Genomic DNA, 144,179 nt, shown 5'->3' with positions numbered 1-144,179 from the left:
CCTTCTCTTGTCATTATTTGCTATAGGCAGAATGTCCATGTCCCTCTGAGATCCAAATGTTGAAGCCCTAACCCCCAAAGGAATGGTATCAGGAGGTGGGCCCTTTGGGAGGTGATGAGGTCATGAGGGTGGAGCCCCCATGAATGGGATTAGTGCCCTTATGAAAGAGACCCCAGAGAGCTCCCTCACCCCTTCCACCATGTGAGGACACTTTGAGAAGGTGACCATCTATGAACCAGGAAGACAGACGTCACCAGGAACCAAATCAGCCAGGACCTTGACCTCGGACTTCCAGCCTCCAAAATCACGAGAAAGAAATGTCTGTTATTTAAGTCCCCAGTCTATGATATTCTGTTACAGCAGCCTGAACAAACTAAGACATTATATAATCAAAGAATACAGGACATTTTTAGGACCAGTATTTTGGAAAGTTCCTACAGTAGTTCAGGTTTGGGGTCTTTAAATCTTCAAATCTACACCTTAGAACATGTGAACAAATGAAACCCAGGTGAACCAGGTTCATCGTATGGAAACCCCGTGATGTTTTTTAACTAGGCACTGTTTCCCACCCTCAACTGTCTTTGTGGACAATTACGAAAAGCAGGATCCCAGACATGATCACCTTTATTCATAGTCACACAAGCACATGCACAAAATTTCTCTGTGGTCCTGGAATTTCGTTAGATCAAAGCTCACTCAACTCTGTTGAGCTTTAAAGTGAGTTAAAGATAAGACTGTCTGGATTTGGGGGTTTGATTTATGCCTCAGGATCAAGAAGGTTGTGTTGCAGTGATTGTGTGTCTACGATTTCTGTTCTATCACAAGTCCTAGTTCCAAATCAGGAACCAACTCCAATACATCTTTGTGTCTGTGCTGCTTCACACAGGGTTGAAAAAAATCCTGACAACTTTTTTTTTTTTTTTTTTTGCGGTACGCGGGCCTCTCACTGTTGTGGCCTCTCCCGTTGCGGAGCACAGGCTCCGGATGCGCAGGCTCAGCGGCCATGGCTCACGGGCCCAGCCGCTCCGCGGCATATGGGATCCTCCCAGACCGGGGCACGAACCCGTATCCCCTGCATCGGCAGGCGGACTCTCAACCACTGCGCCACCAGGGAGGCCCCTGACAACTTTTAATTAAATTGGGGACACAGTTGGATCTCCCTAGTTTCATAGAAGTCTAAAGAATCTGTGATGTTTTCCACACTCAGCCAAAGACCCTAACCGTGTATATGTCATTTAAAAAAACAAAACTGCAGCACATAATCCATGTCTTCTGGTGAATCCTTGAAGGTTATGAGTTTGATGGTGGGTTTCTGCCCAACTCAGAAAATGTCATCGTTATTGATGATGATCTAAAAGAGTCATTTTTCATCCTGGACATGGAAGAAAGATAAGAATATAGGTGCTGTCCAATTTGCTAATGTCTTTTATATTTTTGTAGAAACAATTGATGAGTTTCCATGGGAAAATAGGAAAGTAAAGGTTAGCAAGCCAAAGGTTAACAGAATCAATGTAAAGAGCTGCGCATTTTCGACTGCGTTTCCTTCCAAATATTTTGAAGGCTCATCGAAATGATTTTCTGACATACACACTTCTGTAAAAAATATATAATAATAATAATAATAATAATAATAATGTGCACATCTGTATTCCTGGAATAAAGATGACAAGTGGCACATCTTTCTTGGAATATGTGAGCTGATGGTGTTTTGCCCTCAGGAAAAAAAAAAAGCATCTGAAGCATTTTATCTGGGCGCCATAGCAACCGCAGGCCAATGATCAAAAGAGGATTCAATTCAGAGGGTTGGGCTGCCATGCCATATCTTAAAACAGCTCAAGCTTAAACACAGCTCTTCCTGGATGTCCATATGAATGAGGACACTGCATTTAACACTCCGGAGCTACCAAGTTTGCTTTATCGTGCTGAACGGGGGACATGGCGGGGAAAAAAGGACATGAGAAGAGAAAAAGCATGCCTGTCTAAGAGCTTAGCTCATTGTACTCGACCCCCATGGCTGCTGTAGCAAAATGGCCACACGTTTTGTGGCTTAACTTAACACACATGCAATATCTTGCTCCCCTGGAGGCCGTGGTCTGAAATCCATTTCATTGCCTTTTCCCGCTTCTAGAGGCCACCCATGTTCCTTGACTCCTGGTCACATCATTTTGATCTCTGCTTCTCTCCTCACATCTTCTCTTCCTCTGACCCTCCTGCCTCTGTCTTACAAGGACGCTTGTGGGTGTAATCCAGGATAACCTCTACAGCGCAAGTTCCTTAACGCAATCACACCTGCAAAGTCCTGTTCACCGTACAAGGTAACACATTCACCAGTTCTGAGGATTAGGACGTGGACATCGCTGGGGTGCAGGGAGAAGTCATTTTTCTGCCTATCATATACTCATTCCAACGGGAATGTTCCAAGATTTCCTCAAATGGATTTTGAGCAGATGCTTCCTTACTTGGCTAATAGAATGAATTCTTACCGTGGCCTGATCTTCACAAGGTCTTTCCTTGGTGAATTTCCAGCCATGTGTAATCCACATGGAAATGCATTCTCTTTTTCTTTTACAAATCTTGGCTTCCTGACCTCCATTCTGGTCATACGAAAATATGCTCTCTTCCACTAGTCCTTTCTGGTCACCCACCTGCAAGCTATATTTTTCTCAAAGAACTCCCCTTTTATATGCCATTTCTATCTACTATTGCTGCCGTTTAGGTGCAAGGTAGATTCCCAATATCAGACTTGAGGACAACATCCCTATTGGGGTCAATTTTTTCCCCCCGAGCCCTGTGACTAACTCACTCATTCACACATTTATTCACTCAACAAATATTTATTGAGCACATACTGCCTACCAGGCACAATTCTAGGCACTCTAAAAAGTTGATGAGTCAACAAGTGAATAAATGCATTAATTGCTTTATACGCTAATATAAATTGATTTTTTTGTTTTTTGTTTTGCTTTGTTTTTTGCGGTACGCGGGCCTCTCACTGTTGTGGCCTCTCCCATTGTGGAGCACAGGCTCTGGAAGCGCAGGCTCAGCAGCCATGGATCACGGGCCCAGCCGCTCTGCGGCATGTGGGATCTTCCCAGACTGGGGCACGAACCTGTGTCCCCTGCATCGGCAGGCGGACTCTTAACCACTGCGCCACCAGGGAAGCCCATAAATTGATTTTTTTATACACTAATATAAATTGATTGCCAGCATAAAATGTTCTTGGCTTAATTTGGAATCCTCTCACTAGAAGCATTTATTATTTGAAAGAAATTAGTTCTATGGATAGCATAATGTGAAAAATAAGGAAAGCAGTATTTTCTACCATTAGGAAGAGATTACATAGTCTATTAAATTGCTTTGTACATAGCTCATAACAAATATTCCAGAGACATTAGATATCACTTATTATTACTTTCATAAGAGTTGTGTCAGAGGACGAGATTTGCAAGAGCAATGCCTGTTTGTCTCACCAGCAAGGTGTAAGCTACCTGGTAGCATGTGATGTGGAGAGAATCCATTTCTTTCTGTAATACTTTGGAAAAATGGCAAAGCAATGCTAACACACCTCTTTAACAAAAATCGTGGACGAAATGTGTGTGTCTATGTCTGTATCTATATATCTTCTCTGTTATAAGAAACATTTCTTTCTTTTATTAGCATTTGGATTTATTTCATTTGTCAAGCTTTTAGTCAATTGAAGTTCCATTGAGAACTGTACTGATCTGTGCATTGCCTGTCCAAAACCTTTGGGAAGATGTGAGCAAACAAATCCCCGGCTGGCTTGCAGCACACTTATTATATTTGTAAAGGGTGTTGATTTGTTCCAGGGTCTTACAAGAGGGCCTGGAAAAAAATTGCCTCTCTATTTTAAACTGAGAAAATGAATTTTGCATCGATTACAGCACAGACCTTTAATATGTATCTCTAATAGATTTCACTGACTTTGTGCATGCCCCAGATAATAGAAGCATTAAATGCAAATAAATCTTACATGAGAAATACATAAAGTATACAGTAATGAATTCCTTGATCTATTCTTCCAACTACCATTTCATTCCTTTCCTTTCCCTCTTCTTTCTTTTCTTACCTCCTGATTTCTTCTTAATGAAAGACAGAACCCCTATTCATAACAAGTAATTCCTCTCTTCCTAGACGTAGTCAACAGTCTCTCGCTGATGCTGAAGGAATTTTCTCAGTATAATGCTTCTTATTTCATTTCAGAAAGGCTGCTGGATGCCCAACACAAAGGGGCAAATGCTTGAAATTGACTAACACCCCCCAAAATGCACTTTTTCGTTCCACTCCTCTAACAATTCAGTCTCTTAGAAGAAGCTAGAAAATGTAGATTCCTATTTGCATGACTTAAAAAGGGAGTGAAAAGAAGTCAACATTTCTTCTTTTTAATGAATGTCTTTCTTTAAAAATCAATGGTCAGGTTTAGGATTACCCAAAATTGGACAGAATCTGAAGAAGAGCAGGAAAAGGGGGATGCAGGCCCCCGAAAGATGGAGTTCTTTGCTGCACCATAGAACTATCCTCCTCCATCTCTGAATTACTATCCACTGAGAGGAGAAGATGCTCAAAGACCCCAAGTAGCTTCCTATGTCACACTGAGGAGTCACATTCAAGAAAAGTCTAGCTCAGCATAAGACTGCTTTTTTCTTCGACCTTGTTTTATGTTTAAAATCAACGATGGCTCTTAGGCCAGTGTCCGAATCCCTGCCAGGTTACACCGAACAATAAAAATAATGCTCCACAATCTTCAGCTTGAGAACAGGGATTAAAACGGCTAACAAACTGCTAACAACAATGCAGAGAAAAACAAACAAACAAAAACAAACGAACAAAAAAAACAATGCAGAGCAGATAGCAAAACCCTGCAGTTAAGTTAAAGTGACCCTAAAATTGGCCAGATGCTTTTCATTTATTTCCTTCCTTCCTGGGAACCCAAGTCTAAGAGTTCAGTGGGCCAGGAGCTGTACCAGGAGTGTGCTGGAGTCTGATGGAACGGCCTTAGAGAAAGAAGACAGAGGGTCACTGGAAGCTATCGGAACTCACCCTTGCTCGGAAAGTAGAGTGAAAGCTGAACTTTGACAAGGACGTACACGTTGGATAAATCCCAAGTAACTGGGCTTGACTATGGCTTGACTGCCCAGGAATGACAAGTCAGAAAGATGTGATGGGAAGTGGTGCTACACTTCCACCTCCTTCTCATTCTCATAGCAGCCCTGACTCATAATGTCTGAGGAATCAAGGCTATTTTATTCTGAGTCTGATTTTAAACATACTCACTGTCATTCCACTCCTGGGTATATATCTGAAGAAAATAAAAGCACTTATTTGAAAAGATACATGCACCCCAATTTTCATAGCAGCACTATTTACAGCAGCCAAGACATAGAAATAACCCAAGTGCCCATCAACAGATGAACAGATCAAGAAGATGTGGTACATATATACCATGGAATATTATGCAGCCATGAAAAAGAATGAAATGTTGCCATTTGCAACAACGTGGATGGACTTAGAGGGCATTATGTTAAGTGAAATAAGTCAGACAGAGAAAGACAAATACTCTATGTCATCACATATGTGGAATGTAAAAAATACAACAAATGAATACATATAACAAAACAGAAACAGACTCACAAATATAGAGAACAAACTAGTGGTTACCAGTGGGGGGAGGGGCAAGACAGGGGTAAGAGATTAAGAGGTACAAATTACTATGTCTAAAATAAATAAGCCACAAGGATATATTATACAGCACAGGAAATACAGCCAACATTTTAGAGTAACTAAATGGAATATACCCTTCAAAAATTGTGATTTACTATGTTGCACACCTGAAACAATATAATATTGTAAATCAACTATACTTCAATAAAAAACCAAACACTCTGTGAGCCAGATACAGGCACCCAATTAGGTGAGAGGAGGTAAGATGAAAAGCTGAATGAGAACAAGGTCCTCCCTGACACAAAAAGTGAAAGAGAAAGTATCTCTAGTCAAAGAGACAGAGATACGGACAAATGACATTGATACCACATGCTTGGGTCGGTCTGTAACAGAGATTTTACAAGGACAGGTGTGATTAATTTTTCTTAAGTAGGGGTCAGAGAAGACACTGAAATGATCACCCAAGCTGGCGCTGTTTGAGAATAGAAAGAAACCAGGCACAAGTAAGAGGGGATGGCAGGAAAAAGACACAGGAGCACGCAATTAGTAGAGAACGTGAAAACCATGTTCTTTACCGAAGTACATTGAGAAACAATTCGTAATACATCTCCTGCTGGGATCTTCCCAACGCATTTTCAAAAATAAAAAGGTCTAGGAATTCCCACAGTAAAGAAACCTATTTATAGGAAGCAGAATGTCCCAGATGAACTGGACATCAGACACTTTGTTGGAAGGGTCTGATATTACCTGAATATTACCCCTTGGTATGAAACAGTAAGCAGGGTATCATGTTCCTTTAGAAGAAACTTAGTCTTGGGACAAGGGGCTGCAGGGATCAGAGGGGCTTCTGTAGTTAGAGCAAAGCAATGACAGCAGGCCAGCTTCTTGTGGGTACTCAGGCTAGAGTCACTGTCCCCCAGCACACTGGTGACCTCCCTCCAAGCCAGGGAGTAGCTCAGGGGGGGATCCTCGTGTAAAGGACCAGTGTGTACAACAGAACATCAACATGTATATCGGAAATGAGAACTGTAACTCCCACGCAGCCCGGCACGACTGGATGGCCGGTCAACCTAGTCTCTCTCTTCCCAAGCGTCCTCATGAGAGACTTGAATCTAAGAAAACAGTGGCTCGGTGAATGTGACTTAGTCTCTTCTGCTGCTGTAACAAATACCACATACCGAGCAGCTTCTTAACAGGAGAAATTGATTTGTCACTGTTCTGCAGGCTGGAAGTCCCAGACCAAGTCACCGGCGGGTCTGGTGTGTCTGGTGAGGGCCCTCTTCTTGGTTCACACACGGCCCTGTGTCTTCACATGTTGGAAGTATCCCGTAGGCGGAAGAATCACCCTGATTAGAACCACTCTTAGAGATTCCGAAGCTGATACATTCTATCAAGGCTACCAATGTGATTTCTTTGAAATGCAAATATGAACTTCCTACTACACATCTCACTCACAAGGAGCAACAACTCCTTGGAATGTCCCTGTCCTCGTGGTGGGTCTCCAACCTCATTTTGTCTACTGATGCCTGGAGACACCTCGTGCCTTTGTCCCTTGCTCAGGCCCCTGCCTGGACTACCCTCTCCACATCTTGATCTGGCTGACGCATATGCCTCCTTCAAGGCATACTCACGTTGCAAGAAAGACTCCCCTGATGACTTCTGTGCCCCTTGCCTGGCAGAAGCCACCCACTTTCTATCAAGCAACTCTGACACGCCCATCTCCATCTGCATGCATCTACGGTCCCTACCTTTCCTGCCATGCTACACTTCAGCACAGATGGTGCCTCAATAGCCACCTGTTGGCACATAGATATAAATGCCTGAAAAGTGTTTGTTGAATGAATGAAGGTATGATCACATCTAGGCCTCAGCAGAATTAACTCTGTAGGCTTGATTGAGGCTCAGTGTGCAAGTCTGGAAGTGAGTGGCGAATACCCCTCCCCTTAGGGGACAAGCATTAATACAAGTTTAATGTCACACTTGGTGCATTCAAGGCAATATATCAGAGGCCTGCGTGTCAGGAGAGGCAGCTTTCCTAGCTTACTGGCCAACGGCTCTGAGCCAGGTAGGCGAGTGGCCATGAGTGTCCTACGGAAATGTGAAGAAAGGTAGGGAGCTTGCAGAGGAGACCTCTGGAGGACACTCACCTCCCCTACGGGTGAAGAGACGTTCAGATAACTCTCCTGAGGGTGCACAAGAGGCCATGAAAACACAAAAGGTTTGACACAAGAGGCTCTTGACACAAGCCAAGAAGGCCGTGCGGAAATCTAGGAAGGAGCTGTGGGCTTCCCTTCAGCATAAAGCACGTGCGTATTAAGTTGAGGACAGGACAGGTCTGCAGAGGGTCCGGAGGGCTGACTCAGGGGCACCTGTTCCACGCCCTCGTGCAGGTGAATGAGCCAGGCTGCGGGCTACTCTGCTCGCCACAAGAAGGTTGTGTAACCCCCCATCCATTCAAAAGTAAGCAGGCGCTGTGCACGCATCTGGGGTGCAGGCTTGCTGTCCCGTGTGGGCTTTGGCTGGAAGTTGGAGGAGCCACGTGACCTTAACTGGGGTGACTTGGCACCTTAATTCTGCTCCATCCTCTTCCTGGGACCCCTCAGAGCGTGGGCTCAGCCGCGCCATGGTACTGGCAGGGAGAAAGAGGGAACGGAGGCACACAAAGGCTTCCTTAAGCCTCTGCCCGCGTCACGTCCCGTGGACACATAGACGGGTCCACTCTAAGGTGACACAGGAGAGGATGTGGGCACAGGGCGTGGGGAATACGGGGGCTTCGAACACTGTAAATCTGTTCTCTGCCACGCAGCAGGGCTCGGAAGGAGCTTTCTCCAACCGGAGCTGTCAACGCGTGTGTCCGATCTGGCTAGGAGAGGACAAGCTGCTTTCGTCGGTCCAACGCAGAGAATTTAATATTGCAAGTCAGTCTCCAAGGTGGTGGAGGACTTAAAAAGCAAAAAGGGATGACACAGGAGGACCAGAGGTGAAGGCTGCTGGAAAAGCCTTCTTCCTTAGGCTTGGCACAGAGACACGGTGTTAAGGACACCCAGAAGCACGGGAAGAGGGGACCTCAGGAACTGGCCTCGGACCTCCAAGGGAGGACTCTGCCTGGTCGGTGCCAGAACGTCTGAGGGCACAGGGATGCTGGTGTGGGAGGTCCAAAAAGATGGGACGGTAGCCAACAGCCAAGTTCAACCAAGAGCTGTGGCTGGAGTCGCAGGCAGACATCTCTGCCCTCTCTTCCTGCCTGGCCATCTCTCTCCGGCAGCCCCCCTACTGGAAGCCAGGAGGTCAAGGAGATCGTGTGCTATCTCGGACCCTGTGAACTTGCCCATATTCCACTGCTTCTGACCCATAGGATCATCAGTTTCACTTGGGCCCAAACAAATATATTTCCCAAGGCCCAGCCCTAGCCTCACAAAGCGGAAGGATGCACTGCGAGTTAAAGAACCAGCGAGGCTCATCCGAAGAAATGGTTTCAGAGTGTTAATCGTTGGTCTTTGAGTGGCTTCAGGCCCCTCTGCATTTTCACAGTGACCCGGCTCAGTCTGAAGAATGAAATACCATCTGAGGGAGGTCATACAGCCCGGTTCGGGGCATGCATGGGATTCAGTGTGGATTCCCAAGACTGCAGCCCAGTTTTCTGCTGAAGCCACATCCTGGCTCCAGTGGTGAGGACCTCAAAGGTTGGGGGTATGTGAAGCATCCAAAAGATCCCAGGCACGTTTGGACTGGCACGTGTCTAAGAGGAAGGGACGTGCAGCATCCTCAACTAGAGTGTCCGTGCTTCGGTAGAAATCTGCCTGGCTAAGACGAGTGACGATTCAAGTGAAGAAAAACGGAGGGTGTTAGCAAATGCCCTCACATTCCACGTCTGACCTGTACCACCGCGGCTGCTGTGGGAGGTGGATTGATGAAGTCTATCAAACGGAACACTTCTCATGCACCGTGTGCTACATTTCAACAGAGCATGCTGAGAAACGAGACGTCTCCCCACATCTGTGAGAGGCTGGGCGGGTCAGAAGGATCTGAATGTCCTGAAGGTAGCAAAGGAATGACTTTGCTGCAGAGTGTCTGGCTGTGACTGTAGCCTTTCTATGGCTCCTGGCTGAAATTAGCAAACTTCCAGGTGTGCAAAATAATGAAGAATTAAAATTAGAAAATGGTTTTCAAGGTAAACCAGTGGTTTTGTGCCAGCGTCTTGGGCTGAGGGGAAAGCTTAGGGCTGGGCATGCGTGACTGGACTCCGTTTGTTTCCTGCCGATGTTTTTCTCTCTCTCTTACTCCCCCCAGCCCCTCAGCATGCTCTCTGACTTGTTCTCTTTACCCACCCATGGGATTATACCCTTTGAACTCTGACTCCTGGGTTTGACTGGCACACACAGACACAGACACACAGACACACACACATAGACACAGACACAGACACAGACACATATACATGTAAATTTTTTTTCCTGAGCCGAGAAACCAGTTCTACTAACAGAAACTGCATCTTGTTCACAGTTATAAGCAGACCTGCCATAGCACTTAAAGACGGGTTGTGGATGGATTTTTCCACACAGGTAGAACTTTCCAACACATGCCTCTCATCACCATTCCTTTGGCCTGCTCGTACCAATTCCCCTTTGTGACTTCTCCCGCCCCTAAGCAGATACCGGCGATGAAGTGAAAAAACTCTCCTTCTAATCAACCACCCTCATATGAATCAACACGGTTTTCCACTGACCTTGGAAGCCACGACTCTGAAGGATAATCCTCACCGTGAAATGCTCCATGTTCCCATGTGGAAGAATGTTTCGTGCCAACTTCTGGCTCTAAGACCCTATATACTGCACAAAGATACTGAGATCTCAGGCGTGGTGTTCGTACGGAGGGTCAACTTGGAAATGAGGGACTAGACAGCTGAGGAGAGACTGTCATGGGTCTCTGGAGGGACAAGATAATGCGCGTTGACTGAGGATGCCCCATGCCCCAGGCGCTGTGTCACGCAGGTGGAAATCCTGATGTTGGCGGGTAGAAATGACTCCGGCTTGGCAGAGGAGTAAGGGAAGATGTGAAGAGATGCAGCAACGCGCCCAGCATCACACAGCTGGTATAAGACCAACCAGTGAATCAAAGGCTGAGAATGAAGCTCAGTCTCATTCATGCAACATTTGCGGGGCGGGAGTAAGGGACGCACTGCACACGTGTCTTAGGTCCCATGGCCGCGCTGGGGACGGGGGCGCTGGGAGTGAGAGAGGGAAGACCCCGTGGGGTGACACTGCCTACCTTCGCCCCTCCCTTCCTCACCCCCCCCCCGAAAACTCCACATCACCTGCTCCGTAGTTCCTATCCTCTCAGGAAGGCAGAGAGGCAACGTGGCGATATTCTAGCCAAGCAGAAAGGCAGGGATAAGGACGAAAAGTGGGGATCTCAGCAACACCAGGGCCAGAGCAGAAGGGAAGGCTAGGGTCCCCCGAGCCTGAGGGCCCAGGCTTCCCCTCCCTGCACGAGGAATCGGGGTGGAGGTGGGCCTCATACCCCTTCAAGGCTGACAAACCTGGATGGCCAGATAACCTGACCCCAAGAGCAAAGAACTGGAAGCGCGTGGAGCAAAGCTCTGAAGCTGGGGTGAGGACTGAGTCCACGACAAGCTATCAAGACACTCTGCCAGTATACTAAGTATTTTCGTACAGTCATTTTAGAGGACAAAACCTCCTAATTGACCATAATGTCTTGAAATACCCTCACTGTGTTATCTCATGAACACATTACTGCCCTGGTTATTTCCATAACTTCTTTGGATATGACTTTGCCATATCAGGAACTCTATAAGTTGTACGCTGCAAAAATAAATAAATAAATAAAGACACTGTGCCCACTGTCTCCAAGGAAGAGACTGACAACTTCAGGTCTTTATGTTTTCCTCACCCTCTCAAATCATTCTCGTTGCTGGAAGATTAGACTTGGAAGTTGCGACTTATCCTAACTATCAATATGTAAAACTGGCTTATTTTATTTTTTTATTTTTTTTTGCGGTACACGAGCCTCTCACTGTTGTGGCCTCTCCCGTTGCGGAGCACAGGCTCTGGATGCGCAGGCTCAGTGGCCATGGCTCACGGGCCCAGCCGCTCTGCGGCATGTGGGGTCTTCCCGGACTGGGGCACGAACCCGTGTCCCCTGCATCGGCAGGCAGACTCTCAACCACTGCGCCACCAGGGAAGCCCCAAACTGGCTTATTTTAATAACTAGCTGTAGATGGGGATTCAGTGATCGAATAGGAGATACACATATATTTGTATATAAAGCTAAGAGCCTATTGGAAATATTAAAGCAAACTATTTTTCTCTTCCCTATAGTTCATGAGGGCCTGCCCGCTGCATCCAGGAATCCAGTGGACCTGACTACTTCAGAAGACACACGGTCCCAGGACAAAGAATTCAGAGCTCGACGTGAGTTGCAAAGTGGATGTGTTTCAATCTTCAGAGATACTCTAGCTTTGCATACCAGGCATCAACAAGAAAGAAGAAGGTTTCCTAACTTCAAAACGTTTGCTTGAGAAACCAAGAGCAAAACTTGGAAGTCTCGGCCCATCATTTTGCTATAAACAATCTCAAAGAGGAGACCCAGAAGTTAAAAGGTAAGGAAAGTCCGAACCGGACCACCAGACACGAATGTGAAATATAGGCTTGTCGGTGTCAGGAGGAGGAACCAATGAGGAAAGCAGGGAGACAGAGAGCTGAGACGTGCGCGTGCTGAGCCCCTAAGACCTTGAGGAGAAGGGGAGAGGCTCCTGAAAGCTGGGATAGATGTCCAAGGCAGAGGAAATCACAGTGGAGGGCAAGGGTGGCCTGGTTTGTCCACACAAAGAAGCATCTCCTGAGAGATAGGTCCAGAGGAACCTCCCAAACCTCTCGGCGCTCACTCTTTGCTCTGGTGAGATTCAATCATTCCTACCTGGAAGACGTCTAGCTGAATGGTGGCTGATCAGCTTGTCCTTTGGATGGGGAGAGAAAATTACTCCACACTGGAGGCCCGCAGAAGGGAACGCCCAAAACAAGGGACAAATGGAAACAGGCAGAATCTAGGGAACAAGAGAGCTGGCCAAGATGGAGCTTCCATGAGCAGCTCCATGGCGGGTCTGGGGAGGACCACGAAGTATCGCTCTCATCCAGAGAACTCACCCCAGGCTACGCCAACTGCAAGTACATGGGCACGGCCGGAAGCGACACGAGAAGAGAGGAGAGATACCTCACTCCCCAGGTCTCTTTCCCACCCCCAAGAAGCTACAGAGGCTGCCCCCAAACCCCAACACCGTTTTGAGGATGGGAAACAGCCTTTCGGTCGGGGTGAAGGAGGATTCCAACGCGGCGGGGGTGTTTCAATCCTGAGTTGACGGGATATTTACCCAAAGTATAAAACCAGAAGCGTCTGTGATCTGAAAGGCAAGCTGAAGTCTGAGATTCTTCCCCGTCCCCCAGCACCACTGGACATGGGAGATTTGACAACTAGACGAGGCCACACAGAAAATAACGAAAGGTACTTTTTTCCCCCGCACACACCTGAAAGGTAGTGTGAAATATTTTGACATACGTTTTGTTTTTGGCCCAGGAGTCTGCAGCGATTTCAAGAAGCTTTCCTTTAACTTTTGGGGGTTGTCCTGTGATTCATCCAACAGGCTGAATCCCAAGCCAAACAGAGACAGACAACCCAGGTAACGGACAAGGCGGGCTAGATTCTCTCCTTTGCTTGGATTGTTTATCTGAATTTCCCACAAGCCAATTTTGATGCAGATTCACCTGCCAACCGTACACAAATGCATAGCCCTAAATTCCTCAAGTCTAGTCAGATATATGTTTGATGACTTCATAAGCTGCAAAAAGATGGATATGCCGCTGACATCCAGGCACAAAGAAACTTGAAGTATCCAGTTAGAGTCCGGCTTTCCCAAGAGATCGGGCTGTGTTTTCAGAGCTGGCAGTTAGCGACATCATGTGTCCACAGTCACTGGGAGGGTCTGCAAAAGCAATGCCCTTCCTGTGTATCAACCATGCATCCAACAATAGGACACAAGAAACATGTTAATAAGCACATAGATAACAAGAATACATGGTATTCAGATACGATTATCCACACGTAGATGACATGTCTGGACTCAGTCAACATGAGTGCCTGATGTGCAAGACTGTTGCTTTCAGGACGGTTTTCTCAGTCCATAGCTTTTCCCTCAATATTCTTGGCCATCAACAGCTGGAACCTCGGGCACAATAGAGTGGTTTGGCTTATGTGAGAATACAATAGTACAGAACAGGAATCTGCTCCTGTCACACGAAACGCACCCCAAATTCCGCAGGGACAATGTCTGGATGACCACAGAGGGTATCCCACACGATAAGAGTAACATGTAGTACTTTGAAGATGCAGGCCACTGCACTAAGCACCTTGTATACAGGAATCATGTGCACTCTTTTCAAGGTCATCGCCGGTTCTGGGTTTTGTTCTGATAACAGTAATACATGCCTATGCATAAGTCTTTTATGAGCCGTAAGTTCTCAGAACATCCAGAGCCTACCTGTCAGTTTTCTATGGCTGTGTTCACAGGAGTGCAGAATGCCAAGGTTAAAAAAGTCTCATCTACCACTTTTATTTATTTCAGACATATTTATTCAGCGTCTATGGAATAATTACAGCATGGAGCAGCTGCCCGTTCACGTGAAGGATTTGATTCCTCTTTGCCTCTGCTACTTTTGCAACATGACCAAATGGACATGCTCTTTTCCCATTGGCAGACAGATCCTGAACCTTACCCTACTTCTGAGGGATCTGAGAACCCGGGAATGTGAAAAAACACATTATCTTTAAAAGGCACGGCCAAAGGACCAACGTATAAGAAGGAAAAAACAGCCAGGCTTTTGCATATGAAATAGAGCTCCATCATTCCATTAAAATTAGGTTACTGAATCTAACTATCTGACATATTTATTCCAATTCATTTCAATTAGGAAAAGCAAGTGTAAGTGGATGTGTAAAAGCACGGTTACCAGGCAGCTTGTCTGAGACCATTAGACACGATATTCATGTGTAACTGTTAGTGTAACTAGTAGACAGTGAATTATTCCTTCCAATAGTCAGTGCTATTGGGTAGAAGTTAAGGTGCAACAACCCTTAAATTAAATATCCATTAAGGATTCTAATCCATCTTGATGTGCACATGGGTTTTTTTTTTTTCTTTTTTTGGTTAAGAAAATTAATAATGCATAAGAATTACAGAAACCAACTAAAGCAGTCTTCTTTACATCACTTTCATCTCCTTTTGGAATGCTGCACAAAGCAAGGGCAGGGAGGGGCCTAGACTTTTGCAGCAGACCTTAGTCCTGAATATTCACGGCAGGCTCCCAGCAGAATCGCCCGATTGTTTATCCATTTATCTTGGAACTTGAGATCTCCTGTGAGTGGTGCAAATGAAGGAATTACAACCCTTCTTCTGAGGGTTCCAGACCTGCATGCCGTGGAGAGTTATCCAAAAGGAAACCGGACCTGTAGGGTCTTCTGCCAGGAAGAGTTTATTAAGAAGAAATGGCCATCACGACCTTCCCAGGCGTGGATGGAAGCACAGGCCAGGATGAGCAGATGAGGTCAGGGTCAAGTTGAGGTCAAGATGAGGTCAGGGTCAAGTTGTGTAGTGGGAGAGATGAGAAGTCATTGAGGGCTGCTAGTGATTGATGCAGTTTCTTTGAGAATGTTATGTTGCAGGAAGGAGGTAAGTTATGGGGCAAATTGAATTTTTAAGAAAAAGTATTTATCAGAGAGCAGTGAAAGGAGAAAACCGTTATGTGAGAATATAGCATGGGCCTCATACACACAAACAGGTACACTTACTGAGAACTCAGTATGTGTAAAATGTCATACATAAATTTTTTCTAACATTTACAACACTCCTGAACAGTAATTTTTTTTTACATATATTCATTCTTTTTCAGATTCTTTTCCCATACAGGGAATACTGAGTAGAATTCCCTGTGCTATACAAGCAGGTCCTTGTTGGTTATCTATTTTATGTAGAGTGTATGTTAATCCCAAACTTCTAATTTATCCCTCCCCACCAAGTTTCCCCTTTGGTAACCATAAGTTTGTTTTTGAATTCTGTGAGTCTGTTTCTGTTTTGTAAATAAGTTCATTTACATCATTTAAAAAATCAGATTACACAACACCTCATGCAGCTATAGGTCCAAAAAAACAAACAACCCAATCAAAAAATGGGCAGAAGACCTAAGTAGACATTTCTCCAAAGAAGACATACAGATGGCCAAAAAGCACATGAAAAGATGCTCAACATCACTAATTATCAGATAAATGCAAATCAAAACTACAATGAGGTATTGCCTCACACGAGTCAGAATGGCCATCATCAAAAAATCTGCAAACGATAAATGCTGGAGAGGGTGTGGAGAAAAGGGAACCCTCCTATGCTGTTGGTGGGAATGTAAATTGGTGCAGCCACTATGGAGAACATAATGCAGGTTCCTTAAAAAACTAAAAATAGAACTACCATATCATCCAGTAGTAAATGTTTTTATTCCCATTTTGCAGAAGAGGGAACTGAGGCTCTGAGAGATGTCAGGGGTTATCACCCCCATTATCACCACCACACCCTGGTTACTAGAACTCCAGAGGTCTTCCATCTCTGCCAGGTGTCAGGTTGTTGCTTCATCACAGAAAAGCACCCCAGGGACCACACAGCAAATTAGATCTTGGGCAGACGTGGAGTGATAACACCCAGGATAGAAAACAGTCCATAATCAGGAATTTTTACAAATCTCCAAACCTCATTATGCAAAACAAGCTTTAAAATGAGAATGCAGGGCTTCCCTGGTGGCACAATGGTTAAGAATCCACTTGCCATTGCAGGGGACACAGGTTCAAGCCCTGGTCCAGGAAGATTCCACATGCTGTGGAGCAACTGAGCCTGTGCGCCACAACTGCTGAGCCTGTGTGCCACAACTACTGAAGCTGACACGCCTAGAGCCCATGCTCCGCAACAAGAGAAGCCACCACAATGAGAAGCCCACGCACCGCAACGAAGAGTAGCCCCCGCTCGCTGCAACTAGAGGAAGCCCGCACACAGCAACAAAAACCCAACACAGCCAAAAATAAATAAATAAATAAGTTTATTTTTAAAAAATAAAATAAAATAAAATGGGAATACAGCTGGGCCGTGAACATTTAGAAACACAACTATGTTTTAAGAGCGCTCCCTGATGCAAACTGGATTGATAAAAGGGCTGTTATAAAGCACTTGCTTTTAGACGTACGTTGTTATTCAGTCAATTTTCATTGTAAGATCTATTTCTCTCTCTCTAGTACTGCTTTTATTTGTAATTGCCAGTGTTGCCTGTGGTATATGTATCTTTATGAGCTTTTCAAGGTGTGTTTTAGGAGAACAGAATTAAAAGATTGTTTCCATTTGTTTCTCTGTCCAATTCACTCTTTTGTTATTACAAACACAAGGACAGCTGCATCCTCCATGGGGTTTATATGCTTCACTGTATCTTTACTTTCTTTACAGTTTCATTAGATGGTACACATTTCCTGATCTTTATTTAACAAATACCGTATGCTAACACATACATATGGAATCTAAATAAATAAATAAATAAATAAAATAAAAAAGGTTCTGAAGAACTTCTGGGCAGGACAGGAATAAAGACGCAGACATAGAGAATGGACTTGAGGACACGGGGAGGGGGAAGGGTAAGCTAGGACAAAGTGAGAGAGTGGCGTGGACATATATACACTACCAAATGTAAAATAGCTAGCTAGTGGGAAGCAGCCCCATAGCACAGGGAGATCAGCTCGGTGCTTTGTGTCCACCTAGAGGGGTGGGATAGGGAGGGTGGGAGGGAGACGCAAGAGGGAAGAGATATGAGGATATATGCATATGTACAGCTGATTCACTTTGTTATACAGAAGAAACTAACACACCATTGTAAAGCAATTATACTCCAATAAAGCTGTTAAAAAAAAAATAAAGATCTTCACAGTGTTTGGTATTTCAAAGTTTAGTGTAATATACTAGGAAAGGCACAGACTCCTCAAAGAGGTATTGAATCTAGTTGAACAGACAAATATTTGCACAACAAGTAAATGCATACACTGCTGACACATAAATATTATTATAAGTAAATGAATAAAAGCTATAAGCAAATGAATAAACTACAAGTAAATTAAAAACAATGGCAATAACAACAGCACCCAAAACTCAGAAGGCTCTGAAGACCTGGGTTTGGCTAAGATGGAAGCAGCCAGTAAGCTGAGAAGTTTTGCTTTGTTTTGGTGTCCACAGAAGTGATTGGTGAGAAAGGCAATGATGAGTTGAGTTTTAGCTTCAGTGTTGATGGGAGAGAGCACAGGAGTTCTGAGTCAAGTACGTGTTAACTTTTGTGATCTCGTCAAGCATCACTCAGGGATGCTGCTTGCTATATTCCAGTACAGTGGCTTTCAAAGTGTGGACCTTGGACCCCGGTAGTCTGGGAGATGTTTCACAGGGTCCCTGAGCACACGTCCACCTTCATAATCATATGGAAATGTCATTTACCATTTTCACCTTGTTCACAATTGTACTGATGGGGCAAAAGTAGGGAGAACTGTTGGCACCTTAGCACTGATCAAGGCACTGACCCCAAACTGTACTAATATTCATCACTACCAAGCTCTGGAATAAAAGAATGCCAGTTTCATTTCAGAATGTTGGTGATGAAGCTGTAAACACTGCTGACTTTCTTAAATATCTTGAGTACGTGTCTTTTTAACATTCTGCATGAAGAAATGGGAGGTGTACATAAAGCTCTTCTCCTGCACAATGAAGTTTGGTGCTTGTCTCCAGGAAAAAAACAAAAAGCGCGCTGTTGTTTGAGACGTGCGCTAAAATAGGAGCTCCCATTTTTACTTGATAGAATGACTGACAGACAATCTGTGGCCATTCAGACTTGGGTTTTTGGCAGACATTTTCTCAAAAATGAACAAAAGTGAGCATGTCACTTCATGGGAAACAACTGACAGTATTTGTTGCCAGTGACAAATTCAAGATTTCAGGAAAAAATTAGAATTTTAGAAATCTTGCATTTGCCACCATGAACTGGATGGGCTCCCAAAACTTAAATTTGTTCCCAATAAAATCAGTGGTGATGTTAATAAATGTGAGTTTTTTGATCTTATATAATGAAACGTGTGAGTACTTGAAAGTCCTGCATAACTTAGTGAACGGATATGTTTTAAATGACTAATGCATAATGTTACAAGTCATGTGTGGGTAAAAGATGCATGCAAAGTACTAGATGAAGAAAATGGATTTCATTGGTACAGTCACTATGGAGAACAGTATGGAGGTTCCTTCTAAAACTAAAAATAGAGCTATCACATGATCCTGCAATCCCACTCCTGGGCATGTACCCCGAGAAAACCATAATTTGAAAAGATACGTGCATCCCAGTGTTCACAGCCGCACTATTTACAACAGTCAAGACATGGAAACAACCTAAATGCCCATCGACAGATGGATGGATAAAGGAGATGCGGTATATATTTATAATGGAATATTACTCAGCCATAAAAAGAGTGAAATAATGCCATTTGCAGCAACATGGATGGACCTAGAGATGATCATACTAAGTGAAGTAACCAGAAAAAGAAAGACAAATATCATATGATATCTCTTACATGTGGAATCTAAAAGAAATGATACAAATGAACTTATACATAAAACAGAAAGAGACCCACAGACATAGAAAACAAACTTAGGGTTACCAAAGGGGAAGGGGGAGGGAGGGATAAATTAGGAGTTTGGGATTAACAGATACCTACTACTATCTATAAAATAGACAACCAATGAGGACCTACTGTATAGCACAGGGAAAAAAAAATATATATCACTTTGCTGTACACCTAGACCTAACACAGCATTGTAAAGCAGCTATACTTCAATTTTTAAAAATGAATTTTGATGTCACAAAGGAAAAAAAGTTTCTTGATATAGGTTCAGATCACATTTTTAATTAACCTGTAAGAATCCATCCATGATGAGTTTTGGCATAGTACTAAAGAAAATATATCCACAATTATTTAATTATTTAAATATATTTCATTGTTTAATTATCCTATCTCTTCCAACAGCATGCCTGTGGGAGACCAGATTTTCTTCATACCTACCAACCAAAACCATATATCGTTACAGATTGAATGCATCAGCAGCTATGAGTATCCAGCTATTATTAAAAACAGAGCTTAAAAAAATTTGCAAAAATGTTTAACGAAAAGTAATGCTGCATTTAACGATTTTATTTTGGAAACTATAGCTATTTTTTATAAACATGTTTTTACGTTCCTGTGAAATAGGTTTACTATTACGGTTACTTTTATACGAATGTATAAATACTTTTAGGTGTCTCCACTATGACTTCCAATGTGATAAATATAAATATATATAATTCACGTGTATAAAATCTCTATGGGGTCCTAGGCCTAGCAGTGGGCAGGGAAGGTAATTAACTGCTATGATATATCTTGATCGTTGATGTGAAGACTATTAACTTTATAAATAAAGGACTTATAAATACATTCATTTATAGTCATATAATTTACACTTTGTATAAGTTACAATTACATAATCTTATTAAAAGCCTTTACAAATAAAGGACCCCATCCATCTTCACTGACCAAATCACTTTCCTCAAAATATCAGCCCCTCGATCTAACTTATTCAAAACTGTCCCACTGAACTCTACAATCACCTGAATGACTTCACATGGTTAAGGACCCCTGTCTCTGTAAGGATGGATGGGGCAGGCAGACCCTCAGACACCCTCAATGACCCCGCCTCCTGGTAATCCATTCCCCTGCATCATTGCCGTCCCTTCCATGTAGGTTGCCTTGGTAATGTGCTTCTAACCAAAAGAACATAACAGGGGCTTCCCTGGTGGTGCAGTGGTTGAGAGTCTGCCTGCCGATGCAGGGGACGCGGGTTCGTGCCCCGGTCCGGGAGGATCCCACATGCCGCAGAGCGGCTGGGCCTGTGAGCCATGGCCGCTAAGCCTGCACGTCCAGAGCCTGTGCTCCGCAACGGGAGAGGCCACAACAGTGAGAGGCCCACGTACCGCAAAAAAAAAAAAAAAAAAGAACATAACAAAGGTGATAGGATCTATGGCACTTCCATCATGATGCATGAAAGATTATAACTTCATCTTGCTTTCATGTTTTTTTTAAAATTTTTATTGGAGCATAGTTGCTTTATAATGTTGTGTTAGTTTCTGCTGTACAGCAAAGTGAATCAGCTATACATATACATATATATATATACTCTGTTTTGGATTTCCTTCCCACTTAGGTCACTACAGAGGACTGAGTAGAGTTTCCTGTGCTGTACAGTAGGTTCTCATTAGCTACCTATTTTATACATAGTATTGTTTACATGTCAATCCCAATCTCCCAGTTTATCCCACCACCACCCCTTTCCCCCTTGGTAACCATATGTTTGTTCTCTACATCTGTGACTCTATTTCTGCTTTGCTAATAAGTTCATCTGTACCATTTTTCTAGATTTCACATATAAATGATATACGATATTTGTTTTTCTCCTTCTGACTTCTTGACTCTGACAATTTCTAGGTCCATCCATTTTCTGCAAAAGGCATTATTTCATTCTTTTCTATGTAAAACATACTCAATTTATTTCACAAATGCATGTAAGGCTCTGTGCTAGATTCTGCTTACGAATATCAAGGTGATCAGGGTGTTTTCTGAGCTGGTGTGATTTAGCATTAGTGGTAGGAACAGACTTGTAAATAAGCGTCTATAATTAAATATCGCACAAAGTGAGATACTGCAGGAAGGGGACATTAATAAGCACAATGTCACAATAATACCTTGAAGGAAGCAACAAAGCAAACATTGCTTTAGAGAGAGTTTGCATTCTGAAAAATCTTTGGGTTTTTATGGTAAGTCAAATGCCCCCCACGGATGTCCAGACCCTAATCCCTTGTACTCATGAACGTGTCAAGTTACAGGACAATTACATCTGCAGATGTAATTAAGGTTACGGACCTTAAGATATGGAAAGAATCCTGAATTACACAGGTTGACCCAATCCAATGACATGAACCCTAAAAAGCAGAGAACTTTTTCTAGCTTAAGTGGGAGAGACATGGCAGTAGCCAGAGAGGTGGGAAGCACGGCATGACCCAGTGTCCTGTTGTCAGTTTGAAGACAGAGGTGGCAACATGGCAAGGAATGCAGGGGTCCATAAGGAGCTCAGAATGGCATAGCCACTGGCTGACAGCCAGCAAGGAAACAGGGAACTCAGTCCTACAGCCAGAAGGAGCTGAATTCTGCCAACCATCGGAATGGATTTGAAAGCCGATCCTCCCTCTTGAGTCTCCAGATAAGATCTCGGGCCACCCATCACCTTGAGTTTAGCCTTAGGAAACCCACAGTACAGAAACAAAGTGACACCACCTTGTAAACTTCTGACCCATATACCTGGGAGGTAATAAATGTGTGATGGTTGAAGCTGCTAAGTTTGTGATAATTTTTTATGGCAGGATTAGAAAAACCGATAACGACTTCGGTGGTTGGGGGAAGGAGAAAAGACATTCCAAACAGGTGGGACCTGTTAGCATTAGCCAAGATATATGGCCGTGGCCAAGGAGAGGAAATGGCAAACTTATCTGCTGCGGTTAGAACACAAGAAATATGGAGAGAAGAGGAAACAGACACAGGAAGATAAGGCTCGGGGATGAGTACCGAGAAAGAAAGTCCCAGCATTTGTCTGAAGAATAGATGAGAGTGGGCAAGAATCTGTAGGAAGGACGATCCATCACAAATAATCTAGATAAGACACGACACGATAACCCTAAACTAAGAGAGCGGCCTTTGCAATCAATAAAAGTGTCCCAGTTCCAGAGACATTTCTAAAGTGGAATTGACACGACTCGATAAAAATTCAATGAACTGTTGCGAGAGAGAAAAGACGACTCCCAGATTTTGAGGCTCAAGGGATCAGAAGACGGTCACGCAATTAGCCACGAGGAAGAGGAGGGCTGCGTGTTTTTTTTGTTTGTTTGTTTTCTTTCCTTCAGGGAAAGGGGAGGTTAATTCATTCTGTTCGGAATGGGTCGGGTTTAAAGTGTGTAGGAAGCAATTTGTAACACTGACTGCAACTTGGGGTAAAAGTAAGAGCTAGTTGCGGGGTGGGGGGTAGTGGTGGGAGGGTTGGGAGTCATTTCTAAGAGGAAGTAGTTGGAGCCAGGAAGTGAATATAAGATAAGACATGAGAAACCTCAAGGGGAAAATCGCTACACCTAACAGAAAGGCAGCAGTGGGTAGGATAAGGGAGAAATGGTGGGAAAACAGAGAGCTCCTGAGGAAAATGAGGGATGGGATGAACTTAGAGGGGAACTCAGAAGGATGGTTTCCCAGACCCACAAGGAGAGCTTTAAAAAGGAAGAGCTGCTTGGCAGTGTCACGTGGCCTAGAGAACTCCCCGAGGAAGAACACGCGAGAAGGCTACTCCTGTTGGCAACCCAGAGTGTGTCAGGGCCCTTTGAAAGGGGCGCTCCAAGCGCAGAGCGCGGCAGGTGCTGTGTTTCGACGCCGGAGTCTGGTCCACGGAGGGTGAAACCGACGCAGGCGCGCTTCTGCACCATGACGTAGCGAGGTTTCACCAGGCAACCAGGAATGGGACGGAGCGTTCGTGGACCAGGGAAGGAGGACTGGAGGGAAGCTTGAGGACAGGGAAATGTGTGCGAAGGAGGGGGCCGGACTTCCGAAGGAAACATCCGGGGGGGTCGAGATCCTAGAGAGAGGGCAGCGAGTGCATTCCACCGCGGAAGAGCCCAGCAGAACAGCGGAGCGTCTCGAAGGCGTCTGCCGAGACGGAAGGAAGACGCAAGGGCGCAGAGAAGAGTCCAGGGGAAGCGTGCAAAAGCTGAAGGAGAGTCATCCAACAGAGCTCCGTGCTCTCAGTTCGGTAAGAGTTAGAGAGGGGAAAGGGACCAAGGCCTGGAGACGTGAAAACTGGGGCCGCGGTGTAAACAGCTGCCGTGGCGGATGGGATAGACCCTGCAGTAGGGATGCAGGGTCTCCCAGGGGGCGGGCCAAGGAGGCGGCGTATTTGTGGACGCCAAAGAGCGTGGGGCTTACGTTCCAGATGCTGCAGTCGCTTTGCTACACCCGTGTGTGTGTGTGTGTGTGTGTGTGTGTGTGTGTGTCTTTTTTTTTTTTTTTTTTTTTTTTTTTTTTGCGGTATGCGGGCCTCTCACTGTTGTGGCCACTCCCGTTGCAGAGCACAGGCTCCGGACGCGCAGGCTCAGCGGCCATGGCTCACGGGCCCAGCCGCTCCGCGGCATGTGGGATCTTCCCGGACCGGGGCACGAACCCGTGTCCCCTGCATCGGCAGGCGGACTCTCAACCACTGCGCCACCAGGGAAGCCCGTGTGTGTGTCTTAATCACATCACTGTGCAACCCCCCAAGGTGGCAGCCGCATGTACGTCCACCTTGCAGGAGGGCAACCGGGGACAGGGGCACACAACTAGTAGCCATGGACCTTTAAAAGCAGGTGTGGTACCCAGCAAGCCCTTGTCTCTGCCACAGTGTGAGGCAACGAGGGAGAAACGGGAAGAGAGAGAGAGAGAGATTGCCCAGGGAAGGATGACAGCCGCAGAAGTATGGGGTGAGAAAATGAGTGAGGATTTTGTCCAGAGGGGCCTGCTGCCTTCACCCAATGCAGTCCAAACCACGCCTTGGCCAAGGGACAGTCCAGAGAACAACTTTCCTTGGTTGGACACGTATTCCTGCTCCTGAGTTTGCTGTAGCTGTTCCCCCATAAGTACAGCGTCCTTTCCTTTTCCTGTAGAGCTGCCCTCTCTCCAGCAATATCCAAAGGTGGTCAGCAACTGAATCGACACAAACCCCTGGCTTGGTATCAATGCACGTCTTAATGTAAGTCCAACAACTGTTCTGGGGCTGTTGAGAACCTTACGTCATAAATGGACCAATTAACACAAAAAAGACACCATGTATCAAACTCTTATTTCCTTCACCTTGACATACACTCTAATGGGTCTCTCAGATTGGCAGCTAATACAGAGGCTAAGGGTGAGACATCTGAGTGACACTGCCATGTGCAGACTGCAGCTCTAACCCTTATGTACGTGGAGGCTTGGGGCAAGGGACTGTCCTTTCCAACCCTCAATTTCCACATCTGGGAAATGGGATGAAATGCCTGGTAATGCTTTTTGAGAAATAACGGAGTCAATATACGTAACGCTTTTAGAATGTTGCCTGGTACCCAGTAAACAGGCAATAAGCATTAGCTAATTCTGATTGAAAGTGGGGCTCGTGTTTTTTGGTAACTATCAGATATCTTCTTGAGACAACTCCGGTTGGGTAGTCAGGTCACATTATTGTGAGAGTTCATGGAAATTTCATGCAATGCAAAGAAAGGAAGCCAAGGAAAGCCAACCCCGGGGGTTCTAGAAATGGAGCCGTATATTTGCAGAAGAGATATCTTTCCCTCTCTCTCATTCTCTCCCCCTCCTGTTCAGCTTTTCTGCTTCTCCACTTCCCCTCCATCCTCTCTCCCCACTGCCTCCCTCTATCTACCCGGCTTCTCTCTCTCTGCTAACTTCAGCATCGGGTGGCTGCCAATGTCAGCCCGAGACAGGACTCTCCACGATGTCCCAGCTGGAACTCTTCCAGCCACATGCCTCAGAATCTCGGGTTCTGTGAGGTTCAAATTCCTGGCGAGAAACTGGACTGGCTCAGCTGCTGCCTTCATACCCAGCCCGACAGATGGTCCACTTCTCATCAGCCTGTACATACATCCTTCATCTATTCCTATTCCTAGCTGCTTGTACGTGTAGTTAGGGGGCGTCGAGCTGAAGTAAGAAGGTGGTTACCAATGCAGCCATGGGTGTGGCCTCTGAATAGGGGCTCTGGGCAGGGGTCGCTCTAGGAAATAGTTCTAGGTAGAGCGGTTCCCTTGAAATCCAGCTAGTACACGCTGTCACACATGGGATTTATAATCACTTCCACGCCCCATCGTGCCATCCTTTATTTGAGCGTGGAGCGTTATATATGGTGCCTCAGCATGAATAAGGAGAAGGAAGGAACAGCCGTCTTTTCTCCAAGATATATGGCTGGCACAGATGTCATATCTCAAGACAGAAACCCATTTGTTGCAACTGCTATGGCTTGAATTCATTTACAATCCTAATGTGATTGAAATTTGCCTTGTGACATGATACTCCAGCCTCTTGCAAAGATGCTGAGTGCAGAGGGCAGTGAGAGAGGGACAGGGAAGACACGGGAGCCGGCCACCTTTGGAGAAGGGTCATTTCCTCCTGCTTCCCAGGAGAAAAATGAGCCTTTTGTACAAACGATGCTTTCAATCCTGGAAGGGAGATCCCGAGTACATGCTTTACTTTTCTTCTCTGAAGCACAAAAAAGTATAACTCTCTGAAACATGAGAAGCATTTCTGCATCTTACAGAACAGTGTATAGAAGGGGGTATTTTTATCCCTTCCAAGAAAATAGGTTTGAGCATCATCTGTGTATACAGTGACAGACTGACTGACTTACTTTAAGGACAAAACCTTGTACTTTTCTGCCCGTCATCGTTTCACTCAACTGAACCACGTAGGCTCTGAAGGCACCAAGGGGGTGCAACACAGAGTTTGTTGTTGCTATAGTTTAATTTCTGAGAAGCATTTTAGCCCCTTTCTTAAAACCTTTCAAGGTTTGCCTCCTTACACTCCAATTCTCAGCCTTCATAAGCAACACACACAAAAGCATCCTTAAACACATACAGACACACACACACACACATGCATGAATTCAGACACACACACAGGGGTACGCACATACATCAGCATGTAGGCATGAGAACATTAAAGGGCTTGCAGTTGCTACACTTCTCTCCAACCTCCTGCCCACAATTCCATCACTGCTTTATCCACCTGCTGAAAACTACCTCCCTCAAGTGAAGTACTTTTTTCTCACCTGTAAATACAGACAATCATTACTCCCTCATGTATGAAACTAAAATGACAATGGAAACGAGGCTGATGACAGGCTGGAATGTAGGTCATTAGGGAGGGTAGCAGAGGCTGCCAGGGGCGCCAATATCTATTCCGCACCCCTTTCATAATTATAGAAATATTATCTGAGCACAGAGCTACCCTGATAAAGACTACATTTCCCAGACTACTTTGTGGCTTAGTTTGGTCATGTGACTGCATTCTAGCCAGTGAGAAATGAAAGTGAAGGGACCTCCCTGGCGGTGCAGTGGTTAAGACTTTGCCTCGCCATGTAGGGGGTGCAGGTTTGAACTAAGATTCTATATACCTCACGACCAAAAAACCAAAACGTAAAACAGAAGCAATATTGTAACAAATTCAATAAAGACTTTAAAAATGGTCCACATCAAAAAAATCTTTAAAAAAAAAAGAAATGAAAATGAAACACGGTCCAAATTCCAAAACATGCTCGTGAATCGTCTCGGAAAACGGCATCTGAAGGATGACAAAAAACAGGATGGGAGGAGTCTGAACCCCTGAGAAAGTCTTAACGGAAAGCCAGTCCTAAACCAGCCGCATTCAATATTATGTAAGTCACATTTCATTTGGGTCGGAGGCCTTGAGCCCTTCAAAAGATCAGCCAACCTAAGAGAGAGCTTGTCCTTTTCCCTGGGGTGTTTCTTGACCTCTCTTCCTCATCTCCCTCTCCGCCCAGGAAGTCCTCAACCGTCACCTTCCCTGGAGTTCTATCTGCACCCCTGCAATCACTCTCTGCCACCTCCTCTGGGCTAATCTCTGAGAAAAGAAGAGAGGCCCCATCAGGGACGGTTCTGATCCCTGGGTGGGATGGAGAAGCAGAGTTGGTGTCCGTGTCTGTGACCTCAGTTCTAGTCTGAGGCAATCCCCCCACACCCCTCTCTCTCACGGAATCTGTCCTTTAGACCCTGGAGAGGGTCGTGGTGGTCCCAGCCACACACCCTGCACATTCCTACTCCAGGTCTCATTCTTCTGTTTTATTAATTCATGGATTGATTTTATGTTAACTAGGAATGTATTTCTTCCACAGCCTCATTGACTGCTTTCTAGGTGCCAGTCTCTGCACTTGGCACTGGAGACACAGCTGTGATGTCTTGACTTGCACGGAACTTACATTCCAGCTGGGTGCACGAGGGACCATGAAGCACCACCATCAACTGGGTGGTGCTAAGTGCTATGAAGAATAACTCAGGGTGAGGAGGAAAATCAGTGGAGTCAGGGCAGGTGACACTGGAATAGAAACCTGAAGAGACTGCGCCATGACCTGCTTCCACCAACCACACACACTCGGAGGGGGCTATGGAAGCACTTATGCACCTCAGCTTACAAGGAGTGTGTGTATGCTGGGAAGAGCAGATGGATGTGGTTCCAGGGCTCAGTCCCTAGTCTCGTAGACATCAAGAAGTGGAGATCAATCAGTGGGGAACAACATTTTCTCTAGAAGAATTCGGTGTATCTGCTACACGGATCCTTCCCGGCTGCACTGACCCTTGCTATGTAGCCTCTAAGCCATATTGTGTGGCCTTCTGAGACGCTTCGGGAAATAATGTCTTTTAATATAGACTCTGTACGTATTATTGCAACCTAAGAATCCTTGCTCCTGACACCGATTTCTGAGATACAGATTTTCTGAATTTGCGATCACTGCGGAGCTGGTGGTGACTCCTTTCTCTCAAAACGTTTTCTATTGAATTATGTACTATCAAACCTTTCTTCCAACGGCTCTCTGGGACGTAACATGGTCTCCAGAGGACACTAATGTAATTGTTCATGCAAATTCAAATGGAGTCTCTGAAATAAGATGAAAGAATTCAGTCATGGGGTCATTGGCCAGATCACCCAGAATGTTCAGGTCATTTCTAAAAAAAATATTTCCCCTGTACTATCAATAAAATGAGAATGTGGGAATTCCTTGCCGGTCCAGTAGTTAGGACTCCATGCTTTCACTGCCGACGGTGCAGGTTCGATCCCTGGTCAGGGAACTAACATCCTGCAAGCTGTGTGGCACAGCCAAAGAAAAATTTTTTAAATAAATAAATAAAAGCATAGAGCTGTTAGCAACCTTATTTAAAAAAATGAGAATGCAAAATATAAAAAATTCTATAGAGAACTCACAGACACCCTGACAGCCTGTAGATTACAACTGAGAAGCAGTGCCCCAGGGTATATGCAAAATCTTTACAACTGTCCTGGGTCCCACAGTATGAAGCATCCTTGCTTTTCCCTCATCTTCTACATCTGGTCAACCACCAAGTCCTATCCACTTCATCTCCTAAAGAAGTTTTGAATCTGTCTACTTTTCACATTCTCCGTGCTACACCGAAGACTCTGTTCTCCTCTGCACTGCACTAAGAATGGTCTTTCAAATGGGATCAGACTTCTGCCATTATAATCCTCTGATGGTTTCCCAATGACTTTAGACTACAGGACAAGCCCTTCAGTGAGACTCCCCACACTGTGGTCCTTGCCTATCCTCCATCTCCAGCCCCACTTCCCCCTACTTGTTTCAACTATGCTCATGACCCTGACATGCTCTGTGATGGTTAATTTTATGTATCAACTTGGCTGGGCTAATTAGCTACACATTATTTTCAGGGTGTGTCTGTGAGGTGTTTCTGGATGAGATTCACGTTTGAATCAGTACTCTGAGTGAAGCAGATCGCTCTCCCACTGTGGGTGGGCTTCATCCAATCAGTTGAGGGACTGAATACAACAAAAAGCAGAGAAGGACTTGACCTGCAATTGCTGGTTTAAAAATGGAGGAACTGGGACTTCCCTGGTGGCGCAGTGGTTAAGAATCCGCCTGCCAATGCAGTGGACATGGGTTCAATCCCTTGTCTGGAAAGATCCCACATGCCACAGAGCAACTAAGCCCGCGAGCCACAACTACTGAAGCCTGCACGCCTAGAGCCCATGCTTCGCAACGAGAAGCCACCACAATGAGAAGCCCGCACACCACAATGAAGAGCAGCCTCCGCTCGCCAAAACTAGAGAAAAGCCCGTGCGCAGCAACAAAGACCCAACACAGCCAAAAATAAATTAATTAATAATTTATTTTTTAAAAATGGAGGAACCCACGTGGGACGTATGAGAAGGAAATTAATTCTGCAAATAACCACTGAGCTTGGAAGACGATCTCAAGCCGCAGGTGAGAACTATAGTCAGTCCCAGACGATACACTGATGCCACGCTGTGAGATGTACGGCAGAAAACCCAGCTGAACTGTGCTGGACTTTAGGTTACAGAACTGTGAATCGGTGCATGGGTATTGGTTTTGGCTGCTAAGCTGGTGGTGATTCACTGCATAGCCACGGAAAATTACCTACGGGAGAAGCAGACTTTCTTGCCACCTGCTTCAGCCAACGAAATGTGAACAGAAGTGACTGCTACAGGGACAGATCTGAAGAGCAGCATGTGTTTCTTCTTGCCCCTCTGGGTGCTTCTGTTCTCTGCCCCTTGAGCCTGGATCCTGAGTGTGCAACACATGGAGCAGAACTACACTGGATGACCCACAAACCAATGAGCAGGAGAACAAATGTGTATTTTTATGCCACTGAGTAGAGCTGGTTGTTATGCAGCAATATTATGGAAATAACTGACTAACATATCGCCATTGCCAAGCCAAAGTCTGCAGGTCTTGGGCCAGCGTTGATGTATTTATCTGAAGGTCTGATCCTGTGGTTTTCTGACACGTGGAATTAAACAGAACAAGGCCCTTGCATCGAAGAGCAGAAGACCAAAGGCTGCCAACAAATGGCCTCAAAACCAAGAAACGGACAAGAGTATGAAAATAAAGCCATTCAAGTAAAGTCTGTCCTGAGCCAGAACCACCGAATGCCACATGCTCAAGGTATGTCGGTATTATAAATGCCTAAGAAATGTTACTTTTCTAAGTCACCAAATTTCTGAAGCTCATGAATTAGCAATCTATATAAAATTGAGTCCTTCTGTGATATTTCTAGCAGTTCAGTAAGTGATGAAAAGCCAGGCGTTCAATTCTGGATGCCGGAGTAAGGACATTAGCTCAGACCAGTTCTACTTAGAAAACCTACACCTGCTTCAGAAAAACAAGCCTTAGAAACACTGTTTCATGTCTTTTATCCCTTAAATGCAAAAACAGCGTCTTTTATCCCTTAAATGTAAAAACAGCTCACACAATACAGGAAGAAGTAAACAATCAATTTGATTGAAGGCATAGAACAAACGCATAAAATTTTTTTTTGCCAGTTTTTAAGGCTTTAATTCTATGGCTAATGTTTAATTATCATTCACAAACCCCCAATTCTGTGATCTCTGAGATAACTGAAAGTTGAATATATGTTATGTAGCTTTTGGAATGATTTTAATTAGGCCAAGGCCTTGTTCCTATTATTATCTTCCAACCCAACATGAGTTTAGCTATTTTAAGCCTGTGTTGTCTGCAAAAAAAGCACTTTTTGCTTTGTTGCTCCACTATTTTTATTCCCAGAGCTAGCTAAGTTTGCACTTTGTTTTTTTATTGCTAAAAATCTAGCTTTCCAAAGACACCAATATATCATTTGGGATCTAGAACCCAGGGAAAGTTCAGAATCTGCTATTATTGGATATTCCATGAGATATTTATTTCAAAGTAGCACAAAGAAAAATTAGATAATTGTCCACTAAAGGAAGAAGTGGAGACAAATGTACACGACACAGTTATTTCATTGAGATTTTTAGGTGAATGAGAAATTAAGTACATACTGTGCATACATAACTTTAGATCAGCATGATTCTTATGGAACAATTCTTTCTCAGAGAGCCATTTTTACATGGGTAGTTTGTACCACTCTGAATGGTAGCTAAGCTGCTAGAGGTCTCTCAAGAGGAGAGTGTCCAAAAATGTGTCCTTCTTTGAAAGATCATATTTTCACCTTGACTTATTAAGAATTTTTTCAGATTGCAGAAATCATTGGGTCGTATAAAGGAGGTTCTGATAAAGACTCATGTAGGGATGGGGGGGTGGCAAAGAGAGAATCAGAGCAGCTAGTGAGCATGACTTGGGGAGGGGCCACACATTTTCATTCAAAGGGAACAAACATCACTATGTGCAGTGGGGAAAATCCCACAGCAGAGGTGAGTCCACTGAGCCAAACTGGAGGACTGAAGGAAAGCTGAGGGTGAAAGTTGAGAGCCGGGTTAAATATTCAGAGCCAGATCAAGAAGAGTGGCCAGAAGCTGTGCACCTGAAGCTGTCAGGTGGAGCCCCTGAGAAGCTGGACAGTAGGACAAAGATGCCCAGAGATCTGGAGGAGTGGGTTGGAGCTGAGTATGGCCATAGTGCACACCTCCTGGGGGCATTGCACACACTGGACTCTCTGCTGGGCTCCAAAGGGGAGTCTTTTTCACAGAGGCAAAGTGAGATACACTCCCTGGAGTAGGAATGGCTCTTCCTCGGGGTTGAATATCCTATTACAGCAGATTCTGAACTTTCCCTGGGTTCTTGATTCAAGACAGGAACAGAAAACACACTCTGGACAGGAGACTTCACTTCGTCCCTTGGGATCCAGGAGAAGCTGAAAGGGTCACGTTGCAGCCTGATGATCACCACTCTGTGTGCATGTGTACGTTGAATACTTTATTTTTATTTTTATTTATTTTTTTTTTGTGTGTGTGGTATGTGGGCCTCTCACTGTTGTGGCCTCTCCCGCTGTGGAGCACAGCCTCCGGACGTGTAGGCCCAGCGGCCATGGCTCACGGGCCCAGCCGCTCCACGGCATGTGGGATCCTCCCGGACCGGGGCATGAACCTGCGTCCCCTGCATCAGCAGGCAGACTCTCAACCACTGCGCCACCAGGGAAGCCAGAAGACTTTATTTTTTAGAGAAGTTTTAGGTTCAAAGCAAAATGGAACAGAAGGTATAGAGATTTCCTACACACCCCCTGCCTTCACGCCTGCACAGCCTCCTCTATTATCTACACGCCCCGCCCCCCCACCAGATGGTACATTTGTTACAACTGATAAACCTATGTGGACACATCACCATCACCCCAAGTCCATAGTTTACATTAGGGTTCACTCCTGGTCTTGTACCTTCTATGGGTTTGGACAAATGTATCTATTCTGTATGATTACAGTTTCCATTACAGTATCTATTCTGTATGAGTAGTTTCCATTATAGTGTCTATTCCGTATGAGTACAGTTTCCATTATAGTGTCTATTCTGTATGAGTACAGTTTCCATTATAGTATCTATTCCGTATGGGTACAGTTTCCATTATAGTATCTATTCTGTAAGGGTACGGTTTCCATTATAGTATCTATTCTGTATGAGTACAGTTTCCATTATAGTATCTAATCCGTATGGGTACAGTTTCCATTATAGTATCTATTCTGTAAGGGTACAGTTTCCATTATAGTATCTAATCCGTATGGGTACAGTTTCCATTATAGTATCTATTCTGTAAGGGTGCAGTTTCCATTATAGTATCTATTCCGTATGGGTACAGTTTCCATTATAGTATCTATTCCGTATGGGTACAGTTTCCATTATAGTATCTATTCCGTATGGGTACAGTTTCCATTATAGCATCTATTCTGTATGAGTACAGTTTCCATTATAGTATCTATTCTGTAAGGGTACAGTTTCCATTATAGCATCTATTCTGTATGAGCACAGTTTCCACTATAGTATCTATTCTGTATGAGTACAGTTTCACCACCCTAAAAAATCCTCTGTGCTCTACTTATTAACCCCTCCCTTCCATCCCCTGGCACCCACTGATCTTTTTAGTCTCTCCATGGTTTTATGTTTTCCAGAATGTCACAGCGTTGTAATCATACCGTATGTAGTGTTCTCAGATTGGCTCCTTTCAGTTAATAATAAGCATTTAAGGTCCCTCCATGTCTTTCCATGCCTTGATAGCTCATTTCTTTTCAGCACTGAATGATATCCCATTGTTTGGATGGACCACAGTTTATTTCTCCATTCACCTACTGAAGGACACCTTGCTTGCGTCCATGTTTTGGCAATTATGAATACAGCTGCTGTAAGCATCCCTGTTCAGGCTTTTGTGTGGATGGAAGTTTCCCACTCCTTTGGAACCACTCTGTTTTTAAGCTGGTTGGGCAACGTGTGCAGAGAGGTGGGAGAATGGACAGGGTGGACTGGCCTCGGGTTCGATGCTCCAGAGATGGTGGCAGGTATAACCTTCCCCGTGTCCAGAGAAGATGAAAAATTCCCTTGAAGGTTTCAGGCATCGTTCTGTTCACATGAGATGTAAAGATGAATAAAAATCGGTTCCTCCCTCAAGGGGCTAGAAGTCTAAAACCCATCTCGCTGAATCCACATCTTACGGAAGACACAATAGCAGTGGTTATGCGCTAACATGGGGAAACAGTCTGTTTCCTAGAGAGGAGATAACTGAACCGAGAATTCTAAGATAAATCGTGGCTCCTAAATTTGGGGAGATGAGTCAGTGGGTGGAGAAGGGGGCATTCAAGGCATGAACAGTAGCTGGAACATAGCTGGGGTTTGTTCATCAAGGCAAACAAAAAACAAACACACAAACAGAAAGTGCCATCAAAAGCCCAGGACTCCATCCTAAAGACGGTGTAAAAGTTCAACAATTTTGCCATAAAGTACATGTAGAGAGTCAACTTTGAATCACGGAAGGCTAAACGAGAGCTACTTTACTTTCTTGTTTCATAAGTTATTGAAATAATGGACTTCATTTTTTTTTATTACAATACAATTCACATCTCATAATAGTTAGCATTTTCTTTTATTTTTTTAACTTATTTTTTGCCACACCATGCGGCCTGTGGGATCTTAGTTCCCCAACCAGGGATCAAACCTGTGCCCCCTGTACTGGAGGCATGGAGTCCTAACCAATGGACTGCCAGGGAAGTCCCAGTTAGCATTTTAACATTGACAATTTGGTGGCTTTTAGGATAGTCACAAAGTTGTGTGACCATCACTGCTATCTAATTTCAGAACATTTTCATCAGGACACAGAGAAATCCTGCATCCATTAGAGGCCACTTCCCAGCCACTCTCAGCCTCTGTCTTAATCCTTTTGAGCTGTTATAAGAAAAATACCGTAGACTGAGTAGCTTCAATAAAAATTTATTTTTCACCATTTTGGAGACTGGGAAGTCCAAGATCAAGGTGCCGGCAGAATCCGGTGTCTGGTGAGGGCCCTCTTCCTGGTCTCCAGACAGTGTCTTCTTGCTGTGTCCTCACACAGTAGCAGGAGGGAGACAGAAGCCTTCAGGGTCTCTTGTAGAAGGGCACTACTTCCGTTCATAAGGGCTCCACCCTTATAGGACCTAATCACCTCCCAAAAGCCCCATCTCCCAATGCCATCCTACTGGGGGTTAGAATTTCAACAAAAGAAGTTTGGGGAGTCATAAATATTCAGTCTGTTGAACCTGGCAACCTCTAATCTACTTTCTGTCACTATGGATTTGCATATTCTTGAAATGTCTTAACAGAATCATAGAATATGTGGTTTCTTATCTGTGATTTTTTTCTCTTACCACCATGTTTTCAATGTTCATCCTCAATGTTGCATGTTTCAGCACTTTATTCTCTCCAGGTAAAGGCTCTTTGCACTAGGCAAGCTCCAAGTCAGGGCAAAAACAGACAAAAAACCCATCCCTTAGGAATGAGGATTTGCTAGAGTCCAGGCTGTTCCTTCCCTCTGCTGCCTGCTAGGGAAGCCGGGGGATGTTGTTTTTCAAGGCTGGAGAATGATGCATCGTACTCGGCAAGTTAAGATACCACCAAGCTTACTGTTTTTTACTGAGATTCAACCATTTTCCTCGAATAATTGCTGCCCGGATTGCTGCAAGCCTTTGGTTAATTTCCAGATTCCTGTAAAAGTTAACTGTGACAACTTTTTCTAGCTGTCTCACTGATTTTATGGAGCAGGGAAATTTTGGAGGTCCTTACTCTGCTGTTTTCACTGCTGTCCATGTCATTTCCTTTTGCTTTCATTGATAAAACTTTATGAAGTAGATTGTAACGCTAGCCACAGATTTCCCCTCCCTTGTGTGCACGTCCTGTTGCAATGTGAATTTGCAATTATGCCCTGTAAGTGCGGAGGTCTACTTATCAACGTTTTGCATCTGGGTTTGGCCACGGAACCTGTTTGCAGTGGAAAGTGGCAAACACACAACAGCAGATGCTTGCAAACTCTCTGCACCTGGGCTTGCCCTTGTCTTCTGATGTTGAAACCACCGGAATGGCAGCCTTGAGGACAAGCCTGGGCCAGCCTTCTGGAGAATGAGAGAACCACATGGAGAGGGGCCCTGGATGTTGCCCACCTTCACGGACGAAGCCGTACTAAACCAGTCACCCCAGCTGTTCATCCACCAGTTACAGATGCTGGAGCCAAGATCCACGGAGATAATCCTAGACAGGAAAGAGCCACCCCACTGAGCCCCACCTAAATGTCAACCTACAAAATCAGGAGCTAAGGAAGTGGGTATTGTATGAAGCCACTAAGTTTTGAGATGGTGTGACACACAGAGGACCCTGATACCATCTGTCTGTTCATCATCTTTATTCTTTACTCCTATGAAAATACAGACACTCTGGAGAAGAATGTAGCCATTTACGTAGTCTATCTTGCAACATTAAAATGGTTACGTTCTGATCAGGAATGACTAGGCAAACTTTTACATTTATTTATTTATTTATGTTTAAAATATTTATCTATTTGGCTGCGCGCAGGTCTTAGTTGCGGCACGTGGGATCTTTAGTTGCGGCATGCGAAGTCCTAGTTGCGACAGGTGGGACCTAGTTCCCTGACCAGGGATCGAACCCGGGCCCCCTGCATTGGGAGTGTGGAGTCTCAGCCACTGGACCACCAGGGAATATTGTGACTGCAATGGTGTTTGAAGATGAGCACGATGGTGATGGTGTTGGAAGTTTGGGGATGAGGTCACGGAGGGTTCAATACTGCAGTCTTTCTACTTTTGTGTGTGTTTTGCCGTTTTCCACAATATAGTGCTTTAAACAAATTATGGTTAGCAATGGTCATGCAGTCTTTCTATCCTGTCTTTCCATTTGGAATAACACTGACGAGAATGAATTTTAAAATGTAAATTTTCATCTGTGCCTCTCTCAGGAAACATATTACATTATTGCATTCCAAGCTTTCATTTCCAAGGGCTGAGGCTTCCGAGGGCAGAGTGGAAGCATCTTCCTGTCAGCACAACCACAATGCAACCCCATGCGAATTATAAATAAATGGTCTTTACTAATGTCACATTTAATGTAAAAAATCAAAAGGCATAGTCTGCTCTGTGTCCATGTCCATGATGAAAATGTCTTGCTTTTCTAACACCTAAGTAATTGGCAACTACAATGGACTACACAGTAATCAGAGAGCTGAGTTCCATGCTGGAAAGGACTCTGTACTTATCTGCCAAGACGGAAGAAACTCTAGGGCAATGTGATGAACTCCCTACATTGACAAATCCATATTTTATGGTTCAGGAGTATTTATCAACCAACTAGGAAATGGTTTAGGGTACTAGTGCAGTTTGCATTTGTCCTTACACACTACAATGAAAACAGTAGGAAAGATACATCAGAATGGGTCTTAATATGGTACTGACGAAAACAGTTTCTAATTGGGTAACCCTCTCTTGCTAGGAGAATTAAATGTGTTCTATTAAATAATCGTGTTTAATCATAATGGTGTCTTACAATTCAGTTGCCTTTGTCACCATCCTCCCTTCTCAGGCACTGGCGTGACTTACATTACAGAAATTGAATTATGTTGACATTCAATCCTCAAAATTAGTGATTTAGAGTCCCATTCATTCACTTGGTCAAATTCTTTTCCATCCAGAGCATGCAAATTTCTGTGGTTATGTACCAAAGAGGAGAAAGGAGAAGCCCAGCCAAAGTGGTTAGTCTAGATGAACACCAGAAGGAGAGAGAAGGACAGGGCTTGCTCCAAGCCATTGCTGAATGTTTCAAATTGGATGGGCGATGCTCAGTATGTAGGCCAGTCACTGAGTACGCGTTAACATATCGCCGGGGCTGCTGCAGAATCCGTTTTGTCACGGCCATTAATTTCTAGAAAGGGCAGTATGCCATCTAGCTGTTAGGGCCCCTGCTCGTGGCCAGATCTCCTCGAAAGATAATTCAAGAGCACTGTCATTTCCTAGAATAAATCTCCACATCTTCATAAGGGATTTCTTGTACTTCTAGAAAACTTCCTTGGAGCAGAGAAGCACAGAGGCCATCTTGTGCAGAGAAATATGTATTTTTAAAGCATGGTAACTGATGAGCTGACATTGGATTCCTGCACGTTTTAGGCATACAAGACAGTGAGAGGTGAAAGTCTGAAATTCTGGCTCTTCTGGCTGCCCCGGAGCTAAACAGTTGTTTGGACGGAAGCATTCATCAAGTGCTTTCTCAGGTGTTATCTAGAATCACTGAAGATGGACTATTATGGGATAATTGCCACACTGTGACCCACGGCAACGTCAGTCCTCCGACCTCTACTTTTTCATCTTTTAAGAGAAATGCACCATAAACAGAAGTGGGGATGATAGAGGCTTGCTTCTGTATTGAACACTAATCTTCCTCTAGCCTCCAGCCCCTGCTCCCAGTATAAGGCATAAGTCACTGTCTCATTTCTGCTTGGTCGTTCTCTTCTAATTGTCATCACTGTTGAATTTAAACAACCATACATGAGCAGAACCATTTATAGCCCTGGAAAATCTTTAACACTGCCTTGCTGTGATGGAAATTACGCAATATGGCTTTAAATATTTCCCTAACACAAGTCGCCCTTTAAAACACTGTCATGGGAAAACAACAGCACTATATAATTTTTTTTTTTTTTTGGCACCAGAATTCACTAAACATTATTGGGGTGAAAATAAAAAGGGCAAACAATTGAAAGGATGAAAGGTTGGAAGATGGTTTACTGGCATTTAAAATATATCACTGTTCCTACTATATATGCTTTTTACTTTAAATATAGTGTCAAAAATTTTAAACAAACAATTAAACAAGATGAAACATTTTCAACATATTTCACACGGCATTCAATGTAGGCTTTGTTGTTACTGTTAAAGCAGAGACATTTAACTTGTACAGTCGTTGATAAATTTCCATGCCCTGTAAGATGTCACCCAGTGAAGGGATTATTTACCTCCCTAAAGCCCACTCAGGAAAGGTTAGGAGATGTGTACATTTCTGAAGCTTCAGTCAACCTAAATGTTAATTTTTGTGTTTTGTTTGTTTGTTTTTCATCCTGGCCCAAAGCCATCCTCATTTTTCCTCTCCTTCAACTACCTAAAATATCTTTCTAAGCCTGCTTAAGCCTCAACCATTCCAGTGTTCAAAATGCCCCAGGATTTCCTTAGCAGATGATCTGTAAGGGAAAAAAATGAGTGATGAAGAATCTGGCAAAATATAATCATGATTCCTTTGCAGAAACAGAGTGGTGACAGGAGTTTGTCAAGAAGAAGGTACTTAAAGGTGCAGTGACAACATCTAAGCCCTTGGTCACTTAAGATCAAAGGATTATTCCTTGCTCATCCTATATGGTCATCCTGGGTCATCTGGGGCTCTGTTTGGTGTCATCCTCACCCTGAGCCCAGTCTGGGGGACCAGCCTCTATCTGAGATGTGGAAGGAGAGTGCTGGGAAATTTTTATACTGGCAACTGATGCGGCAGCTCTGAAGTGACAGGTGACATTTCCTCCAAAACACAATTTTAAATGTGCCTGGACCATGGAACCAGCCACAAACCTTTAGCAAACACCACAGTGAGGGCTGTAAACAGAAAATGAACAGACACAAAACCACATGCCTGTTTCTTTAAATGCAGTAGACCAACTCCACTAATCTGAACTCCATTTTAATGGTCAGTATCCTCAGACTGCTTCTTTCCTCTGGAAAGGTCTCAAGTCTATAGGCCAGCTCATAGATTCAATGTGTGGGTTGAATTCACGCAGCACCCTCCTGTGTTCCTTGGCAGGCCAATCAAAATAATAAGTTCTATCAATGACTTACATAACCAGCTCTTTGTACAATGTCACCATCTAACCAAGCCTGCTATGTATGGTGGCCCAGGTTGCACACTGGACAAATTTAGAAAGCACTTCCTATGGTGGTGTGTTTTGTCACCCCTGGAGTTGTGCAGTAGACAGCATGCACAGTCATACATGGAGACCATGAAAATCTATCCATTTACTTTTTTTTAACCAAAACATCACGGCATAAATCTGAGCATAAAGCAGTCTGTTTACATCCTGTTTTCTATATCTGTTTCCTCATCTGTAACGAGACAATCATAACATCTATCTGACAGAGGTGGAATGAAGATTAAGTCAATGAATGCACAGCCGCACTTGGAATCAAGCCTGGGATGCATGAGTCTAACCAAACATCATCGCATACGCCAGCCTATCACAGCAACGCATGGGCCCTGGGACCATTTCCCATCTCACCTTCAGGATGATGAAACATGTTGCAGAAACTCACTTTATCTCTGCTTCTGATGCTACAGCTGGGAACACGTCTCCCTGATACAAGCTCTAATGGATGGTCTGTCTCATACCTCTCCCTCGTAGCAGTTACTGACCCGATACATCTGCCTCGCCTGATAAAATGTCACGAGTGCCCTTTTCTGAATTATCTGAAACTCTTAACTTCTCCCAACCTTTTCATATGGCACTTGTCACCTTCGCTGAGAGGCACTAGACAACGCTGCTTTCAAACCTTGCTGCAGAAATGCCCCTCAGATTTTAACACGAAACTGATACTCTGCATTAGCTGAACGTTTTCAATGCTGACTTTTAAAGAAAAGCACAGGAAATAAGCATCTCATGGATTAATTGGAAATATTAAACATTAGTTACACGGCATTATTTCAAAGGTTGCTGAAAGAAGTTGGCATAAAAACATTACATCATCTTTTGATCTTTTTCTAAGACTAAAATCTGATCAACACAACTAAAATATAGCATTCACAGGAGTCTTTTACATATTCACAGGAAATATTTTTGAAAGTATTTCAAAAGTGATAAAGTTTGCAGGGAATTATTATTATTATTATTATTATTTTTTATTTGCAGGGAATTAAAAAAACATTCCTTGCAGGATATTTGGTCCAAAACTTTTGTAAGACATTTGGTGCATCAGACATTTGGTCCATGCCCAAAGGTCCTTGAAATTTGGTCCTATCTAAAAGGTCCATGAGATATTTGGTCCATGCCACACAAGTTTGAACAGGACCAAATATCAAGGACCTTTTGGTGTGGACCAAGATGTCTCCTTGGGCGTTTTGGACAGGACCAAATACCTGCTAGCCAGAATATTTTATAAAAAGGTATTCATTAGAAGATTTTACTATTAGAAATACCATCATTCCTAGGCATATGTATCTTGAAATCTGCTCTTTTCCTATAATCCATGATGCAAAATGTAATATCCCACTTTGAGAAAGAATCTCAACATTTAAGTAATGATCAAATTGCTGGATGTATAAAGCAAGCAACTCTGTTTCTCACTCACTCACACTGTAGTTGCAGAATCACTTCTCCACAACTCTGGGCTGTGGGCAGGTGGTGGTAGTGTCCAGTATACTTCTATCTTTAAGTTTCTCTGTTTCCCACCTTCATACGGTTGACAGTCTTTAAAGAATTAAGACGTATGCCACATTTCCTTGTCCATTCATCAGTTAGTGACATTTAGGATTCTGTCCACATACCGGCTATTATGAATAATGCTGCAATGATCATGGTTGTGTAGATATCTCTTTGAGATCCGGATTTCAATTTTTGGATAAATACCCAGAAGTGAGATGGTTGGATCCTATGATAGCTCTATCTTTAATTTCTTGAGGAATCTCCATACTGTTTTTCACAGCTGCTACACCATTTTTGCATTCCCGCCAACGATGCAGAGGGTTCCAATTTCTCCACATCCTCACCAAGACTTGTTGCCTTTTGTTTTGTTTTGTTTTTTAATAATAGACACCCTTGAACTTTAAAAATGAGGGCAATCTTTCAGTAAACAACATGGATGAATCTTAGGTACAAGATGCTAAGTGAAATAAGCCAGTCACAGAAGGACAAATACTGCATGATTCCACTTATATGAGGAAACTCATAGAGGCAGAGAGCAGAACGGTGGTTGCCAGGGGCTGGGCGAGGAAAATGGGGAGTTCCTACCAACGAGTATAAAGTTTCAGTTATGCAAGATGAATACATTCTAGAGATCTGTTGTACAATTCTGTGCCTGTAGTTAAAAATATTCTACTGTACACTGAAGAATCTGTTAAGAGGACAGATCTCATGTTAAGGGTTCTTCCCATCATAAAATCAAAATCAAAAATTAGTGCATAGGCTTCTATTCAAAGCAACACCAGTAGATCGGAAAAATCTTTTTGCAATCCAAAAAATGATCACAGAATGTCAAGCTTACATAATGTGGCCAAGCTTAGTGTTATTAGTCAAGGTAAGTAACCCTAGCTGCTGTTGCATTAACAGCCTCCAAATCTTGGTGGCTTAAAAAAAAGATTAGATCCTGTTCAGGTCACGGCCACTTGTTGATGAGGGGAGGGGAGTTTCTCTGGAGCTGCCCCAGGTGGTGACTCAGGGATCCAGGCTATTTCATTACCATCATGGCATCACCATTCCTTAGGACCATCTCAGAGTCCTTACCTGGATATTCTGCATTCTGCAGCTACAGAGGATGGTGCGGGGAACTTCCGGCCAGGCCTGAGTGTCTCTATGGTCCCAAAGATAAAAGAAGTGGGATATGTCTTCTTGCCCGATACCCATTGCAATGAAACTGTATGTAAGAGCTATGAGACAGTTTCTGCTTCACATGCAGTTACTGAGGGGCCCTGCCCACTAGGTAATATGTCATATCTTTGTGTGTGACTTAGTTTTGCACCCTGTGTTAAATTTAGACAACATAAATTTTGACAGGCAATTCACAGTTCATATTTATAAATATATATTCATCGGAAATTGGGCCTTCAGAAAAATACCACCATCCCTCAGCACAGGTAATACAGTTTGAAACCTGAGATCCTCATATAACCAGGGAGGCCAATTTTATATCCCAGAACACCATATGGAAGTCATTATGTTTGCTCACTGGGTAAACCGTACAATCTGCCTTTTTTTAAAAATTGCAGTGTAGCTGATTTATAATATTGTGTATTTCAGGTGTACAACAAAGTAACTCATATATATATATTCAGATTATTTTCCATTATAGGTTATTATAATATATTGAATATCGTTTCCTGTGGTATATAGTAAATGCTTGTTTTTTATCTATTTTGTATAAAGTGGTGTGTATCTGTTAATCCCAAACTCCTAATTGAATCCTCCCCTCTCTTGCCCCTTTGGTAACCATAAATTTGTTTTCTATGTCTGTGAGTCTTTTTTTTTTTTTTTTGCAGTACATGGGCCTATCACTGTTGTGGCCTCTCCCGTTGCGGAGCACAGGCTCCGGACGCGCAGGCTCAGTGGCCATGGCTCACGGGCCCAGCCGCTCCGCAGCATGTGGGATCTTCCCAGGCCAGGGCACGAACCCGTGTGCCCTGCATCGGCAGGCGGCCTCTCAACCACTGCGCCACCAGGGAAGCCCTATTTCTGTTTTGAATATATTATACATTCATTTGACAATCAGCTTCTTTGAAGATGGGTAAGATAAATAGCAGTACCCTGAGAGGTCATTTCAAGGATCTGAACTTCATGAGGAGAACCGCCCTTAGGGCAGACATTTGAGGCTGTCCTAGATGTAAGGTCCACTGAGTTCTCAGAAAACTGAGAAACTGCTTCATGACAGTATTTCCTTTGCATGAGCACACGGGTCGTTCTCAAGTTGCTTGTGTTCTAATTAGGTAAGTGGACATTTCCTTAATTGAAACGGCTCCTCTAACATAATATTTGACCCTCTTAAATACTGGTAAATTACGATCACTTAACTCAGAGCACATCACACAAAGAGATGGTAGGAAGTGATGTCAGCTAGAGGCAGGTGTAGCAACACAGACCCGGTTCGTGGCATCGGAACACCAAGGATGGCCAGGGCAGCCACACTGTCCTGTCTGGGGCCAGGGCAGCCCAGATAGATGAGAGGTGAGGGAAGTCAGGCAGCTATAGCTTACGAGGCACTTGGTCATTGACATCACACCTGACATCCTCTCAGGACCAAAGAGGAGGTGACGAAGCTTGGCGTGTATTGCACAGTAGCCTGTGCAAAGCAACATCTTTCATCCACGCACACCTCTCCCTACTATGACCCATGGCTCAGCCCGCCTCCCAACGGGCATGGTGTAGCTTTTATCCAGAATGGCTGGGTCAGTGAGAGCCCATCTGAGCCCCAGCATCACTGCATTCCTTCCTTATTCTCATGGCTTCAGCGGTTTAGTCTGACTCCTCTTCTGCCTTCCTAGGGAACCCGGTCGAAAGGTAGAGAAGAGACGGCAAGGTTTGTCGTATCACAATTTAGACTCTTCTCTGCCCCAGACGTCTGTTGAGCAAAGACGCTGCTTCATCTGGGTCCAGGACCGGTTTAAGACTTCCAAGGCCCAGGAAGGAAACATATGCATAAGATTCAAGATAAAGACAGGTTACATAAAAACATAAACCATATTAAAACACGCAAGAATTCTATTTTACGACTGCGTTGGTACCTGTGCGTCTATGATCTTCAACTCCAAACGTTCAGTTTTTGTTTCTGATGGTAAAAAGACATTAGACATTTGTTTGTGAGCCCCTGAAAAGAGGCCGTGTGCGTGATGGATAACTTGGCCTTTGCCCTGCCCTCTAATCATGAAAGTCATGGGCCATGTATTTCTTACTCACCTCTATACTTCTTACCCCTCCCCGGAGCCTCAGACATTCCATAAATATCTGCTGAACTAAAACCCATATGCCCCATCCATCAACATCGTGCCCCAAACATAGGAAACACTCCACACGCTTGCTGAATTGAGTCCTGTGGGAAAGCAGGGCACGAGAGCACAGAAGGTTTAATTGCCAAGGAAACTTTTATTTTAATTTTGCATTAACATCGGGACAAGGTTCTGGGAAACCTGCACAGAGGCAATCACTTCACAGGTCGCATTGTTCAGACAGATGCCAAATACTTTTCCCGTTTCTTTACCCTTCACTGGATGTCCTCCAGGGCTACCTGAAATCTGTTTCCTTTCTTTAATCCTTAATTACCTCTATACGTAGGTTGTGATTTTGCTTTTCATGCAGTGGTACTGACATCGTCAAATAGTGCCCTGTCTATAGCTTAGTGTTTGCTTAGCCTTTAACATCTACGAAATGCTAGAAATACAAAGATTTTTTTAAAAGAATGTGTTTAAAGCTTCAAAACTCACTAAGGTTTGCACATACAACTCAAGAGGTCACACCGATGGGGATTCCAATTTCCTGCTGTACATTCCAAGCCAAACTTTCAGATGGTAAGTGGTCTGAAGTCTATGGTAATTATGATTACGACAAAGAAACCTGATTTTCAAATACCATGAAACATAAGGGTGATCCAAGTTATTCTGAGGCAAATACTTTAAAGCTCATTGTAGCTCCAGAGGTATATGGATTCTTCACTGGCTGTTACCATTGTACAGATTAAACAATTAATTCTATACAAAGCTATGTATTCACATCATCTGTAAAGCTCCTTCAAGTTATTTCACCCTCAAACACATGTTCTTACATCATGAAATGTTTTGTAAAAGTCCATCTGCGTTGAGTACATTCAATTCTGAGTAACCATGATCATCTTCAAACGTAAGTTCGTAACAGTAGCTTTATATAGTTTCTGTATGATAACAGCAATAATCCTAACACGTTAGTAACATGCTGGTGCATTCTTTCATGAGACTATTTCCTAAAACAATGTGACAGATTTTGGGCAATTTCTGGAATGAGAAATCCTCATTAAAAGAAAGAATCCTGTTTGTTTTCCAACTTTAAACCATTCCCAGAGAGTGGGCTGGGGGAGGGGACGGGAATCATTTCTCTTTTTTAAGAAAGAGAAGGATTAAAATCTAAAATAGTAGACCTTAAAGAGGAGCTGGGGACATGCTGCTGGATCTTAGACATTCTTCAGTGGAGACAGAAGAGGAAATCAGAGTCCACTGTCAGAAAGCCTGAGCCACACTGTACACATTCTCTCCAAGGTGCCCGGAGGGGTCAGGGTACCAGGGGGGTGGGGTATTCCATTGACCTGCACTCTTGTGGGATCGAGAAAACCCTGAACCAAGAGCAGATGTTCAGACATGTTCCCGAAAGAGATAAATGGGAGGCAGATGGACCACAGCTCCTGAGGACGGATCAGTCAAGGAATCCGCGTGATATTGTTGGAGGATGTTCAGTGCCTGAAGGTGACCTAAGTGCCCTTTGCACGGGTGAATCCTTTCCTCAGGAGGGGCTGGTGGCTCAGACATTGGAACTCTCTCCAGCTGTGCCCCTAACCCCCAGTCTCCGACGTGACCTGGTCACGCCTTGTTCTGCGTTACTGAGGTTGCAGGAAATGGAATTCAAACAAAATTGCACATCTCATGGTGGAGGCATAGATATTTCTTAGCCACAGGATCAGACCACAGAAAACACAAGTACGGACATGAACCACCTTCTGTCTTCATTAAATTCTGCAAGAACTCAAGATGTCACGGTCATGGATGGGTATGGGTCGTGGATGGATTGCTTGTGTCTTTCTCCCCCCAACGAAATATCGCACATTTTACGTGCCAAAAATTCTGATTCCTGTTAGAAGGGATTCCAGGGACTGCAGCAGCATCACTGAAGTGGCCTTTGAGTTCAGAACCTCTGTGCACCAAAGAAACAGCAGAACCCAAGGAGAATGCTGCAAATTATGGGATGCAAATCCGTACAGGAGAGATTTGTCTTGGCATTACTGTTCCTCAGGGATTTCACCAAAAGGCTGCAGCACAGACAGAGCTGTGAGCCTCTATTGTTTTTCCTTAAATAGTGATAAGCTTCTAAATACTGTAAACTTCTCAAAGAAACTGTATATATATAAACATGTATATCATGAATAGTATTTCATATTATTGCAAATAATACTGACAGTAATTGCCTTCCAATACCCAAATTGGAACTTACCATCATCCACGATGGGTCAAGATGGTCTTTTACTCATTATAATGTTGCACATGTTAGATTTAGCAAACACTCTTTCAATTTTATTCTCTTTTTCGTGATGCGCTATAAGGGGAATCACAGTGGCCACAGCATCACGTCAGCTTGTGGAGTAAGTGATGCCTTAGGTCGTGGATCACACGCATTGGCTGAGAGATGAACAGGTTACCTGTGCAACTTCCCGCTCTCCGTCTGCACTGGCGTTGGCCAGACTCACTGAAATCCCGCCTGCCGCGTTCATATAACGCTGGCCTTGGAAGACGTGACTAATGTCTATGCCTCTGTTTACCGCAAACCCTGATTTTTCTCCCCAGGGCGTAAATGTGGGGTTTTGATGGGGTCTCCAGGTGAGGAGACAGAGAAAAGGGATCTGAGTCCCTGGGTGGAAGCTGCCAGGGCTGGCTTCCCCCAGTGCCGCTCCCCGAGCTCGTCTGTGATGCAGCAGGTGGGGTGGCCCCGGGCGCCCCCAGACACCCGTGGCTAACGGCCTCCTCTCCCAACCTGCTTCTCCCAGTCGCACTGGCAAGACAGGCCTGATGACGAGCAACACATCTGAAGCCACGGCTTCCAGATAAGGTTCCCCAGCGACAGCTGATTGGGGACGTCCCGCAGGGTCTCAGCGTGGCGGGCTGCCGCTTCCTGCATGGTCCCCAGGATCTCCCGGAACCGGGGCTCTGACGTCGGAGTTAATGGGTTTCTCTCCCTGGGGTCTCGGGAGATGTCAAAGAGTAGAGGCGGGTCGTGGTAGGTGACGTACTGCCCGTGACAGAAACACACGTGGGTGGCAAAGCATCCGTTGGCGCCCTCGGGGAAGAACTTGGGTGTGAAGAAAAAGGCTTTCCAGACGGACGTGCCTGTGGTTGACAAGGACAGGAGTGGGTTTCGTGCGGACAGGGTCATCAGAGTCCCCCCCAAAGAGAACAGGCACAGAAATCACCCTGCCGCGCACTGCAAGAAGGCAGAGACCTACCACTCGCTTATGCGTGGAATGGATTTCTCATGCTTGAGGCTCAAAAGGGTAAGAGACATAGCTTTAAAAAATAAAAAACCCACGCATTGCTGTTTAACTGCGACAGCACAAGAGACGAAGCTGATAATGCAATAGCTGTTAGGGTGCAAATCTAACCATATTAGAACTGTGGCATTTCCTCCTTAATCCATCTCTCTCTCCCTCTCCCTCTTTCTCTCTCTCCCTCTCCCTCTTTCTCTCTCTCCCTCCTCCATCTTTCTCCCAACCCCTAATTGCTTGGGAGAAGCTGGTGAGAAAGGAAAAGACCTTACTAATTATTTGAGCAGAGAACTCGAAGAGGACTGTCACGGTTCAGTCTCATAAACTTGACAGCTTGCAGCTGCACTGGGGCAGGCACTCAGCAAATACACACTGACTAACAGACTGTAGGCTCTGAGCTCTGACCCTTTTTGTTCTCCAACTTCAAGATGCTAAGCTTCGCAACCTGTGTTTCTGTTTAAAACAAAGTGGAGGGAAGGGGGAGGCTCCACGCTAACATGTACGTGAGATGGTAAAACGCGACACACACACACACACATACACACGTGGACACGTACATACAGCCATCAGGAACCATCTGAACCACGCTAGGACCTCAGCTAACATTTGATTTCCTCCCTTTTAAGAAAGCCCAGACGCATCCCATCCAGAATTTAGTGAGGCTGGGGAGAAAGTGCAGCTGGGTTTCAGAAATGATCTTTTGGGGGTGAAGAAAATGTTCTGATATTAGATTTGACTCTAGTCGTAGAATTCTATCCATTTACTAAAAATGGCTGAATTGGAATTCTATGCTCTATATGTGATATCTTAATAAAGGTGCTAAAAATTCCAAATTGACCCCAGAGTAGGATGGTTACATAGTTTTTAAAATGTCACTTCTGGGGCTTCCCTGGTGGCGCAGTGGTTGAGAGTCCGCCTGCTGATGCAGGGGACACGGGTTCGTGCCCCAGTCCGGGAAGATCCCACATGCTGTGGAGCGGCTGGGCCCGTGAGCCATGGCCCCTGAGCCTGCGCGTCCGGAGCCTGTGCTCTGCAACGGGAGAGGCCACAACAGTGAGAGGCCTGCGTACCGCAAAAAAAAAAAAAAAAAAAAAAAAAGTTTTTTCTCTATTGTTAAAATTCCAGTCCACTCTGAACAAAGGTTCCTTCCGTCTCACCTCTGTCACAGATAAATATTTGACCACCACGGGATCTGGATCTTTCTTACAATTGAGGCCCACTGACCAGAGGAAGCAATTATTACATTTTCTAGGGAGAATGCAGGAAAATTAAATGGAACATTTTTTTCAAAAAAATAGTCTAAGTAGTGATGGGAACAATAATTTGACTTAGGTTTAAAATAAGCTCCAAAATTTAAGAGAAATAATTGTGACTATTACAGGACAAAGATGTCAGTGACATACAGTTAGAGGGCTGCTTTGTCAAGGCCACAGAAAATGCTGTGGAGATCACTACCTACCTATGAAACCCATTTTTATGCAAAATCACTGCTGGAAAAAAACTGAGTGGATTCATGAGAAAAGAAAGTTTACAGTCATTTGACAAAAGGACAAATAGTGTTTACGTGAGAAAAACATGACTCCTAAGCTAGACCCTGAACTTAGCGCCTTCCAAGTGTAATCCTAAAACAGCTATTTCGTCCAAATTAAAATAAGCAGTGGGTTCCTGGGATTTCTTGGGGATCTGAGGGGCGTGAGAGCCCAGGACAGGAACAGCTGTTGTGATTTTGATCACTTCCAGGGACTCAGCCACCAGAAAAGGTTTAGAGGTCCGTTGACAGAGAAACCCCAGGCCTGAGCACACAGGGTCCCCGAGAACAGAAACAGAGAGAATGCAAAGCCCGTTTCTTTCTGTCCATGTGGCACTGGAACCACCTTCTGCAGATATTAGATGCTCAGTTCTGCCCAACAGATACCAGTCCGCTTTGCAAAGTGCTTTTCCCTTCATGCGAGGATTCTTGTCGGTCTGGAGCCATGACCAGCATCCAGGGAAGACATCCTCTTCATCCGCTCAGAAGTGTTTCCTGTCTTGGTGGCTAGTTGACTACGATCTGCTTGAACTCTCCTCCCCTTTCTGATGGCTCTGACAGCGTGGGTTCCAAACGCAGCTTTACGATTTCCTAGCTGTGGGATGCTGGGCATGACTGTTAACCTCTCAGGGCCCGCAGCTCCTTTTCTGATAAGTGAGGATAATAATAGTACCGGCCTCGGGGCTTTGCTTTGGGGGTTAACAATCCATCCCCACATGTAAAGCTCTCAGAACAATGCCAGGTGCATAGTAAAAACCACCCTTGCATTAGCTTTGAATATAAAGCTGCCGTCAATCTAAGACAAAAACACTAGTTTCTTTATGCTCTTAAACCTGTTGCCACTGCAATACAAGTCTTAAGACACCTTTCCCACCCCTCGTCCTAAGGATTCTTAAAGAATATGGACAACAAAATGTAAATGGCTTCAACACATTGGCTCTTAATTTATCACTCAGATTTAGACATCCTTGGATGAATGTTGTTGAACAAGCTAGTCTTGGCAAGATTTATCTTGGATGCTTGGAGGATTCCGCGTACATACAGAAGACACCCAGAGTCATTTGGGGGTTTTTGGTCTTAGCAGTGTTTCCCACTACATAGTGCCATCTTGGAGTCCTTCTAGAAGTATTTCAAAGACTGTTGTGTTTTCCCACTGTAAGCGGCCCATACCACCCCCCGGGGACCCTCAGCTTGCTCCCTTGGTAATGTTGATCTCATGTCCTGGACGGACGTCTGAAAATCCACCCCAAGGTCCCCACGCTCATGGCGACCTCCATGCTTCCACGATGCCCCCCAGCCGTGTTCCCCTGTCCTGAGCCAGCCACCCGACATCAATGCCACATTCTTGTCTCAGACCCAAAGGTCCTAGGATGTGGGCCCACACGGAGCCACCTAGGGCACCAGTGTCTTCACACAGGCTCCCAGAGAAGTGTGGACCCAAGGGCTCTTGCTCTCGACGCCTGAGACTTGTGTCCGCCCATTCTCTGTAGCCCAGACCCTCAACGACCCAGCACTGGGCTCATGGATTATAGACCCAGTTCTGCTAGCTTCCTGCGCTGGTTGCACTGAGACTCAAGATACGAAAACACTGAGAAGGAAGAGGAAGCAGGTAATAAGGGCTGTGACCCAGAGCACCTGCTTTGAAATTCAGATTTAGAGGAGCCGTAGCTCCACGAGTGATGCCTGAGTGCCCGAAAGCAAAACACTCCCTTTGACTGAGCGTTTGTTTTTGCATTTGGGGGGACGGAAGTATGAATCCTGTACTGAGTGGGTACACAAGGCGTGCTAAAGCCTCCCACTCCCCTCCACTGTCTCTGTGTGTTGAAATCCTATCCATTGTTCAAGGTCTGACAACACCTCCTCCGTGAGCCTGTCCAGGTCTCCAGCCAGAAGTTACCCCTGTTTCCTGGCGCCTCTCCGCAGTTTCTACTGTGCGTTCAGCCCTGAAGGGCTACCACGTCTGTGGACTCCATTTCTTTCTAGGTTACTCGCTCCCTGAACACAAGAGCTGTTATCTCCCACGTGTGTTAAATGCCCGGTACCTAGAGCCTTACATAGAAGAGTGAATGTACCTGTGAATCGCCAGCGTCCAGGGCCTTACATAGAACAGATGCTCAAAAAAAATGTGCTGGGTAAATTAATGATGAATGGGCCGAAGGGATGAGCAGGAAGACACCAAAAAAGAGGGAAGAAGCCAGCTGCCACCACGAAAGCCGGCACGGGGCCCGACAGGAAGCCCAGTACGTTCTGTGCATCTCTCCTCCAGAGCCACTGGGGGTGTCCTGCCTAAAATCACTCCGTGCCAACACAGCCTCCAGCCAGCCAGGGATCCAGGCTGCTTGGTGACATCTGGTCACGGCTGATAAATGAGCCAGGAAGTCAGAGATTTCTCGGGGCGTCTCCACGTCACCTTTGCCTTCAAGAAAGCGTGTGCACAGAGGCATGTGCAGGGTGGACATGGCAGCAGTGGGAGGGAGGGTGTGGATCAGGGTCAGAGTTCATCCAGGGGAGGCCAGAGCTGAGGTCCCCAAGGATGGGTGGACTTAGGGAATGAGAGGACATGAATGAATTCCAGAAACAGTCCATGGGGCTGTGGAGATGGCCAGAGAGACAGCAGTGAGGAATAAGAACCATCTTTGTGAGTGTGAATAAAAGAACTTATTGTCTTGAGGGAAGAAGTTTCAGTTGACCACGGGGCAGACTCTCAAAGTAGCCAGTGTTGGTTTAGCATCCAACTTTGCAGTCAACTCTTATTACTGCATGCCTGTTCTGTGACCTCTGACACCTCATCGTCCTCATCTGTAAATAACTTTGGTAGAGACTGATAACTATCCTCACGCTCGCACAGTTGTGGGGTGTCACCAGGGCACACAGACACCCATAATGAAGGCTACACTGTCCAGCCTCCTCCGATACCAGGTGTGCACAGGTGGCCAACTTCTGGACTGGGGAACATCATCCTGTCCATCCATTGCTCCCTCCTGCTGCCCGTAGGTGGACACTGTCACCCTTCTCCACGCAGAAGAAGCTGCTGCATCCTCCAGGTGGTGGGACGGAGCTTAGAGTCTGCATCCCTGAAACTCTGTGGACCACCTACCACTAGACTTCACTCACGAGATGAAGACAGAAACCTCCCTCTGATAGAAGCTACTGTGACTTTTTGTTTCTGGTACGGCCAAATCTAATACGAATATAATCAATATCACTTTTAATAAGGAGGATTAAAAGAGGCATCATATGCAAAGAGCATCTGCTAGACAGGAGATACAGAATAAACGTAAGGGTGCAGTGTATTGTTATCAAGTGTGTCTTCAAAAGACATGCAGTGGGCATATAAAAAAGATGATGCGTTTCAAGAATAAGAGATTAACAGAGGGAAAAGCCTAAAACCACCTACAAAACATTTGTGGATAGAAGATCCGAAGGTGAGGAAGACACAAATATTTAATATAAATATGAATACCTAATATAAATACTTAATACAAATATTCACTACAACATACCTTGGTTAGAACTAAAATGTACCCACAGAAAATGCCCAGGTCTGCTAGCAGATGGAAGCAAATCAGGACGGAGTTAGAAACAAGCAGGAATACTGTGAGAACTGACATATGCCCCATGCTGACATCGAAGAAGAGAGATGTGCAAAATATTGCAGAAAATCAGCAGGAGCGAGTACGTCAGGGGGAAAAGGGCAGAAGAAGTGGCCTATGGTAGCTGCGAATAAGCTGGGTGCTGAGCTAACACTGGAGGACTCATTCAGAAACACTGTGCTTTTGGCATTCGAGAGAGAAACTCCCATTTTGATGTATTTTGTCTCTGTAAGGAAGCAAGTTTGCATGGCGACAAATGAACAGAAGTCACGGCTGACACGTTTTTCGTCCAAGAATTAATGTAATCTGAGGTCAGACATGCGAAAACTTTAGTCGAAAAGTATTAGATGTCTGTAGAGAATAGACTTGTGATTGCCAAGGGGGAGGGATTTGGGGGAGGGATAGATTGGGGGTTTGGGATTAGCAGATACAAACTAGTATATATAGAACGGATAAACAACAAGGTCCTGCTGTAGAGCACAGGGCACTATATTCAATATCCTATGATAAACCATCATGGAAAAGAATATGAAAAAGAATGTATATATGTATAACTGAGTCACTTTGCGGTACAGCCGAAATTAACACAACATTGTAAATCAACTATACTCCAATAAAAAAAAGTAGATGTATGTTTCAAAAATGGTCTAATATTATTTATAAGGTAATAGGAAGTGCCATATAAAAATACATGTTTGATAGACCAAGTGGGAGAAAACAAAAAAAAATCCACTTAGGACGGTGTTTTTCCATGAAAGGAAATGAATGGTTGGGATGATTAAGCTGGTTACTAAAGAGTCTGGGTGATAATGAGATAAAACAAATCGAATAAACATCGAACACAATTTCCGGGAAACCTTCTCCATCCACCTATATCACCATCACACCTTCTCTTAGGTTGTGGGCAAAGCAGATTCCGTCCATCCTGGGACACATCACCCTGCGTTCCTACAATTACACGCACACCTGTCCCGCGATACCGGGCTGAGAAGGCAGGTGAAAAAGGAGTTAGTGGGTGAATATCGCAAAGGTCAAGAGCTGTTGGGAAGGCAGCCTTTGGTCGAGACTTTCAACCAAAAGGGAAAGGAAATCCCAAGACTTGAAATATATCCTTGAAGTGATTTACGTATATGCGCTTTTTCTTAATTGCAACAAAAGTTCTGGTTGGACGAGGGCTTCTCCTTCTTAAGGTAAGCTGGAGTACAGGAAAGTGCCCTGCAGCTTGCATTTGAAAAGGCCACAGCCCCCGTGAGTTCAGCTTCAGCCCTCGATTTGTTGTTTCTGACCCTTCAGGTTTAACTTCCGATAATCAGACAAAGGAGAATCAGACCACCAACACAAACCGAAGTCATTAATAAAGACAAAAACTAAGCATAGCCTTTCTTACACCGATCAACTCCTGAGACATAGGCAGCTGTAATTAGAATCTTCTCTCTTTTCTTAGGTGCATTTTAGAGGCAAAATTAATTTTTTAACTGGGTGAAAATCTTAGTGAACAAAGCCAGCATTTTTCCTCAATTATTATTGTAATGCTGTTGCAATTTTAAACCTCACTTATCTCCTATTTTCAAAAAAAGGCACCTTTAAAAGAGCTAGATATAAACAAATTTCTTTGGAATGAATTCTAATTTCCTACTGCTTTTTGTTGTGATTTAAGATTTAAAAAAATTATTTTGAAGTCTTAAAAGTCAAAATTGTTTATCGTTTTTCTATAAACAATGTACGCTTCAGGTATACTATTGAGGTTTTTCAAGTGATGCTTTAAAAAAAAGTCATAGGAGAGAATTTTCCAACAAACTTGAATCGAAAAGCTAGCAGGATTTATGGGGCTCCTTGGATTCCACATCAGCATAACCACATCCCACGGATTTTTGTACGACCAGCTGGTCTGGAAACTCTCACACTAATGCGAGCATTTAGTTTATAGACATATTCATCCGCTCAAAAATCTGCAGCAGAATCTCAGAGCTAACTACCAGTCATTTAAGATAAATTTTACCATAAAATCAAGTTGTCATTACACTGAATTTTTACTAACACTGCTTCAGAGGTCAAAACTTAAAGCCAAACTTTTTGAATACACGCGGAACAGTACATTTAAAGTCACAATTCCCATTGTAATGCAAGAAAAGTTACCGGTGTCCTAATGATGCTTTCGTGAGTTCTAAAATGCAATGGGCGTAAGGATATGAGATGATTAAGTTAGGCCATTCAATTTGCTGAGACAACGAAATTACAGAAACATTATCCTTAGAGAATTATTCAATTATAGAGAAGACACTGTATATAAAAGCTGAAAGGGGTTCATGTTTTAAAAGGGTGGAAACAGCATTCCAGCTCTAAGTTTTTGGAAAAATGAGTAACAAGCTGGGAATTGTAACATGTAGGCGCCCAACTACTCAAGACAAACGGCAACTGGATCTTAACTACACCATTACTCAATTCTAGTTTACCAGTGTACTTGAAGTACTTGAATTCTAGGGTACCAGTGTACTTACTGCTGGTAAGCTGGTGCTTTCTGAGTGAGGAACAGCGCGTGCGTTTGCTGTGTCTGCCAGTTGCCGGGGTGTCGGTGCTTGCCGCCTGGCTGACTTCCAGGTAGCAATGCTTTCCCAACAAGCTGGCAGGATTCCTGAGCCATCCGGAGGTGGCTCCAGCTCACTGCTGCCCTGACACTACATTTCTAAACCCTGATCCTAAATGTCTCTCTTCTTTTCTAGCAAAGCATTTGGAGGTCAGGAGGCAGCCCTCTTACCACTGACAACTATGGGAAGTGTCTCCCGTGTAGTGATGACCATAAACTCCTACCAGCACAGATCTGAGATGACGTCAGTCATCTCCTCTAACTAGTACTGTATTCTCTAGTTGACAGGTAACTCCACACACACGGCTGACACTTCCTTACACACCTGTGCATTCCCAGTTGTTTGCACAGCCTGCAGCCCGTCCTGAGCTAAGAGGTAAGCAACTCCCTGGCAGAGGATTTGGTCTATTTTGCTCACTGACAGGTGCGCAGCCTAGCCCAGAAGGTGCCCCTTAGTAGGTGCTCGATAAATACGTGTAGAACAAATGAACAGATGAAATACTGAGCAAACAGCCATGGAGCCATGTGTGACGGCCAAGGCAGCAACCATTGTTACTGAGTTTCAGGCACAATCTGAAAAGGAGATGAGACGGTTCATAAAACCCATGGTTTCCTGAGACCCTTTAGCTAGACGGATGATTCCAGTGTGGAGACACCGTCATGTTTCCTCGTGTGCTGCTGCTTCAAGACAGAAGATAGTAAGGAACCGCGTAAGAGAAAATGTCACTTGTGTGTGTCTTAGAAGCAAGTTTTATCCCCAGGCCAGCTGCCTATCAGAATCTGGGTCTTGTTTTTCTCACTTACTCCTATTTTCCGCCTCTCCCTGTCCCTTTTCTGTTTTCTCCTCCACATAATGGGTCCTCCAGCCCCAGATCCAATATGTTTCTTCCGGCTCCTCTAACTCGAGGGGGTTGGCTTTACTTAAATGCAGTTCTGCAAAAGGCTCAGGACGAGATATCACCCTTCTCTAAACAGCCAAGAGTCCCCGAGACTTTGTTCTTTAAGCTTCTCGCAGGCTCTGTATAAAAGGAAGTGGGGAGGACCGCATCTCTCATTTATGATGAGATGGCCCAGATCTAAATGCCGCCAAGAATCCTAAAAAGAGGCAGCATTCCTATGGGTGTTAGGAAGGATGGACACATTGATGAGATACGTAAATAGGATCCCTCCGGGCCTAGAATCGTGCGCCCATGGTTTTGCCATGTTGGTCTTCCAGACACTATCTCAAGGAAGCCGTCCAGATTGAAAGTATAAACGCTGAAGGGTAAACCTGGTGTGATCTCTTTGGGCAACGGAAGGGTTATAATTTTCCACTCTAAGAATAATGGAGCAGCTGCTCTTTAAATGATGTCTTTGGTAAATTGTCTGGGTGAGCAGGATGCGGTGAGGGGTTCACTGAAATCCACTATCAGAGTCACCTGAGGTTTTACAAAGCCATCAGCTGCAGGGGATAAACAAGCTGCTCTGAGAATCTCGCCTCTGGGAGCAGAATCCCAAAACACACTAGAGAAGTGGGGAGTTTCATTTTCCCACTGAAGAGGAACCTAAAAGTCCAATATCAGCATCTAGCTCTGGGATAGACAGCAGGGGTATAACAGTTGCTGGATTCCCATAGACTCGTAGGCATCTCAGCGATGTGAGCCTTAATGTAATTCTAAGTTTAAATACATGAAAACCAGATGTGAACCTATCACTACACCGACGATTCTCACTTGGTTCCACTTGGTCCTTTATGCTTTTTAGGAATGCACCCCTGTATCCGCTGTTGGGAAACCCAAAGAAGGTCCCGTCACTGATACAGTGCACGATTTACAACACACCTGGGTTTGGGAACCATGATAACAACAAAGCGTTTGAACTCTGTCTTAAATATCTACATCTAGCAAATACACACGATCCGTGACCAAACACACATCGATGAGTCACGACCCCTACCTTCGAGGCTCGGGAGAGAAGGTCAGGTAAACATCTCAAAGGCACTCGGAGCCAGTGCAAAAGCTACAGGACAGGAGGCAGAGAAGACGGCTTTCAGGGGGGTTGGGGCGGATGGATAAGCATTAACCAGGAAGGGAAAAGAAAGGAAGTCCTCCCAGGTTGAGGGAGCTGCAAGTACATGTCACGGCAATGTGTGACGGCCTACCTGGACAACCAGGACACCGGGAGGCGTAAGAGACGAAGGGATGAGGAAGACGATGGAGAAAGCAACACTGAGCATCTTTCGGGCATCTCGTGAGAGCCGTGCCCTCTTGCAATTTCTTCTATTCCCATGGCCGTGACTGCACGTAGCCGTACAAGCGTGGAAAGAAAGATGCGTCTACTCACTGTTCTGTGGGTGCCAGCGCACGGCGTTCAGGTAGAAGTTGCAGTAGTGGAAGAGAAACTCGTGATCCGAGCGATGGCTTCTCCCTTGCAGCAGGGGCATCAGGTCACGGCCATCGATGATCCTGGGGGACAAAGCAGGTGGGCATCAGGGGGCCGCATCAGCCTTGGGCTAGCACATCCCGAGGTCTGCGCTGTCCTTCCAGCAAATGGGGGCACGATAGAGCTGCAACGTGGTAATGAAGTAACCAAGCCAGGACGCTAACTGAGCCACACTGGGCGCCGTATGCGAGGTAGCACCAGCTCTGCTCGTGCATGAACTCACTTCATCCTCCAAGCAGCACCACGAGTTGTGACCGGTGTCATTCCAGGATGATGGGATGAAGAAATGGAGCGATTCACCCAACTCCACGTGTGTTGTAAGAGCCAACGGGATTGAAACCCAGCTGACTGGGCGTCCGTGCTTTCCCCTGCTTTCCCCTGATACTGCTCCTATACCGAGTTCTCTGCCTGTTGCCTTGGCCAACAGTGTATGCACAAACTACGGATCTATCGAAAATAAGAATTTCTGACAATCTGAGTTTTAAAAAAAGATAATATACAGCACGGGGCAATTTAGACTGGATGGACTTCAATGCAAATGAAGTTCTAAGTCCCAGGGACGTGATTTGTAAATAATAATGATGCTATTAAATACCCCGAAGATGTAAATGTACTCACATGCATTTACATATCACATATACGCATTACACACATGTTTATGTTCTCAAAGGTAAATATATCGCTTCTATAACTAGGCTGAGAAGGGGAACTTTCCAGATGGTAGGCAATAACTGTATACAACTGCTAAGGAGCAAAATGAAGACTATGTGGAGGTTACATAAAGGAAAAAAGCCTATAATTTTGCTTTGAGTGAAACATACATTAACAGCCACTAGAGAAATTGAAGTCGTTGATTACCATGAGGCCACTGCCACCGAAACCTGGGGCAGAAAGCTACTTGGAAAGAGGTAGATTGTTGAACTTGAGGGTTTTCTTTCTCTGATAAAAAACATTCCAAGACAAATATCATATGATATCGCTTATATGTGGAATCTAAAAAATGGTACAAGTGAACTTATTTACAAAACAGAAATAGAGTCACAGATGTAGAAAACAAATTTACGGTTACTGGGGGTAAAGGCGGGGAGGGATAAATTGGGAGATTGGGATTGACACACACACACTACTATATATAAAATGAATAACTAATAAGGACCTACTGTATAGCACAGGGAACTCTACTCAATACTCTGTAATGGCCTATGTGGGGAAAGCATCTTAAAAAGAGTGGATATGTGTATATGTATAACTGAATCACTTTGCTGTACACCTGGGACTAACACAACATTGTAAATCAACTGTACTCCAACAAAAAATTTAAAAAAAAAACCCAAAACACGCCATCCCTGGCTCCTCCTACTATGAGGAATAGAGAAACCGGAACTTTAACTTGGTTATATAATGTGGGTAAGCACTCTTGAGAGGTCCTACATCCCTTGAGTTTTTTTTTTTCTTTTTTCTTTGTGGTTTATTTTGGTGTTGCTAAAAATCCCATCATGTAATTATTGCTGACTGCTTCTCTGGTCCCCACCTTAGTGATTAATCATGCACTCCGCACAAGTCCACGGAACTGAAAATATTCTATTCTTGTAAGTTAAAAATAAGAACAAAAGACAGAATTGGCTCACTTTCCAAGCCTGATTCTCATTTGCCATGAGAGGAACAAGGTAGAGAGATGATTCTATCCAGAAGCAGGGTGTTCTCTGAATAGTAGCTCTGTCCTGAAATGGCAGATATTGTGAATTCCAAGAAAAACTCAGTCCTTAAGATTAGGAGAGCCTAAGTAGGTGGAAAGGAAGCAAAGGATGAGGGGAGAGGAACAGAGAGGAGGACCTGAGCATAAAAAGCCCCCAGTGGTGAAAACCCTGAAGGTGAGAGATGGGACATATGGGCCCAACCCCTCTCCACCACCTTTAGCTCCACGTGGAGAGAAGGCCTTTCCACTATGGCTCGAGGGTGAGAATGAATCTCCGTTTCTCTGACTCAATGTCTACCTCATTTCTCAAAGCTGTTTTTCATCCTAAACCCACAACACTCAGCACTTAAGAACCCAGGAGACAGAACTGTTTCCTTAAGATTGGCATTTCATAACTGAACTGGGCCTGATCCTACAAAAGGGGGATGTAATGACAAAAAGAACACTGTAAATCTCATAGACGTTTTTTCTGACTTCCAAGCAGAAGATTTGTCTCTTTTTTTAAGGAGGGAAGCAAAGTCTGTTCTGCACACTTCTTTCTTCTTGCAATGCAGAGACAGGTCTCATTTCTTTTTTACATCCTATACCTAACGCACTCTTTCCTGGAAGCCGGCAATAAATCACGCTGCGATGGAAACGCTGTTGAACAGTGCTGGAGAAATATGGCTTGTCAAAAAGAGGCTCATTTCTGCCATGAAAAATGGAAAGTGACTCTATTGAGCTCCACTTTTAAACGGTGTCTGAGCTATCGAAATACTTGGGATGGCTGGGATGGCAATGTTTGTACAACATCACGATCCATGGCAGAAGGGCCCGTACACTTTCAAAGTGATGCAAAGCATCGCCGCTTCCCTATGGGAATTGTCTGATGGGCCTTTTCTGTAAACAAATGCAACTTTTCATAGCAAGTGTGCAGGACAGCCACGGCTACAAAATTGGATGCTTTTTTCCCCTGGTGTCTGCTTGATTCTGTGAAAAATGTGCTCATTTGAGATTGTCTTTAACTTGGAAAGTGAGATGATTCTCTTTGGGTTCCTGACTCATGACCACTGTGGGGATAGTAACAATTCAGGGTCAAGGAGAGTCATGTCTGAATTTCAGATCAAATTCAATAGCATGGGGATGACTTTCACGTAACTGCAAAGAACATGTTTGGGGAACGTTTTGGGGGGACAGTGACCTCATCCCCCCACGAATGTGCTGTCTCTCTCTCAGCTGAGTCAGTGACCCATGCACTTGGGGATGTCCCTCCGACCCACCTGTGCCTGGTCCACTCTGGGGAGGATTTGGGGATCACAGCAGAAGGGAAAGGCTTGGGGGACTGAAAAAGACGTTAACTTGGGGCACAAGGTGAATTACTTGTTGCCATATTCAAAATAAGCTGATTCATGGAAGCAACCTAAGTGTCCGTCGACAGAAGAATGGATAAAGAAGATGTGGCACATATATACAATGGAATATTACTCAGCCATGAAAAGAAACGAAATTTAGTTATTTGTAGTGAGGTGGGTGGACCACTCTGTCGTGCAGAGTGAACTGGGTCGGAAAGAGAAAAACAAATATCGCGTGCTAACACATATATATGGAATCTAAAAAAAAAATGGTTCTGAAGAACCTAGGGGCAGGACAGGAATAAAGACGCAGACGTAGATAGTGGACTTGAGGACATGGGGTCAGGGTAAAGGGTAAGCTGGGACGAAGTGAGAGAGTGGCGTGGACATATATACACTACCAAATGTAAAACAGATAGCTAGTGGGAAGCAGCTGAACAGCACAGGGAGATCAGCTCAGTGCTTTGTGACCACCTAGAGGGGTGGGATAGGGAGGGTGGGAGGGAGACGCAAGAGGGAGGGGATATGGGGATATATGTGTACATATGGCTGATTCACTTTGTTATACAGCAGAAACTAACACAACATTGTAAAGCAATTATACTCCAAAAAAGATGTAAAACAAACAAACAAAAAATAAGGTGATTTTTTTCACTGTAGAGTAGGAAAGGAAACATTTTTAGAAGAAAGCACATAGATCTTTGATAAATTAAAGGGAATCCCAAGTACCCAGAGAGTCTCTTTCATAATTAAAAGTGTTTCCACCCGTAAACATCAAACATTCTGCCATATGTGAAGAGAAAGCAAGATCAATTATACGTAGTCACACGTACGTGAAGAGTTTCAACTTATTGTGCAAAATGGAGCTGAACTGGGTACAGCTTGCTGTTTTATCTGTAGTGCTCTATGGAAGAAGTTTTTTGTGGTCACCCAGCTAGATGTCAGCAAAATTTAGTGGGAGAACCAAGTCAGTCCCCTTGCCTTCATCAGACATTAAGTGATACCAAGCATTTGGATTTCTTTTCCAAACTTGGAAAAAAGAAATGAAATCAAATTTTCATTATGGAATAGGAGAATTGGGCATGCCAATCTCTATTAAGAGGGGGCATGGTCATAGACTCACTATGGTAATACTCTATCTGCTTGCAAAGATGAGGCTGACAGGTTTTCACTTTAATGAATTAATGTATTTAGGTATTATATTTTTGTTGCCTATGTTTTATATCACAAAGAAAGAGTGGCCTCCATTTATGTCCAGAATCAGCTTATTTGGAGACGCAGGGGGGAATGATTTTTCTGCATATCCTGGGGTGGTGGTCACGGTAGGTATGAAGCAAAGATTCACTGCCAAGAGGAATCTCATATAGGCACACCACGGGGTTGAATTAGAGAATTCTCACGGCAGCAATGAGACTGTGCAAAGTGAAAATCTCTATGTGTAACGCTGGGACTGCTGCTCTTTTTACCTGAGCAGAAACCCTGCATCAGCGGGCTTTTCATTTCTCACCAAGCTAAGATGGGTCAGGAACAACACTTGCTTCTTGAGAATTACAAGGCTGTACTTGAAGGAGGGCGGTCTTCTCAACAAAACTCCTCTCGTTCAATGAAAAATGTGGAAAAATGTGAGGCAACCTCATTAAGTGATTGTCACATAGCCTGGGTCCAACTCTCTGAATGTGTTTATTCACCTGAGAAATGTAAATTTAATATTGCTTAAGCAAGAAATCAGGGAAGCTGATTTCCACCAATCTTAGTGGGAGAGAGTTAGGCTGTTTTCTAAAGAGTAGATACCTATGTATCAGATTTATAGATGGCTATTGATAAATATAAGGATATTATCCAGATGCTCTTATTGAAAAGTTTTGATGAGGTTTTCATTATACAGATAATGACATTTTCCTTAAAAGAGCAAGAATAAGCTTTTGAGCAGAATTCTCAACCTCAGCACTCCCAGCATATTGGGCTGGATCACTCCTTGCTGGAGGGTGGCATCCTGTGCATTGTAGGATGTTTAGCAGCAACCCTGGCCTCTATCCACTAGATGCCAGCAACATCCCGAGTCAAGACAATCAAACATCTAGACATTGATAAACGGGCCCTGGGAGGGACAGTCACCCCAGCTGAGAACCATCCCTTTAGATGGTCAACATCTCTAGGGCAGACACACAAGGACATCTTGTAGACCTGGTTGGTAACATGATCTAAATACTATACTGTGAGATCTTTTTATTCCCATGAGCAACCTGGAAGCAGATTGCTGTTTTCTTATCTGTGCTGTGTCTTGGAGGACAATGACATCTTATAGAGCCTTGGACCAAAACCCAGACATAGTGTCATTGGGTTGAGTTGGACCATCAACAGGTGAGATCCATTGAAAGAACCTTCAATACTCAGAATGGGTTCCACTGATGATACTGGCTCAGGCGCAAAATGTCTGGGTCAGCTAAGGAGAGAGGCTGCTTCCTTCCTCCATGGGCACGTGGGAGAAAAACAGGATGACACCCGTTAGCCTCAGATTGGGGTGGGTACGAGGTGCCGGCAGCAAGATCTCCCTTTAGGGATCTTCCTCTTTGCCTCTGAACTTTTCCCTTCCCTTGGCTCTTCCCAGTGAGGTGGAAAACCAGTTAAAGATAGCGGGAAAGCAGGTGGTTAACACCTGCTTTCCAGTGGTTAACACTCTGGGCTCCCAATGCAGGGGGCCCAGGTGCGATCCCTGGTCAGGGAACTAGATCCCACATGCATGCCGCCATTAAGAGTTCGCGTGTCACAACTAAGAAGTCTGCAGACCGTGACTAAAGACCTGGCACAGCCAAATAAATAAATAAATAAATATTTTAAAAATAATAAAAATATAAAGATATTGTGAAAGCAGAGAGCACTGACAAATTTAATATCATGAACCATGAGAGAAAAATGGACTGAATGCAACTATCTGAACACTCAGTGTGCACTGGTCACGGAACGATTCAGATTTATTCCAAGGGAAAGAACCAGGGCCAAAGAGTAAATAAAATAAGGAGCAAGAGTTTTCGTTTTCTGTAAGAAAAGACTTTTGATGAGTTACTCCTGCCAAGTTTTCTGTCATTAGAGGGGAAGAAGAATAGTCTGATTGGAATAGAAGCTCTTAGAAGCCCCTTCAGCCCTCATAGTGATGATTTTCTGAGCCCAGATGGACATGAAACGTGTAAGTGGAAACAACTCTACTTTCCTACCTGTTACCTCTCAATATGGCGGGTGAAACAAAAAGGGCAAGTGTTCATGCATCTCTCCTCTGCACTTGACATGCTCTAGTGCTTTCCATCCTGTGCCAGTGTGAACCCATTTGCAGGAGAAGAAATCAAGGCCCAGGAAGTTCAATGCTTCGGCAGCAGTGAAGCCACAGCAGTACAGCTCCGGGAATCTCTGCTCTTCTCTGGAGCACCAGCTACCCTGACGGTGTGGCCCAGAGACCTACGGGGATGCCTGAGACCTATGAGGAGGTCTATGAGCTCAAACGGTCTTTGCAGCAATTCAAAATGTTATTTGCCTTTTGTACCACCACTCTTTCATGAGCTTACGGTGGGTTTCCCCAGTGGCTCCATTATCACTCTGTCAGCCGATGCAATGTGTGCTTGGGCCCTCTTGCGTTTAAAAACTTTTATTTCCAGGTTTAATGGCTCATATGACAAACACTGATAGATATCGCCCACAGAAACACAACATCTTTGGGCTCCTGGATCTGGGAAGAGTGTACACGGATCTCGAGACCACAAAGTTCGAGAAGGGCTGAACTCTACAACTCTGCCTTTCCCATCTGTCTGTCTCTGTGTGTGTGTGTGTGTGTGTGTGTGCGCGTGCGCGTGCGCGCGCGCACTCTGAGAGGAAGGTATACCTAATGCAGAAATTTGAAAAAAAAAAAAAAAATGAAGAGTGAACCAAGGTTGGTTGTGCACAATGGGAGGTGAGCAAACCTCTCCATGGACTCAGCTCTGGCTGAGCTGTTGTTTTCGTCTCTGGTTTCCAGTTTCCTCTTGGTTCTGTTGGCAGCTGAATTTGAACAAGATTTGCAGCCCGTGTGCCTGCCGTCACCCTGGACTGCCACCCAACTAATGAAAACAATGAATCAGGGTGCCTCACTTAGAACTCTTCAGATTGGTAATAACACTTAAGGAGAAACCACTGGCAATGCCATCAGAAGTTGTATTTAAATTGAAGAGAAAGACATTTCATTTAGAACTTGCTAAATGAAGACGTGCTGGGAAAACAGGGGCCTGACTGGGCACCCCACTGCCTTTCTCGCTGCTGCAGCAAAGAGCTGGTGAACAGGGCCGGGAGGAGAGGTGTGGGACGAAACAAGGGAGGTTAGAGGGCATCTGCCCAGGTGCCCTTCTGCAAGCCGATGATGGGCACAGACGAGAGAGAGAGAGAGAGAGAGAGAGAGAGAGAGAGAGAGAGAGAGAGAGAGAGGAGGGAGAGGAGAGAGAGAGAGAGGAGAGAGAGGGAGGGGGACAGGTCCCACAGAATGCCAAAAGAGGGAGGCTCAGTTAAAGACCGTCCATCCCATAGGATTTCCCTAGTGGCACAGTGGATAAGACTCCACGCTCTCAATGCAGGGGACCCGGGTTCAATCCCTGGTCAGGGACCTAGATCCCACATGCATGCTGCAACTAAGAGTTCACATGCCACAACTAAGGAGCCCGTCTGCCACAACTAAGGAGCCCACGTGCTATAACTTAGGAGCCAGCGAGCCCCAACTAAGGAGCCCGCCTGCCGCAACTAAGACCTGGTGCAACCAAATAAATGAATAAATAAACAAATATCAAAAAAAATAAAAAGACTGTCCATCCCCTTCAGGCTTTGGACTTTATTTCCTACTGGGATAACAGGATGGACAGAGCAGTGTTTACATTGCTGGACCCACCAGTAAGTCCCATAACTGGGAGTGGATAACGGGTCCAGCCAGAAGTAGCATATGCCACCGTGCAGGCGAATCAGAACACCCTTGCCCACAAAATCTGAAGGAGACTGCCCCGAGCACCTGGGAGTCACAGTACCTGTCTTCCGGCAGAGGGGACCCCGCAAGTTTGACCACCGTGGGGAAGATGTCCATGTTGCTTGTTGGCTCATCAATCTCCAGCCCAGCCTGGATCACCCCTGGCCATCGGAGGATGCCTGGAACCCGGATGCCTCCTTCCCAGTTGTTGGCTTTTCCCCCTAAAATGCCGAAGGAGAGGCACCAAGGAGATTTATACGTCTTTCCAACACGTACCTCAATGCACTCGTCAACGCTCAACGTGGGGTGGCCAATTTGGAAGAACCTAGTGATTTAATGACATGGATTCAATGAGAATTTCACAAGCAATACTGTATCTCTTGTGGTGAAAAAAATATATTGGGTTGGCCAAGAAGTTCGTTTGGGTTTTTCCATAAAATGTTACGGAAGAACCCAAACAATCTTCTTGGCCAACCCAATATATATATATGTCATGGTCATTACATGCATGACACACGGCCAGCGATGCCTGGTGGACACAAGTGCTGACTCCGTAATCAGGGAGACTCAAATCTTGCAGCAACAAAGACTTATAACAATGTTTCTAGAGTCATGGGGTTCAAATTCCATTTCTACTTTTTACCACTGGTGGGAGGCAAAATAATGGCACCCCCAAATGTCCACTTGAAACCCCTGGAATCTGGGGATATGGTACCTTACCCGACAAAAGGAGAGATTATTCTGGATTATGTGAGTGGGTTGAATATAATCACGAGGCTCTTTATAAGGGAAAGAGGGAAGCAGGAAAATTGACATCAGAGCAGCTGAGGCTGTAGTCAGAGAGACTGGAAGATGCTACGTCACTGGCTCTGAACAGAGAGAAAGGTGCCCCAAGCCAAAGCATGCAGGTGGCCTCCCGCCACTGGTAAAGGCAAGGAAACAGCTGTTGCCCGAGAGCCTTCATAAAGGAACACAGCTCTGCCGAAACCTTGATTTTAGCCCACACGGACTCATTTTGGACATCGGACCTGCAGAACTGTAAGATCATCCATTTGTGTTGTGTTGAGCCACCAAATGGGTGGTGATTTCTTGCAGCAGTCCTAAGGCAATGAAAACACCAGTTCTGTGCCCTTGGGACATGGATCAACCGGCTGTGCCACACATTCCAGACATGTAAGATGTGAGTATGCCACAGGATTGTGATCCCCAGCCTGAGAGACAGGAGACCACTGACCATAGCCATTTTCATCATTGCTATTCTTTTATTACGGGCATAGCTCTTACTGTTTAGTTGGGAAAACGAGCTTTGCACGTAGGAGGCAATTCGAAAATAACTAAATAGAGCATGAAAGGGGTATCAGGAGGGGCTGGAGGGGTGAGCTGGGAGTGGGTCACAGTGTCAACAGAAGATGGTCCCCGGGGTCTCTCACTAATGGTCCTTGGGGAAGGGAGACAGCAGCACGGCGGCCTTGGGCTCAAAGAGGCCAGAGATGCTGGATGCCTCCAGCAGGGACCCCGCGGATGGATGGAAAACAGACACGCTGCTTCCCCAGGAGTAGTTCCCCGTGACTTTATAACAAGCTGCGTGTAACTCTGATTGCAGCCCAACAAAAAGCACAGAGGATGCCTCTTGCCTGGGAACACGGGCCCTGAAGCAACAGACTTCGAGTTGGTTTGTGAAGGAGAAAGAGGGGTAGCAGAGAAGGACAGGGGATTGCAGGAAAAACAGGTGAAGGAGTGTGGATTCTTTCTGAAAATGTCTGAACAGAGAAAAGAGCGTGGTCTAAATTTAAAATCTGGTCGCGTAATTGTCAAATTCACGCATTTAACATCCCGGTGGCACTCGGCCGTGATAGGAAGTCACAGACAGATGATGGCTGAGTTAATCTCTCCAGGACGGTGCAGAGAAAATTCTTCTACCATTCACTCCGAGACTCTTGTTAGGAACAGCTGTCTCTAAACCACACTTCCATTTTTTTTTCTATTGCCAGGCTTCTATTTTTGTCTTTGCACACGCTGCCACCCAGCAGGTCAAATGCCTCTGAATGGCAAGAGGGTATGCTTGTATTTCTTTTGCTTGATGTGGGCACAGAGTTCTTTGAAATACTCTATTTGTCATTTTTTGTCCTCTTGGGCATCTCCCCACCTGATGACACTGGTTCCCTGGATTGATGGGAACCACAAGGAAGCACGTGACCAATCTAAGTCACACTGAAGTCTTTCTCACCCGAGATGCTACAGTTTACACTCTGCTCGATGTATCCAGTCCTGGGACTAAAACCCCACCAATTACAGATGGGAGATGTGACAAAACTGCCGAGGTTCCATCGAACTATCATCCACCTGTTATCGGGGCAAAAATAAACAGCAGCCATCTGCTCGTGTCACTGCTTGAAGGTAAAGAACTGAAGAACATCCTTAAGATAACTGACCCGGTTTCAAAAGCTAAAGGTGACTGTTTAAGCAAGACATCAAACGGCTAAATCATCTGAGCCAGGGGGTGGCACGTGTTTCCTTTGCAAAGCCAGGGAGTAACTATTTTAGGTGGTTTGGGTGGCTTGACCAACTCCTCAGAAGCTCAGAAGCAGAAGGGCCAGACACCAACAAATCAACATGGCTGTGTTTCAGGAAAACCTGATCTACAAAATCAGGCATCAGGCTGGATCTGGCCCAAATGCCATCGTTTACTGAGCCATGCTCTTTTTCTTTTCTTTTTTTTTTTTTATTGGAGTATAGTTGATTTACAATGCTGTGTTAGTTTCTGCTGTACAGCACAGTGAATCAGTTGTACATATACATATATCCACTCTTTTTTTCAGATTCTATTCCCATATAGGTCATTACAAAGTACTGCGTAGAGTTCCCCGTGCTGTACAGTAGGTCCTTATCAGTTATCTATTTTATATATAGTAGTGTGTATGTGTCAATCCCAATCTCCCAATTTATCCCCCGCCCTTACCCTCTGGTAACCATAAGTTTCTTTCCTACATTTGTGACTCTATTTCTGTTACGTAGATAAGTTAGTTCATTTGTAGCCGCCCCCCCTTGTTTTTGATTGATAGATTGATAGATTCCACGTATAGAGCCCTGGTCTTAAAGTTACTGAATTTAGATTTGGGAAGTAGGGTGCGTGCATCAGCCCTCACCATACTCCGTAATATTAACTCCTTCACTGTTAGGGGGGAAATGTCACCGCAACTTCCACTGATGATTTATTTTTTCGCTTAATTGGACTCCTTCATATCTTCTGCAAGAAGGAAAAACTAAAGAATCTCTCCTTCAGCCTGAAATGTAAAGTAACCACATTGTGGCTCTGGCCCACCCCTCCAATACCATTCCTTAGTCGAGCTGAGTCTCACCTAAGTGCCCCAGCAAACAACTCATCCTATCCCGCCTTCTGCAAAGTTCTGCTGCTGTCTTCTCTGCCAGGATTTTCCCCCAACCCCCAATCATTTCTATAAACCCTCGAAACCCTGCATAACACGCTCTTCCTATTTAATCAAGGCCTCTACACCCACTACCACACGTAATGTCTTCCTAGTCTCCATTTCCTGGGCATTTTTCAAGGTCCTCGTTTATGGGATGTGTGACAATCAATGCGATCCCGTCTCATCATCCCAGCGGGACCAAGAGTACTTGAGAAGAAACTCTAATCGACTGTTGAATCAACTGCAGTCCACAGCATAATACCTTCCAAATAGAGAAGGTCCAATGTATGCAGTGAATGAACGAAATAATGGATGCATTGATGCAGAGTATTCCTGGGGGGAAAAAAAGAGAATCTTGGGCTTCCCTGGTGGCGCAGTGGCTGAGAGTCCGCCTGCCGATGCAGGGGACACGGGTTCGTGCCCCGGTCTGGGAAGATCCCACATGCCGCGGAGCGGCTGGGCCTGTGAGCCATGGCTGCTGAGCCTGCACATCCAGAGCCTGTGCTCCACAACGGGAGAGGCCACAGCAGTGAGAGGCCCACGTACCGCAAACAAAACAAAACAAACAAACAAAAAAAACAACTCTCCGCACACAGCGCATAACCTCAAGGAAATACGACGAAAGCACCTCATCTTACTATACAGGAATACATACTTTCACTTCTCGCTCCTCGAAAATAAGACTGAATAGAGGAGGGCTGGCTGAAAGAGTGGGTTAATCCTGCTCTGAGTAGAGACACCTGTTCAGTCATTTCACCCGTGCTGAGTATCAATCGTGTGTCCTGCACTGGGGAGGGAACGATGACAAGCAAAGGAAGTGGTATGAACATCCAGCGAGGTTGTCCAGACCCGCACCGAACAGGAATCCTTCCCTCCTGGGTTCCAGGTAATGGAAGGTGTAAACAAAGGTCCCGGCCCCCCCGGTGCTCAGAATTTGAAAGGACTCAGATGTGCATGTCGAGGATGTAAATAGAAGTATAAGGTTTCACAGGCTACCTGCTGCCTTTGGGATGGGTGACAGACTGCCTTTTTGCTGTCTGTTTGGCTCAGGACTGGTGTGATCCGGCGTTACCCCATTCCTGCCAGTTTGCAGAGTAAGCCATGTGCTTCTCTCCTCACCCCAGCTCTACTGAGGAGGGTATGTGGTTGGGAGAGTGGAGAGAGCTCGAGGTAGAAGGACAAGAGCTCAAGCACACCCTGGCTACCCCCTTCCCAGCCTGGTCTCCTTTGGGAACATTTCTTGGGCCCTGTTGGCCAAGTGAGGCTCTCCTTGCTGTATGCACCACTGGCATCTTGTGCCAAGAATGTCGACACCCTTGTTAAATCGCATGGGCCCCCTTAGGCTTCCTCCCACCGCCCCCAACCCAACCACCCACCCAAACAACCAACCACCCAACCAACCAGCCACTGACCCAACCACCCACCCAACCATCCACCCACCCAAACAACCGTCTACCCACCTACCCACCCAACCGACCACCCACCCAACCAACCACCCAACCATCCACTCACTCAACCAACCACCCAACCAACCAACCAGCCATTTACCCAACCAACCATCCAACCATCTACCCACCCAACCCCCCACCCAACCATCCACCCACCCAAACAACCATCTACCCACCTACCCTCCCAACCGACCACCCACCCAACCGACCACCTACCCAAACAACCAGCCATTTACCCAACCAACCACCCAACCATCCACCCAACCGACCACCCACCCAACCAACCAGCCATTTACCCAACCAACCAACCATCCAACCATCCACCCAACAAACCAGCCACCCACCTACCCAACCCGTTGACCATGGGCTCCTTTAGGGCAGGGACCATATTGTTGCCTCTAACCCAGTGCCAGATACACAGCTCAATCAGGGTTTTGTAAACTAATGGATGAAAGCACTCCAAAGATTAGCATTTCATATCTTTGTAGGTAAACTCTGATATCCTGAGTCCCTGGGAATCTGTGAAACATCCATGTGAGAGAATAATGAAAGGGCAATAAAGCACCTCATGGCTTTAGGGAGCAAAATTCAATGCGCTTTCCTATGTGTCACGCATCTTGCTTTATTCAGCAGCCCCTATTCTCTGGGACACCTTGCTTTGCCTCTTTGCATGGTCACTTCTAATCATCCTTCCCCATGTTACATCCAACCCACATCCACTGCAGATTCGGGTGGTGTCCTAACCCTTAGCACGGATATGCCCTTTGAGGTATCTCACCTAAGTCTTTGTGAAATGGGCCACATGTTATTATAACCAGGTATCTATGTCTCATATTCACAGAGTGTATGTTGTATAAGCAACTTGGGGTCAGCAGATGGGTCTTATCTAATATCCCCAATGACAGGTAGCCTGATCCATCTTGGTGGTGGCTTAGCTAATGGTGTGTCAGGAAGGAAGCATCAGCCCACAATGCTGTAGCATATGGAGATAGGCAGAATAATGACCTCCCAAAGATGTCAACATCCTCATCCCCGGACACTGTGACTAGGTTACCTCCCGTGACAAAAGGGACTCTGCAGATGTGATTAAGGGTCTTGAAATAAGAAAAATTACTCTGGATTATGTGGGTGAGCCTGACATAATCACAAGGATCCTTAAAATTGCAGGCAAGAAAGTCAGAGTAAGTGAAAGAGATGGAATTATGGAAGCAGAGGTCAGAGAAAGAGAGAGAGAGAGAGAGAGAGAGAGAGAGAGAGAGAGAGAGAGAGAGAGAGGGGGGAAGGTTTGAAGACACTGCATTGGTGGCTTTAAAGGTGGAAGAAAGGGTCCATGAGCCAAGGAGAGTGAGCACCTCCAGATGCTGGAGAAGGCAAGGAAATGGATTCTCCCCTGGAGCCTCCAGAAAAATGTAGTCCTGCTACCATCTTATTTTTTTTTTTTTTTTTTTTTTTTTTTTTTGCGGTACGCGGGCCTCTCACTGCTGTGGCCTCTCCTGTTGCGGAGCACAGGCTCCGGATGCGCAGGCTCAGCAGCCATGGCTCACGGGCCCAGCCGCTCCGCGGCATGTGGGATCTTCCCGGACCGGGGCATGAACCCATGTCCCCTGCATCGGCAGGCGTACTCTCAACCACTGCGCCACCAGGGAAGCCCCCTGCTACCATCTTGATTTTAGACCAGTGAGACCCATTTCAAACTTCTGACGTCCAAATACAAGTTAATCGTTTTTTATTGTTGCTGTAACAAATTGACACAAACTTCCAGGCTTAAAGCAACTGTAGTTGTAGAGGTCATGGGGGGACGGTGTAAGGGGTCTTGATTGAACCAACTATACATATGGGGCTGAATTTACGTTTAGGGGGAAAACACCCTCATTTTAATGTCTGGACACGGAATGCGTGCCTTTAAGTTCTGGGGGGGACCATACCGGAAATGGTCACTTTGGCCATCTGAGTTTTCAATGCCTGTGACCCAATAAAGCCCTGTATGTTTCCAGTGGCAGAAGAACAGCACCACAGCTCCAAGGTCCAGGAGAACGTGATGAGGGGGTGAGCTGCAGGGGGCAGGCAGAGCACAGAGCTGACACCGTGGCATTTCCCACCTGGATAGATTTCTCACCTTTATAGATTCCGTTACTGCCTCCGTGACCTTCCCCTTTGACGGTCACCTCCTCTACGTGTGCTCCTTGGTCCGAGGAGAAGTAGACCAGGGTGTTATTAGCCAGTTTCAACTCATCTAGAACATCTAAGATCTGCCCTGAAGGGGAGAAAACACTCAGTGTTAAAACAGTGCAACCTTTACAAAAGAAAGGGAGGTGATTCGCCCTCATCGACCTGTCTGTTAATTTCTGATGGTGAGAAGGAGATGGTCTTATACGCTGAGCTCTCCTGGGCTGAGATGCAGTCACTGAATTAAGTATCATCTACAAGCATCCTTTGAACATCTAGGCATCATGGGGTGACCCTGTAGGGAGACCTGATAAAGGATTATAGAAGAAGCAGGCTCACAGATCATGAGCCCCTTGGAGGAAGATTCCAGAAGAGAGAAGCCAAATGGCTGCAATCACCAGCTGGCCTGAGGCTATAAAGAAGTCTACTGGTCTTCTTTATTGACTGGAAAAAACTAAATCATCACTGTTCCTCTGATACAAACAAACATCTCTAAAACTATTTTATGATGAATGACCTTTTTCATAGTTACCATAGACACCCAGGTCTAAAACTGTCCATCATGAAAATGAATATTCCTCACACGTTCCTTTTTCTTCTCCTCACCTTCTTTCCCCATACTTCACATTGTATACTAACCCCCATAGAGCAACCCTTCAAAGTAATAATGATACCATGGTCCACAATGAGAGTAACGGGTACCATTTGTTGAACACTCTGCCTGCGAAGGACTTAATTCCATGTTCTCTTGATTACATCATACTGAACCCTATGAGTAAAGAGCATTGGCTCCATTGCACAGGTGAGGGCAACAGTGCTCCAAAAAGACACAGGACCTGTTCAAAGTCATGTAAAACCCAAACTCTCAAACCCTGCAGAGTTCAGTGGATGAACTCAATGAAAATCACAGAAGAGTAAAGAAAAAAAAAAAAAAAGACATGAAGGAAAAAAAGTTCGAGCTACATCCTGAAACACCCATGGATGACATGATAATGATGGCTGCTGTCTTCTTCAAATGAATCCAGCAAGAAGGGAAGTGAGCACGGAGCATGGATGAATAAAATCAGGCGTGACTTCATTCACTGTCAAATGTGGATCCAGGGCATACGGCAGTTCACTGCACTTTTCTCTCTGCTTCTATGGATGCCTCCAATTTTCCATAAGAATAAACAGAACAAAACAAAACAGAAGCCAGCTGAAGGTTGAAGAATGGTCTGAAACATGGACTCTCTGATTAGGAAGCTACCACCTGCTCTCAGATCAGAAGAAAATGATGGTCAGACGAGAGGTATATAATTTACAATTTGCACGGAGATTGCTACGTTCACATGCTGCCAATTTAATTTGGTCCATGCATGCAGTTACTGTTCGAGGTATTACAGGGTCTGACTCGGTGTTTTGATGTTTGACAGCTAAGAGCTTTTAAGTCTCACCTCTGTCTCTTCCACGTGTGCTCAACAAGCTAATAAGAAAGCCTGGGGGCTCCCTCCCCCAGTGCCCGTGGAAGGTTCAAACTATGCCAGCTCCTACCTCCATGTGGGAACCCACATCCAAGCCCCAGCTCCTACCCACCATGAAAGCTGAATCTGTCTCCTTTCCCATCTCCCTCAAGCCATCTTCAGACCAGCCTAGGCGCTGTCCTGCTTTCCCCAGAAAGCCTCATGATATGTGAGTTACAACCTTTTCCACATCCTCTTGGTGTGGCCATAGCATCACTCGTCTCAACAGGGGACCAGCTCTTCACTGTAGGATAACCACACAACTGGAATTCTAAAAGGACACCAGGCATCCTTTGCAGCAGAAATAATAACTGAATTTGGGTAATCCTATCCATCAGGTAGGTCACGCCCCCCGTGGAGACAGGCCCTGCACTCCAGGGTTGCACCTTCACCAACTTGGGCCAGACAAGGGGTAGGAGGCCACAGAGACAACCCTCCACGGAGGTGGCAGAGATGATTTCTGATGTGAAAGCAAGACCCCAGCCACCTGTTACCAGACATATTCTTGCTACTTGATTGCAGTGCCACAGGCTAGAGTACATTCAATCTTTCTCAGTGTTTTAACTCATATACTAAACATACCTAGAAGCCACACCATATACATAAATGTCATCCTCAGGACCAAAAATAATATGCACGGGGCCATTTTAGTGATTTGTCACCCATGATAAATCATCGTCAGCCAGACATTTATCGTGCTGTGATTTGGTTCAGCTAAGCAGACCACGTGTGCACTCGGGCTTGGGGGAGTTCGACTCTGACACTAATTTAAGGCTTATCACTTTGAAAATGATAATTAGTTTAATGAGTTCACAGAGGAAGAAGCAACAAGGCGATGTAACCCCCACTTAACACTTTTTTTTTTTTTTTTTTTTTGCGTTACGCGGGCCTCTCCCTGTCATGGCCTCCCCCATTGTGGAGCACAGGCTCCGGACGCGCAGGCTCAGCGGCCATGGCTCACGGGCCCAGCCGCTCCGCGGCATGTGGGATCCTCCCAGACCAGGGCACAAACTCATGTCCCCAGCATCAGCAGGCCGACTTTCAACCACTGTGCCACCAGGGAAGCCCCCCGCACTTAACACTTTGAAGGAAAAATGCCCCTTTTGGTGCATATAGTAATTTCTAAATAAAATAACACAGATTAGGCAGAGAGCACAGGATTCAGGGTTTTACTTCCTTGTGTTTTAATTGGTATTTTGCAAAAGGGCATACAACCACGCACCTCCATTTCAAATGAAATTCACCTTTCATATATTACACAGAAGTATCTTAGCATGAAGAAAATGCTGTGAAGAAATGCCTTTTTTAAAAAATGTGGCTTCCGTGATAACTTCTATGGACACAATGTAAATATTTAGAGCACGTTTATTTACAACTGCCAAAACCTTGGAAGCAAGCAAGGTGTCCTTCAGCAGGTGAATGAATAAACTAACTGTGGTCCATCCAGACAGTGCGAGATTATTCAGTGATACAAAGAAATGAGCTATCAAGTCATGAAGAGACATGGAAGAACCTTAAATGCATATGGCTAAGTGAAAGAAGCCCATCTGAAGAGGCTACATGCTGCGTGATTCAATTCTATGACATGCTGGTAAAGGCAAAACTAGGCAGACAATAAAAAGATCAGTGCTTGTCAGAGGTTGGAGGGAGGGAGGTAAGAACAGGCGGGAGCACAGAGGATTTTTAGGGCAGGGAAAGTATTATGTATGATGCTGTAATCATTACGCATTTGACCCAACCCACAGTAAGCGCAATTCCAATGGTGAACTCTAATGTAAACCATGTATTTTAATGGATAATAATGTATCAATATTGGCTCAGCAAAAGCAACACATGTACCCCGCTAATACAAGAGATAACATGGCAAACTGTGTGCAGAAGAAATGAATATAGGAAAACTCTCTGTACTTTCTACTCTGTTTTTCTATAAACCTAAAACTGCTAAAAAAAAAAAGAAAAGTCTACTGGGAATTCCCTGGCGGTCCAGTGGTTAGGAGACTGCACTTTCACTGCTGAGGGCCCGGGTTCAGTCCCTGGTCGGGGAACTAAGATACTGCAAGCCACATGGCACAGCCAAAAAATTAAAAAAACATTTTTTTTTAGTTTTAAAAAAATTAAAAAAGAAGCATTATTAAAATAAATACATATTAAAAAATAGTCCAGTAATTTTAAAAAGATGCCTTTCAAATGCACTGTTGGCTCTGAGACTTCCTCGTCCATGCATTCAACACGTGTTCGTAAAAGCCTAGTAAACACAGGTTGAAGACCAGGGCACGCAGAGGGTCATGGATGGCGTTTGTTCCCAAAGCCTCCTGGTGACCCTTGCCTTTGCTCAAGCTAGCTACATCTCCTACGTACAGATTCCCCTCTAGGCTATTTTCATATCCAGACGAACCTGCAGCTGCATTTACGATCCAGACTCCTTCTACTAAAATATATCTTGTATCCTTCCCCATTTTCACACCCCTCCCTAGATATTTCCTCCAAATTCCAAGATTTCAAATGACCATGATACTTGCTACATGATACATGATATTTTCTTTGTCCCCATCAATTTTTCTGATTCATTGCCTAGAGTGATAACTTTATCCCTTTCATCAAAATCGCTGCACACCACTGGGCTGGGATTAATACGAGAGAATCTAGCTGAGGCCACCATGCATTTACACACAGAAGACCATCAGATTTCTGATTTCCTTTTAGTTCTTTTTCTCCTGCAAGAGGCACCCTTGTCCCTCATAACTATTTGGGTCTTATGCCAGAATCTCATTCAGAAAGCCCGGAGCCCATTAACCATTAAATTTTTCATGAGATTGATCCTATAAAGGTCTAACATATTTCTCTTCTAAAAATTGTGCCCAGAAATCTCCTGTGGGAACAAATACTGCTGGATTAGTCTTGCTTTCAGACCCATACATTGGAAGTCAGAGGTCCACAAATATTATCTTTCAGAAGGTTCTCCAGGTATAATGATACCAATTTATGTAGGATGATAGTTTTGAATTACCGATGGTGGGCTGCAGGATAGCTTATAAATGAAATGCTTTATTTCCAAAGCTTTCTCACATTCTTCCTGGAATGAAACAAATACAGGAAACAAGCCATTTCGAGAGCACTTTTTTATTTAATCAGAGACAACAAGAGCTCGCACACTGGAAAAGATGAGAACTTGTCATTCTAAAGGAGAAAACCTGGTGCTGTGAAAACCAGGGTCCTTCCTCTTTCAGGTGTGAAGCCTGGGTCCTGGAGAGTTTGTTCATTCCATTAATTCATGCCACGAGCAGGTACCAAGCCACTCTTTGGAGTCAGGGCTGTGGCGTGCCACATAGGAGACAAGGGTTTCTGGTGCTTGGGCAGAGTCCTAGCTCTGACGTGAAAGGGAAGTGTTATAATGTAGAATTAACTGCTCAGGCTCTGGCTTCTGGGTCCTGACAGAAGCCAACCCGGTTTGAGTCCTGGGTCCCTGGTTTGCTCACTGGGGTTCTTTGCCTCTAAGTCAGAGGTGATAACATGTAATAGTAGAAGGTTGCCATAAGGGATGAAAGAGAATTGCATCTCAAACTCTTAGCCCAGGACTAGGAGTGTTCAGTGCAGCTCAGCTCTTACAATGGAGTTAAAAATCTGAGTTAAGCAATCAGTTTGCCTAAAATCCAAGCTACAATGAGGTATCATCTCATACTCATCAGAACAGCCATCATCAAAAAGTCTACAGGGCCTCCCTGGTGGCGCAGTGGTTGAGAGTCCGCCTGCCGATGCAGGGGATACGGGTTCGTGCCCCGGTACGGGAGGATCCCATATGCCGCGGAGCGGCTGGGCCCGTGAGCCATGGCCGCTGAGCCTGCGCGTCCGGAGCCTGTGCTCCGCAACGGGAGAGGCCACAACAGTGAGAGGCCCGCGTACTGAAAAAAAAATAATAATAAAATTAAAAAAAAATAAAAGCGGCTTAGACAAATCAAGTAACCCGCCACGCCCACGCCCCACGGGGGGGGAGGGTGGATCATGTGTGGTTAATGCGCATGCGCGCGCATCGAGTGGGGTTTTAAAAAAAAAAAAAAAAGTCTACAAATAACAAATGCTGGAGAGGGTGTGGAGAAAAGGGAACCCTCCTACACTGTTGGTGGGAATGCAAATTGGTGCAGAATCTATGGAGAACAGTACGGAGGTTCCTTCAAAAACTAAAAATACAGCTACCATATGTTCCAGCAATCCCATACTGGGCATATAGCTGGAGAAAACTCTAATTCGAAAAGATACATGCACCCCAGGATTCAGAGCAGCACTATTTACAACAGGCAAGACATGGAAACAACCAAATGTCCATCAACAGGTGGATGGATAAAGAAGATGTGATATCTGTATCTATATATCTATATCTATACACACACACAATGGAATATTACTCAGCCATGAAAAAGAATGAAATAATGTCATTTGCAGCAACATGGATGGACCTAGAGATGATCATGCTATGTGAAGTCAGAAAGAGAAAGACAAATATCATACGCTATTGCTTACATGTGGAATCTAAAAAAATAATACAAATGAACTTATTTACAAAACAGAAACAGACTCACAGACAGAAAACTAACTAATGGTTACAAAACGGGAAGGGGGGAAGGGATAAATTAGGAATTTGACATTAAAAGATACACACTACTATATATAAAATAGATAAAGAACAAGGACCTACTGTATAGCACAGGGAACTATATCCAATATCTCGGAATAACCTGTAATGGAAAAGAATCTGAAAACGTGTATATATATATGCGTATATATATATACACATGCACATTGTAAATCAACTATACTTCAATAAAAAATTTTTAAAAATCGGCTTGCCTAATGGAAGTCTTGCTATTTCAGCAGATCTGTCTTTTTTCTTCTACAAGGTAGGTCGACTCAGGCAAAACACATGGAAGGAAAATGCTTTGATGTCCCTAGTCACCCTTTTGGAAACATCGAGCTCATTAAGGAAAGAAAATATCTCCTGAAGCAGCCACCCACCATGAATAATTAAGGAAGAATGTCCACCTACTCAATGTAATTCCAGGGAAGGCAGGAAACCCTGAAAAGTTCCCTTAAAACAACTTTCGCTAAATCCTTCCTGTGATCAACAGGTGAAGGGTGGAAGTCAAATATTCCCATGGAGGCTAGGATTTAAAGATAAGTGAGAGTTTCTAATGGCAGCAGTTGGTGGTGGCTGTGACTCTCCCTGGGCATGGGAAATGCTAGACGTTGCTCCAGAAAGTGAGCTTTACCCTATGTTCTGAGGCTCTCCTGAATCAGTTACTGAGTGGGATAGAGAAATTCTGCCATCATTGATTGGCCCTGGAAAGGCAATTCTTTGTTTAGCTTATGTGGGATTAGAAGCGTAACCAACATGCCAAACATCGGGACATATCTGTCAACAAGCACAGAGATTTATTGTCTCCGGCTGGAAGCACTGTCCATGGAATGTAGGTACACTCGATCTTGTACGTCTTCCCAAAATAAATGGTCAAGATTTCCAACACACCAGTCCTGATGCTCTCCATCACACGGAGCTCAAGGGATCCCACAGATGGGACATTTGAAAGCATATGGGTTACCTATAGTATGAAATCAAGTTCAAAAGCTTACACATCAAAGGGAAAAATAATATAGGACCAAAAAAGATTGGATTATTTATTTGCAATGCATAAGATACAAAAATGATGTGCTGGCTTTTGGGGGATACGTGGGGGAGAGCTGGTGGTGTTTGTTCAGAAGCTTTGCATTTGTTATTTGATTCGAGGGTATTTTCAGACAGTAGCAAGTGAAATATTGTAATAAATAAACAGAAGACGAGGTGTTTTGCCCTACTATACTTGGATCTAATGCAAAGGTTGCACAAAATATAGTCTGAGACTCACTCAGATGCCACCCAGATAGGAGGTCCGAGGAAGCATTGAAAATGAAACTCTTGCAGGATGGTTTTAGGACCTAGGAATTGGGAGCAAGAGGCTGCTACACGCACTGTATTTCCACATCCTGAGTGATGAGACCAGGGTGGCCTCCACCTCCACTAAAAACCAAGCAAGAGGGACGTCCCTGGTGGCGCAGTGGTTAAGACTCTGCGCTCCCAATGCAGGGGGGGCCCGGGTTCAATCTCTGGTCAGGGAACTAGATCCCACATGCATGCTGCAACATGCATGCTGCAAGAGTTCACATGCCATAACTAAGGAGCCCGCGCACCGCAACTAAGGAACCCACCTGCCACAACTAAGGAGTCGGCGAGGCAGAACTAAGGAGCCTGCCTGCTGCAACTAAGACCCAGTGCAACCAACCAACCAAACAAATAAATAAATAAATATTAAAAAAAAAAAAAACCAACATGCAGGAAAGAAGAAGCTCCGACCGTGTCAGGAGCCCTTTCTGCTGCACGCAGGCACACCTGCCACAAGCCTGTGATGCAGGAGTCCTGAAACCTTCCTGTCCGAAGGCCCTCGATAAAAGGCTAAATCCTTCCTTGTCAGCCACGGTGAAATAGACATCAACACACCCATCACCACATCCTGTGTGTTTCCTATTCAATCAGATTCACCCACGTCCATTGATTTTGGGATCATCCTCTTACCATGTCACTCACTTTCCCATCTCCTAAGTGCATACAGAAGAACTTCATTAGAAACACGTTTAGAAGCTATCCTTAATCATTTTCCAAGTAGTGATAGAAAAGTAAGCAAAGGTGATAGTAAGGAACTGATTAGGCTACTTTATGCATTTTTTCATTCTTCTGGGTGACCAAAATAATAAACAAGGCCTTGTATGTAGAATATTGGTTCCGTAGCATGTTCTTATTATATATCAGTGTCCTTCAAATTTTGACAAGCTTATTTGTCACCTTGGGAACCATGCTAAAATAAAGATTCTTTTTTTTTTTAATGATTTGATCAACATTTGTTTAGTGCTTTATTTTTTTAAAGTATACTTAATTTACAACATTGTGTTAGTTTCAAGTGTACAGCAAGTGACTGAGTTATATATACATATATATATATTAAGATTATTTTCCATTCTAGGTTATTACAAGATATTGAGTAGAGTTCCCTTGTCTCTACAGTAGGTCCTTGTTTATCTATTTTATATATAGTAGTATGTATATGTTAATCCCAAACTCCTGATTTATCTCCCTGCCCCACCTAAAATGAAGATTCTGATTCAGTAAATTTGGGGTGAGGTCTGAGAACCTGAGTTTCTTAAAAGCTCCTAAATGATGCCTAGCCGAGGCGCATACTTTTAGAAGAGAGTTTCCCTGTGACGACATGTTTAATACCTGCTGACATATAATGAAAGGAGATGGTTGGCCTTTTACAGATTTCAAGAATTACCCCAGGAATGAGATTTGAGTTGCAGACCACTGAACACATAACTTTTAGACATGGTAACTAAACACAGTAAATAGAGAATTAGGATTATTAGGGTAACTAAGAAACAGGAAACTGTAAGACAGAAATGTTGCCTATGTATGGATGACCCTTCCTTGATTTGGCTTCACTTCCTTCTTGGGTTAGTTCCTGTGTGAGTTCATACTGTTTCCAGGAAATGCATCCTTCTTTGGTGTTGTACCTGGTTGTTACGATAATGTTGTGATTTCCTGCATAAAGCCCATCTCTGACCTCATCACATCATAGCTGTAATGTGTGATGGATCCTCCTGCTCTGGCACCTGCTCTCAATCATCTGGGATGCTTTCATGGCTCTGCTCAGCTTATCTTCTCCAATTAACACTAAGTTGTATGTGTTTTTTTTCCCAGGGTGTTGCATTTGCTGGAGAGAATTTGAATAACTCTAACTAGTCCTCATTCTCACCAAGCACACCGGTGCTTTCCTGCACATACACAAGTGTCACTGTGTCCGTGCAGTGGCATTGCACACTTGCGTCTGGGGGAAAACCAAAGTCGGTGTGCCTGTGAGTCAGAGGAAGGCTCCGTGGTCAGTGCTTCCCCGGGGTCATAAGCATCACAACGGGCCGGCTGACCTGGGTAGTGGATAATCAGACCAGCAGGAAATCGTGTGACAGGACAGTGCTAGGAGTGAACACAGGTCTCCCCACTCTTGATGCAGCTGTGCCACTCTATTTGCTGGACTTCACTCTCTTGCAGAAAAGAAAGCTTGCAGCTCGTTTGCTCTCTGGAATGGCCACCGGTTGAACTTGCCGTGCGTGGGAGGTTATCCGGGCTTTGTGATGGAGAACGACGCTGCCTGCATGCCCATGGGGCCATTTCTGTGATGGAAGCCAGCGAAAAGCTCTAGAAAGAGATCGGCCACTAGCTATCTACCTTACATTTGGTAGTGTATATATGTCCATGCCTCATATATACACTACCAAACATGATAGCTAGTGGGAAGCAGCCGCATAGCACAGGGAGATCAGCTCGGTGCTTTATGACCACCTAGAGGGGTGGGATAGGGAGGGTGGGAGGGAGGGAGACGCAAGAGGGAAGAGATATGGGGACATATGTATACGTATAGCTGATTCACTTTGTTATACAGCAGAAATTAACACACCATTGTGAAGCAATTATACTCCAGTAAAGTTGTAAAAAAAAACAAAACTATATAAACAATTAGGGACTTAGGAAAAAAAAAAAAAAGAGATCGGCCAGAACTTCTCCAGCAATAAGGGATCACCTCACACTTCCCGCCTGAGCTGGGCTGTGAGCACAGAATGTCCAGAGATGACGGATGGTGAATGATCCAGGAAGCCAAGCCCTTCAGAGCGCCCTTATTTTATGGCGCTCTCTTACACCATCCACACCCATTTGCAGTTTTAGGACTAGATTTTTTTTTTTTTTTTTTGCATTGGATTTGATCATCTATAAAGCTGAAGATACAAAATGGAAAATAATGCTTTCCTCGGCAGAAACCTTGTGCATTAATCACAGATTCAAACTCGACACACCGACTAACGCCCCACCAAGCTCCTCTATTAGGTTTGGTTCCGAATCCAAGGGACCTCCAGTCCTCCAGTCTGCAGCTCCCCTGAAACGCCCGTCTAGCTCTGGGGTGATGCGTTGACTTTATGGGGAGAGCTCAAGCTCTTAGAAGCAGCTTAGGCCTGGCTGCAAGATCCTAAATACCAAAGCTACGGACAGAGGGCTCCTTCGGAAGTGTGAAGTCCAAAGGGAACATTTCAAATAGAAGGTGAAATACTACTAATGATCTAAAAACCCACAAGATGGTCCAAATAGATGTCTCCTTCTCCATCGTAGACTTTTTTCTCATCTATGATTTTTCTATTCAGTGTAAGGGCCTCATACACACATCTTAAGCAAAGACGCTTTAGCCATCTGTGGAAGGGAGAGTGAGAGTAACAGGAACAGTAATAATAAGAATAGCAGCTAGCATTTATTGAGCACTTCGTGCATGCCAGACACCATGCTGACTACTGTAAATACATGACGTCATTTCATCTGATTGGTTAATTCAACTAATTCCATCAGGTGCAATCCATCTATTCAGGGGGATTGTTGCATTTGACATTCTGACGAGCCCTCCCTGGGTCATGACTCAAAAGCAACAGGTATTCAAACTACTTCTGACCCCACATTTTGACCTCACCTTTCAAATATATATATACTGGTCCTCAGTGGACTATTATTTGAACGTTGCTTTAACCCCATATCCCCAATCCTAATTTACCTTTTCTTGCTCTGCCTAGAAATATCTAACCAACAAATTAAATGTGCTAATTGCAAGAGGTTGAAGGTGGAGGAAGTATTATCCAAAACACCCCTGTGATACCCACACCTACATCCTCCTGTTCCCTGCACCCGCTGTTTAATTTCGAAGGCAGACATGTCTAGAGTGTACAAGGCAAACTCAAGAACACAGGAACGGAGGGACTCCTAGGATACAGAAGCTGCATGAAAACCATTGGAGGCCATTGGTCCAAACAGGCTTGTCTTTTTTTTCTTTTTTTTAAAAATTATTATTTATTTACTTATTTATTTTGGGCTGCGTTGGGACTTTGTTGCTGCGCGCGGGCCTTCTCTAGTGGCGGCGAGCGGGGGCTACTCTTCGTTGCCGTGTGCAGGCTTCTCATTGTGGTGGCTTCTCTACTTGTGGAGCACGGGTTCTGGGCACGTGGGCTTCAGTAGTTGTGGCACGTGGGCTTCAGTAGTTGTGGCACGCAGTCTTCAGTAGTTGTGGCTCGCAGGCTCTAGAGCGCAGGCTCAGTAGTTGTGGCACACGGGCTTAGTTGCTCCGTGGCATGTGGGATCTTCCCGGACCAGGGCTCAAACCCGTGTCCCCTGCATTGGCAGGCGGATTCTTAACCACTGCGCCACCAGGGAAGTCCCTGTAGATTTTTTTGATGATGGCCATTCTGACTGGTGCGAGGTGATACCTCATTGTAGTTTTGATTTGCATTTCTCTAATAATTGGTGATGTTGAGCATTTTTCATGTGCCTCTTGGCCATCTATATGTCTTCTTTGGTGAAATGTCTATTAAGGTCTTCTGCCCATTTTTTAGTTGGGTCGTTTGTTTTTTGATATTGAGCTGCAGCTGGAGAAGAGACAAATCTACTGTCTCAATTAATCCAACAAACCAGAAATCCTTCCAGGCTCCTGAGAAGCAGTGTAGCCTAGTGGTGGCTGCGCAAATCTTATACAAGTCACTTACCTTTCTCAGACCTCACTTTCTCACCTGCAACGGTGACGAAAATCTCGCATAGCACACAGCTGTGGGGAGTCAACTAAACAACCCGTGGCAGATGTTAAGTAAGTGACTAGGATATACCAAAGGCTTTTAGAGTTTAGCTATTGTGAGTCAATAAATGTTTACTGTTGTTGTTTTGTAACCAGAAATTTTATTAATCCTGTTTGAATGGATTGCGCAACGTCATTCCTCAATAATTTAGGGTACTATCTTCTTTAGGGAAATGATTTATGAAAGAGGGTTAAAAACTACCCGCTTTAATTTGAGAGGTAAATTCAAGGTAAAATAATATACATCCCAGGCCCGAGAACATGAAATTAAGCTTCGGGGTCTGCAAAAATGGTAACGTGGTTATAGAGTTTATGAAACCCAGAGGTTACTGATTTATAAGATAAATTAATTTAGAGAATGAAAATCAATATTCTACACAATGAAGTTCCAACTACATCTTACAGCCAAAAGTCTGGATCACCAGACCTGCATTGGTCCTGTTCCAGCACCCTCTCCCCATCCTAACTGCCCTCCTCTTCATGCTTGCATCTCTAAGCTGAGGCTGAAAAAACTTCTTCCTGCAGAACATTTACTATTTTGTCACGAATACAGATTTACTGGAAACTCACACAGGAAGGGAAGAGAACTTCCCTTATATAGAAACTTCCCTTTCCATATATAGAAAACATATATTATATATATCTCCTTTATTCTTGCTGCCCTATCATTGGATTTTCTGATACCCTGATTTACGTTAAGCTCTCCAGATATGTGTACCTGATGCACACATATAAAATCAAGAATAATAATGGAGAAAAAAATTGCACTTTGGAAGATAAAAGATTCATCTGTAAGAGCAAAGCATTGAAAATTAATGCAGTTGATACAGACGGTGAACAGGCAGATGAAGAGGTGCTCAACATTGCTAATTACTAGAGAAATGCAATCAAAACTACAATGAGGTGTCACCTCACAGTGGCCAGGATGCCCATCATTAAAAAGTCTACAAATAACAAATGCTGGAGAGGGTGCGGAGAGAAAGGAACCCTCTTGCACGGTTGGCGGGAATGTAAATTGATCCAGCCACTATGGAGAACAGTATGGAGGTTCCTTAAAAACAGAGTTGCCATATGATCCTGAAATCCCACTCCTGGGCATATATCCAGACAAAACTATAATTCAAAAAGATACATGCACCCCAGTGTTCACTGCAGCACTATTTACAATAGCCAAGACGTGGAAGCAACCTAAGTGTCCACTGACAGAGGAATGGATAAAGGAGATGTGGCACGTATATTCAATGGAATATTAGCCATAAAAACGAATGAAGTGATGCCATTCGCAGCAACATGCATGGACCTAGAGATTGTCATACCAAGTGAAGTAAGTCAGAAAGAGAAAGACAAATGTACATCACTTATATGTGGAATCTACAAAAATGACACAAATGAACATATCCACAAAGCAGAAACAGACTCATATAGAGAACAGACTTGTGGTTGCCAAAGGGGGTAGGGGGTGGGGGAGGGGTATATTGGGAGTTCGGGGTTAGCAGATGCAAACTAGTATATATAGAATGGATAAACAACAAGGTCCTACTGTAGAGCACAGGGAACTCTATTCAGTATCCTGTGATAAACTATAATGGAAAAGAATACGAAAAAGAATATATATATATATATATATGAATCACTTTGCAGTACAGCAGAAATTAACACAACATTGTAAATCAACTATACTTGAATAAAAGATAAATAAATAATACATAAAATGGATGCAGTTGAGAGCAGAACCCAGGACTCACTACAGCACGTGAGGATGTGTCACCTTGGTGGACAAATGGATGGGGCAGGGGTCACGGAGGAACACAGCAGAAAAGAACGTCAACACCGCCACCTATACAAGCGCGGTGAAGGGGGCTGATTCAATGGCTCTACTTTCTATGTCCCCTGTGGCCATAATGTGCCTTTGTCTTAACCACACTTTCTTACATTGCCTCTAGGTTAGGATTCCATGTCTCGCCTCTTTAAAAAGATCCACGTAAAGAAGCCCAATAAACATGTTGGAGGGGTTCATGGTCAGTGGGCACGGGGTTCAAGTATCAGACTTCAGGAGGCAGCCCAAGTGTGCAGACGTCTGATTCTGCCGTGTAGACAGCATCGGAGACTTAATAGGGTTTGCACAGTTGATCTCCAGTGGTTAAGCAGCCGTCGACCTGGAGATCATTCTTCTCCCTCCTAAAACAAGGGCAAGCCCTCCAGCCTCTCCCTATGCTGCTTTAAGAGCAGAATGAGAAACTGATGCCAAACAGCAGATGGGTGACCCTTTAGACAGTGTGCACGGGAAGATCAGACCCTGACCAGTGACCTCACCTCCAGCACCACGTAGACCTGCCAAGCAGCAAATGAAGAAGAGTCGCCCTTTGGATTAGGAAATGCTCCACATGGGACTCTAGGAAGACTGTGAACAGAGGCATTAAAACCTTTCTCCCGTGAGAATAAAGACCCTACCTCAGGAGATGGCCATTCTGAGGATGGGCATCCCGGCACGTGGCATGACATGCAAAACAAGGCCATGCACAAAGGAGCTACAGATGACAGCAAGTGGAGGCCCCCTGCGTAGCCACAATGAGCTAAGGGACTTCCTGGCTTGTGTGGGGTGACGAGGGGAAGGACACGTGTAGCACACGATTTCTAGTTCTGTGCGTCATGCTCACACACACACACATGCAGGTGGGTGTGTATTCTACCCTGGGTGCCGTCAGCACTCACAAAACCTGTGCTTGTCCTAAGTCTGTTTATACTGCCCTGGTCACAGGTTCCCTTTCTTTTTAAAACAATTTTTAAAATTTATCTAATTTTTAAGTGAACTTTTTCTTTTGAGATAATTATAAATTCACAGGCGATTGTAAGAAATGATACAAAGAGATCCACGGTAAAGTATTTCGTTTCCCCCAATGGTAACATCTTACAAAACTCGAGTAGAATATCACAATTAGGATACTGACATTGATACAGTCAATGTCAATGGACAAGGTTTCCATCAGCATAAGGATCTATGGCTGCACTTTCATAGCTACATTCACTTCCCTCCGGCCCCTACCCTTTCCTTCATCCTTGGCATCCTGTCCATGTTTATAGTTTTGTCATTTCAAGAATGTTACATAAATGTAATCACACAGTAGATAACCTTTTTAGACTTTTTTTTTTTTCTCGTTCAGCATAATCCCCTTGAGATTCATCCAGGTTGTGGGTATCACAAGTTCATTCCTTTTCTCATGCTGGTATGGATGTACCATTGTTGGTTTATAGGTTGTTTCCAGTTCAGGGCTGTTATAGGCAAAAATGCTATTAGCGTTTATGTAAAGATTTTTGTCTAAAGATATATTTTCATTTCTCTGGGATAATGGCTCAGGAGTGCAACTGCTGGGTTAATGGTTGATATATGTTTAGAATTTTTAAAAAAAGATACCACGCTGTTTTTCAGAGTGGACAGGTTCCCTTTCTTTCACCCCAGTTGAACGGACTGCTTCCTCCTCAGCCAATGATGTCTGAGCCAGCTTCGCTCCCGTGTGGAACAGCTGTTTTGTACAGAAGCATCCCTGAATGGGGATGAGGTGTCAAAGAATGGAAGCATCTACGCTACTGGCATCTATGGTCATTCGTTCTATTTCAAGATAAACAGCAATGCCCTTTCCTTTCTCTTCTTCCCCTTGGCTTAACTGCAAAGCAGCACCAAGCAAAACCCAAATGCCAAGTTGTAGAGACAACGCAAAATGACTTTTCTCAAAGTCAGTGCTCAAAGCTTCCAAGATTGTCAGAGACGCTTATTTCTTGTAGGTTTCCGTCTTCCTAATGCACGGCTTGTTTACTTGCTAAGAATCAGATGCATAAATGCATTTATAAGATGGCTGTTACCGATGAAATCTGGCAGGCAGGCAACGGGGGTGTTGACAGAGTTATCTGATGGGCAATTCTACCTTCAAATGATCAACGTTAAAAGTTAAAATGCTGTAATCTTGTCATTTTTGCTCTCTTCTGGCTACTGTCTTACTTCAGAATGAAAAAATACTGTGACAACACTGCTCCTTCTCTAACAATTTTCTATGAACTGGGAATGTGAACGCGTTGCCGAAGTCACATTGTGCCAGGAGATCATGGAGCTGAACGTCACTGAGTGTTGGTTTTAAAAGTTAAGTACCTGATAAACATGCACATTTTTTCTGTAAATTAGAGTCGATGGGTGCATCTGCTGTCAGTGACCTTAATAAATGAGGAAAACATTCAACTTAAAAAAAAATACAGATGACACTGACAACAATTTAAAAACTCTTTTTCTCTTACAAAAGGGTATATGAGATGCAGGTAGACAGCACCCTCAGAACTCTGCTCTTGAATTCTGTGGAGCCCAGAACAAAAGGGTGACCTCATCCTGATACACGACAGTCCCTGCAGGAATAGAAAACTGCCCCAAAGTAGCGGCACAGAAGAAAGCATGATTCCGGGCTGGTCAGCGATCTTTCACACCCACTGTGTCCGCCAACCCATGCCCTGTCATTCACAAAGAACTCCTGAAACATACACTTCAGAAATTGTCAACAATGGGAAATCTTGGCATAGGCGATTTGATTTTCATGTATCATAAATTCATTTCCTTCAAGGCCACAAGGAGTATGAACCTCCATAAACATATATTCCATATTACTCAGCCATCAAAAAGAATGAAATCATGCCATTTGCAGCAACATGGCTAGACCTAGAGATTATCATACTAAGTGAAATAAGTCAGACAGAGAAAGACAAATACCATATGATATCACTTATATGTGGAATCTAAAATATGACACAAATGAACTTATCTACAAAACAAAAACAGACTCACAGACATACAGACTTGTGGTTGCCAAGGGGGAGTGGGGTGGGGGAGGGATGGCTTGGGAGGTTGGGATTAGCAGGTGCAAACTATTATATATATATAGGATAGATAACAAGGTCCTACTGTAGAGCACAGAACAGGGAACTATATTCAATAGCCTATGATAAACCATCATGGAAAAGAATATGAAAAAGAATATATATACATGCATAACTGAGTCACTTTGCTGTACAGCAGAAATTAACACAGCATTGTAAATCAACTATACTTCAATAAAATTTAAAAAATAAATGTATATTCCAGTAACAATACCCCATATACTATTTGCAGAAGCCCTGCATTTTGAAAGTTCACAGTAAGTAAGCTCTCCCAAACAGCCTAACAGCACATTTTATTAATTTTTTGGTACATGTCCTGAAACTTAGTGTCTATCTTTGTTAATTGAGCATAGTAGTTTTTTTTTTATCCTGTCTTTTTATTAAATAGATTTGACAATCGTGGAAAGACAATGATATGTAGGTGGGTCTGTATTAGTCACTCCTTTACAACGTACAGGCTGTCATCATTTCCTGTTCAATGTTTCTTCAAGTTTCAAAACTTCATTATCTATCTTGCATTCAGGTGAACAGTGGTCTGTAATGGAAAGGATTTCATTTCTCTCCTGTCTAGATCTGCTTGAATGAAAAATCTGTTCATTAGGCAGAGGTTTTTGTAATACCAGACCCTGTCAAAAGTCCCAGGGAGGATGCTGTCTGCAGGCTCTGTTTCCTGATTATCTCGGTAATCAGGGATTACGGTGATAGCACTGGAGGTCATAGTTTATCTGATTCAGAGCTAAACTGCCGTCCCAAGCATATAGCTAAGATTTGATAGTCTGAAATAAACTGGTGCATTTCCTCTTTAAAAAATTCAATTCCCACTTTAGAGAATTAGCATCTCACAGAAGTTACTGAATTAAGCAAATTTTACAAACTCATGCATTTTTAAGGTGTGTTATTAAGGATGCAGTTGAAGAGAAAATGCAAAAGGACAAGTGTAAACACACACATACACACACACACTCACTCTCTCTCCCAGACGACTTAAATTTTTTTCAAAATTCCCAAAGGGAATTTTCAATGAAGGAAAGCACCAGTGAGAAAATAAGATCCAATTTGTTGCTTGAGTTGAGTTTTAATAACTGTGTCATTGATGGCTTGGGATTCAGAAGAAGTGTTGGCTGAATATTTAAAATACACTTTGTAAGCTAAACTCAGAAGTATGGTTAGCAGAGGCGACTTTGTGAAAAATTCAGCTGCTGGAGCTCCTTACCATATCATCTTTGGAGGATGGGGCTTGTGAAAATGTACTGACCCCACTTGATAAACGATAACAGTATTTTTGTTGTTTAATTAAAAAAAGAAAGAAAACTGACCTCTTTAGGAATCAATATGGTAGGGCGTATGTAACTTTCAAAAAAGTTGCCCTCTTTTGGTACAAACTATTAGGTATAAAATAAGCTACAAGAATGTACAACACAGGGCATACAGCCAATATTTTATAATAACTATAAGTGGAGTATAACATTTAAAATGGTGAATCACTATACTGTACACCTGTAACGTAATTTTTTACTTCAACTGCACTTCAATAAAAATTTTTTTTTAAATAAAAAATATAATAAGATGCCCTCTTTCACTCATTAACAAAGTTTTTTTGGGGGGTGTTTTTTTTTAGAAATCATAATGCTAGCAATTTGTGGTGAGCTGATACTACAAATGAGTACAACTCATTTTTTCTGATACTTATCTTTTTATCAATTTCTTTGTATGAGCTCTTTCTGTATCACACAGATTTTCTTTTCATTTGACACAGATGTCGCAAAGGCTTTTTAACTGATTTTGGTCTGGCTAGCTTCTTCTTTTGACATCAGGAAATAACAGATTCTGTCATTAAATCTAGCAATCTTTTCCTTTAAGTTTGTCCTAGTTTATCCTTCCCCCAACCCTTTCCCCTTTGATAACCATAGTTTGTCTTCTACGTCTGTGAGTCTGTTTCTCTTTTGTACATAGATTCATTTAGTTTTTAGATTCCACATAGAAGTGGTATCATATAATACTTGTCTTTCTCTGCATGACTTACTTCACTTAGTGTGGTAATCTCTAGGTCCATCCATGTTCCTGCAAATGTCATTATTTCATTCTTTTTTATGGCTGAGTAATATTCCATTGTATATATGTACCACAACTTCTTTATCCATTCATCTGTCAATGGACATTTAGGTTGTTTCCACATCCTGGCTATTGTAAATAGTGCTGCAATGAACATAGGGGTACATGTGTCTTTTCGAATTATGATTTTCTCTGGATATATAACCAGGAGTGGGATTGCTGGATCATATGGCAACTATTTTTAGTTTTTTAAGGAGCCTCCATACTGTTCTCCACAGTGGCTGCACTAATTTACATTCCCACCAACAGTATAGGAGGGTTCCCTTTTCTGCACACCCTCTCCAGCATTTATAGACTTTTTGACGATGGCCAGATGGCCATTCTGACTCACTGTGGTTATTTGAATTTCTCTAATAATTAGCTACATTGAGCATCCCTTCATGCAGAGCATATTTTTAAACAAAAAATGCAAATTAAAAAAAAAAACACATTTAAGAATTCCCACCACCTCCAACCTCCGCTGCAGAAGACGGGGCAATACAAGTGCTTTCCTTCAGAAGCTTAAGAGTTTTATGACGGAACGCTCCATGTTCTGGTTCCTACGACCTCAAAGTGCACCCCCAGCACTGCTCACGACCTCGGGCCCAATGGCTACAAAGTGACAACGATCCACGTGTTACGAGCACCCAGCTCTTAGTACTGCCTCTACGTCCCTGAGTTGACAGACGGGGCTTCGCTGCACAGGGCTGGGAGCTTTCAGAGAGCATGGACCATCCCTGTTCCTCCCTGAAACCTCTTAAAAACTGGGACCTTCCACTGGTGACCCACCCCTGCAATAACTTCCAAGCCTCGATTGTGACTGTCTAACTCATGAAACTGGAAGTTCAGCTCCTGAACACGTGGTCCCTAATGACTCGGCATTTCTCTCTGTAAAGTCCACCGTTAGCCCTCCAGCCCCCCGCCCAGCCGTAAACCGTCAAGGTCTCCATCTCTGGTGCATCCCCGTCACCCCAAAGGTGCCCGCTGAACACCCTGGCTTCCCAGTTACTTCATCTCTTGACGTGAGACGAGTGCATCCTTGTCTTTCACTCATCATCCTAAATACATGCCGCAGGGACCTCCCTGGGGGACCAGTGGTCAAGACTCCGCGTTTCCACTGCAGGGGGCATGGGTTCCATCTCTGGTCGGGGAACTAACATCCCCAATGCCATGCTGCGCGGCCAAAAAGCAAAAAAAAACCCTAAATACATGCCATGGATCTGGGAACAGCTGGAATTGTTCTACTCCTGAAATGTAAACACTTTCACCTTGTCCTAGCTTGCCAACACCTTTCCTACCATCCGACTTGGACCTCCAACCTGTCACCTCTCAAGCCACCAGTCCCCCTACTCTGCCAGCCCAGTCGCTCTCCTGATGACCACCCAACGCTCACATCTCGTCGTGTTTTGTGGTATGTCCCGGCAAAATCTCAATCATCCATCAACTCCGTGATCCTTCTCTCTGCCCCTGCATTGGACGGAAAATCACTCAGTCCCCACACATGGAGGCCAACGCTCAAATCACAGTCTCCAAGCAGAGCTGAGCTCAACACAGCCGGATAAGTCATCCCTGTGTTTGAGTTCCTCTGTGCTTCTTAAAAAGGAATATCCATGAAATGAACACAACATTGTAACTCAACTATACTTCAGTTTAAAAAAAAGGAATATCCAACCTCATGGACCGCCAGCTCTTCAAATGTCCCTCGCTTTGCAGTCTGATGCAATCCGCAAGTTCACGGTCGCTGAATGCACTGCTGCCTTTTCACCTCTTCCTTACATGATGTCTCAGAAGTCCTGGTTGGTGCTAACCCTCCTTCCTTGAGATGCTCTTCACACCTGAGTGCCATGACCCTACTTCTCCTAGTCTTTATTCTCATCCTCTGGCTGTTCTTTCATTTTTCTTTTGGGGATTCCTCCCATTTTGCTCTTCCTTTGAATGCCTACCCGCCCTTCCATTTTCAGGATGCCTCAGAAGCAAGCACATGATTTTCACTTTTTTTAAAATTGGAGTATAGTTGTTTTACAATGTGGTGTTAGTTTCTACAGTACAGCAAAGTGAATCAGCTCTACGTTTACATACGTCGCCTCTTTTTTGGATTTCCTTCCCATTTAGGTCACCTCAGAGCACTGAGTAGACTTCCCTGTGCTCTACAGTAGGTTCTCATGAGTTATCTATTTTATACACAGTAGTGTATATATGTCAATCCCAATCTCCCAAGTCATCCCACCCCACCCTTCCCCCCTTGGCGTCCATACATTTGTTCTCTATGTCTGCGTCTCTATTCTTGCCCTGCAAATAGGTTCATCTGTACCATTTTTCTAGATTCCACATATATGCGTTAATATATGATATCTGTTTTTCTCTTTCTGACTTACTTCACTCTGTAGGACCGTCTCTAGGTCCATCCATGTCTCTACAAATGACCCAGTTCTGTTCCTTTTTACGGCTGAGTACAGATTTTCACGTTTTAAAGAAGGTCTCATTTATCAAGAATAAGAGCATTTTAAAAATTCAAGATGGAAAATTGATGTACTGAATCCCAAGCGAAACACACAACCTTACAGCTCAGGTGACACTCTCTATGGAACAGCAGAAGGACAAAGAATATCGACATTGCAGTGTTAGTTCTCGAGAACTAGAAACAGGGAGGTGGATTTTGAAACTTTTATCCTGGATTAAGATGGAGATACATCTTGAGTCACAAGGTGCTCGACTGCTTTTAATATTCTTGCAAAGCCATCGAATCCGCTCCCACACGTTTTGGACCAGTATCCACATGTGTAAGAAAAAGCCATGCTTTTCTAGCAATTCCAGCACCACAGTCAGGGCCTTACAACTAACAGGCATCTGCTTCCCGTGACTTGACCTTGAAAAATTACTTGCTGGGTACCTACTATGGGCCTGGTCTATAGCATTCTAAAGAAGATGTCTTCTACAGAAGCTCAACCACAGCACTTTTGCCTGAGAAAACGCACCTGTCACTGAGGGGTTATTCACCGTACACTGCATTTCAGACTCCAACGACTATTTTAATCCAAGAGTTTTAGAAACAGTCCGTTTTTAAATGGATCATTCCTTAGACCTATGTCTAATAAGCCAAACCCTGGTTAGAATTATGTTGTATGTTTGAGGGACTTGGACCAATCCCTAAGCCTTCCTATTTTCAGAGTTTCCTTGGGTTTCTCGAGGTTCTTGGGACCATCCTGACCTCCTGCTAAATGAGGCTTTTCCAATGTATTCTCCATTTGTCAAGACAGATTTGACGTGTGGCCAAGAAAGCTCTGTGGCACATGGCTGACTACACCGTAGGTACGGAAAAGGATTCATTCTGTACCATCCCCCCAGCTCGCCTTTCATGAATTCATCCATTATTTTTCCTTCCGCTGGGTTCGTTGTTCCATTCCTGTACCCACAGACGGTGGCGCTGCCCAGAGCCCCAACGGGAAAATCACTAGCAGGAGAAACTGAGGTTGCCTTATCAGACGCAGCCTGTAGGGGTGCCAGATCACAGACCCCAAGCAATTGACAACCAAACTCCTGAAGACTTCCGGGGTCCCACTAAGAAGGTCGGTGTTTCTTCCACATAAGAAAAAGACTTAGTGTTTTTGTTTGAAAGAAAGAATCTCACGTAAGCCACTGGGTCCCAACCCTTAGAAGTGGCAGGGATTTTTTTTTTTTAATTGAAAGGTTTGATTTGAAGTCAGAGACTTATTTTTACGTTCACCTCATTGTTCTCGACTTGCATTCTCTTTGTAGGTTATAGAATTTGCGAGTCTCATCCTGAGCAAAATAAAAGCCCACTGCAGGCAAATTCCACCCAACCCCCTGCAGCTGTGAGCACTGGAACGGGGACACGTCACAGATAACAAACCACTGGCTGCAACCACTTCCACCCCTCCACCCGCTCCCCCTGCCCCCCACCCATTCACAGGTCTCTGGTAGATGTCATTACAACAGCTAGAATGACATGCACCCGCCCCAACCCCCCGGAAGAAAAAATACTTGGAGTGCATTGGAAAACACTGTGATTTTACCCATTTGTTCCTCCCCCAAAGCTCTGCTGCTTGAGAAGATGAAAATCAGACTCGGCAATAGAGCCACGACCGCCCAAAGGCTTCACCCGTAAGTGTGCCCTGCTGAAATGGTGAGGCCGGCCACTGGTCACATACGGAGACCCTTCCCCTTCGAAACCACTCGAGCGTTATCTGCACCTCCCTCGGGACACTCATTCGTTCCTTTCTGCTCTGGGTTATTACAGGATCAACTGGAAGAATCTTAAATCCCTTAGGAGCCCCTAAATTCTCTTAAGCCAAGGTCTCATCATCATTGCATTCTCCCTGAAAAAAAAAAAAAAAGGTAGGCACACAAATGGCATCTACTAGAGGTGACGAATGAAGGAACCAGCTCTTTCCCTGTGGCTTACTGTCGACTGTATACCACACTCTGACGCAGCGGGAAGGCTGCCCTGACTGCTGACAGCACGAAGGCAGGGGACACCTGTGAAGCCCCGGACCAGGTGCAGGGCACGCACTTTGTAGGCGGTGGCTGTGAGTCTTAGAACATTGCCCAGCCCTCGAACTGCATGGCAGTATTTGAGTTCCAGGATTTCAGCTCCCCCTGCCAGCTTTTACCGCGAGCTCCATGGCATAGACCTTACACCACATCTGTGCCGTCAGTCCTTCCCGCATCATGATAACAAGACAAGCTACAGCCATCACACAGGTAACAATAAGGCCATCCAGCACCATGATATGGGGTGAGATTGGCCATGGCGGACAATTAAATAAGAAAGGTTCTTTTTATGAATTTGCCTTTACAGGTACAGAGAAACGATGTTGCCTCCAAACATTTAGAGAGAAAATGCTCTCAAGAACAGAGACGTACCCTCTCTGGGTAACATCTTATAGCTCAGCTGCCTGTGGTACTAGCAGCGTTTCTTTTTAAGCCAATACTCTCATGTTATTTTATTACATAATGATCCAGAGTGCTACAGTCCCCTTCTGTGTGACAATAAAAGGCTCTTTTTGGAAAGAAGGAATATTCCTCCAAATGCTCAGAGGTATTTGTAAAACAACAGAAACATCCTGAGAAATGAATGTAATGGCTTAAGGGAAGGATTTTTATTTTTTGGCAAAAAAAGAATGCAGTCATCTATTAATATGATATCAGGGTCTAACGCAGATCTCGAAGATTAAAAAACATTCTCTGTTTTATTCAAGAGGGACCAGTAGCAGGAAAACATTGGAAGTTAGACTTTTTTGATGAGTCAGGGTAGGAATATGCACTGCTCTGATTAAATAAAAATTAATCAGTAAGTGTGATGACACCAGCATAAGTTTGCTTGCTAGCCAACAAACGTCAGAGAGCTGTACACGAAACCTGTTACACTAACATATAATGCTCATTAAAGAGATAGAATATTCTACTGACTCACACTACGAAGTACTCTACTGATTTACACTACGACAGTGTGGAAAATGTAAACTAATTTACATGCAACGTTTTAAGAATGAAAAATGAAAGAAGGCAGGCTTGTATGGGTGTATGTCAAAGCCCTAAGTATAATGAATTCTTCTTACGAATCTCATTAGGCAGGTTGTTCTGGTTTTGTTTTTCCTAGTACGTATTCAGCATCTGTGCTCACTTCTGTTATCTGACAGCATCACAGAGAAGGTTAGAAAAGAAAGAAACTTGGAAGTTACCTCGTCTGAATTCATCAGGCCCACAGGTTTAAGACATCTCTCAAGTTCACGGAGATAGTAACAGAAAGAGCTAGAAGCTAGAATAAGGGTACAGTTGTCTTGTCCAAAAGGCGGTGCTCCTTAGAAGATTTAAAGGAAACAAACCTTGTTCTTGTCATTCCCAACGTTGGTGACCAAATCACACTGTTTGCTTTTAATATAAACCAACCAAGAAACTCTGCGGCCATGTTCAATCATCTCCAAAACATCTCGATGAAAAAAACTATCAATCCAGGGCATAAAAAGAAAAGGAAGGAAGAACGAGAGGCCGGGGGGAAGGAAAAGAAAGGAAATATGCAAAAATCTTAAGCAACCTGTTCACGGGTGCCATTTGCTCAATTTTGTCCGATTTTGTCCAGATGGAGACAAAAACGTCACCAAAAGAGACATCTCTGGGATAGACAGGAATTGAATGCAAAGTTCAGAACCCACTGATTTTCCATCCCTTTGCTTGACCCACATACTCTGGCTTCCTCTACACTCTGTGGAATAGACCCGAGACTGCTTAGCTGTGCAGAAGAAAGCACGGTCACTATAATCTCGCGTCGATGTGCAAGACACCGTTTAAAAAGGAAACCTCAGGGCTTCCCTGGTGGCGCAGTGGTTGAGAGTCCGCCTGCCGATGCTGGGGACACGGGTTCGTGCCCCGGTCTGGGAAGATCCCACATGCCGCCGAGCAGCTGGGCCCGTGAGCCATGGCCGCTGAGCCTGCACGTCCGGAGCCTGTGGTCCATAACGGGAGAGGCCACAGCAGTGAGAGGCCCGCGTACCGCAAAATAAATAAATAAATAAATAAAAATAAAAAGGAAACCTCAGAAGGAAGTATTCCCAGTACCTCTGAAAAACATGCTACGTTTCTCAGAAATAGGGTAATCTGCTTAGGGAGAAGGGACACAGAGAGCAAGGAATCCCTGCCGTCTTCACATCACAGATGCAGCAAGAAGAACACAAGCTGGAGAAGAAGGAAACACAGTTGGGTTCACAGCATCCATGGAAGACCCCAGGGCTACTGCATCGAGACTCACCAAGGCCGTAGCCCATGGAGGGTCCTCTGCCTCCCGAATCTACCCTGTGCCTAGCTTTGCTACAGACAAGGGGTTGTTCACATTGAATTGCTAAAATAATAAGTGGTGATAAGGATTAATGCTGTGATTCCTTTTCTTCGTTCATCTTTTTGATCACCAGCCCACAGACCCAGACTCCTCTTGCTGCTGTATCCACTGGTAACCGCAAGCATGGACTCGGGGCTGAGGTGCTTTTTATACTCTGCTTACCTTTCACAGTTAGTGTTTGTTTGGTTTCCTTTTTTTTGAAACACAAAAACAAAAAGCACGTGCTGTCTCTAAAGGCATCGGGGACATAGGTGGAAACTCAGAAGACATGAGATAGAAGCAGGAAAAGCCTCAGTCACATTTGAGGAACAGACTGAAGATAAAGGTACACATACCAACACTCCAATCCATTTCCTCGGCAGCATCTCCATAAGCGCCGTGTTTACTTTTGCCGGCAAAGTCCTTCGAAGAGAAGAGAGCCGTGTGCATGTGTAGGAAAGCCAGGACAAGCAAGAAAGGGGTCTTAGCATTCCTGAAAAAAAAAAAACCAAAATCTAAGAGCAAAATAAACATGTTGGCCACCGTTGTTGTTTGTTTGTTTTTATTCTGAAAGTGAAAATGTATATTCCCTTGGTAAAAAAAGATGGCACTTATAATTTCAGTCTCAAACGATAATATCAGATTCAGCATACTAACTAAGGAAAATTAAATCAGCTCCGACTTAATGGCAGTGAACTTAAAAAAATTTTTATTTTGTATCGGAATATAGTTGATTAACAATGTTGTGTTAGTTTCGGGCATACAGCAAAGGGATTCAGTTATCTATATACCTGTATCTGTTGTTTTTCAAGTTCTTTTCCCATTTAGGTTATTACAGGATATTGAGCAGAGTTCTCTGTGCTCTACGCAAGGTCCTTGTTGGTTATCTATTTTAAATATGGCAGTGTGTACGTGTCAATCCCAAACTCCCAATCTATCTCTCTCTGCTACTGTTCTCCACTGGTAACCATAAGTTTGTTCTCTAAGTCTGTGAGTCTACTTCTGTTTTGTAAATAAGTTCATTTGTATCAGTTTTTTAAGATTTCATGTATAAGCAGTATCATATAACATTTGTCTTTTTCTGACTTACTTCACTTAGTATGATCATCTCCAGGTCCATCCATGTTGCTGCAAATGGCATTATTTCATTCTTTTTAGTGGCTGAGTACTATTCCATTGTATGTATGCACCACACCTTCCTCATCCACTCCTGTATGTTCATAGCGGCACTATTCACAATAGCCAAGACATGGAAGCAACCTAAGTGTCCATCAACGAATGAATGGATAAAGAAGATATGGCCACCAGTCTGATTAGGATCAACCTATGATGACACGATGCAGTTTGAAAATTCAGAAACCACCACTGAATGATGCCGAATACTGAATCTTTTATTTGGGGGATGGCAAGTCTCTCTCCATAGGTAGCTCATTGTACCCTCTACGGATCAGCAGACTGATGTGCTATGTCCTTGAGATATTCTCCAAAGAGACAACTCAGAAAAAAAAATGTATGGGAGAGGGGTTTCCCTGGTGGCGCAGTGGTTGAAAGTCCGCCTGCCGATGCAGGGGACACGGGTTCGTGCCCCGGTCTGGGAGGATCCCACATGCCGCAGAGCAGCTGGGCCCGTGAGCCATGGCCGCTGAGCCTGCACGTCCGGAGCCTGTGCTCCGCAAGGGGAGAGGCCACAACAGTGAGAGGCCCGCCTACAGCAAAAAAAAAAAAAAAAAAAAAATGTATGGGAGAATGACCTACTTTTTTCTTGAATTCTATTCTTCCCTCTCTCTCTGAAATTTATATGAATTGAAGCACCTACAAAACTGTATTCTTTCTGGAAAACACACACACACAGACACACACACGCACAAGCATGAGCACACTCCTACCTAGTAAAGACAGTATCTTGAGTTGTCAACTACTTAGAACCACAGTTGAAAGCCAGTTCAACCCTGCGTGCCGCCATGTTGCCCACCTTCTACTATAGAACAAGTCTCCTGGCAGGAACACTCCACTGTCAATACTGAATTTTGGAAGTTAAATGGAACATCCTCTGAACTGGCCTCAATCTGTACTTTAGTCGAGAGAGATGGATGGTATTGCAAAAGCTTTTCGTAGTTCAGAGTACACCTAAACCTACTCTGGTGGAACTGTTGAGAAAGCACAGATGCTGGAGCATGATAAGTCCCTGGAGCGTTAAAAGTCACTGTGCACATGTGGTCCTTGGGACAACTGCCAGGCAGCATGGTTACTGTAGGGAGGTCTGGGGGTTCACATCCGAGTCTGCTCAAAGGGATCAGTAAGTCACATCACTTCCTCTTGACATCTAGTGGACCTCTGAGAAATGCACTCAATTGCTGTTTCAATTGCATGCAGTAGCCTTCTCCTATACCTCATTCCAGGCAACCATCAGCAATTCCTTTCTGGCTAAAAGGGAATACTGAGTGAGTACCCTTTTGAAGGCTATCAGGGCACAAATGAAGAAGGGAATGAATGCATTAATGGGTGAATGAATGTAATTTCTAATAAAGCATTTGCTGGTCTACCCAAGGGTCACTTATATTCTCTCCTTCTCCCACTAGACCACAGGCTGGGGCATATCATCTACATCTGTGGATTCCTGGCACCAGCACGGTGACTGGCAGGTAGCATCGGTTCCGTAAACCTCTGTTATTCAATGAAATACTGCATTAGCTCTTTCAGCTTCAAAAGTACCACCCAGAACTTTAGTGAACTACTTGGGACTCATGAATGCAACGTGGTTCATGTAAAAGTTTGTCTACAGGAGGTATTATTATATATATATATATATATGTGTGTATATATATTTTATATATACAAAATAATATATATACACATATATGTATATTTTATATACACACACACACACACACACACACACATATGTGTCCGTGTGTGTGTCTATCTATATATGTAGATCTATATCTTCAAACTTCTAACCTAAGTCAAAAGTCTCTGGCTGTTTTGGAGGAATCACACCCTGTGTTCAACATCTTTGCCATTGAGCAAAAGTTCTAAAGGAAGAATCTATTTAATTCAAGCAACAAGTAAAAAGTTCTAAAGGAAGAATCTATTTAATTCAAGCAACAAGTAAAAAGTTCTAAAGGAAGAATCTATTTAATTCAAACAACGAGCAAAAGTTCTAAAGGAAGAATCTATTTAATTCAAGCAACGAGCAAAAGTTTTAAAGGAAGAATCTATTTAATTCAAGCAATGAGCAAAAGTTCTAAAGGAAGAATCTATTTAATTCAAGCAACGTTGCTTGTATATGTTTACTTACGAACCTAACCCCTCATGAGAACCAAAACCACTTCAAATTTACAGCTGGGTCTCACAAATGCCATAACTTTACCTCTAATAAATAAATGGATGACACTCCTCTAAATTCATTTTCAATTTCCTAATGTGACTACAACTTGGGTTCCTTCAGCTCCTACTGCACTAGTGGGTCAACTGCTCCCATCTACTGAGTATCACACTTTCAAGGTCGCTCGCTTTTGGGAACAGAAAATAAACACAAAAGAACACGCTATGAGTAGTCAGGCACTTCCTGTTCTCTGAAAACAGCAAATTCAGCAACTTGTTGTTGATTACTTGAATAGTGTTTTATATTTCCAGCGCTGGGAGATGAAGTGTCACATTTTTTTTTTCTTTTACAAGCGTATAAAATGAAGAAATACTGTTATTATTTCACAACTAGGATAGCAAAAAAAAAAAAAAAAAAAAGGTTTTAAGTGGCTTGCCCCACTTCTCTCAGTAACTAGAGTTTGAAGGCAGGAGAATTAGAACCCACAACCTCCATTGTATAAATCTCACTGTTGCCTCTCAGAAAGAAAAGAAGAGATATTCATGTGCAGACAGACGCACAGGGGCTGTCATCCGAGCTGATGATCTTCGCATGAGCATGTGTACCAAAGGCATCCCTTGGCTACCTCAAAGGGTACATACCCTTGAAGACCCTGAAAGAAGTGAGACTAAGCCATGGTACACCATGGACTTTGGCCACACAGGTGGCCTGTTCAATTTCCACCCCAGTCATTCTGGGTGCACGTTTCCTCACACCTGGATGCACTGTACCTCCTCCTCAAGAAGCAGATTAGGGCCCTAAAAACTGGCTTGGATTTCCCAAAAGGAACATAAAATCTCACTCTTCATACTCGTCCCAAAATAGACAGTTACATTACGAATGGGTACAATCTCACGGCCACCTGGGGCTCATCTGGTCTCCTATTTATCTTTAGACTTAGCGTTAAGGAAAATAGACAAGGAAGCTTAAAAACTCCATTTCCCAAGCACGTACATGGTCATAACTTAAAATGCAGGATGTGGGCTTCCCCGGTGGTGCAGTGGTTGAGAGTCCGCCTGCCGATGCAGGGGACACGGGTTCGTGCCCCGGTCCGGGAGGATCCCACATGCCGCGGAGCGGCTGGGCCCGTGAGCCATGGCCGCTGAGCCTGAGCATCCGGAGCCTGTGCTCCGCAACGGGAGAGGCCACAACAGTGAGAGCCCCACGTACCGCAAAAAAAAAAAAAATGCAGGGTGTGATTGACAGAGAAGGATGAGCTACTGCACGCCCAATAGCTTGGGAAAACAAAGAGAAAACTGAGGAAAGAGGCAGCCATCAACATTACTGGCATTTTATAATCACAGGGATCACAAGATGAAGGCATTTGAAAACGTGAGGTGAGGATGAAAAAACAAAGGATAAAGTGGGGGCAACAAGCAAACAAGGGAGCCCAAGACCAACGTCCTTCGTAAAGAGGGCAGGAAGAACAGTTGAGTTGAGTCCAAGAGGTACCCCTTTGGGGCTCAATCAATGACCACGGGATGTGATTTCTGTCTAGTAATGTAGGGGGACCCTGGGTGGAAGGGTTGAGTATAAGTATGCACCTATGTAGAGAATTATTTTTCTATAATCTCTTTGGCATCCACTAGACTGCCCATGACAGATACCAGCCAAGGTGCTAGGTGTCCAAGAAGACTGATGAGGTTTTATACACAAAAACCAACCCTGGAACATTTAGGGAAGCGTACCCAGCTGCACAAAGTCCGAACCACGAAGACTTACCCTCCGGGAACAGAGGTGTGATCAGTGTAGCACGGGCATGTGTGCTGGACAGACATCCGATATCATTACTGCCCTGCACACGCCCTGAGATGTGACGGACAGCCTGCTCTTTGGTGGGGGGGGAGGAACCCTTGCTCAGCCTTATCCTTCAAGAAAGCAGGAAAGGCCATCCTCCCTCGTTCAGAAGGCCCAGGTCTCTCCTCTCTACGACCTTGAAACCTAAATGACGCTGGAGCAAGTTGGCGGGAGGGAGATCTCTCTGTAACTGCTTAGCTCCTTTTTTATTAGCTGGAGCACTTCAGTAAACAACGCTCTTGAAAATTTATTGCCACTGTCTCGCACGCTGTGTGAAAAGATAGAACTTTCAGCTGCTACATGCCTTCCCTCTATTTGTTACAAATACAGAAGGCAGGTGTGCGCCTTCCCGGCAACCTTCAATCACTCCAATCGCAGGATCAAAAAGATTTACATCCCGTCCACGCGTGAGTGAAACCTAGGCAAGAAGATGGCTATGGCGTTATTATTATTTTTTTTTCTGTCTGCCACGGTCTTGCATACCATGTTCCTCTTCTCAAAGTTTGACCTTGATTATTCACCGAGTGTCCCCATTTGAGTCAGCGTAGGGAATGATAAGAATGCAAATAGGGACGTCTGTGGATTCCTCCTGAGACCCCTCAGATGCTGGTGATTAGACTGAGGCATAAACCAGGTAGCGGTGTCAACAGTCACCCAGCCGGAGTCCGTGTGACGACCACTCTGTATGCACAGAGGTGGACACGCCTGGCTGTTCACTTCATCCATCCAGGCCTTTCACATCTATTCTGCCCACGTGACTCCAGGCACTAAAAATATAAAGCTAAGCCGGCCCGGCTCCTGCCACCAGCAACTCACAGTTCAGACAAGACCATGAATAATTGGTCTCAGCTGCTTTAAGTTCCACGATGGAGCACATCAGAGGATGGATACAGAGAAGTAGAGTGAATCTCAATCTGGTAGGGGTCAGCACTCACTCCTGGAGAGAGAGAGAGATTCCAGAAGCTCCTGCCGTGAGCCAGTGCATGTGAACGCTTTCCATAAATGCACCGGCGTCTGAGCCATGGTCCCCTGGATGCTATTCAGATACAGGAGTGGACAATGGCAGAGACGTAACCTGTGTACTTACCTGGTGAGCTTTTAAAAGCACACTTTCTATGGCATGTGGCCCCAAACGATTCACTGAACACTTCAGGATACATTTTTTAAAACAAAAACCCCACTATATGGATTTTTACCGCTAACTGAAAGATACCACTGACTTCTGGAGAAGATGGCGGAAGAGTAAGACGCAGAGATCACCTTCCTCCCCACAGATACATCAGAAATACAGCTACACGTGGAACCACCCCTACAGAACACCTACTGAACGCTGGCAGAAGACCCCAGACCTCCCAAAAGGCAAGAAACTCCCCACGTACCTGGGTAGGGCAAAGCGGAGAGATTCCCGCACAGAGGAGCGGTGCCGACCGGCACTCACCAGCCTGAGAGGCTTGTCTGCTCGGCCCCCGGGGCGGGCGGGGCTGGGAGCTGAGGCTCGGGCTTCAGTCAGAGCGCTGGCGGCGTGAACACAGCCTGAAGGGAGTTAGTGCGCCACGGCTGGCCGGGAGGGAGTCCGGGAAAAAGTCTGGACCTGCCGAAGAGGCAAAAGACTTTTTCTTCCCTCTTTGTTTCCTGGTGCGCGAGGAGAGAGGATTCAGAGCGCTGCTTCAAGGAGCTCCAGAGACGGGCGCGAGGCGCGGCTGAAAGCGCGGAGCCCAGAGACGGGCGTGGGACGCTGGGGCTGCTGCTGCCGCCACCAAGAAGCCTGTGTGCGAGCGCAGGTCACTGTCCACGCGCCCCTTCCGGGGAGCCTGTGCAGCCTGTCACTACCGGGGTCCCGGGATCCAGGGACAGCTTCCTTTGGAGAACGCACGGCGCGCCTCGGGCTGGTGCAACGTCACGCCGTCGCCCCGCCTCTGTGCCCCTCCCTCCCCCGAAGGGGCTGCTCCTTTAACCCCGTCCTGTCTGAGCGAAGAACAGACGCCCTCCAGCGACCTACACGGAGAGGCGGGGCCCAATCCAAAGCTGAGACCCGGGAGCTGTGAGAACAAAGAAGAGAAAGGGAAATCTCTCCCAGCAGCCTCAGAAGCAGCGGATTAAAGCTCCACAATCAACCTGATGTACCCTGCATCTGTGGAATACATGAATAGACAACGAATCACCCCAAATTGAGGAGCCAGGAGTCAGTGCTGTGCCTCTGAGGTGGGAGAGCCAACTTCAGGACACTGGTCCACAAGAGACCTCCCAGCTCCACATAATATCAAACGGCGAAAATCTTCCAGAGATCTCCATCTCAACACCAGCACCCAGCTTCACTCAACGACCGGCAAGCTACAGTGTTGGACACCCTATGCCAAACAACTAGCAAGACAGGAACACAACGCCACCCATTAGCAGAGAGGCTGCCTAAAATCATAAAAAGTCTACAGACACCCCAAAACACACCACCAGACGTGGACCTGCCCACCAGAAAGACAAGATCCAGCCTCATCCACCAGAACACAGGCACTAGTCCCCTCCACCAGGAAGCCTACACAACCCACTGAACCAACCTTAGCCACTGGGGACAGACACCAAAAACAATGGGAATTACGAACCTGCAGCCTGCAAAAAGGAGACCCCAAACACAGGAAGATAAGCAAAATGACAAGACAGAAAAACACACAGAAGGAGAAGGAGCAAGATAAAAACCCACCAGACCTAACAAATGAAGAGGAAATAGGCAGTCTATCTGAAAAAGAATTCAGAATAATGATAGTAAAGATGATCCAAAATCTTGGAAATAGAATAGACAAAATGCAAGAAACAGTTAAGAAGGACCTAGAAGAACTAAAGATGAATCAAGCAATGATTAAAAACACAATAAATGAAATGAAAAATTCTCTAGATGGGATCAATAGCCGAATAACTGAGGCAGAAGAACGGATAAGTGACGTGGAAGATAAAATAGTGGAAATAACTACTGCAGAGCAGAAGAAAGAAAAAAGAATGAAAGGAACTGAGGACAGTCTCAGAGACCTCTGGGACAACATTAAACGCACCAACATTCGAATTATAGGGGTTGCAGAAGAAGAAGAGAAAAAGAAAGGGACTGAGAAGATATTTGAAGAGATCATAGTTGAAAACTTCCCTAATATGGGAAAGGAAATAGTCAGTCAAGTCCAGGAGGCACAGAGAGTCCCATACAGGATAAATCCAAGGAGAAATATGCCAAGACACATATTAATCAAACTGTCAAAAATTAAATACAAAGAAAACATATTAAAAGCAGCAAGGGAAAAACAATAAATAACACACAAGTGAATCCCCATAAGGTTAACAGCTGATCTTTCAGCAGAAACTCTGCAAGCCAGAAGGGACTGGCAGGACATATTTAAAATGATGAAGGAGAAAAACCTGCAACCAAGATTACTCTACCCAGCAAGGATCTCATTCAGATTTGATGGAGAAATTAAAACGTTTACAGACAAGCAAAAGCTGAGAGAGTTCAGCACCACCAAACCAGCTTTACAACAAATGCTAAAGGAACTTCTCTAGGCAAGAAACACAACAGAAGGAAAAGACCTACAATAACGAACCCAAAACAATTAAGAAAATGGGAATAGGAAAATACATATCAATAATTACCTTAAATGTAAATGGACTAAATGCTCCCACCAAAAGACACAGATTGGCTGAATGGATACAAAAACAAGACCCATATATATGCTGTCTACAAGAGACCCACTTCAGACCTAGAGACACATACAGACTGAAAGTAAGGGGATGGAAAAAGATATTCCATGCAAATGGAAACCAAAAGAAAGCTGGAGTAGCAATTCTCATATCAGACAAAATAGACTTTAAAATAAAGACTACTAGAAGAGACAAGGACAGTACATAATGATCAAGGGATCGATCCAAGAAGAAGATATAACAATTGTAAATATTTATGCACCCAACATAGGAGCACCTCAATACATAAGGCAAATACTAACAGCCATAAAAGGGAAAATCGACAGTAACACATTCATAGTAGGGGACTTTAACACCCCACTTTCACCAATGGACAGATCATCCAAAATGAAAATAAATAAGGAAACACAAGCTTTAAATGATACATTAAAAAAGATGGGCTTAATTGATATTTATAGGACATGCCATCCGAAAACAACAGAATACACATTTTTCTCAAGTGCTCATGGAACATTCTCCAGGATAGATCATATCTTGGGTCACAAATCAAGCCTTGGTAAATTTAAGAAAATTGAAATTGTATCAAGTATCTTTTCCGACCACAATGCTATGAGACTAGATATCAATTACAGGAAAAGATCTGTAAAAAATACAAACACATGGAGGCTAAACAATACACTACTTAATAATGAAGTGATCACTGAAGAAATCAAAGAGGAAATTAAAAAATACCTAGAAACAAATGACAATGGAGACACGACGACCCAAAACCTGTGGGATGCAGTAAAAGCAGTTCTAAGAGGGAAGTTTATAGCAATACAATCCCACCTTAAGAAACAGGAAACATCTCGAATAAACCACCTAACCTTGCACCTTAAGCAATTAGAGAAAGAAGAACAAAAACACCCCAAAGTTAGCAGAAGAAATCATAAAAATCAGATCAGAAATAAATGAAAAAGAAATGAAGGAAACGATAGCAAAGATCAGTAAAACTAAAAGCTGGTTCTTTGAGAAGATAAACAAAATTGATAAACCATTAGCCAGACTCATCAAGAAAAAAAGGGAGAAGACTCAAATCAATAGAATTAGAAATGAAAAAGGAGAAGTAACAACTGACACTGCAGAAATACAAAAGATCATGAGAGATTACTACAAGCAACTCTATGCCAATAAAATGGACAACCTGGAAGAAATGGACAAATTCTTAGAAATGCACAACCTGCCAAGACTGAATCAGGAAGAAATAGAAAATATGAACAGACCAATCACAAGCACTGAAATTGAAACTCTGATTAAAAATCTTCCAACAAACAAAAGCCCAGGACCAGATGGCTTCACAGGTGAATTCTATCAAACATTTAGAGAAGAGCTAACACCTATCCTTCTCAAACTCTTCCAAAATATAGCAGAGGGAGGAAAACTCCCAAACTCATTCTACGAGGCCACCATCACCTTGATACCAAAACCAGACAAGGATGTCACAAAGAAAGTAAACTACAGGCCAATATCACTGATGAACATAGATGCAAAAATCCTCAACAAAATACTAGCAAACAGAATCCAACAGCACATTAAAAGGACCATACACCATGATCAAGTGGGGTTTATTCCAGGAATGCAAGGATTCTTCCATATGTGCAAATCAATCAACGTGATACACCATATTAACAAATTGAAGGAGAAAAACCATATGATCATCTCAATAGATGCAGAGAAAGCTTTCAACAAAATTCAACACCCATTTATGATAAAAACCCTGCAGAAAGTAGGCATAGAGGGAACTTTCCTCAACATAATAAAGGTCATATATGACAAAGCCACAGCCAACATCGTCCTCAATGGTGAAAAACTGAAACCATTTCCACTAAGATCAGGAACAAGACAAGGTTGCCCACTCTCACCATTCTTATTCAACATAGTTTTGGAAGTTTTAGCCACAGCAATCAGAGAAGAAAAGGAAATAAAAGGAATCCAAATCAGAAAAGAAGAAGTAAAGCTGTCACTGTTTGCAGATGACATGATACTATACATAGAGAATCCTAAAGATGCTACCAGAAAACTACTAGAGCTAATCAATGAATTTGGTAAAGTAGCAGGATACAAAATTAATGCACAGAAATCTCTGGCATTCCTATACACTAATGATGAAAAATCTGAAAGTGAAATCAAGAAAACACTCCCATTTACCATTGCAACAAAAAGAATAAAATATCTAGGAATAAACCTACCTAAGGAGACAAAAGACCTGTATGCAGAAAATTATAAGACACTGATGAAAGAAATTAAAGATGATACAAATAGATGGAGAGATATGCCATGTTCTTGGATTGGAAGAATCAACATTGTGAAAATGACTCTACTACCCAAAGCAATCTACAGATTCAATGCAATCCCTATCAAACTACCACTGGCATTTTTCACAGAACCAGAACAAAAAATTTCACAATTTGTATGGAAACACAAAAGACCCTGAATAGCCAAAGCAATCTTGAGAACGAAAAATGGACCTGGAGGAATCAGGCTCCCTGACTTCAGACTATACTACAAAGCTACAGTAATCAAGACAGAATGGTATTGGCACAAAAACAGAAAGATAGGTCAATGGAACAGGATAGAAAGCCCAGAGATAAACCCACACACATATGGTCACCTTATCTTTGATAAAGGAGGCAGGAATGTACAGTGGAGAAAGGACAGTCTCTTCAATAAGTGGTGCTGGGAAAACTGGACAGCTACATGTAAAATTATGAGATTAGATCACTCCCTAACACCATACACAAAAATAAGCTCAAAATGGATTAAAGACCTAAATGTAAGGCCAGACACTATAAAACTCTTAGAGGAAAACATAGGCAGAACACTCTATGACATAAATCACAGCAAGATCCTTTTGGACCCACCTCCTAGAGAAATGCAAATAAAAACAAAGATAAACACATGGGACCTAATGAAACTTAAAAGCTTTTGCACAGCAAAGGAAACCATAAACAAGACCAAAAGACAACCCTTAGAATGGGAGAAAATATTTGCAAATGAAGCAACTGACAAAGGATTAATCTCCAAAATTTATAAGCAGCTCGTGCAGCTCAATAACAAAAAAGCAAACAACCCAATCCAAAAATGGACAGAAGACCTAAATAGACATTTCTCCACAGAAGATATACAGACTGCCAACAAACACATGAAAGGATGCTCAACATCTTTAATCATTAGAGAAATGCAAATCAAAACTACAATGAGATATCATCTCACACCAGTCATAATGGCCATCATCCAAAAATCTAGAAACAATAAATGCTGGAGTGCTTCCCTGGTGGTGCAGTGGTTGAGAGTCCGCCTGTTGATGCAGGGGACATGGGTTCGTTCCCCGGTTTGGGAAGATCCCACATGCCGCGGAGCGGCTGGGCCCGTGAGCCATGGCCGCTGAACCTGCGCGTCCGGAGCCTGTGTTCTGCAACGGGAGAGGCCACAACAGTGAGAGGCCTGTGTACCGCAAAAAAAAAAAAAAAAAAAAAAAAAATGCGGGAGAGGATGTGGAAAAAAGGGAAAACTCTTGCACTGCTGGTGGGAATGTGAATTGGTACAGCCACTATGGAGAACAGTATGGAGGTTCCTTAAAAAACTACAAATAGAACTACCATATGGCCCAGCAATCCCACTACTGGGCATATACCCTGAGAAAACCATAATTCAAAAAGAGTCATGTACCAAAATGTTCATTGCAGCCCTATTTACAATAGCCCAGAGATGGAAACAACCTAAGTGTCCATCATCGGATGAATGGATAAAGAAGATGTGGCACGTATATACAATGGAATATTACTCAGCCATAAAAAGAAACAAAATTGAGCTATTTGTAATGAGGTGGATGGACCTAGAGTCTGTCATACAGAGTGAAGTAAGTCAGAAAGAGAAAGACAAATACTGTATGCTAACACATATATATGGAATTTAAGAAAAAAAAATGTCATAAAGAACATAGGGGTAAGACAGGAATAAAGACACAGACCTACTTGAGAATGGACTTGAGGATATGGGGAGGGGGAAGGGTAAGCTGTGACAAAGCAAAAGAGAGGCATGGACATATATACACTACCAAACGTAAGGTAGATAGATAGCGGGAAGCAGCCGCATAGCACAGGGAGATCAGCTCGGTGCTTTGTGACCGCCTGGAGGGGTGGGATAGGGAGGGTGGGTGGGAGACGCAAGAGGGAGGGGATATGGGAACATATGTATATGTATAACTGATTAATTTTGTTATAAAGCAGTAAATTCAAAAAAAAGAGAAAGATACCACTAATAGGATGACAATTAGTTGTGAGGGGGGAAAAACTGGGAACAATTTTAACTTTCTACTTCTTTATATTTTCATGCTGCTTTGAATTTTTAAAGTAGCACATGCTATTTTCAAAACCACAGAAAAACAAAGATATATCTTAAATATAAAAACGAAGACAGGAAAACCATGAAAGCCACCTTTCCCCCACAAAAACAGAGGGAAAAGAAATAGATGCCCAGGTCTGAAAGTCGGTTTGTGTAACGAGATTTAAGATGCTGCCCTGACATTAGTCCTGCTGGCGTCCCTCCAGCTATGACAAGCACCCCTGCTTCCCCACGAGCACCCTAGCTTCCCCACAATGGCCTCATCTGTGAAGCTTCACGACGGGCTCTCTTTGTGAGACGATCCTTCACAGACAGCCTTGCCTGTGACTCTGTGTGGCTCGTATAGATTATATGGCTTTGTACCCACAATGGGATACAGTGAGGACGCCCGACAAGAGACACCATCCGTAATCGGGCTCAACCGTCCACGCACAGAGGAACTTCAATCAAAGAGCTTGAGGTCAGCCACACGCCCCATTCCGGAACAGGTGGTGGGAAGATTCTTTGATGCTTCCGGTTTTAAATTACCTGGCGTTCATTCGTTAAGTATCCTAACCCAGAGGTATTGAACATCTGTAGGAAAAAAAGTCAAATTTCTTTATGCTTCAGGAAGTAGGAAAGAAGTAACAATGGAAATCGTTGTAATAGGAGATTTGACACGAGGGAAGAGGATGGATTTCCAAACTCCTTCTGTTTCCGCTTCTGCTGCTTCTCCAGTTTCTGCTGCTTCTTCTGTTTTTGCTTCTTTTCCTCCTTCTGCTTCTGTTTCTGTTTCTTCTCTTCTTCCTCCTCATCGTCCCCCTCCTTCAAGTCTATGCATGCCCCCTTTGGTCCCTGGCAAAGAGGACAGGCTCATGACAAACTGACGAGAGGCCCTGTCCACTCTCAGCTTTCTAGACGGAGCCCCCTTCCTCTCTGGAGAAGGCCCCCCGCCCAGTTAAGTGGACACAAGGATCCTCGTAGACTATCTCTGGGGACAATGCAGGTGGGCGATGAGTGGGGACTGCCTCGCCCAAGGGTTCATCGTGACTTGTCCTGGAAGCAGGTAGAGGAAGTATGGCTGAGTAATCATGCCAAGTGCTCAGGAGTGCCCAAAAAGGATGGGGGTACAACAGCATGGGGGTGAGCCCCCTTGAATGGACCCTCTAAGGGAAACAAACAAGCCTGCCTGTGTTACCCCATCCCAGGAAATCTGCCCTGTCTGGGATACCTCTGTTAGTACGTGGATGCCCGATATAAAGATAGGTCATCTATTCTACAGGTTCCCTCCCAGCCTGGACCCACGAAAGCAGCACATGCAGGATGTGAGCAGCCCACCCTCACGCTTCGCCAGAGGGAACCAGGAAAGTGAGTATAATGGGGATCCCTTCTACGACGTGGAGCACACAGCAGTTCGCTCAACATCAGGACCGAATGCTAAAAAACCAGGCCAATATTTTTAAAAATCGAGAAATTTCCAACTTAAAAAAATCCACCCCCCCGCTGGGCTTCCCTGGTGGAGCAATGGTCGAGAGTCCGCCTGACAATGCAGGGGACGCGGGTTCGTGCCCCGGTCTGGAAAGATCCCACATGCCCCAGAGCAGCTGGGCCCATGAGCCATGGCCGCTGAGCCTGCGCGTCCGGAGCCTGTGCTCCGCAACGGGAGAGGCCACAGCAGTGAGAGGCCCGCGTACCACAAAAAAAAAAAAAAGAAAAAAAGAATCCCCCAAAACAGTCCCCTGCACACACGCAAATCGGTATTTCTGATTTCTCTGGGACGCTGGGATGCTGCGAGTACCACCCACACTCCTTCGGGGCAGTAGTTAGCAGGAGCCCTCAGGAGCCAGCCATCCAAATGGGCTGCACCAAATCCAGCTCCCTCGGGCCCCAAGCCTCATCCCGCCCATCACGCATTTCCTTGCCAGCCTGGGCCTCCGCGTATTTGCGCCTTAACGCCTGATGTACCAAAGCTCACACCTCCTGATTCCCGTTTGGGCCATGATCCTGGGGCACCAAAGAGATCTGGGGGTATGATGAAAAAGGGAAGGTCCGAGCGCGCTTTATCCAGACCCCATTCAGGTAGGAATGCCGTGGGCCTGGACCCAAGATGGCTGAAGACCAGCATCCTCCAGAACTGCATTCCGCTTGCAGCTAGCTCAGCCTGGAAGGAGGGGTGCATCCAAAGAACCACGCCCCGTTCTTAAATTCATGTCCTGTTGCCCGATGAAAGTTAGAAAACGAGCCAAGGGACTTCCCTGGTCGTCCAGGGGTTAAAACTCTGTGTTCCCAATGCAGGGGGCCCAGGATTGATCCCTGGTCACGGCACTAGATCCCACAGACATGCCGCAACTAAGAGCCCACATGCTGCAACTAAGACCTGGTGCAGCCTAATAAATAAATAAATATTTTAAAAAAAAAGGAAACCAATCAAGTAGCATCTGCCCTTATTGAACAAGACAATTCTTCAATTATTTAACCTTTCCACTTTTGAACGTGTCTGTACACGTGTGTCTCCCTGTGTGTTGCCCTTAATCTTTCATCTGATTTACTTTTCTCACCAAGAACTAAAGTCCATGTCGCCCCTGTTCTTTTCTGGCTTAAACTCTTATTTAAACTAATAAAATTGTCCCTTTGCTCCAAAGAAGCTCTGTGTCTAATCACAGCTATTCATCACGGCCACTGAGACCGCAGCCCAGGGGGCAAGTGAAAGGCTAGGCTGGGGGTGCCCTGTAAATGCATCTCGGGACCCTGAGTGTGCGAAACGCTGACGGCACCAGGACAGGATAAAAGGTCAGATATCCGATGATACATTTATCAGCTGTCACAGGTCTGAGGGCGTTACCATGACACAAGCGATGCTTGTACGAAGGCGTATTTATTTACTATGAAACTGCAGACTACAGAAAAGGTTTGGGGTGGGGGGCTCTTGCCCATGACTCCCCACCAAGGGCAGGACATTCCCCTGTGGATGTTACTGCCCGCAGTCACTCATACTCCCCATAATTCTGATGTCACGTGGCTTCCCTGTGGGGAGAGGTCAGGGATCAGGGTTTGGTAAAGTTAGAAAAAGGGGATCTTACAACTCTGGGGAATCCGATGAAAAGCAGAACTCTATGTTATTTCCAGCTTTTGGACTTGTTTTCTGGTAGACCCTAAAGGACACTTTCATGAAGCACAAGAAATATCTGAAAATGAGCTTACCTGAAAATGGTTAGCATTGATTTTACTTTTGATTATAGGCTTTAAAGCTACAAACACACACACACACACGTGTGTGTGTGTGTGTGTGTGTGTGTGTGTGTATTGTCAATGCAACTTCCATAAACCAGAACCTGGAGAACAGAATACTCCTGGTAGAATTCATATGCATTTATGAATCCAGTAACTGGATACCCTAAACTATACAAATTATGTGGGTTTGTATAAAGTCCTCATTTTGGAATATTTCTTCACAGTGAGGGTGTCTTTACTGGCAGAGAAACACACAGTGGTTCCTTTCAACTGAAATGCTTTTTCTAGCGATGAAACGCCGGTTTCAGTGACTTTAGGGAGGGAAGGGGCCAACACATCTGGCTCTTGCCGTGGCAGAAATCACCCGGGTTCGCCTCTCTCTATGAAGCATGATGGGAAACGTGAATCTCTTTCCACCCGCTGGCATCGCACCTTTTTCAATGCAGTTCAACTTGAACTAAAAAACTACCTTGGGAACAAAATTAACTTGCTAAATGCACCCGTCACCACGTAGCCTATATCTTTTCGATACTCAGCCACTTCTCCCTTGGCACGGGAAGGATTGTACTACGAACATGAGTTTATCTAAGAATTCCCAGGTGTGTTCTCCTTTGGGGGCATGGGACCTGGACGCTTCCATTTGGAGAAGGGGTATTGAATTTCCTAGTCTTCTTCCAAATAATCCACACTCGAAGCTTATTGGTAAGTCTGCAGAGTAGATGTGGAAGCAAAGAAGGCAGCAAGCTCGTTATGGTCCACTCAGGAGAGCCCTCAGAGAGAGTTAGATATGGGTTCTAACCCCCTATCTACTATTCCCTGTGGGGCTTTTGCTGTCACTCCAAAGTTCTGAGCCTCAAATTCCTCCACAAGAAGACATCACTTTACCCATCTTCCAGGATCCTTTTGTAGCACGTAAGAGGTGAGGGGTATGAAACGTGACCAAGAATATGTGTATATCCACAGTGCCTGGCATATATCTAACCAGTATCTGCTAAAACTTGAACACACCCCTAGCTGGGCACCCAAGCTGGATCTGTTTTACAAAGCATGGATGAGAGTCATGACCAGGGAGAAAGCTGGAATGACTGAAGGGCCCTTCATTCAGGGTATACATAAGGAGGATTAAGTATCTCTAGAAATCTACAGGTCATTCCTTCCTGTCAGAGCAACAAGGATTTCTTGCTAATTAAAGTGTGTCTAGGATGACCTGTCTCGAATTACTGTACAGCTTAGAACATATGTTGAGCTAATTATCTGGGTCTCTAATAGTAGAAGCATCTTCCCAAGATAAGTTCTATCCCTAAAAGAGTAAATTAGGGTGAGGGATCGTGGAGTGCATAGTTATATATTCCACACCGTCACTCTCCTCAACTTGGAAACACCTGCTTGTAATCCCGGGGCACATACCTGAATTTGGCTAAGCAGACTTCATGTGAGACAATCACAAACCAATAAAGCATCATCCCCTTATGCCCCTGTCATCTGTACCTTCACATCACAAGTTAGTATCTCGAGAACAAACGTCTGAGGATAAATCAGTTCATCCACAAGGCTCAGAGAGAGAATATAAATTTTAGAAGTGAGAGTTTAAATCATTTTCCTCATCACCTTTGACAAATGAACCCAGGGAGAGCTGTGTACCCCAAAACTGGTTTTTATATCAATACACTGAAATAAAGCTTTGATTCAAGAGCATTTGAATAAATTTCACAAACACCGTTATTGCTTGGATGAGGTTTCCTTCTTCTGCTTCTGAGTAGCCCTGAATCCATGTCTCACAGAGGTGGTAAGGCCTGCCTAAATTACTCAGGATATTCCGGTCAAAGAGATACACATTTAAATGTCTTCAGATCCCTGAAAAATATTTTTATAAATATGATAGTGTCACAGTCTGTTATGATTCTTTGGTACCATATTAAGGCAATTCTCTCTAGATTCCTGAAAATAACAATTCAGCACATCAGATATCTCCTGTAACACAGGAAGACTGTGTTACCCAAAGATGGTTTTACCTAGATGTTTAAAATCTTTGAATCTTCAGATAATGTATATGAGAAGTTTTTTTTGTGAATGACATCATGGTACACACATGGTAGTAGTGTCACTAATCCTGACCAATGTATGCATTGTTCCAATGTGGGCAATAGTCGTTTACATTAGAATCACCTATTTAAAGACTAAACCCTTTTCAAATAATTCAATAAGCATAACATCCCACTATGGTGTTGCTAGAGCATCCTAACTATCTAGTTCTGGAAGAAAACTGCAGAAACTCCAATATAATCCAGATAAACTGGTTGGGCCACTAAGTATTCGAGAAATGCAAATCAAAACTACAAGGATATCACCTCACACGGGTCAGAATGGCCATCATCAAAAAGTCTACAAACAATAAATGCTGGAGAGGGTGTGGAGAAGAGGGAACCCTCCTACACTGTTGGTAGTAGTGCGAGTTGATGCAGCCACTATGGAAAACAGTATGGAGGTTCCTTAAAAAGCTAAAAATAGAGTTACCATATGACCCAGCAATCCCACTACTGGGCATATATCCAGAAAAAATGAAACCTCTAATTTGAAAAGAAACATGCACCCCAGTGTTCAATGCAGCACTATTTACAACAGCCAAGACATGGAAGCAATCTAAGTGTCCATCAATAGATGAATGGATAAAGAAGATGTGGTATAAATATACAATGGAATATTACTCAGCCATGAAAAAGAATGACATAATGCCATTTGCAGCACCATGGATAGACCTAGAGATCATCATACTAAGTGAGGTGAGTCAGACAGTGTAAGACAAATACCATATGATACCACTTCTATGTGGAATCTAAAAAAGTGATACAAATGCACTTATTTGCAAAACAGAAATAGACTCATAGACATAGAAGACTTAGGGTTACCAAAGGGGAAAGGCGGGGAGGGATAAATTAGGAGTTTGCAATTAACAGATACACACTACTATACATAAAACAAATAAACAACAAGGACCTACTGTAGAGCACAGGGAACTCTACTCAGTACTTTGTGATAACTTATAATGGAGAAGAATCTGAAAAAGAATTTATATATGTACATAGTATATCTAGAGTATATATAATAGAATCACTTTGCTGTACACCTGAAAGTAACACAACATTGTAAATAAACTATACTTCAATAAAAAAATAAATGAAATTAAACAAAGATAAACTGGTTAAGGTTCAATACCCTTAGGCTAATCAAATTTGTTTCAATCCCTTCCCAAAGTCATATGCCAAGGAACCCATTAAAATTCCTCCTAATCATATGAATATTCATATATCCTATAGATTCAATCATCTGTGTCCAAGTACCACATGCTGTCAAAATGTGACTCACCCTGGAAGCTGAGGATCACTCCTGAAGCCTGTGATTTTATAAGGAGCATTGTATTCTTCACCCTCTCCCCACCGGTTTCTGAGGGATTGCTAGTCAATGGACAGGGACGGGAGAGGGTTCCGCTGCTTCAGCAAGTTTGCCAAACAGCAGATGGTTGTATTCTGGCTTAAACGGGTAGGTCTGCCATCCACAGAGCACCGCTGTACCTCGGAATGGCCGTTCTCTTACTTGTAAAATACTGTAAGGCTAACCCATGAGGTGAAAGCTTTGTCTACCATGCAGACTGGGACCCACTGTTGAGTCATGACATTAATTTCGTGTCACAACCAGATCATGTTTTAAAAAATAAAACAGAAGGAAATCAGGTAGGAAGTATGAGAAGCGATCACTCTATGAAGAAATAAATCCTTTCTGGAAACTTTTGCTTCAGTTAAACATCTGTGTATGACATCTCATTGGATGATGGTGTAAAATGTATGTCTTACGAAGTTCAAAAGCTTCTGCATTAGATCATGTTAGCACCGCCTTCTAGAAAAATCTAGGCAGCTTAGTGATGGTGCCGTTCTCTAACAGCAAAAACCCACAGATGCTCTAGTATTTCTCAGAGTGTTGTACAGGAGTTTAGAACTCTAGGGGAGCTTGTTGACAGGGAGATGCAAAGCCTTACCTTAGAACTACTCTCCGTAGGAATTTCTCAAGCTAAGACGGGCAACCTTCAGATTCAGCCAGCACCCCAGCACCTCCCTACACAAAGTCTGAGGACTCACAATTCTCCACCTACGGTCAAGAGCTTTTCCCCTCTTCCCTTCTTGGTCTACCTGTGGGAAGTTCCAACGATCTAATTTTCTATGCCACCACATACTGAGCTATCACAGGCAATCCCACAAGGGACAGATCTGCACCAAGCGCCACGCCCACGATGCAGGTGTCCGTTCCCGTGATGCCCGCCTCTGGCTGTGCGGGCCGATGGGTAGGCTGGCCATGAGCACTGATAGCTCAACAGCATCTCCAGGTTCAAAATCACGGACACAGATGCTCACCAGCATGATGGCCAGCTGAACATCTTCCCCTTTCTCTTAAGAATCGAATTATCAATATGTCCTTCACCACACCATGTTGCCAGCTTCCTCCACTCTCTGGTGCCTGAACAGACCTGATCTCATGGGCAGGGCAAGTAACCACCAAGGCCAAACATCTGATTTTCACACCGAGTTCCCACCTTTCTCTATAGGACTATCCTCTAAACTTTCAAAGGCAACAAAATAACTTTGTTCGTTTTTAATAGCAAGTGTTCCTGAGACAGACGGCTGTCAAGCCCTCCGTGGATGGTTACCCCACCCCTTTGCTGACGGCAAACACCTAAACTACAAACTCAAGAGGCCCCAACAGACTCACAAGAGATCATCTGCTTCACCCAGTTGACTCAGAGTTGCTCTGCTCGGAAACGTGCCCAGAATATTTTGGATCTCGTCACGTTGTTTATATCGTATAACATCTACAGTAAACAATACACATGACCTTTCCTCTCTTAATCACACACCTGAAGAGTAAAGACCGTGGTGATGCCTTAAGGTCCCTGTTGTCACCCAGACACTTTTGGGGCATGGCCTCATAAGCAGAGGACGTGCGGGAAACTGGCAAAGCATCTCTGGGGGGAGCCCAGGTCGTCGCAATTCCCGACCCACTCCCCCCCGCCCAATATGTGCCCAGCTGAAGAAATCCCCCAACCACAGAAGGGGAAACATGGCTCAAAGGACCACCCCGGTGCCTCCACCTCCACGGAAACACCTGAAATAGCATATGACACATGGCCCAGGCAGCATCAGGCTAGGGGGGCGATACCAACCGTTGTATGAACTGGGCCGCGTCCGCCGTGAGCCTCTGCGTGAGGTTGTCATAGGACATGGGCTGCTGGGTGATGTCACGGTTCCTCATGAGAAAGCAGTTCAGGGGCCGGAAGTAATGCAGGAAGCACAGCAGGGCGCCAAGGACCAGGGCGGCCAGGAAGACGAGGCAGAAGAAGATGCAGGGGGGCACCTGGACGAGCCCCAGGCACCGGAGCACGGCCAGGGTCAGCAGTGTGATGGCAATGACCTGCAAGGGCGTGAAGACCAGCAGCCTTAAGGCCCTGGTGAACACGCTGCCTTCTCCCGGCTTGCAGTCCCGCAGGTTGGTCATGGGCAGCCCGTGGAAATAGTCGAAGCCATGGCTCAAGGGGTGGTGACAGAGGTCCGTTCTGTTTTGACAGCTGGTGCCAAGGTGCCACTTCCCTGAGTAGACAAACAAACAGGCAGCACATTTAGTCCCCATGAGCACCATCCAACCATGCATCCATGCATCCATCCATCCATTCATCCATCCATCCATGTAACCATCCATCCATCTAACCATGCATGCAACCATCCATCCATCCAACCATCCATTCATCAATCCTTTCATCCATCTACACATCCACCCAATTCATCCATCCAACCATCCACCCAACCATCCATCCACCGGCCCATCCCCCTATCCGCCTACCCACTCACACCTACCCATTCATCCACTCATCCACCCACCCATCCACCCACACATCCATCCACTCATCCTTTCATCCATCCATCCATCCACCCACCCATCCATCCATCCACCATCCATCCACCCATCCATCCATCCACCATCCATCCATCCACCCACCCATCCATCCATCCATCCACCATCCATCCATCCATCCACCATCCATCCATCCACCCATCCATCCACCCATCCATCCACCCATCCATCCACCATCCATCCATCCATCCACCATCCATCCATCCACCCATCCACCCATCCATCCATCCACCATCCATCCATCCATCCACCCATCCACCCATCCACCATCCATCCATCCACCCACCCATCCATCCATCCATCCACCATCCACCCATCCATCCACCATCCACCCATCCATCCACCCATCCACCCATCCATCCACCCATCCACCCGTCCATCCATCTGTCCACCATCCATCCATCCACCCATCCATCCACCCATCCATCCACCATCCATCCACCCATCCATCCACCCATCCATCCACCCATCCATCCATCCATCCATCCATCCACCCATCCATCCACCCATCCACCCACCCATCCACCCATCCATCCACCCATCCACCCATCCATCCATCCACCCACCCATCCAACCATCCACCCATGCATCCACCCATCCACCCGTCCATCCATCCATCCATCCATATGTCCATCCATCACCCATGCATCCATCCACCATCCATGCATTCATCCATCCATGCATCCATCCATCCATCCACCCATCCATTCATCCACCATTTATCCATCCATCACCCATCCACCGCCCACCCATCCATCCATCCACACATATACACATACATACATAAATAAGGACACACATCTACACATTCAAATAGCACATATAGACACATGGTGTTTGAATTTAGCATTGAAATAATTCCTTCCCTATTTACAGTTGTGCAAACTCTATCAGTCAGTTCATCTTCAAGAAGGCTGCTCTCATGCCCTCCCCACTTTCCCACTCACCCAGGTCCTCGCCTCCCCCGCCCCCAGCCGCCCATACCTATCAGAGCTGTGGAATAGCCTTGATTCTTCAGGAGCTTTGCGAACGTAATCTCACTGTGGGGAAGTCCTCCGGAAGAGGCCGAGAAGACGAAAACTCCCACTTGGGACCGAGACGCCATTCCTAAGCCAGGAGAGACCCACCATTAGGATAGGGGAAGCCTTAGGACTGGGAGGTGGCCCAGGGCCGCAGCGACGGAACCAGGAGGTTGGGTACCTGAGCGGATGGGATACCGGCCCGTCATGAAGGCCGCCCTGCTGGGTGTGCACAGGGGCGATGCTGCCAGGTGCTGCGTGAGCTTCACTCCCTCTCTGGCCAAGCGGTCGATATTGGGAGTCCTGGAACAAAGACTCAGGTCATTCCTCGCGACCCTGAAAAGAAAGCTTTCTCTCTGGCTCTGTACAGTGAGTCGCTTGTCACTTATCCAGGGAAGGAAGGGGACACAGCACCGAGACTCAGAGTGACAACCGAACCACACTGCGGATGAAATCATCCAGGTCTGCCCTCTCCAGGGGCCTACCCGTGCCCCCCCTGGGGGCTCTGAGCTGCTGATTTAGGAGAGAAGCCAAGTCCTGACAAGGGGCTGCTGTGGGAAGCAGGAGGAGCAAGGGACAAGGTCTCCGTCCTCTGTCACCTGTGCCCCCCACCAGTTACCTCCGTGCCCCGAACGAGAAAGCTCTGGGAGCAGCCTGACTCTTCTCTTCCCAACCACAGCCAAAGAGAAGCTCCTAACCAGTCCTCACCAGGCTCTGCCCAATTTCCACAGGGCCCCAGGGAGAACGGGGTGACGGCACCGTCCAGGGAAAGGGACGATGGGCTCCAGGTGCATTTACCAGGGATCCGTAACAAAGGGGTCACAGACTCCAGGGAAAAGGGACACGGCAACATGGAAACACGACATGCCGTGAGACACGCACACCCTCTGGGTGTCTTTTTTTTTTTTCCGCTAAAGAAACACTCATTTATGGGCGGACTTCTAGGATGACGCCTTTTGCAGGACAAGCCATCCTGCCACCTTTTATCCAGGACTGGTGTGGTCCATCACCTTAGGAAATCATGCCAGACTCCCTAGGCATTCAGAGGGGAAGTTCCTTCAGGTCTGGGTCCACGCTGAGGGACGATCCCTTATCCTCCAGAGGGAACCCCAGCGCCTGCCTCTCTGCCAGGCTGCTCATCTTCTATACTTCAGTTCTGAGCATAGACGGGACTCCCCCCACCCTGCCATGGCCTCCTTGTCCTGTGGGAGAGGCCTGTTCCATCTGTAGGATGTCAGTCCCTATCCCCCATCAGGGCAGCTTCCTCCCTGTAAAGGGACGGAGTGGCTAACGGCACTCCCCTCCAGGACTGCTGCCTGTGGCGTGGGGCACGTATCTTGTTCCGTTGTGACGCCACTGCTTCCCTGGTCCAGCGCCCACAGGCTAGTCCTGTAACAATGCATAGCTCGAAGAGGAAGGTCATGGCACTGCACTGTAATGTCAAGCTTCTCTGCCATCTACTAGTTTAACTTATGCCTTTAATTCTCAACACTTTCACTTTGCTTTGGCCTTAAATTACAAGATGCTGAGAACACTGAGGCTGTCTGTATATTTGATTTCATCTCCCTAGTGCCTAGATCGGCCACTGAAAAATTTGACTATTTTGGGGGGTGATATTATAAAACGTAAAATGAAAAATGTCCTTCAGAAAGAACTGGGGAGGAAGGGATAAATTGGGAGTTTGGGATTAGCAGATACAGACTAGTACATATAAAATAGATAAACAACAAGGATTTAGTGTAGGGCACAGGGAACTATATTCTTTATCTTGTAATAAACTATAATGGAAAATGGAAAAGAATCGGAAAAAAAGAATATCTACATATATAAATGTATGTATAAATATATACATATAAGTATATATATATATATATATACATATATATTGATATAAAACTGAACACTGTGCTGTACACCTGAAACTAACACAACATTGTAATCAACTATACTTCAATTAAAAAAAAAAAAAGAACTGGATGCTAATATGGAGGACAAGGCAGATTTAGGGTATTTTTTTTTTTTTTTTTTTTTTTTTTTTTTGCGGTACGCGGGCCTCTCACTGTTGTGGCCTCTCCCGTTGTGGAGCACAGGCTCCGGACGCGCAGGCCCAGCGGCCATGGCTCACGGGCCCAGCCGCTCCACGGCATGTGGGATCCTTCCGGACCAGGGCATGAACCCGTGTCCCCTGCATCGGCAGGCGGACTCTCAACCACTGTGCCACCAGTGAAGCCCTTAGGGTATTATTGATATGAATGCTTACTTAGGATTTTATAGCCCTTTTTTTTTCTTTTGGATAATTGGCAGACACTGAACCTTAAAGGCTTGACTGTGATTTTTTAAATTAAGACACCGTAGTAGGAACAGTTACCTATTATCTCACTAAAGTTTAGGAATATCATATCTAATGTTATATCTAATACTAATATCATATGGTATTTTAAAATGATACTTAAAATGAAAAAAAATAAATAAATTGTGACCTCGATAAGAAAAATTAAATTACTAGCAAGGTTCCTGTCTGAAATGTCTAACAGTGAGATCTAAACTTTTCACAAAATGAAGCAAAAGGTGGGGAAGGAAACGTACGTGGTCAATTAAAATTTTAAGAGAACACTGAGTGCAGATCTTATCCTTGCACGTGCTTTAAACAGAATCTAACAAACATCATAGGTCAGCATACATTTTAAAAATAACACGTGACATCTGACACACAGAATCAGGCTGGAAGTGACATCACATTCGGCTGCATCTTGCAGGCCGGGTCCTCCTCAAAAGTGTAATTTACTTCATTTTTGTTTGCTGTGCCACATAACGATGAAACAGACGTCCTGAGACGCACGGTCATGTTGTACAGAAGAGGAGGACCCACAGCGAGTGGTGTGAACACAAATCAGACCCCGTGGCACTCAGGGGCACGTCCCTCTGAGCTTCAGATAATTATCTGTAGCTCTTACGAGAAAATTCTGGTGAAACCCACCCTCTCCTTTCATTTTGTTTGTGCTGATCACGTGTGAGATGAAGCTCTCCATAGAACCACAGTTATGTCAACATTTCCCCGTGATCATATAGAGAAAGTGCAACCCCAAGGCCAATATTCCACTGCACCCTGACCGACTAATTCTAAACCCAAGAGCCCTACACCGGGGGGCTGGGGAACAAAACACCCTCCTCTGTCCGAGTCTGGTTCCCACTGTGTTTTCCCTACCACTGTCATCACCCCTAGCCCTTGAAAAGTTCTGACATCATCAAACGTGACACGTGTCCCCGGGACATCTGTCCCCGGCCGGTGTGTCTGCCTGAGAATCCAGCACAGCCTGGCCCAGAGGCGGAAGGAAGGTACTGAGGTGACAGCGAGTGGTTGACAAGGGGGGATGGATTGGGTCCCAGTGGGAGCGGAGCCAGAGGTCGAAAACAGAAGAGGCGAACCAAAGGGAGGGAAACATCATGATGGGAAAAAAGCCACAGACTAGGGGCGAGGAAGAAAGAATTGTGATGAACACCTTCCCCGTGAGCCGTCTGAGTTCATCCAACAGTGACTCGAATAGATAAGTCATCACACCTGCCTACTAACGCCTGTGTGTGTCTACGTAAAGTCGTACAGGAGAGTGTGCCGTTGGGGGGCTTTGAACGTGTCCCCGTGGCCTGTGCTCTGTGAATGTGCGTTGCCCGTCACAGGAAGGCAGCCTGTGTTTACACGTCACCCTACCTGAGGGTCTTGTTTCCATAGCAGCCAGGATCCCCAATGCCAAGGTCGTCGGCCATCAGCAGGACGAAGTTAGGCATTGGCACCGCATGGCTCCGGGCCTCATAGATGAACAGCAGCAGAAGCAAAAGCGTCCTCATCGTCCTGCAAAGGACAAGGGGAAGAGAGACATGAAGGATGCTGGCCTGAGGCGACCATCCTCCTTCTCTGCGACCCTCCCCCTCCATCCAGTAGAGGACGTTCTGTCGACCCGGCCACCCCCGACGGCATGGGCTGCAAAGCATCTAAGACATCACACAGCGAAGAACTGCATCCTGTCTGTCCTGTGTGTCTGTTTCCCAAACAAACACTTCTTTCTCCCTGGAGAGCAGTGACCTCTCCTTTTTACCCCAAACCAAAACATAGGCTCTGTCTAGAAAAATGAAAACACAATTATCTCTTTATGGAAGGCGGGCTCTGTGTCATCAGCTGAAAGTTCTCTGAACTGAAAAAAACCTAGGCATTTCAGGACAATCCAATTGTCCATGTCAAATCCTTTCTAAAACTAGCCACGAGTATCGGCGTAGCGGCTTTTCAAAGGGAAACACGTAGACTTGGGCGTGATGCAAACCTTTCCAAGCTCAAGGAAGAGAAGGTTCACAGCCTGGGGCGGCTCTGGGTGCCGGTAGGTGGCAGCAAACGCAGTGGATGGGGGGGGAAATCCATCCACCTTCTATGGCTGTCATCCCAACGCACACTCACCCCCCTGCCCCGGCATTTCACCCCTTTCGAGAACAACGGGCTGGAGGACGTTAGGGGTGGATGCACACCTGAAACTCCCGCTCTGACGCCCATAGGAACTGCCAAGTGAACGCTCAGGAGAGGGATACAACCTGCCCGCATCTGAGCAGCTGGGGGCAGAAGCATCCTCAGGCCTATCCCCTTGAGTGGGGTTAAACGTCCGCGGGGCCAGAACCAGGGGCCAGACCGAGGGATGCACACACCTGAGCTATCGCTCACCTCGAGAGAACTCAGGACTTAGGGAAACGAGAGGAAACCTCAGCAGAACCTGCGGCATCAGGAACTCATCGGGGGCGGGAAGAGGCCTGGGACATGCAAACCCCACGGGAGCTGTGGGGCTCCACAGGAGGCATGATGGCCACGTGCAGCAGAAATCCCATGAGAGTCTCGTCGGAGCAAACAACACGGGTGCTGCTTCCAGAGGACACCTGGATGCCAACCCAGCCACCTTCACGTGGTCCTCTTCTTTCACTGCACTGCCTTGTTCTCCATTAACACTGACCCTCACCTAGAGTGGGATGTGGAAAGACACCCCAGCCCCCAAAGATGTGCAGGCCCTCATCCCTGGAGCCCACTTGGAACAGGACGATTCTCTGTCATGGGAGCCGTGCTGTGCCAGGACCCCTGGACCCACTCGCTCGATGCCTGCAGCGCACCCTCCCAGCCTGACTTGTGACACCAAAAAGTCTCCTGACGCTGCCTCATGGCCCCGGGGGCATAAAGTCACCCCCAGTGCAGAGCCACCGAGTCACCGCCGGCCCATCACCCTTTTCATCATCTGAAAAATCGTCGGCGAAACCTTCGCTCCCGTATGTACACAGTGACGACTCACTCCCTTGGCTGTCATAGGCGGGCAGCTTGGCTTCTGTGCAGGGATTCGGAAGCTCCAGCCCCTCTGAGCAACTGACTTTCTCCTCTGCATCCACAAGTGCATCTTCAATGCTGACAGATCACGTGCCTCGGCCATCACGTGCCCCCGTCGGTCACAGAAGCCCTTGCGTTCCTGGGCGCGTGGGCAACAAGCTCAAGGAGGCTCTTCAAAGAGGACCTCAGGCTCCGAGCATTCCTCCTGGCCTTGCCTCACCTGTGAGTTCTCTGTCTCTGGTCCACGTGGAACGTCTCTCCCCACCGCGCCTTTTCATCACATGTTCTGCTCTCGGAACAGTCGTCTTGCCAGTTGCCTTTCTGAGTCCAGGTCAAAGCATCCTCACCCCCAGGGCGTGGCTAACTTGGAGCCATACCTTCCTCTCTTGACCTACTTTCAGTCTCCTCTCTCACCTCTCTCCCTCTAAGGATCTTTTCACAAAGGCAAACTCGGCGCCCTTTGTCTAAGGGTAACGGACCAGGGAAATGTGACCATTCAACGTGCTCTTCTAGAGCTCACTCTCTCATTCCTGACTGCCTCCCCCGTGCTCTCTCTGGTGGCCTGTCTTTGTCGGGGAATAGAGGCATGAGGGCAGAATGGAGAGACTCCAGGGTCTCGTATCAGCTCAGGCCAGCCGCTACGAGGCCTGCGTCGTGAGCATCACCTCCTTGCGTGGATGACTCATCCACATTTCACCAAGATGCCATCTCTGCGGTCGGGCGGTCAACCAAACGTCTGTTTGTTTTTTTTTTCAGTGCAGAGAACTTTCAGCTGATGACACAGAGCCCGCCTCCCATAAAAAGATGGAAAGAAAGGGTCTCCATGAAATCAAGATCCCCGCACTCCCACGTTGGTTGCAGCATTATTCGCAATAGTCAACATACAGAGACAACCTCAGTGTCCACGCACGGATGAAGGGATAAAGACAATGTGATATAATGGGAAGTGACTCAGCCTTGAAAAGAAAGAAATGCTGCCACTTGTGACAATATGGATGGACCTGGAGGACATTAACCTAAAGGAATAATAAGCCAATAACAGAAGCACACAATAGGGAGGGTGGGAGGGAGGGAGATGCAGGAGGGAAGAGATATGGGAACATATGTATATGTATGACTGATTCACTTTGTTATAAAGCAGAAACTAACACACCATTGTAAAGCAATCATACTCCAATAAAGATGTTAAAAAAAAAAAAAAGAAGCACACAGGCCGCATGATCTCACTCATATGTAGAATCTAAAAAAAAGAAAGTTGAACTCATGGAAACAGAGAGTATAACTGTGGTTGCCCCGGGCAGACGGGGGGCAGTGGCGCAGAAGAAATGGGGAGATATTGCTCAAAGGGTATAAGCTTCCAGTTACAAGATGAATAAGTTCTGGGAAGTAATGTGCAGCAAGGTAACTATAATTAATAACACTGTATGGTATACTTGAAATCTGCTTAAACAGTAGAGCTTAGGCACTCTATCCATAAAAAAAAGTCCTAACTGTGTGAGGTGACCAATGTGTTAACAAACTTGACAGTGGTAATCACTTCATAACGTATAGGTATATCAAATCACCATATTTAAATATACGCAATTCTATTTGTCAATTATACCTCAACTGAGCTGGAAAAAAAAAGAATATCCCCTCCCCCTCCTTCTAAGAAAAAGAAAAAGAAATAAAGGGTCTCCAAAATGATAAAGTACTAGACAAATGTAACTTGTTAGGAGTATTTTTGTCTTTCAATACCTTTGCAGCTAAAAGCCATTCACTGACAATTCAACCAAATCCGTTTCCACAAATGCTTATGAGGTAAAAATTGGCTAAAAGACACCACGATGGTCTTGTGATGGTTTCATGGTTGAATGAGACACAGAATCATCCTGCAAGGCTCCAACTGGCCAAATGAGGTATTCCATGAGTACAGAACCCACTAAAATAAGTGACAGATGTGGCTTCTGCAGATGAGTTTCAATCCTGGTTCCCCTGCTTCATAGTTGTGAAACCGCAGGACATTTACTTAGCCTCTTTGTCATCATTTTTTTCTATAAAATGGGGATTATTGTGAGGATAACATGATATACTTAGCACTATGATTCAGTCAGGGACTCATAGGTGCCAGTACTTGTTAGCTGCAGTTAACAGCAGCATTATTATAATTTTGGATAGACTCTAATAAGTACAGTCACACAGCTTGAAGTGAAGATGTGGGAGGCCAACTAAAAGATGGCCCGATGACACCCCTCCTGGTACTCACATCTTGCATAATCCCCTCCCCATGAGTGTGGCTGGACTTTGCAACTTGGTTCTGACTAACAGAAAATGAAAACAGTGATGTGACGTCACTTCTGTGATGAGGCTGCAAACGACTATGACCTCTGTCTTTCCAGCAGACTCTACTTCTTGCTGGATTTTGATTAGCTGAGTTGCCACATTGGAGAGACCCCATGACAAGGAACTGAGGAAGGCCTCCAGCCAAGAGCCAGCAAGGACATGAGACTCTCACGCCACCAGCCTACAAGGAACAGAACCCTGCCCACAAGGATCTTACTGAGCCTGGAAACAGAGCTTGCCTCTGTTGAACCAGTGGATGAGACCACCATCCAGGCTGGTACCTTGATCCAAGGAGAGGGGCCAGCTAAGCTGTGCCTGGGTTCCTGACGCATTGAGATGGTGAGATAACAAATGTGTGTCACTTTAAGCTGCCAAGCTTGGGGGCTGTTGGTTACACAGCAGTAGATAACTAATACAAAGTGCAGTAGCTTAAGATGGGAAGTTCAGCTGTGCTGATGAGGACCTGAAAAAAGCTTTCCATGCTGGTGGCTCAGAAGGTCATGCTGAATGTATTTTAAGAAGATGTTTCATTATTAATGAGTAGGAAGAATTTATATAAGTAATTTAAAGATACATGGCTCAACTTTTATTTAACATAGTTTTGGAAGTCCTAGCCATGGAAATCAGAGAAGAAAAAGGAATAAAGGGAATCCAAATTGGAACAGAAGACGTACAACTGTCACTGTGTGCAGATGACATGATGCTCTACATAGAAAATCCTAAAGATGCCACCAGAAAACTCCTAGAGCTCATCAAAGAATTTGGTAAAGTTGCAGGACACAAAATTAATACACAGAAATCTCTTGCATTCCTATACACTAACAATGAAAGATCAGAAAGAGAGACTAAGGAAACAATCCCATTCACCATCACATCAAAAAGAATAAAATACCTAGGAATAAACCTACCTAAGGAGGCAAAAGACCTGTACTCAGAAAACTCTAAGATACTGATGAAAGAAATCAAAGATGACACAAACAGATGGAGAGATATACCATGCTCCTGGATTGGAAGACTCAATATTGTGAAAATGACTATACTACCCAAAGCAATCTACAGATTCAATGCAATCCCTATCCAATTACCAATGGCATGTTTTACAGAACTAGAACAAAAAATTTTACAATTTGTATGGAAACACAAAAGACCCCGAATAGCCAAAGCAATCTTGAGAGAGAAGAATGGAGCTGGAGGAATCAGGCTCCCTGACTTCAGACTATACTACAAAGCTACACAGTCATCAAGACAGTATGGTACTGGCACAAAATCAGAAATATAGATCAATGGAACAGGATAGAAAGCCCAGAGATAAACCCATGAACTTATGGTCACCTAATCTAAGACAAAGGAGGCAAGAACATACAAGGGAGAAAAGACACTCTCTTCAATAAGTGGTGCTGGGAAAACGGGACAGCTACATGTAAAAGAATGAAATTAGAACACTCCCTAACACCATATACAAAAATAAACTCAAAATGGATTAAAGACTTAAATGTAAGGCCAGATACTATGAAACTCTTAGAGGAAAACATAGGCAGAACCCTCTATGACATAAATCACAGCAAGATCCTTTTTGATCCATCTCCTAGAGTAATGGAAATAAAAACAAAAATAAACAAATGGGACATAAGGAAACTTAAAAGCTTTTGCACAGCAAAGGAGACCATAAATAAAACAAAAAGACAACACTCAGAATGGGAGAAAATATTTGCAAACAAAGCAACTGACAAGGGATCAATCTCCAAAATACACAAACAGCTCAGGCAGCTCAATATCAAAAAAAAAAAACAAAACCTGGCCGCAGTGGTTGAGAGTCCGCCTGCCAACGCAAGGGACACGGGTTTGTGCCCCGGTCCGGGAGGATCCCACATGCCGTGGAGCGGCTGGGCCTGTGAGCCATGGCCGCTGAGCCTGCGTGTCCAGAGCCTGTGCTCCGCAATGGGAGAGGCCACAACGGTGAGAGGCCCGCGTACCGCAAAAAAACCCCCAAAAACCAAAAAGCCAAACAACCCAATCAAACAATGGGTGGAAGACCTAAATAGACATTTCTCCAAAGAAGACATATGGATGGTCAAAAGGCACATGAAAAGATGCTCAACATCACTAATTTGTAGAGAAATGCAAATCAAAACTACAATGAGGTATCACCACACACCTGTTAGAATGGCCATCATCAAAAAATCTACAAACAATAAATGCTGGAGAGGGTGTGGAGAAAAGGGAACCTTCCTACACTGTTGGTGGGAATGTAAACTGGTACAGCCACTATGGAGAACAGTATGGAGGTTCCTTAAAAAACTAAAAATAGAGCTACCATATGACCCAGCAATCCCACTCTTGGGCATGTATCTGGAGAAAACCATAATTCAAAAGGATGCATGCACCCTAATGTTCATTGCAGCACTATCTACAATAGCCAGGACATGGAAGCAACCTAAATGTCCACTGACAGAGGAATGGATAAAGAAGATGTGGTATATATATATATATAGAACGGAATATTACTCAGCCATAAAAAGGAATGAAATAATGCCATTGCAGTGACATGGATGGACCTAGAGACTGTCATAGAGTGAAGTCAAAAAGATAAAGACAAATACTGTATAATATCGCTTATAGGTGGAATCTAGAAAAATGGTACCGATGAACTTATTTGCAAAGCAGAAATAGATCACAGATGTAGAAAACAAATGCATGGATACCAAGGGGGGAAGGGGGAGGAGTGGGGTGAATTGGGAGATTGGGATTGACATATATACACTACTGTATATAAAAGAGATAACTAATAAGGACCTACTGTATAGCACAGGGAACTCCACTCAATACTCTGTCATGGGCTCTATGGGAAAAGAATCTAAAAAAAGAGGGGCTATAGGTATATGTATGACTGATTCACTTTGCTGTACAGCAGAAACTAACACAACTCTGTAAAGCAACTATACTCCAATGAAAGTTAATGAAAAAAAGACCAAGCTCACTCTTGAAGCAAAAATCAATGAAATAAAAAGTAAAGACACAAGGCTCAGCTCACCCACCATGTGAAAAATGAATTTTTGTTTTACAATTGGAAGTTGAAGATACCAGAAGAGGAATAAATGTTCTTATGGCAGACACGCGTGAAAGAGATTAAATGGTGTGAAACTCAGACTCTGTGTGAATCTTAAGTAAGTTTCAGCCCCAAATCCAGCTACTCAGAGACCTACTTCGGGCTACTATGCTTTTACTGTACACAAAAATCAAATATGATTTATTTTCAAATAAATTTCTCTTCATTCTGTATTTACTTATATTCTAAGTGTACACAAGAAAAAACATACAAACCAACTATTCAGAGAACCACTCAGGTCCTGTGTTTCTCTCCAGGTTTTTCTTTTTTCCATGCTTGTGGCAACAGCTGAAGGCACAGCACTCCTATGACTGTGTGCCCTGGATGCTGTTTTTGTTTTTCCATGCAGATCTTTCACTATAGGGTGGAGAAAAGTCTAAGAAAGAGCAGGGGTCGGACATGGAAGACACTTTCAGCACACGAAGGACGTTCATTTTTATCCAGAAGTGATGGAGAGACAGTGAAGATTTCAATTAGGGGGTGACAGGCAGGTTTGATTTCCACTGAGATGGTCATTCTGCTGCTCTCTGGTGGATGGATTGGCACAGGCTGGAGTGGACATGAAGATAAAGGCCACGACCCTACAAAGATGTCGGTACCCAGAGTAGGTGGGGACAGGCAGCAGAGGAGAACAGAACTGCATTGAGATGCAATCAGTGGACCTTGGTAACTAACTGGACAGGAAGTGTCAGAAAGAGAGGGCAGTGAATGGGACGTCAACTTTGCTGTCTGGAAACAGACAGGGGCCGTTAGTTGTCAAAGAACACAATAAAGGAGAAAACATTTGGGGTTTAAGATGTTGAATCCTCTCCATGCCAGGATGTTGCTGTAGTTAAGGACCCATTGTACATATGTGTGCTCTTTGGGAAAAAAAAAAGCATTCCAATTTTCCGTGTTGTTCAGTGAGAGGGTTAGTTTACGTGTAAAACTTTTTAATTGAAATCCAGTAGGGCAAAAGTCCACTAATAATTATTAATATCTATATTAATTTCTGAATTGCCAAATGGTTTTGGTTCGCTCACTGGGACCGTGTATCATTAGTTATAGGTCCAAAATGTGTCTAGGGCAGCTATTACTAAGGCTAATGTGAGAAATACCACCTGGTCCAATAAAGAATGTTTCAAATTTTGTTTCTCAATAGCCACTTACAATCCCACTGCATTTCAATTATTATTGTCTGAAGTAACCAGAATTTATTTTTTCCCCACAAACATGGATTAGTACAAAGTGTTTCTAAAGATGTTTCAAACTGTTCAAAGAGTTAGTTGATAAAAGTACTTAAAAGTTAAATAAAAGTGCTCCAAGATATTAAGAGTATAGCACATTAACTTCTGAAAAACAGTGTAATGTCCCCCCTGAAAAAACTAAATTATTTTTCTGAACAACCTTAATTTGGCAAAAAAGCAAGAAAAAAAAACTTTTTTGAGAATGCAGCTATTCCTAAAACAGAATTATTATGAAGCGGAGAGACAAAAGAACATTTTCATAACTAGAGATGTAGTTACATTAAATTTGTTCATTAAAAGAATATTAACACTGCACGTACATGATGGAAACTTTACCACAGCAACCAAAATGTCCCCGATCTATTTGCTTGATGCGGAAAAGGCTTATTGGAAACAGAGAAAAACCTACATTGCAAGCCATACTTTGTTTAGAAGAAACGCCATTTTTGTTCAACCCAAGCTATGTATCATCAATGAAATTTGGTTAACAAAGTCTTACCTAATAAATGTCCTATTTTAAATTCGTGAAGAAAAATAGTCTGGCATCAGGGCAGCAAAAACCCCAACTGAATGTGTTTAAACAGCTGTTTCTATAGATTTAAATACCTATTCAGATTGCTTGTGTTTTTTCTAATATAAATATTCACGTCTTATTTATTTAGCGAGCCCCGGTTTTCATTGACTGCGCAACCCTGGCTGGTACTCTGGTCTGTGACTTTTTCAGGAGGCTCAAGTACACCCAGTACAGTTAAAGGAACTGTACTGAGTATTCATAAAGAAAGGTACCTTTAAAAAAGTAAGTCTTGCCCAACCCCTCTGTTGACATTTGAAGTCTTCCGAACGGTTGGGGAGACGGTCAGTTCTGCATGTTTGAAGACTCTCAGGGCTCTCACTCACTTCTTCTCTTGCTCCTCAATCCAGCTGATGCAGCAAGACACAGGAGGGAGGGAAGCAAGCAAGGAACCCAGATGGGACCCCGCCCCCGCCACGCCCATGCTGTCGCCCTGTCTGTGTAGGTCTCCGTTCCCATACAACAAGAGGGCTCCCGGCATGTCTAAAACCCCACCCTGTTGCTGTGCCCACACCTGATGGTTCTTCTCTACGTCTGCCTGGAAATGACTGTACATTGTTTTCCAATTAGATACCAGAGTGACAGACTCTGAGAGCATCATCACAAAGCAAAATAGTCCATGAAAACTGTAAAAACCAGAGTCTGAAAAGCATGTGACAGCCCATCCTGTTTGAGCTCCTGAAAAGCATTTCCCCCGCCGCTGACCGTCAGAGTCAATCTGTGGCTGCCTCAACCTGCACCGGGTACCTCGGCAAAGGCGGAGGGTTGCCCTTGAGATAGAGAAACAGAAAAGGCAGGTGCCCTGGCTGGGCTCCGGCTGATTTAATGGCACAGATGTGACTGCGTTTGTCATGAGATGAGATCCCTGCCGGCCCCGTCCAGAAGCTGGGGAATTTCTCATGCAAAGGAACCAACGGTCCTGCCATGGCTTAAAGACCCAACCAGGCAAGGCAGCTGAAAGGGAGTCTCCGCTGCTGGAGTTCAGAGCAGCAGAAAAATACAAATTCAAGCCCAGTTGCAAGAGCAAGAGCAGAAGGCTTCAGAATGAGACAGCAATGGCAAAAAGCAGCAAAAACAACTCACACCCCTCACATGGCATCAAACTGTTAGCCTGGAGGTGCCCGTTTTATACAGATTGCTACCTACTTCTAACAACCAATGTCGCAGGCTGTTACTGTGCCCATTTTACAGATGAGCAAAGTGAGGCTGAGAGGTGACATTATCTGCTGGAGGACATGTAGCCAGTGAATGATGGGGCGGGGGTCACAGCCCAGCTCTGTGGGACGCCAAATCCATTCCGAGACAAAGGTGAGGAGAACTGTCCAGCTAAGAGCGGGCTGTAGGGACCGCCTAGGAAGGGGGCCAGGGCCACATGTGCAGGCAGGGAGGATTCTATTTCCTTTTATACACGGTGGCGTTATTTGAATATTCATGACACACTGGGTAAGTTGAAAATTATTTTTGACTGTGATAAAACCCACATAACGAAATTTACCGTCTTAACCATTTTTAAGGGTACATTTCAGGGGCATTAAGTACATTCATCTTGTTGAAAACGATCGCCCCCTCCCCATCTCCAGAACCCTTCATCTTGCAAAACGGAAATTCTGTCCCTGTTAAACAGCCCCTCACTGTCTTCTCCCCCAGCCCCTGGCACCCAGCATTCTCCTTTCTGTCTCTAGGAATCTGATGACTGTGGGTGCCTCTCACCAGTGGAATCACACAGTATGTGTCCTTCTGCATCTGACTTATGTCACTGACCACAATGTCAAGGTTCATCTGTGTCATAGTGTGTGTCACGATGTCCTTGCTTTTTAAGGCTGAATCATATTCTGTTGCATGGATAGAGCACATTTTGTTTATCCATTTGTCTGTGGATGGTAATTAGTTTTAAAAGACCAAATATAGAAAATGAGACACCAAATCGTTAACCACTATTAACTTTCACCCTGGTCTTCTGACCACTGTTAGAAAGTTCTCTTTTTTGGCTGTTTGCAGGGTTAAAATTTGTGAACACCTAGAGATTTTGAAATTATATAATACACCTGTTCATAACATGTTTGATCACTCTGAGCTGTATAGTGCTATCTTTGCCCTGATTAGAAGATTCTTCATTTATGAACAACTCAAAGGAACACTCTTCTTCATTGTATAATAACTTCTCACTGAATTCTGAAATAACTGAAAAACAAAAATGCACTTTTGGTACACTAAATACATATATGCACACACTATATATACTATATACCATATACATACCTATATAGGATGACAAATACATACTATATACATATATATAGTGGCCAGTAGTATGCCAAAATACGTATCTCAGTTCATAAATAGGTTACACACATACACATCACCTTGTATTCATATGTTGAAATGTCTATGACTATAAATGTTTGATAAAAGTGAACACTTTAGTGTTTTCTCAAATTTACAAAAGAAATTTTAGTTGCTGCTGATGCCTTATTTTCAGTCTAAGTAGTTGAATATCTCGTAGCCAGATGTCTACAACTAAAGGTTCGCTTCTAAGACAAAGGAAGATTAGCAATTCACATACTCTGCACGTAATAATTCGTAATTATCGTGAGCAAATATTGAATCATGTTCTCATGCTACCCGGAAGATATATGACATCATGGAGCTTTGATAAAATGTCATTTTTAAAAACAATTTTTATTGGAGTATAGTTGATTTACAATGTTGTGTTAGTTTCAGGTATACAGCACAGTAAAATGTCATTTTGTAATGAGTGGATTGCCTTTTAAGATAAGAGGTTGTCTTAACCCTCAACTGCTTTTTTTTCCAAAGCAAAGGAAAAATGCATTTTGAGATGGAGCTGTGCTAAATCTAGCACATTCACAAATGTGAACAACCAACACAGAGAATCCCTGCTAGAGCTTAATTCCCTTGCACTTTCTTACACTTTGGAAGGCTAAGCATTTTAAAAACAGTGTTCTCTATGCAGTTTCAAAGTTCTGTAATTAAGAGATGCCTCCTGGGACCTCCCTGGTGGTCTCTAGTGGTTAGGACTCTGCGCTTCCACTGCCGTGGGCCCGCCGGGTTCAATCCCTGGCTGGGGAACTAAGATCCCACATGCAAGCCCATCCACACCCCCCCCAAACCAAAATCAAATAGGTACACTGAAAAAAAAAAAAAAGAGAGAGGGAGAGAGAGGCCTCCCATAGATAAAGCCAGCCGGAATTAATTGTAACAGCGCTTGTTATGACCATGCACGCCCCTCCTGTACACTTCCACTTGGAATGCATCTGAGTGACTTCGTAAACGGGATTCTCCCCTTGCTGTTCCTGTTCTAACTACTCCAGCGAGATCCCGAAGGCCCAGGATCTGTGGCACGTCTGTGCACAGGGCGCTCATCATTAAGACAACTGTGTGGGACGAAGCCATTTCTCTCTTGCTCTGCCTAATAATCTGCTCAATCTCCAATCCTAAGGGCTGTGCCATTATCCACCACGCACCAGGGCTCACCTCAGGTTTTCATTCATTTACAAGTGGCTGAATTCTACAAAGAAAACTGTGTAACCGGAGTGGTCCTCAAAATTCTGGGGAGTGTCAAGATCCTAAAACCTTCCTTCCTGGTATGTTGAGAGTCACCCTAGGTGGAGAGTTCTCGGTCCCGGAGAACAGTGAGCAGATAGATCATGACACTGGGGTATGGAAGGAAGGGTGAGAAAGCCAGGTTTGGATGACCTCTCTAACGCTAAGCGTGATTTAGAGAAGGATTCTGTAAGAAAAAACATATATAGAAACGGCTAAGATCAGGAGGTCTGCATACTCCCCAAATTCGTATGTGGAAATGCTAACTCCCAATGCGATGCTATTTGGAGGTGGAGCCTTTGGGAGGTGATGAGGTCATGATGAGGGTGGTGCCCCCATGAATGGGATTAGTGTCCTTGTCCAAGAGGCCCCAGAGAGCTCCCTCACCCCTTCCTCCAAGTGAGGAAGTGATGGCAGGCCGTCTGGCTTATGCAGAGTCCAGTCCCTCCTGCTAGAGTTCTTTGGGGTTCAGGGCTGGAGCCGACAGTGTTGCTGTGTCTACAGAGGTCCTGTCTGCACACAGAGTTTTCTCAGGGCCCTCACGGGGAGGAACAGAGCCTGCGTCAAGACAGATTTGGGATATCTGCATATTCCTGCATCGCCTGGCCAAAACACAGTACCCCAATCTCACCTGAACTTCTTTTTTCAAATTTTAATTTTAGTGGAAGTATAGTTGATTTACAAAGTTGTGTGAGTTTCAGGAGCATGGCAAAGTGATTCAGTGATACATATACATATATTCTTTTTTAGATTCTTTTCTCATATAGGTTATCGCAGAGTACTGAGTAGTGTTCCCTGTGCTAGGCACACACAGGGATATATTGCTGGTTATATCTCTTATCTACAGTAATGTGTGTGTGTGTTCATCCCAAGCTCCTGATCTATGCCTCCCCCTATCAGCAGCAACATGGATGGACCTAGAGATGATCATACTCAGTGAAGTAAGTCAGACAGAGAAAGACAGATACCATAGGGTATCACTTCTATGTGGAATCTAATTTAAAAAAAAGATATAAATGAACTTATTCACCCAAATTTCTAACATTCAGTATGAAGGAATGGGCCTACATTATAGGCAATCGGATAGAATGAAAATGCATGAGGAGAAAGAACAGAATACAAAGTAGAAAGTGTGCAGCAGAAGAGAAAGTGAGGGCTTTGGAAAAGACATGAACTGCTTCTTTACATCCTGATATTGTCACCTGTGCCGTAAACATCAGAACGCCTCTGGGGTTGTTCCCCCTGCGATACTAAAGCTTTCGTGACAGGGGTGAGAACCGCTCTGGAGGGCCATGACTTGAGACGAGAAAGAAGAGCATTATTTTAGCTACCAGGATCTGGGCCAAGCTTGACCAATCTAACAACCAGATTAGGGCACAAGACAAAGATGGCTCAAAACAAGTAGGACATCCCCACTACGGGATGGTCAGCTGTTACTCCGAAGCTCACACTTCAGCAAGCTAGTTAACCCTCTGCATTGAAGGAATTTCACAGAAATGATGATCAGCCTGGCCATCTTCTCAGGGAGGATGGGGTGCTCCCTCCCCAGCACTCACAGAATCACTGATGTTCTTCTAGAGATGATAAATAAGTGCATAGGGCACTTACTACATAAGCAGAATGCAAAGGGATTTTTCTAAAAAATTGCTTCAGTAGTTAAGATGGTGCACAGCTGAAATGCACGGCCTCATCACCATCCAAACATTCTCCCAGGTATGAAATCCAGCCAGAGGAAGATGCAGGGGTACATTTGCCCAAAGTGAGGGAATGACCATGTCCTTGGTTGTGAGACTGCAGGGAACTCGCTCCAAGGCCTCAGGGAACTGTGAGCTGGCCTGACATGTACAATGAGACAATGGGACTCTCCAGCAAAGAGCCCTGTGTGCTTGGGTGTCGGCAGGGCTTACACCCTGGTCCCCTGACCAGCGCCAGATCCTGCCCTCCATCCTTCCCCCTTCCCAGGGCCGGGGTCTGGGGAAGCAGGCACAGCCCCCTCATTCCCCATTAGAGTGGCACCCTGCACCCCTGTTCTATCGACCTCATTGGTCCAGGCGAAAGCGAAAGCAAATTGGAATGGGGATCTTCCCAGCCTCTTCCTCTTGGAAGAAAGAGTTCAGAAACAAACCAAGGCAGAGGACGATGCAAACTCCAACAGAGCTAAGCATGTGTCGCTTTGCTTTCTCTGAAACCATCCTCCGTGTCTCAAGATGGTTAAAAGAAGTCCAACAAATGTCTTTGGTTAAGCAGAACGCATGTATACAATTTAGGGAATTCCCTAGCAGTCCAGTGGTTAAGACTCCACGCTTCCACTGCAGCGGGCGCAGGTTCAATCCCTGGTCGGGGAACCAAGATCCTGCATGACGTGTGGCACGGCCAATAAATAAATAAATAAAAATAAAAAAGGTTTAGTAGTACAGGAATAGGGCACCATCCCTCCCACGGTGCTCACGTAGCCTGCAGATGGTGCCTGGTGTTCAGGGATCACTCCACGCACCCCTCTGTTTATTTCCCCATGACCTTCCCATTCACGCCAGTTTCCCCAGCTCCAGACCTCTGGGCTCTGGGTCTGAATTTGGTTCCCCGGATCTGCACTGTCTGGCTGTTTGCCATCGGACCCCAAATACCTTTCGACGACACCCCAGAATGCAAATGCTGACAGTCAGCCTCTGTACAGTTAGGAGACAGGTCCATAGTTGAAAATGTTAAAAGAAACAGAAGTTATAGGATGTGAAAAAAGCACTGCATTCACTGCCAGTTAAGAGGTAGAAAGCCAAAGGGACCCCCAATGCTCACGTTGACAAGATAAAGCACAAAGCCTCCAAGTCATAATGACGTACTTAATCGTGGAGAAATTCACATACCATCAAATTCACCACACAGACCAGTGAAAAGTGTACGGCTCAGGCATTCGGTACCTTCACAATGTAATGCAACCATCACCCGTGTCTAGTTCCAGAATGCTTTCCTCACCCTAAAAGAAAACCCTGCACCCATCTACTACTCACGCGCCATTTTCTCGTCCCACCTGCCCTTGGCAACCACCAACTTGCTTTCTCTATGGATTTGCATATTCTGGATATTTTCTATAGACGGAATCCTACAGTATGTGGCCTTTTGTGTTGGGCTTTTTTCACTGAGCATCAGTTTTCAAGGCTCATCCACATTGTAGCCTGTGTCAGTGGTTCATCCCTTTTCACGGCTGAGTACTATTCTACTGCACGGGGCCATGCCGCGTTTCTTTATCCATCTGTCAACGGACATTTGTGTTGCTTTCAGTTTAGGGATATTTTAACTAAGTGCTGCAGCGAACACTGATACAGAGGTTTTTGTTTGAACACCTGTTTTCAGTTCTTCTGGGCAGACACCTAGGAGTGGAGTGGATTTGGAAATTCTATGTTTAACTAACTGAGGAAGTGTCAGACTATTTTCCACAGCGGCTGCAGCGTTTCACCTTCTCACCAGCAATAGGACACTCTCCATTAAAATCATCATTTTTAAAACCCACGGGCAGTCACACCTGTCCCTGCCCCCTGGCCAGGATGGGAACATGGGTCCAGCAAATCCAGGGCAGGAGAGCGAACAAGGAGCTTTCCTCAAAGACCCAATAAGCCAGCAACCAGGCTGTAAAGCAGAGTGAAATCCTGTGACCCTCACCAGGGCTCAGATCCCAAGCTCTGTTAAAGAGGAAGTGTGGACCCCACAGCAAAGACCGTGAAGCCAGAGGGAACTCAACCTAATTAAAGCTACGACAAATAACATCTAACCTGACAGAGTGGCTCACGCCAGAGGCCGGGTAGACAAGGGGGTGTGATGTTTTCCAGGGGTAAATATTATGCAATTCAGTGTTCGCTCTTCTTTTACACTCCATGTCCATCATTAAAGATATGTATGTATAAACACACATATATATGTAGAAATGTATAAACTATGCATACACATAGCTATACATACATTAGATGTAAAGTAGCATATGATGTGCAGTTGTTAAAATGATCAGACGTACAGAAAAACAAATATCATATGATATCACTTATATGTGAAATCTAAACTATGACACAAATAAGCCTATCAGAAACAGAAACAGGCTCACAGACATAGAGAACAGACTTGGGGTTGCCAAGGGGGGGGATGGAGTGGGAGTTTGGGGTTAGCAGATGAAAACTAGTATGTATAGAATGGATAAACAACAAGGTCCTACTGTAGAGCAGAGGGAAGTATATTCCATATCCTGTAATAAACCATAATGGAACCGAAAAAAATGATCAGGCATAGCCCCTGAAACATCCATAATAATAATAAATATGTCAAAGGATCCATAAAAGAATTTAAGCACGTTCATTGTCTTCCACTGGTAGTACCTTTTGGATAAATGGTATCTATAGGCTTTGTCAATCAATTAGTAGGATTACTAGGCAGTAATTCAAACTGCCTTCAGCTGTAAAGCAGTTTTGACATAAATATATAAGTAGATCCAGTCTTCGGGATACAAAGTTCACAAAGAACTCCCCGGGCTGAACGGAAGATGTGCGTGCAGGAAAAGGTTATCTTCAGGTCCTCTGTTTAGGGGAGCATTCTTTGTCTTGAGGGGAAACAGTGAAAATCTAGATAATACAGGACCCTTCATGATGATAACGGTCTCTGGGTTAAAGGCTAGTTTGAAAATAACTCTGGGTATCACAGCTGAAGGCATCTTTCCCCACATACAGCTTTGTTCTTTGTGCTCCATTCCACTGGGGTGTCCTCACTGAAAAGCATCTTGTACAAAGCAGACACGCTATCGGCAATGATCCTCAGACATGGAACCTGCATCAGATAGCTGTAGCAATAATAAACCCAGAAGATCCATGGTCAAGCAGCAACATGATGATACTTAACAGAATATAATTCTACATAATTAAATAGCTAATAACAGCAGCTCCTTATTTATTAAAACGGTGCTCAGCATCATCATAGAGTAGCTGTATGCATTAGGTAAATATCCAGAGACGTGCACATACTAACTAGAGGGGCATGCCGGGTGATGATCTCATTCATAAGCAACCAGAGAATTTTTAAGTAAAAAAATGAAGATATGATGATTTAGCAATACCACTCCTGGGCATAGACCCAGAGAAAAACTGTAATTTGAAAAGATACATGCAGCCCAGTGTTCACCACAGCACTATTTACAATAATCAATACACAGAAGCAACCTAAATGTCCATTGACAGTGGAATGGATAAAGAAGATATGATACATATATATACAATGGAATACTGCTCGGCCATAAAAAAGAATAAAATAATGCCATTTGCAGCATCACGGATGGACCTAGAGCTTATCATACTAAGTGAAGTTAAGTCAGAGAAAGACAAACATCATGTGACATCACTTGTATGTGGACTCTAAACAATGATGCACACGAACTTATTTTCAAAACTGAAACAGACTCACAGACACAGAAAACAAACTTATGGTTACCCCAGGAGAAAGGGGGGAAGGATAAATTAGGAGTTTGGGCTGA

The 144,179-nt window shown here is 44.5% G+C and overlaps 1 protein-coding gene across 1 annotated transcript; it reads right to left on the bottom strand.

Moving 5' to 3' along the window:
• Nucleotides 1-47,375: 47,375 nt before the first annotated feature.
• STS (steroid sulfatase) lies at nucleotides 47,376-126,386 on the bottom strand (the record flags this gene model as incomplete). Its single annotated transcript, XM_079727210.1, is given in 11 exon segments — nucleotides 47,376-47,749; nucleotides 57,545-57,566; nucleotides 57,570-57,607; nucleotides 57,932-58,053; nucleotides 66,091-66,250; nucleotides 73,022-73,159; nucleotides 99,497-99,633; nucleotides 120,779-121,202; nucleotides 122,509-122,631; nucleotides 122,725-122,846; nucleotides 126,250-126,386. Coding segments are annotated over 11 exon segments (1,797 nt in total).
• Between the last annotated feature and the right edge of the window lie 17,793 nt (nucleotides 126,387-144,179).

This window comes from Hyperoodon ampullatus, assembly GCF_949752795.1.
Source record: "Hyperoodon ampullatus genome assembly, chromosome: X".
Taxonomy (NCBI): Eukaryota; Metazoa; Chordata; class Mammalia; order Artiodactyla; family Ziphiidae; genus Hyperoodon; species Hyperoodon ampullatus.
This window is presented reverse-complemented; position numbering and strand designations above follow the sequence as displayed.